General features: G+C 34.7%; 11 protein-coding genes and 1 non-coding gene across 16 annotated transcripts in view; 4 read left to right on the forward strand and 8 right to left on the reverse strand.

Moving 5' to 3' along the window:
• LOC132055390 (protein OXIDATIVE STRESS 3-like) overlaps window positions 1-33 on the forward strand; it is a 1,227-nt gene extending 1,194 nt beyond the window's left edge. The window contains exon 2 of the mRNA XM_059447188.1: window positions 1-33. This exon is cut by the window's left edge and continues 450 nt beyond it. The gene's annotated coding sequence lies outside the window, so the exon portion shown is untranslated.
• Window positions 34-300: 267 nt separating this feature from the next.
• On the reverse strand, window positions 301-3,164 carry LOC132058615 (uncharacterized). Its single transcript, XM_059451071.1, has 3 exons — window positions 2,941-3,164; window positions 608-2,433; window positions 301-519 (listed from the first exon to the last, which is right to left on the reverse strand). Exons 1-3 carry the CDS (start codon window positions 3,014-3,016, stop codon window positions 424-426), a joined length of 1,998 nt encoding a protein of 665 aa, XP_059307054.1. The 5' UTR covers window positions 3,017-3,164; the 3' UTR covers window positions 301-423.
• A 4,977-nt stretch (window positions 3,165-8,141) lies between these two features.
• On the forward strand, window positions 8,142-14,539 carry LOC132055391 (hexokinase-1). Its single transcript, XM_059447190.1, has 9 exons — window positions 8,142-8,446; window positions 10,297-10,447; window positions 10,535-10,717; window positions 11,818-11,892; window positions 12,048-12,203; window positions 12,294-12,392; window positions 12,490-12,620; window positions 13,145-13,226; window positions 13,978-14,539. Exons 1-9 carry the CDS (start codon window positions 8,175-8,177, stop codon window positions 14,320-14,322), a joined length of 1,494 nt encoding a protein of 497 aa, XP_059303173.1. The 5' UTR covers window positions 8,142-8,174; the 3' UTR covers window positions 14,323-14,539.
• A 1,006-nt stretch (window positions 14,540-15,545) lies between these two features.
• Window positions 15,546-19,324, reverse strand: LOC132055392 (auxin-responsive protein IAA26-like). The gene is made up of 6 exons (XM_059447191.1): window positions 18,996-19,324; window positions 18,516-18,874; window positions 17,075-17,355; window positions 16,552-16,690; window positions 15,904-15,968; window positions 15,546-15,802 (listed from the first exon to the last, which is right to left on the reverse strand). The coding sequence occupies exons 2-6, from the start codon at window positions 18,833-18,835 to the stop codon at window positions 15,780-15,782; spliced, it is 828 nt and encodes a 275-aa protein (XP_059303174.1). The 5' UTR covers window positions 18,836-18,874; window positions 18,996-19,324; the 3' UTR covers window positions 15,546-15,779.
• A 37,343-nt stretch (window positions 19,325-56,667) lies between these two features.
• LOC132055393 (lysM domain receptor-like kinase 3) lies at window positions 56,668-63,370 on the forward strand. The gene is made up of 11 exons (XM_059447192.1): window positions 56,668-57,684; window positions 58,929-58,997; window positions 59,791-60,075; window positions 60,740-60,885; window positions 60,976-61,065; window positions 61,176-61,281; window positions 61,426-61,577; window positions 61,666-61,763; window positions 61,847-61,994; window positions 62,445-62,552; window positions 62,912-63,370. Exons 1-11 carry the CDS (start codon window positions 57,081-57,083, stop codon window positions 63,074-63,076), a joined length of 1,971 nt encoding a protein of 656 aa, XP_059303175.1. The 5' UTR covers window positions 56,668-57,080; the 3' UTR covers window positions 63,077-63,370.
• A 613-nt stretch (window positions 63,371-63,983) lies between these two features.
• LOC132055394 (clavaminate synthase-like protein At3g21360) lies at window positions 63,984-66,661 on the reverse strand. The gene is made up of 3 exons (XM_059447193.1): window positions 66,217-66,661; window positions 65,144-65,397; window positions 63,984-64,507 (listed from the first exon to the last, which is right to left on the reverse strand). Exons 1-3 carry the CDS (start codon window positions 66,577-66,579, stop codon window positions 64,147-64,149), a joined length of 978 nt encoding a protein of 325 aa, XP_059303176.1. The 5' UTR covers window positions 66,580-66,661; the 3' UTR covers window positions 63,984-64,146.
• Window positions 66,662-74,825: 8,164 nt separating this feature from the next.
• LOC132055395 (MMS19 nucleotide excision repair protein homolog) lies at window positions 74,826-90,923 on the forward strand. Of its 5 annotated transcripts, XR_009414567.1 has the most exons (22): window positions 74,826-75,020; window positions 75,185-75,247; window positions 75,327-75,381; window positions 76,627-76,724; window positions 77,232-77,390; window positions 77,482-77,541; window positions 78,384-78,572; window positions 79,121-79,174; window positions 81,307-81,393; window positions 81,489-82,194; window positions 82,289-82,668; window positions 83,079-83,152; window positions 83,539-83,644; window positions 83,773-84,626; window positions 85,474-85,549; window positions 85,647-85,758; window positions 87,038-87,114; window positions 89,182-89,265; window positions 89,817-89,896; window positions 89,994-90,062; window positions 90,321-90,375; window positions 90,463-90,923. XR_009414567.1 is itself a non-coding variant. In XM_059447194.1 (21 exons), the coding sequence occupies exons 1-20, from the start codon at window positions 74,940-74,942 to the stop codon at window positions 90,025-90,027; spliced, it is 3,429 nt and encodes a 1,142-aa protein (XP_059303177.1). In that variant the 5' UTR covers window positions 74,826-74,939; the 3' UTR covers window positions 90,028-90,062; window positions 90,321-90,923. The 5 variants fall into 5 exon arrangements, 3 of the variants coding, with proteins under 3 accessions (XP_059303177.1, XP_059303178.1, XP_059303179.1); XR_009414566.1 differs by having other exon boundaries at window positions 89,994-90,078; window positions 90,321-90,923; XM_059447194.1 differs by having other exon boundaries at window positions 90,321-90,923.
• A 1,670-nt stretch (window positions 90,924-92,593) lies between these two features.
• Window positions 92,594-98,945, reverse strand: LOC132055396 (protein PAF1 homolog). Its single transcript, XM_059447197.1, has 12 exons — window positions 97,727-98,945; window positions 97,349-97,417; window positions 95,994-96,101; window positions 95,721-95,904; window positions 95,562-95,638; window positions 95,348-95,467; window positions 93,929-94,034; window positions 93,538-93,624; window positions 93,378-93,446; window positions 93,205-93,276; window positions 92,977-93,120; window positions 92,594-92,885 (listed from the first exon to the last, which is right to left on the reverse strand). Exons 1-12 carry the CDS (start codon window positions 98,479-98,481, stop codon window positions 92,739-92,741), a joined length of 1,938 nt encoding a protein of 645 aa, XP_059303180.1. The 5' UTR covers window positions 98,482-98,945; the 3' UTR covers window positions 92,594-92,738.
• An 8,149-nt stretch (window positions 98,946-107,094) lies between these two features.
• On the reverse strand, window positions 107,095-110,558 carry LOC132058073 (histidine-containing phosphotransfer protein 4). Its single transcript, XM_059450638.1, has 6 exons — window positions 110,418-110,558; window positions 109,500-109,630; window positions 109,334-109,402; window positions 109,142-109,213; window positions 107,718-107,790; window positions 107,095-107,502 (listed from the first exon to the last, which is right to left on the reverse strand). Exons 1-6 carry the CDS (start codon window positions 110,478-110,480, stop codon window positions 107,452-107,454), a joined length of 459 nt encoding a protein of 152 aa, XP_059306621.1. The 5' UTR covers window positions 110,481-110,558; the 3' UTR covers window positions 107,095-107,451.
• An 8,735-nt stretch (window positions 110,559-119,293) lies between these two features.
• On the reverse strand, window positions 119,294-119,395 carry LOC132058632 (U6 spliceosomal RNA). The gene has a single exon (XR_009415356.1). It is a non-coding gene; the product is annotated as a U6 spliceosomal RNA (small nuclear RNA).
• A 325-nt stretch (window positions 119,396-119,720) lies between these two features.
• On the reverse strand, window positions 119,721-126,082 carry LOC132055397 (NADP-dependent malic enzyme, chloroplastic-like). Its single transcript, XM_059447198.1, has 20 exons — window positions 125,930-126,082; window positions 125,168-125,445; window positions 124,392-124,512; window positions 124,223-124,297; window positions 123,696-123,847; window positions 123,497-123,602; window positions 123,222-123,287; window positions 122,268-122,363; window positions 122,113-122,184; window positions 121,949-122,032; window positions 121,760-121,858; window positions 121,457-121,504; window positions 121,281-121,334; window positions 121,086-121,184; window positions 120,912-121,001; window positions 120,755-120,832; window positions 120,566-120,640; window positions 120,377-120,467; window positions 119,959-120,087; window positions 119,721-119,855 (listed from the first exon to the last, which is right to left on the reverse strand). The coding sequence occupies exons 1-20, from the start codon at window positions 125,957-125,959 to the stop codon at window positions 119,767-119,769; spliced, it is 1,932 nt and encodes a 643-aa protein (XP_059303181.1). The 5' UTR covers window positions 125,960-126,082; the 3' UTR covers window positions 119,721-119,766.
• A 2,796-nt stretch (window positions 126,083-128,878) lies between these two features.
• LOC132055398 (ABC transporter G family member 35-like) lies at window positions 128,879-139,428 on the reverse strand. The gene is made up of 22 exons (XM_059447199.1): window positions 138,964-139,428; window positions 137,535-137,744; window positions 136,942-137,026; window positions 136,679-136,838; window positions 136,504-136,580; window positions 136,316-136,369; window positions 135,727-135,817; window positions 134,152-134,453; window positions 133,172-133,770; window positions 132,651-132,811; window positions 132,376-132,485; window positions 132,091-132,244; window positions 131,849-132,004; window positions 131,594-131,769; window positions 131,171-131,503; window positions 130,804-131,094; window positions 130,606-130,689; window positions 130,367-130,500; window positions 130,056-130,283; window positions 129,777-129,948; window positions 129,342-129,596; window positions 128,879-129,248 (listed from the first exon to the last, which is right to left on the reverse strand). Exons 1-22 carry the CDS (start codon window positions 139,350-139,352, stop codon window positions 128,976-128,978), a joined length of 4,494 nt encoding a protein of 1,497 aa, XP_059303182.1. The 5' UTR covers window positions 139,353-139,428; the 3' UTR covers window positions 128,879-128,975.
• Window positions 139,429-142,961: the final 3,533 nt, after the last annotated feature.

Raw genomic sequence — 142,961 nt, forward strand, 5'->3', positions numbered from 1 at the left:
TGATATGTTATTGCAGAAGTATATTTATTTTTAGCCCTTGCTGTTTAATGTTTATGGCCAGTTTATTTAATCGTTCACAAACATTTGGATCCCATGAGAAATTCACACCCATTTTATCCAAGCAGAATAAGCACTTCATTCCCCATTCCCAGGAACTTTTGAATTGTTAAGTCTTCTTAGAAGGACAGCGTGGCCTCAATCTCTCTGATAATCATTAATGATCAATTAATTGAATTCTACATTGAATGTTGAGATTCATCATTTCCTACAAGTTACAAATTAGTTGCCTTGCACTTGATAAACTACGAAATCATCCCTACAATTTGAACTGAAAGAAGATCAAAGTGTCAAATACTATGAAACAGCAGAGATGCTGTTTCCACTAGACCAACAAATTAAAAGCCCCCCACAGTCGTTATTCATTCAAGGGGACATGCCAATTCGATCTCGAATTCGACTTGATCTCCTAACTGGGGTTGTTAACGCCACCTTCTTGACCTCTTCTCCATCTTTCTCCACCTGCATTCAGAAGCAAACAGTTAAAGATTGTAGCTTTCCATTAGAATTTAAACAGTAGGGGAAAAAAGAACTTAATTTTGTAGCATACCTTTTTCTTTAAGATCTTCTTTTCAGCTGTAAAGCTTCCATGTGATAGAGAATCTGTTAGATCAATAACCGATGGCTGAGCAAGAGGTACAACACCTTTAGATAAATTAGTGTTGCTCCCTTCTGCTTCAATCATGCTGTTTTTCTTAACACAGCTTCTAAGGGAGCTGCTGCTCACTTCTCCAACCATCATTTCACCTAGTAGTTCAATCTCAGGTGCACTGATGTGGCTGATCTCTTTCGATGCTTCCTTCGTTGGACCACACAAAGATGAAGCTTGTGTAATGGATCCAACGGCTGGTGTTCTCTCAAGGATCAGTGGTTCATGAGAAGTTTCAGGTTTCCTCTCAAAGAGTACTTCTCGTTCAACACTAGCAATAACTGGGTTGTTGAGTATTCCAGCTTGAGTTGTTGTTTCAATAGAAGCTTTTGGTTTCCTTGTAACATAGATGGTAGCCAAAGATGCCAAAAGCACTGAAGCTGCTGAAACTCCAATGATAATAACTGCGTTACTCAGTCCAATTTCTTTGACTTCAGCATTCTCTGACTCTATCTCAATGTCAAGATTGCTGGTTTCAAATTCGGTGTCAACTTCTTCAACTCCTGATGATACTGTCTCTGATATTTCTTCTTCTCCAGCGATTTTTTCGACCTGCTCAACCTTGTTGTCAGCTTCTTCTGCTTGCTCAAATTTGTAGCTTGAATGAGCAGCACAAGCATTTGAAATGTCATCAAGCAATGGTTCAAGATTGAGTGGTATCTGATAGATATTAAGATCCTTCTTCTCGAGAACTTGATCCTTCTGCAGCTGCTCATCAGAACCTTCAACTTCTTCCTCATCCACTTCATTGGAACTAGTAAATTCACCAGCAGCTGTTGACATAATTTCCTCCTCTTCATCATCATTTACAACACTCTGAGTAAGTTCAACCTCTGCGCTTTCCTGATCAATATCAATATCAGCACTCAGTCCTTCCTGTAGCTCAGCTTCTTTTTCCATTTCAGCACTTTCCACTTCCAACAACCCCACAATATCTTCATCAAATTCAACCGCATTAAGTTCATAATCAGCGTCTCTTTGACTCAACTGATCCACATTTACACTTTCACTCCCGTAAATTTCGTGGAAAACAGCTTCAAAGATGTTCTTGCGAATCATATCGCCAGAACCTGAACTCACCACAAAGTTCGTGGAAGATAAATTTGCTCCTGACAGAAAGAAAACAACCAATAGAAGCAGAAGTTTAAAGAGCCCTTTCAAACTCCATTCTCGGTCCACAACCTCTTCCATTTCTTCATCATCATCCTCAACACTAGCCACCACATCTTCATCATTCTCCGGCTCCACATTATCTTGTTCTGGAAGATTTGAGGGATCTTGAGCTTGCTCCAATAACCCTTGATTATCATTACATTTCTGAGGATCAAGAAGGGCCTCACGACGCCTATTTGGCTTATAACGAAGATATTTAGGCCTAGGGCCAAGGTCATTAGTGAGGGGGTCATATGGCTTATATGAGGACTCAACAACTGAGTTGTTTTCTGGGTCATTATCAGATTCAGAGGCATAACTGTAGGAAGAAATAGGTAATTTTCCAGAATGATGAGAGGTCGAATTTAGGGATTTTGTTTTAGACCCAAGATTTGAGGATTTGTGAGGAGGAAGGCTTTCAAATGAGCTGGAAATTTCATTCCTTTCAGCTAAAATTTTCTTTCTAATTGGAACTGAAGCTTTGGAAGATGCAGATATTGTGGGTGACATGAAATTCTTAGTAGTCATGGGTTTCTGGTCAAGTGGCTGCTCATTTTCATTCGTTTCTCTTGACCCTATTAACAGAAAACAAGAAACACTATCAACAAAATAAGACAATTTGTGATGAATACAGCTATCATAACTTCTTAGGTTTCAGGAACTTGTTTCATGATCATATCTTTTCATAGTCAACATAAGTTATTCTAGACAATTAGGGGTTGATCTTTTCCAAATATGAGAATACAAGTTTGATAAAGTGCAAAAGAACTTCGTAGGGTTTCATGATTCTATTTATGGGTGAGCTTAATTAGTGTAAATATTCGTTTCTCTTGACCCTATGAGCAGAAAAAAGAAACATTATCAAAAATATGTAATGAATAAAGCTACTATAAATTCTTGGATTTCAATAATTTCTTTCAAAATCATATCCTTTCACAGTGAATACAACATATTGTCCAAGTATGAGAATATTGAGTTAAGTGCATCAGTTAAAGAAATTGCAAAAGAAGGAGTACTCTATGGTTTAAAGACTCAAATTTATGAATGAACTTAATAATAAACAATAGTGATTAACAACATACCGGAAAGGGAAGGATTTGGAACTGCAGAAGAGCTCAATGGTGGAGTCTCTTTCAGTGGAATAGCACCCATATCCATATTTCTTTGAATAATCAAATAGTAGTATTTATTTCTCTTGATTTCAGAAATACCTCTCTTTTTTTAAAAAAAAAAGTTTGGGTATATATGAATAGTGAGGGATTAACAGATATTGAGGAAGGGAAGGAAATGAACAAGATGACCGTTGGGAGTTGGTAGCATAATAATTTTTTAAATCTGAAAATATGACCGTTGGGGCATGTGGACTTGTCAGCACGATTTCGTATAATTTACGAAAATTTAATGGGCTGCAAAAAATAGCCCAGAGATTTGGACAAGCTTTGAAGACCGAGTTGGGGTTTGGGCTTCGTTTGTCTAGCCCAAGTGTGGCATCTGAAGATTCAAGAAATTGCATGGTTTGTACTTCAAAGTGGGTTGGTCTTTAACTTTTTGTCCTTCAAAATTGACTAGCGGGGCATAAGTTTTTTAAGGGGCGTGGGGCATAACTTGTAGGATATTATGGTGCGAAAGTATAAATTTTTGTCCTTGAAAAAGTTGTTTGTCTTGAGGAGAAAAAATTAAAGACCAGTACAAAATATGGCCAAAAGTGCAAATGTTTGCTTTTGAAGATCCTTCACTTCAATTGATATTTTTCAGGAAAAGTAGACACTATATAAGAAATTCAATCTTTCACTGAGATTATGAAAGACTTGACATTCCCTTGTTTTACCCTTGGAACTTGGAGATTGAAGAAGATCACTTTATGCAGCGATAGAGGCAAGATCTCTATATATTGATAGATACGGGAGACTTGAGTCCTTACGGCATATTTTACGCTACACAACAGACCACCAAAGTCTATAACAAAAAAAAAGTTTAATTTTTATTTCATTGTATTTTTTATTCAGTATGAGTATATACCTAATGTATAAATATTGTATAATATGTTTATAGTCAGCGTGTATATATTATAAACATTTTATAAATTGAATATACATACTACAGAATATTATGGCTAAGAGTGAAATATTCTTTTAGTTGACTGATTAAAAATATTGTAAGATCCTTAAAATAGAGTCAGCAGCAAATGTCATGCGAATGTTAGAGGCTCTTTCGTGAAAATGGCAATTCCCCAGCCTGTGAAAACGTCAACGATCTATTATTCATTCAAGTTGAGTGCGGTCAAAGTAAAAGGTCTTAAAAGTCTAACCTCTTTGCTTGGTAATGTGGTTGTTGTCAAAATAGTTGAGAGGCTTTTTTTTTTTTTTTCCTTTTCTTTCTTTCTAACAAAACACTGAAAAGTAAAGTCAAAGAAAAATGAGAGTTTAATAATAATTCACGCACCTAATTTCCTTTTTGATTAATTGGCCTAATAAGTAGGCGTTTGGCCATAGAAACCAAAAAACAATTTCACTTTTTTTTTGAAATTTTTGAAGTTGGAGTTGGAATTGTGTTTGGCCATAATTTTTGCAAATAATATTTGGTTGTTGAAATGTACTTTTCCTAAAAAACATGAGATATGATTTATATCCCCCAATTTCTAAAAACTAGCAAAACGACCCAAAGCAATTAATAAACATAACCAGTGCGAGAGAAATAGCAATTATACTTGAGATCAGTTTATAGAGTGCTCAAAACTGATGGTTTCTTTCCATCAAAAGGCTGCAACTGGAAGACTTACTGGTGTACACAAAAAATATAGCATCTCTATTTATGTTTTTATTGCAAAATTCTCACCTGCTTTTTTTTTTTTTCCTTTTAGAGGCTTTTTAGCACATGATGTTCAATGTCGTTGAAGTGGAGAGCAACAAAGTTGCCTCTTGACCAGTGAAAAAAGTTGTATGAATTTTTAGGGTAAAAATTGAGCAACATAAAAACTTTTGGGGTAAAAATTGAAAACAAAAAACAAAATTAAAGGTCCAAAACAAAAAATAGAAAAAGTGAAAAATAAGGTTTTGTTTGTTTTCCAAATTTTGAAATTTTTATGGCCAAACATCATAAAGTGAAAAAATATTATGGAAAAAAGGGAATAATTCTCGTGGCCAAACGGGTCCTAAAAGTTCTCAAATTTGGTGTATCCCACTCATATTTAGGTTTATCTGTCACTATACCATTACCTCGACGCATTTCTACGTTGTGTTCTAATTTTTTATAGTTGGAGGCTTGGAGCAATAAATAATAGATAGGATTAGATTTTTGTACAACTTTTTTTCTATAACCAAAAAAATTTCCATGATCGTCATTGTAGAGTTCGAAATTTGATGATCACTCTTTTATCCTCCTCCACTAAAATATTTAGCTTTGTATGTATAGTTCAAATTGGTTATGTGAGCCTAACCTTCATATCAGACATTATGCTCTTAGTACTATATGATTTCCCCGAGCATATTATTTTCTTTAAATGATAAGAAAACAAAGGAAAACATTATGTATCGTCAATTTGTACCCAACTCAACCAAATAAATATGAAAATTAGGAAACAAGAAGTTGGAGAGAAAAAAAAAAGACACGTGATGAGATATTTCTTATATTGCCCTACTCCCCTCCCAACAAATTGGGGGGGAATGACGTATTTGGCTGGCTGCTCATATGTTGACATCCCACAAATATAAAATTTTGGAAAAAGTAAAATCTAACGATTCAAATTTGTTGTTCTCCACAAAATATAAGAGCAAATAATTAGAAAAGTGTAACGAGTTCATTTAGAAAAAGGTTGATTGTTCCTAGAAAAAGGTTGGTTGTTCCCACTTCTTTTAGTTTCAAATAATTCTGCGTGTCGGAATCGGATAAATATGGCATATGAATATATGATAGATATAAATATATAATCTCAAATCCTAGCCATAAAATTGAATGTTAAACTATTGCTATTACTTATTATATGAATAAACTATATAATCAGTTAATATTATCGAAAAATGACAAAATTAGTTCCTTAAAAATTTATTTAAAATAATATTTTTAATATAGTTTCGTATATATTTATCAAAGTTGAATACTTTTGGTTTCTTATACATTTAAGCAACACACCGATAATTAATTTCAAGGAATTGGTTCATGAGGAGCAGGTGAACGCCAGTTAAGCTGAAGAAATATAACTATCATTATGAATTTTAAATATAACATAAATCAAAAGTGTTCTGTGTTCATTTTTTAAATAAACATATGCTATAGTAATTAAACTTTTCAATATAAATCTAACTAAGGTCTATTTGAGCAACTGCCAAACATAAATGACTTTTTTTGTATGTCATTTACTCTACCATGATTCACAAAATATGTTATCTAATTATTTAGTATTAACTGTCATTAAAGCTAAATTAGTTAAATTTATATTTTGATAAACATAAACTACTATTAAAATTGCTCAATCTACATTTGACAATTCTAGAGCAACTACCAAACATAGGACTATTTTTGTGCCATTTTATCTACCATGATTAATAAATTATATTTAATTTTGATAAACATAAAGTATTAAAATTGCTCAATGTACATTTAAGACTACTCTAGACCAACTACCAAACACAAAATACTCTTTTTTTTTTGTCACTTTCTCTACCGTGATTCATGAAATCTTATTATTTAGTATTAATGACTCTTTCTTAAATGCAAGATTATCTAAATCTATATTGGTCATAAATAGATTAAATATATCCTCATCCAGTTTGCCTATTGAACTTAAATTTTTCCCTTTTCTCGTTAAACCAATTTCATGAAGTATAAATATCATTATATATTTTAATCTAACAAAAAAAAAAAGGTACTCAATTTTGATAATCATAAATTATGAAAAATGCTCAATGTACATTTAAGACTATTTTAGACCAACTACCAAACATAAATGACCATATTTTTGTCATTTTATCTACCAAGATTCATGAAATCTTATATTATTAGTATTAATAACTCTTTCTTATAGCTAAGATTAACTACATCTAGATTGTTCATAAATAGAGTAAATTTATCCTCATCCAATCTGTCTCATTGACCTTAAATTCACCCACTTTTCTCGTTAAGTTACTGAAGTGAGTTCCTGATCCCACCTCATTCATAACAAACACAAACACAAAACAGCCCTCTAATTATTTATTGTCCTTAAAAACCACATATATCTCCCCAAACTTCATTTCTTTTTCTTTTCTTGTTTTTCATTTTTCCGGTGGACCAACTATCAAATATACAGGACTACTTTTGTCATTTTATCTACCATGATTCCTAAAAATATATTTAATTTTGATGAACATAAAGTAATAAAATTGCTAAATCTACATTGAAGACTATTCTTGACCAACTACCATACATAAATGACCATATTTCTGTGGTTTTATCTGCCAAGATTCATGAAATCTTATTATTTAGTATTAGTAACTCTTTTTTAAAGCTAAGTAGGCGTTTGGCCATGAATTTTGAAACCATGGTTTTCAAGCGTTTAGACGATCGTTTTTTATGACAAGTGGTGCTAAACCCCAAATCACGATCTTCCAAAAAGGCATGATTTGGGGGTTTGAAACCATGGTTTCATTTTTTAAATATAAAATTTAATCTATAAGTTTATATTTTGTAAAAAAAGAACCCATAAGTTGGTAGATATTTTTAACAATTACCCCCATCAATCATTTACCAATTTCATTAACTTCCACGAAATTTTATTTATGTCTACCAATCTTTTAATTTTGTTAAAAAAGTCCCATAGTTTAGTTTTATTTATTGGAACTAAAACTTGATCAATTGATGTTGTATTTTTAGAAAGGTCTTCTAGTATTAATTTTGAGCCAGTTGTTATGAATTAGCGTATTAATTTTATATTATAGTATGATCGCTTCATTTGGTAAGATTGTATAAGCTAATTGAGAATGTTTTGATAATTTTCTACAAATTGTGGGATTTTTATATCTATAAGAAAAATCCTTAAAAATATCCAAATCGTGCCTCCTTGTACGATTTCAAACCATATCCAAACGGGGCCTAAGATTAGCTAAATCCATATTGGTCATAAATAGAGTAAGTATATCCTCATCCAGTGTGTCTTATTGACCATAAATTCCCCCACTTTTCTCGTAAAATTACTGAAACTCCCCTGATCCCATCTCACATAACAAAAGTATAACAAATACCCCTGTAATTTACTATTCTCCTTTAAAAAAAAAAAAAAAAAAATATCTCCCTTTTCTTTTCTTGTTTTTCCGGTGGACAAGACAAGACAAGACAAAGAAAAATGAAGAAATCAACGGTGGGAGTGGCGGTGGTTGGGGCAGCAACGGTATGTGCAGTGGCAGCATTAATAGTGAAGCATCGTATGAATAAATCAAGTAAATGGGGACGTGCTGTGGCTATTATTCGTGAATTTGAAGAAAAATGTGTTACAAAAGATTCAAAACTTAAACAAGTTGCTGATGCTATGACTGTTGAGATGCACGCTGGTCTTGCTTCTGAAGGTGGTAGTAAGCTTAAAATGCTTATTACCTATGTTGATAATTTACCCACCGGGTTCGTACAAAAATGTTTTAACTTTTTTATTTTTACCATTTGGTGAAATTAGCGGTGATAATTTGTCTGTTAATGATTGGTGTTATTGATTCATTGATGGAACGAAAAAAATGTCTCTTTTGAGTAGAAATCTGAATCTTTCTTTGTTTTCAAGAATGAAGCTTAGATTTTTTTATTTTATTTTTTCAGCTTTGGTGCTATTTTACCTTAACTTTTTTACTCATTGCTTGTATTGATTGGTAATTTTTAGCGGGGATAAGTTGTCGTTAATGATTGGTGCCATTTTTAGGTAATTTCTTTTTTTTAGAAGAAATCTGAATCTTGCTTTGTTTTCAAGAACGAAGCTTAGATTTTTTTTTTCCAGCTTTTATAGATTTTAAGACCTTATAGATTTGTGTTAAAGCTAATCTGTTAAACGTACTGTTACATAGCATTTTGCTCTAGCAAGAACCTAGCTTTGTCGTTAATGAAGATTTTTAGTATTGTACCCATTATATTTTTATATTTTGCTCAATATGCTTATTACCTATGTTGATAATCTTCCCACCGGGTTGGTACCAAAAAAATTTAACTTATTGTTTGCATCGATTGATATTTAATCTGTTGTTTTAACATTTGGTGAAATTAGGGGTCATAATTTGTCGTTAATAATTGGTATCCGTGTCATGAATTCATTGGTAGAAGGAAAAAAATTGTTTTGTTTGAGTAGAAATCTGAATCTTGCTTTGTTTTCAAGAATGAAGCTTAGATTTTTTTTCAGCTTTGGTGCTTTTCTTTACCTTAACTTTTTTACCCATTACTTGTATCAATTGGTAATTTTTAGTAGTGAAATTTTGTTGTTAATGATTGGTGGCATGAATTCATTGGTGGAGGAAAAAAAAATCTTTTTGAGTTGAAATCAGAATTTTTCTTTGTTTTTTTTAAAAAAAAATTGAAGCTTTGATTTTTTTTTCCAGTTCAGCTCTTATAGATTTGGCTATGATGGGTTGAATCTAATTTGTCAAATTTACTGTTCCATAGCATTTTGTTCTAGCTTGATCGTAGATTAAGTTGTTGGCGTATATTCCTAATCTCTAGTCAATCTGGACGAGCTAAGGGGAGTATGAATGTATTAAAAGATCACACTTTCTTAGGGTTTGTTCGGTATGAAGAAAATGTTTCCCATGGAAAATGTTTTCTAGGAAAGTAAGTGGGGTTCTTGCTTATTTTCTTGTGTTTGGTATGTAAGAAAAAAAATAGTATCCTTAAAGCATTTGTATATAATATAGAAAATGCTATCGGAGGTGGAGGTGTGGGGATGGGGCTACGGTAGTAGGGGTGAAGATGAGGTGTGTTGGAGGGTGGGGAAGATACAATCAATGTGGAATGCCAATCGTGGAACTTGTTTTCCCTACTTCGACCAGGGAAGTCATTTTCCTCATTTTTAGGAGACTTCTAGTTTCTTGTTATCTACTGCTTTGTGTGTCCTGTGTGGTTTATTGAGCTACTCATCGATGTGCTATAACGTTGAGATAGCTGTAAGCCAGCACATTGAGCAGCTCTGTTAAAAGCAGTGAACAAGCTATAACTAAATTTTGCTCGAGCATATACCTGGACATATCCTGAGTTGAATTTGATGTGTAGAGCATTGTCTTCCAGTGGTTGTGATGTGTGATTTGCAGCTGTTGTTTCAATTCTGAATGTCAGTTTTATGGTGCTCTTTTGAAACTGCAATTAGAGTATACGGCCAAGTCGTGTTATCCATGATATTTATTCAAGTGATTTGAAGCATTCTGTTTAGTGGCTGGTCTAAGCCCATTGTAAACCGAGGATATGCTAAATGTTTGTTCATCAATACCTTTTTAATTTAGTGATGAAGACGGCGTCTTTTATGCATTGGATCTTGGTGGAACGAATTTTCGAGTATTGCGAGTGCAATTGGGCGGAAAAGAAGGTGGTATTGTTCATCAAGAATTTGCTGAGGCATCAATTCCTGAGAGTTTAATGGTTGGGACTTCAGATGTAAGTACTTGATCTATTGAGATGTTGTAGCCTGCTATAATGTTTCACTTCATTTCTTTTGAACTCTTATAGCTGACATGATTTCAGGCACTTTTTGACTATATTGCGGCAGAACTTGCAAAATTTGTCGCTGCGGAAGAGGAAAAATTTCATCAACCTCTTGGTAAGCAGAGAGAACTAGGTTTCACCTTCTCATTCCCGGTAATGCAGACTTCAATCAACTCTGGGACTATTATGAGGTGGACAAAAGGCTTCTCCATTGATGATGCGGTATGCATTATCCTCCCTGCTTTGTATTTCTTGTTTATTGTCCTTGCATGGTGAACTATCCATATTAACCTTTAGTTAATTATGCCACGAGTAGTTCTAGCCATCCCCTCTCTACAGCTTTGTTGTTTTCTTTCCAATTTGATTTCAATTTATTCTCTACTAGTTCTGAAGATAACATAGAGAGTGAACGGTTTGCTTATCCTAGTACTGACACAGCCTGCTGATTTATATTTCAAAATTTATGTTAGGCTTAGACGTTAAAATATGATTGGCCTGAAAGAAAACTTTGATTGTAGGAATTTTAAGATTTCATCACCATTTATGGAAGCAGTGTTATTAAAAGTGTGGCTAAGCACTGAATGTTAGGTGCGACATAAGTTTGGCATTTCGCCTTGTAGACGGTTATTAAAATTTGTATAGGTGGCTCAGTTGGTTGAGCATGGGGATTCCATAATGGAGGTCTCAGGTTTGAAACCTCCTGCCTACGATAACAGAGGAATTTGCCTTTTTGGGTCGAGCTCGTCGCGCAAGGCTTGCCTAGTGCTGGTTATCTCTCCTGTGTGGTTTGTGGGCTATTGCACAGGAGCGGGATTTACCCTGTGCTCACCCGAAGGGTAGCGGCTGCGGGTTCCCTTGTCATAAAAAAAGAAAAAGAAAAAACTGCATCAGTCCATCTGAATTAGATACTTAAAAATTATCAAATCATGTCTCCCTATTTTTCCAGTTCCATAACATTATCTTTTGTGTTTATGCTTTTTGCTTTTCTTGGTAAAGTTCCAACAGATCTTGGTCTTTTTTATGCTTTTTGCTTTTAAAAATACTAAATGGAAAGCTAGTATCGTTGTTCCTGTTCTAGATATTCAGTATTCAAAATTAAGTCCCTCATTTGGTTAATGAGTATAAACAAGTGCTACAGCAGATATGCTTTCAGTGGATATATTATATTCCCACTATAAACAACAATATATAACCTACTGTCAAATGAATGGCACTCAATTGTTTCCGTTGTCAATCCTGTAAATTCTATGCTGAGGAAAAATCTTTCTTTATGAGATTTAACAAAATGCAGAGCTAAGTTTGTACTAGTTGCTTGGACGTAGGTTGGCCAAGATGTTGTTGGAGAACTCGAAAAAGCTATGAAAAGAAAAGGCGTCGATATGCGGGTCTCAGCTCTGGTGAGTTTATCTGGCACCATGGTACCATGGAGGAATATTATTGCATTTAAGAGTGTATGAAGAAAAGAAGGATACTGATAGAAGTGCTTATCATAAAAGTATGTTAGTACTGCTTGGTTGTATAATATTGATTTTGATTAGTGTTTTAATGAAAGGTGAATGATACCGTTGGAACGTTGGCTGGTGGTAAATATACACACAAGGATGTAGCTGTTGCTGTTATCTTAGGTACAGGAACCAATGCAGCTTATGTGGAACGGGTGCAGGCAATTCCAAAGTGGCATGGTCCTGTGCCAAAATCTGGTGAAATGGTTGGAATCTTTTCAGTAGCTATTGATCTATTTTTCTGTCTGATACTATCGCAGAAATAGTTGCTAAATCCATCATGTGTTTTTTTCTAGGTTATCAATATGGAATGGGGTAATTTTAGGTCATCCCATCTTCCCTTGACAGAGTATGACCATGCGTTGGATAATGAGAGTTTGAATCCTGGTGAACAGGTGATTGTTTGTCTGTTCTTATAACTAATAGCTGTAGGCTTGCTTTATGTTTCGATTAATTAGAGTACCTGAGGAATATTTTCATTCATCCTAACAGATATTTGAGAAGATGACTTCTGGCATGTACTTGGGAGAGATTTTACGCAGAGTTTTACTCAGGGTGGCTGAAGAAGCTGGTGTTTTTGGTGATGAGGTTCCTCCAAAGCTCAAGGAAGCATTTATATTGAGGTACTTCTTTGTAACTTCAGAAGTGCTGATGCATAATCTTTAACAAGAAAACCTAAAGAAAGATATTCATTTATTTAGTGGTAAACCATAACATCACCCATGTTTCGTAGAGAGCTCAGGGCCCATATTATCAACTAGCTTGGCAAATCCCTTTTCACCCCTCTAGTTGGCTGTTGTCTCAAGTGTTGAACTTGTAATTTGATTTTCACTTTGTGATTAGATGAAAATCTTGCAAGTTACCAATTGCTCTCTACTACAGGTCTGGATAATAAGGAATAAGGTGAGTGGAACGTCACAGAGCTAAGGTTCAAGGAAGTATATTTATGTTTCTGATTATCAAGCAGTACTAAATAATGAGATGGAATTTGCAATTAGAAATCCTTCCATGTAATTTAATTTTAGTTTCTAATTCACTTGCGTCGCATGTCCTTTCTAGTTTCCTTGGTCCCTGAAAGTGTCTGTCTTTTTTGTCCGTTTGTCCACGTTCAAACAGCTCATGTGAAAAAATGTTCATCAATATGCAGGACACCTGATATGTCTGCTATGCATCATGACTCATCCTCTGATCTGAGAGTGGTTGGTGACAAGCTGAAGGATATTTTAGAGGTAAGCCTTCCAACACTTGCCAAAAAAGAATTGTTGTCATTTATTTGTGTCTTTATACTGAACAAGTTGATAAAAAATAGGAAATTAAATAAAGGCCTCTTTTTACTTCCTCATTGCCTATGGGTAACAGCATATTACCTCTTCTTGTAAAGTAACATTCGCAAGAATACATGGTGATCTTTATTACCTCTTCAATTCTGTCACTCGTTTGCAGTAAGTGCAAGGTTTTAGCCCCTAAGGTAGCACCAAACAACAACTCGATATACGTATACAAGAAAATTATTAGACAAAAGCTGCTTAATGATAATCAAATAGAATAACTGCAGAAAATAAGTGAAACAAACTTTTAAAGCACCCAGCTTAGAGCTCTCAGAAGAAATGCTCTCCAATTCTATGTATTATGTTTGGAAAAGAATTATTTGATTACAGTTTTGTGTACGGTATCTCTTAAACTCTGTACAGAAATGCAGGGAGAAAACTCTTTGCAAAATGTAAAGGAAGAACTTTTGAAGGTCCAGGATAGCTTATTTGAAATATTATAACATTTCAAGATTCATCTAATAAAATCATAGAATTATTTTGTAAAAAAGTTGTGGTTTTCATTTTCCTGGGATAAGGGAAAAGAGATTGAAGTATTGATATTTGTTTCCCATCAACAATTGATCTAAATTATGCTGTAACTTTACTTCTTGATCATTTATTTTCACATCACCAAACATGAATTCACACTACTTTTTATTCTGCCATTTAGATATCTAATACCTCTTTGAAGACGAGGAGATTAGTAGTTGAGCTGTGCAACATCGTTGCAACACGTGGGGCAAGACTTGCAGCTGCAGGAGTATTGGGCATCTTGAAAAAGATGGGAAGAGATACGCCCAGGCAAGGTGGTCCAGAAAAGACGGTTATAGCCATGGATGGCGGATTGTATGAGCACTATACAGAATACAGGATGGTCTTAGAGAACTCTTTGAAAGAATTGCTCGGAGAGGAATTGGCAACGAGCATTGTTTTTGTGCACTCCAATGATGGCTCTGGCATCGGTGCTGCTCTTCTTGCTGCCTCTCACTCAATGTACCTTGAAGATAAGTCTTAGGAGTGATCAATTCCATATCTTGCTAGAGGAAACTACCTGTACCTTTTACATTTTGCGCTCTAGCATTTTGTCTTATTTTGTCTCCTTTATTATACCACCAAATGAAGTTAATAATTTTCCCCAACCTTTTTATCTCTAGGCGATTTTTCCTAGAAGTGCCTACAAAAAGTGGCACACTTTTTAATCCATTTCAGCACCGTTGGTTTGCCCTCTTTAACTTTTCTGTTTACTATTGCAATCAAATTCAGAGGTAATAAATTGGGGGAAAATCAGCAGAAATAAGTAGCCAGTTAGTAGGCATGCTTGCCTATCAGCGCGCCATGTAGTCTTATTGTCCTTAATATGTTCAGCCATTAGCTTTTTCAGATTTGCTCTCAACTGTCTGTTAGTGTTATTCTGGATTTCCAAATGATTGAGGGAGCAAAGGGGGAATCTTTCATGTTTAAACTGTGACCCAGTTTTCCAAACTAGACACTACTATGAGCTTCTATGTAAACAGATTGCTTATTAGAAAATCTGAACCCAGCAAGTTGCTGATGAACTTAGCAACAAGCATTAAGAGTTTGCTGTAGATTCTAATGTGCTGTGCTATCGACAAAGACTATCGGATTCGTGTCTGAATGAGAATTACACTGAACTTGGGAAAATAGAAAATGAACTTATCAGGTAACTGTAATTTTCATAGTGCTATCTACTCATCAAAATCAAATCAACCTGACTGGATGATCTTCAATCCTTAATTACTGATGGCATACAGATTTCATCGTCTAATTTTGTGTTTTAATTTTTCTTTATAATAGTGGTTGGCTTCAAGTCAACTTGTGTGTACTCTGACTAATTCATATGGTATACAACTATACATGTTCACACAGCTGCTGAATAACTATCTAACTTACCCACAAAAACTAAGAATTTTGCTAATATTCTAAATATTAATTCACTTGAAAAGTTCTCCTTTGTTGTGTTCAAAGTGTTGGAGTCGTCCAATCTTTGTGTGTAAATTTGAACATTATTTTTATCGTTGTGAAGAAAAAAAAATTATATTCATGCCTAGAGATCTATCTTGATAACTCGAGAGTAAAAGATAGGTAAGTGGAGAATTGGAGCTGTACTCGTGTAAATTTGAACACTATTTCTCTCCTTTGTGAAAAAAATAACTATAATCGTTGATTGAATTATTCTTTAAACTTTAAGTTAGATAATCCAGGTTAAACATAATAATCTGAAGGTAGCAAGGATTTTTGTCCAATGGATGCAAAGGGAACAGACCATCTTACTTAAGAAAGCAATAATTCTTTTGCCTTCCAAAAACACAAATATTAGCAGTAATATCATAATTTACATCAACTTTTTGCTTCTGCTACTACTTCAATAATGAAAAACTTCCAATTCCATGCAAAACAAGTCACTCTCTTCTCTTCAATAATCTCGTTAGCTCATTCATATCATTAGGTCAGCTATCCCTGCTGCTTAGTTCCACCTGAAACAAGCAAATTAAAAGCACCAGTTTTAGTTCCCACGTTTAATTTGGAGCAAAGAATTGTATACACAAATCAAATATAGTAACGATTTGGAACTCACGAGTAAGTGTAGAGAGTTCAGAGCTTTTCAACACACGCAGCCTTTTCACGGTGGACACAAACATGCTGAAAACGTCACACATTAAACAATTTTAGAATAAACCGAAGAAAAAAAAAACAGCTACAGGAATAACTTCTTGAAGACCAGAATCTCCAAAATCAATATTAAGGTTTCACTAATATCATGTAGTGTACTGTAACCAAATGCCATAATAGAATTCAGAAATGGGGTTTTCAATTATAAGTGCGACTCTTGCTTCATATGCATGCAAATTTTTGGCTTGTTTGTAAGACTACCATAACTAGAAAGCATTGCTACCACTACAACTACGTTTCAGTTTACACAAGTTGGAGTCTGCTATATTAATCCTTACTGATCAGGTCTCTCAAACTAGGATTATATACTAAATCGACAATACAAAATTAAAAGATTCAGCTTTTTGTCCTATGTACTTTAGCTAAGAGCCTAGGAATTCTTTCACAGTAAAGATGTCTAGCTCTATGTTATCCTAATATATAGAATATGGAGGCATTAAGATATGCTAATGCTAATGTCAGAATATTAAAAGAGCAAGCAATAACTTAATTAGTGAGAGCAAATTAGTGAGAGCATCAGATCCATAGATAGAGATATAGTTAAGATGCTTACTGCCAAGGGACATCCCCAACAAGCATCCTGTCACCTTCATTATCCTCATATACTAGAGTATATTCCCCACTTCCATCCAATAATCCACTTATCGCTGTCTCCCCTTCTTCCTTCTTCTCACCAGATGGATCATTTTGAGCTAATTACACAGCAAAATAAAAAAGTAAGAATCTTCATGTTCAAGAACCCTTCTTAATATCAAAATTTTAAATGGTTAGGCACAAGTCACATGTTCAAACCCTGTCGCAGACAAAAACTTGGTATTTAAGTGAGGAAGGGTAAAGGGACGAACCTGTTATCCTCGGATAGCTAATTAATAGAGCAGCAAAAGAAAAGTTAGAATTTTTAATTTCAAGAACCCTTCTTAAAATCAAGATTTTGAACGGTTAGGCACAAGTCACATGTTAGGACCCCATGGCAAACAAAAACTTGGTATTTAAGTGCGGAAGGGTAAAGGGACGACCCCATTATACACAGAGTGCGAAAATCAAGATTTTAAATTGCAACAGGGTAGATAAGTAACCTGCAAGAAGGCCTCTAAAAAGTTGATCAACAGCAGAAGAGAGTTTGTCATAGCTGTCATAAGCTTTGAGATCTACTTTCCTTCCAATAGGAATACCATCCATGTTGATCTTAACAAATAATCCTTTTGTCTGACATATTTCCATTGGTTTTTCGTTGGCACTCTTACTTGGGACCACCACATTTTGTGTCTCAGTTGCAGGTTTCACAGTGCTGCTACTTGCAAGATTCTTCCTAAATGAACGAATTGGAGGCCAACCCACCACTGGTGCTGGTGCAGTCCTATTTTTTCCACAAAAAAAAAATAAAAAAAATTAAAGCAACACAAGCTAAGTTAGTCCAAGGAAATATATACAATAGCCCCACCAACTTTAAATTATTACTGACTATAGAAGCCGAAAGCGAACACTAGGAAAAATTTAAACCACCACTAAGACAGGGCATCACAAGTCATCTTTTGGGTGAACAAAATTAATGTTTAGGGGCTGTTTGGTTCAAGTGATTAGGTGGGTTACCCAGGTTTAAATTTTGAGATAAAGTTTATCTCATGTTTGGTTGAAGGTATTAGTTAAAATCGGTATTAAAATCGATTATAGCCTTAGAAGGTGGGACAAGTTATTCAAGTTATAGTCCTGGTTCTAACCCCACAATTATAATCCTGGAATAACCCGATTTCAAACCAAACAGCCCTCAAATTTTGACATCATCGGGTTAAATTGACCTCTAACAAGAACTCTTTAAAAAGAAGTAGTTGTGTGAGACTTTCTTTGTTTCACAAAAAAGTGGACTCATGTATAAGATTTTGGGTCTACTTTTTTGTGAGACAAAAACAAGTTCCACACAACTATGTCACTTAGTTTGTCAATAAAATTCCTTTCAACTCTTCATAATTACTTGCTACAATCCATTAAATTGAACAAAGTTTTACGCAATCACTGTATATAACCTAAATCCGTGAAAATATGCTAAAATAAGGAACAAATTTCCTGAAATTCCGAGTAATCAAAACTTGTTTACACGGAATGATGTATGTTTACTTATAACACGAAAGGGACATGTAACAATCAAAAGTAACACGTCTCTAACATGATTCAACAAATTTACACATAACACAAAAATAGCTAGCCACGTAATTTAGATAAAGAACCATTTGCTTGACTTACACAATAAAACAAAATAGCAGTACTGTAAATATTATCAACAATGAGCAGGGATATTCAGTTTTTTTTCAAAAATTAGGTGCAATGAATAAAAATGAATATAGAAATACTCGTGCTTTTCAAATCACATAACACTAGAACAGACAACATTATTACAAAGGTTAAAAAAAAAATAAAAAAAAACAATTCTGCATGGACCACAGAGGTATACTGACATGGTGTGTAATAGTGAATATCCTCTGTCAAAAAAAAGAAAACAAAAAAGGGAAAAAGCTGAGTTACCTTTTCTGAGAGGTGTTGGGTACAGTAGCTTTTTTCTTGTCTGTGTTCTGCACATCTGTTGTTTTGGAACAACCTGTCTGTGATGATTCCTGTGCCGTTGATTGAAGTTGAAGAAATGATGAATATTTCTGGTTTTGGTTTCCATTGTTGTTAGCCTTTGAGTTTGAGATGTAACTAAAAGGGAAACGGGTTTCATCTTTTTCATTAGACCAGTCTCCATTAGGAGGACCAAGCCTTAACTCAAGCTTTTTCTCTTCAGAATTTCCATGGTTTGTTTCTTCTCCTCTTTGCATAAGCCATTTTCTTGAATAACCCTCCATTTCTACAACAATAATGAAATATTCTACCTGACAAACTTCCTGCATAAAAAAAAGGTCACAAGAAAGTTACATTCAAGAACAAAATAATGGTTTAAAACATGTGTTGGCATATATACGGGGGAAAAAAGTGATGGAAAGATGAAGAGTACTCGTGTTGTACCTTGAAAATCAACCAAAGCTTGAACTGAGAGAAACCCACATATTAATGGAGAAAAAAACCTTGTATAAATGCTCTAAAACCAAGAAACAAGATGATCTTCAAGAACCCACAAATAGCTAATATACTTTGTAATAATACCAAGCTATATGTCAAACCCAAAACCCCAAAGAAACCCCACAAAGAAAATTACAAGCAAAGGAGGACTAATAGTGAGTATATTTTTTTTTTTTCCTTTTTCTTGGATGAGAGTGAGAGTGGGGTTTTATTTATCTTGTGAGTTTCAAGAGTTTTAATGAGAGAAGATGTAAATGGTAAAGCTAGAAAAAAGAGGGAGATATAAGTATATGTATATAGAGGAGATTCGCTTCACTTAAAGGGACTAAAACAGCAAAAACGGAATTGGAGGACAATGCACGCAACCACTAACCACCAAAAATATTTTTTGTTGCTGTTTGTTTTGGTTTCAATATCAGCAAAGCGTGCTGTGCTGACCACCCTTTTTCACCTTTTTCCTTTATTATTATTATCTCTCTCTCACACACTTCACTTTTCTGAAGCCTATTAAGTGTCTAACTCAACTCTACAGTAAACCTATACGATTATAGCCTTATTACCACACTTCCCTAAACATCCTTAGTCAATTTAATGTGTTTAATCAGTAAAAGAATTCTGTAATCCTGCAGAAAGTCTAGCTTCATCAGTAAAAAGAAGTGTGATTAGTGGTTGCTTCTAACAAATGAAAGTGTTCTATAATGTTGAAGTACAGTAAGATTAGAAAGTGACTTGATCCTTAATATGGGGAGCTTAAGCTTAGTTTGTACCGAACCCTGTTTAGGAGCCTGTTTGGATGGGCTTAAAAAAAGCTGCTTTAGATAAGATAAGTCAAACGGCTCAATTAATTTTTTGAGCTTATTTTAAGACAAAATGGCTTTTTGTTCACAACAAACACTCAAAAAACAAAACAAATTTTATAAAGAACTTATAAACCAATCCAAACGAGCTCTAGGAAAATGACGCTTGTTGTCTGGGGCGGAGCCAAGTGGTGGCTATGGTGTTTGCCCAAACCCCCTTTGGCTAAAAATTACCATATGTACACAAGGTTAAAATTATTTTTTATGTATAAATAGTAAATGTTGAACCCCATTGACTTCCTCATTTCTCACTCTTTTATATTTTTGAACCCCTTAGTGAAAATTTTGATTTCGTCACTGCTTGTTGTTATTAGTTTATGAATTTATGCCTACTTTCCATCTACCTCTGAGATTGGACAAAGGCACAAGTTGTATCGGCTATTTTCACTAATCATTTTTTCCCATTTAAGCTACATTCATGTGTGATCATCATATCCAATAAAAGTAAAAAGTAAGTTAAATATTAAAAGTTTTCTATATTTTTGTTGGTCAAAATACTTCTAAAAAAGTATTCAAAGTCAATGTATTAACAAAATTAATACAAGGATTTATCGTAAATTAACAAGTTTTACATTGTCTATTATCCCATTAATCCACTTAACTCTATACCTTCTATACCTTTTCAGTTGCCAATTCTATGTTTTTTTTATAAAGAAACTTGTAATTAGTTTTACGTGATTTGACAGAATAAAATTGGAATAGATATAATTAAAATTCCTCATTTACAGTACCACTAGAGAAAGACTAGAAGATGAATAGAGATAGAGACAGGAACAGAGGAGGATTTGCATGATCCGTGTTTTGGCAGTAAAATAAAAACATGCAGATCCCATGATTTTGTCTCCTTCCTAATTCGATTCTGTTTTTACCATGCACTGGCAAAAAGAAAAAGAAAAAAAATTACTGTATAGACGCTAGCCTTTTGAATTTTGAAGCTTTCCAAAGGCCACTCACTGTAATAACTTCCATGATCATTGTTAATTAAAGCCATTTCTTTTTAGTTTGACTAATTACCCTATTTTGTGTAATGGAACAGCGAATTGTTCCTCATACTATTGTTAGTCCAATTAGTAGGTTTTCTTGTTTCCTTAAAGTCAATCATTTTAATTAATGGTATGCATAAAGCATCTGTTTACTTTCGTCAATTAATTCTGAATTCCGCTTAAGTTTGACATTAGTACGTAATTAAACAAGGTGAGAATGAAGCTCCACGTCACACCTTTGAATTTAGACTACTTTAGGTACCTCACGTGTGGGTTCAATGGCGAGAAGCCTACCTGCTTTGGTCTAAATATTTGAAAATTATATATATGTCTCCGTGTATGGTATTAATAATATTTTGGTCAAGCAAGGAATTGTAGGTTTGTACCAATTGTTCGTGACATTTTGGTCGTGTTTTTCTCTGTGAGCCTACATTTAAGTCTGGTCATATCACCCCTAAAGTCGATTGGTAAGTATACCTAATCGACATGACCTTAGAATATAGTCTAATAAAAATTAGTCGCAAAAAATGCAGCAAAATTAGTAATAGTTTTAGGATCTTAATAAGGAATTAAGAACAAAGTTGAGATTAGTTAGACGCGTGAAACACTATCAATTTGAAACTTAAAAGAGTAATTGTTATGAACGATCACTGGGAAAGTGAAACTGCACTAAGTTTGAATCACTAATTAAGGTAAAAGATTAGATTTAATGCAAGTTTACAAATGCTTTGCACGTGTTTACATTAAAACAAGTAATTCAATTTTAGAAATTTAAGATTAATGTAAGAAGACATATCATTTAACAATGTTTAAGTAATAGATATGTGTAAATAAACAAACGATAGGGAAAATAGCCAACAATGCCCTCACCGTTTGAATTTTGTTCCAAAGATGACCTTTATCGTTAGTTAAGAGGTTCAAATTTGCTCTTCATTAAGAGAATAGAATAAATTTAGCCTTGATTTGAATTTTGTCTCAAATATGCGTGTACCATTAGTCAACTAGCTCAAATTACGTTTCAATTATGAAAAAATGGAATAAATTTAACCTTTATTTGAATTTGATCTCTAATAGACCATCTCTTTGATGGACTCAAATTTACCCCTCAATATGCCCTTGCCCCATGCCAATAAATTTTTATCATGCATGTGAAGGGTAGAACAGTCAAAGTGAATCAAAAGATGTTTAATTACAGGGAAGTTATTAGTTGAAATATCGCAAACATGTGATGAGAGTGGATTAGTTGGGATTTGGAAGAAAACGGAGTATTGGAGCATCAAAGGGGTATCTGCCTGGTGACTGCTCTATTTTGTGTCTGTGTTTGGATACTGAACAACACCACCTCTACCTTTCTTGCTCCACATTTCCACATGTTAGCTTTTATTACGTGTTTGCACTTTATATATATATATATATATTAAAAAAAAAAATCTCTAATTATAGTAGTAGCAGTCTGTGGTATAACAAGTTTTGCTTCCGAGCATCAAACAAGCTGAAGAGCTTTAATTGTTGTATCCCCCAAGTCGGCGGTATATAAATTGTCCCTGTCCTCCATTTTCTCCTACTCCACTAGCCAGTACTCCGTATTAATGAACCAGTACTCGTACGTTTAATATATCACTCTACTAGGCAATGCGTGATGCACTGGTTAGTGGTGGAAATAGATTTTCTATTTAAAAAAATTATTTAACAAAAGGTTACATGTACAATATAATTATTCAACGAAGGAATGAATAAACACCCTTCTGTCTACTAGCTCTGCCCCTGGTGCTATCATCCGCAACTAATTTCATTTTTCTTGTATGTAGTACTATTCAAGATCACTAGTTAAGTAATTCAAATTTGTGTTCGTATAGGTATAGCTAATTAAAAGGAAATGCTTTTTATAGTGAGTTTTTTTCTTTGGAATCAAAGATTTGTAAATTGTAATTAAGAACGAAGGAATCTCATATATTCATCACCATCTTTGGGGTATTTGCAACACTATTCAACTTGAGAAATTTTATTTTATGCTTCACACAACTAATGCAAATCATGTAAAAAAAAAAAAAAAATTGTTCAATAATTAGTAAGCTCAAAGCACGGCTTTTTGGGCATTTAAGTCCAAATTCTCTCAAGTTTTATTCCAGTGCTGCAACTTCCCTAACACGCCAATTCCACTCATATGTCATTGTATTGTTGTAACGTTGATTGTATCTCTCGTTCGGGTTATTCGAGTATTCAAAATCTTCACCCAATTCTCATGTCCTACCATTGCTTCGAATATGTCTCCTGGACAGAACGATGTAATACGACTAATATTTTGAAATTGGTTAAAAAATGACATAATAACTCGATTTTGTGTGGTTGCTAGTTATTCGTCAATTACGTTATATAACACTCGCTGGTACTTTATTTCTATATAACGTTGATTTTACATGCGTTATGCATGGAGGATTTATGATGTTTCTGAATGACAACTCTGATTGGCAACAGAATGCACGCGTTTGACAACTTGGAGAAGTTTCAATATCAGCATTTAGCAACCAGGAACCTCATATTAATATCAAAATTTAAATAAACTTGAGCGAAGGGTGTACCTTGGGCTTTGTGCAATGTCGCCAACTAGCACAACAACAATCATATCGATATCTAGATTGAAATGATCAGGCGGACATTCACCCATATCACAAGTGTGCTTTGGGTAGAACTTTGAAATAGTCCACATCTTATCACCAGTCTCCTTACCACAGAGGATCCATTGACAACCTTGATTTTTTCGCCTGCAGAACAATCGTCAATATTTTCGAGTGGAATCATCAACTTTGAACTCCCTCGTCTTCTGGATGTAAAAAATCTTAACCGTCCTTTAATGACTTTTTCAAGGTGAATATCATGCCTTTTACAATATGAACATCCTTTTTTAAAAGATCGTTTGGCTCTTTCCACAATTTTTGACGAATATGATCATCATCCCTAGTAAAGACAAAGGCATCAAGGCGACCTTGAAGATGATCAAGCTAGGGAATCTCCTTGGAATGCCACTGAATTGGGGTTTCTTCCGGCATCGGTTCTTGCTGCTAAAATTGGCTTTGTGGCATTGGCTCTTGCTGGAAAACTATGTGTTGCAAATTTAGTTCTTCCTGGTGTGACGGACTTTGCATCATTGCTTCTAACAATGGTACTTGACTTTGAGGATTAATATCATCCTCACTTTCACTCGCTGAAAAAAGGATTTCAACCTCTGATTCCTCCACATTAGGTATGTCGTCTGTAATGATCCGCTAGGTCGTTATGGAGGCTTTGACCATTTTACCCTTGCTAGTACCTTCTGAGAATAGAAATGAGCTTAATGAAAACTCAAAGAGTTAGAAGTCTAAAAACTTAAAATTGATTTGTTTATTGCTGCGCATTATTTGAAACTTATTGTATGTTCATTTGATGGGGGTGACTTGGTAAATTAGACCTCCGTTGGGAATTATGAGGCCACGAGTGAGTCCGTATGTGTTTTTATATATATGTGCACGTTTGGTTTGCATCTATAGGGCCTCAGATTGGTGTTGGGAATTTGGGTGAGAAAACAGAGCTCATGACTGGTCGATTTGGACCGCTGCAGTGGTGGTATTACCGCTATAGTGGGGCAAGGCTCGTTGCCACGGGAAAATAGGATTTAATAAAGTCAGCTATGGTGGGTCAATTCCCGCTATAGCGAGATCACTGTAGCGAACATCGACTACCGCAGCAGTCGACAGGAGGTAGAACTGACTTTTATATTGTGGAATTTCGAGTCATTCCTCACTTTACACCAAAAATCGTTCCCAAAAGAAAAGAGAATAATTGTTTAGAGTCTCAAGTGGTCCTCCATCAAGGTAAGTTCCAACCCTTTTATTTTTCATTCCATTGTCATTCTTAAGTTCTTACATGAATTAAGGGTCCTTTAATGGTGGAAGAAAAGGTTAGAACCCTAGAAATTGCAAACCATTGAATAATTGATGGGTTATTGATTTTATTGTTGTTTAATCATCTAGGTGTATAGATTATCACTTCCTAGGGTAAGAAATTGGTTATTAATGGTGAAAATTATTCATTGAGAGTTAGGGTTCCAATAAAAATGGAAATGTTAGCCTAAAAACTATTTGAAAAGGGATAAATTGATTAGAAAACCCATAAAGTGGAACAGTATGATGGTTAGGGTTGATTTTATGACGAATTCACACTTAGTGATAGTTCACCCGTTTGAAAAGGGTAGAATTAGTTGGGTTCTCTTCTCCAATTGTTATTCGTTTGAGTAGATGATCCATTACTCACTTAGCTTTATGTTGCTAGACTTTGAACGTTCTGAAGCTTTACGAAAGGGGAAAGCTATTGCAGAGTAATTACATTGTTCCAGCTCGGCTTTGAGGTAGGTTATGGTTACTTGAGTTAAAATTAGATTAGTTGAATGTATATGTAATATAATTGATGCGAGAAAGAGATAGGTCTTCGAACACGAAGTCAAGTTGAAAATTCGTGAGGTCGGGTACCGATTGATCGATTGGCGTTGGCCGGTCGCCATTACTTTATGTACTAAACCTGCGGTGGAATTATTGTGATATGAGAAGGAAGGAGTTAATATATTCTCTTCTTGTGATTGAGATGATTTCATATTCATATTGATTGATGAATTGAGTTGTTGAGTCTTGATTAATTTGTGGCATGGTGCCTTGTGTCCTTGACTTTGATATTATTAATTGATCCTATTCCATATTTACTGATAAATTAGAAATAAGTTGAGAAACACATTGTGATCCGAGGGTGAGAATGTGGCCTAGTTATGGCCTCGTGATCCAAGGTCAGTTCCAGAACGAGTGATATATGGACACCATGGGTCCCTTGCAGGTCATGACTGTTATATCCCGCATTTTGTACGTCGGAATATTTTAAGACAATCGCGGGAAGTTAAGGGCAAGGCCATTTTTCGATTTTGTTTGAATGCGTAAGTCGCTTGTAAATATTATGGGCATGGAATATTGAGGGCAAATGTGAAATTTAGAAGTTTCTATTAGTTCATGAATTTTTGGAAAGCCAATGTGGCCGTGGGTCCCACTTGTGCCTTGACCACTTGTTGCAAGCCATGCAATAAAACATGTGTTCACCTTATGCTTTGGTGGCCAAAAATATATTGTGGACAAAGATGACAAGGCAAGAATTCATCTTTTGTCATTTGGAAAACTCTAGAAATTTGAAGAAAATTCGAGGGAAAAGAGAAAGAAAGAGAAAGAAAAAAAAAAAAAAAAAGAGCACACCGGCCGTGCTTGGCATGTGCATGGTCATGTGCATATATTTATATATATAGGATCAAGTCATGAGGAGGAGACACAACACTTCATCATTTGTTCCTCTAGAAAATTCAAGAAAAGAAGTTAAGAAAGAAGAGAGAGAGAGCCCCGCCAATGGGTCAAGCCGGATCGCTTTTTGAAATTGATCATGGAAAAAAATTATTTTCTTCTAGTTTGTGACTAAATGGAAGGTTCTTTATCACGCGGAGTAGTTGTTGGGAGAAGGAAACCATTTGTTTTCATAAGAATAACCTTGGCCGAGAGAATCAAGTGGAAGAGGATGACATTCAATCTCATTTTTCATATGTTATGAGTGATTTCAGGTATGTTGTGAAGTATGAAAATGAATGAAATTCATGGAAGAGGAGAGGTGTTAAGTGTAGCCGTGTGGGGGTGTGGTGGCGTGATATGCGTTAGAAAGCGAGTGATTAATTGATTGAATTTAGTACGCTTGTGCGTGGTTGTAACGTATAGAAAATGCATGAAACTCATGAGATAATATATGTTGATGTTGGGTCGTGTGGGTCGTTTGGTACGTAAGAAATGAATCAATGTTATCTGGTAGTTTTTGATTGTCGTCGTTATGAATTCTATCGACGTAGAACGAAGGTTTGATCACTTAAATCAAGATAAGATTGTTGGGCGGGGTCGATTTGGAATGTAATGTGATTTTAATGTAGTTCTTGAATTTAGATAAATAATGTTGTCGATATATAGAATTGATGATATAGTTGGTGAATTTGGAGGAGAAAAGTGTTGTTATTGTTCTAGTGAGTTGGAAGGCTTCGGGCAAGATTGAATGTTGGTTTGGAAATCTTGAATTGCCATCGATATTATTATGTGATTGTTGCTTTTTGGTTGTTGTGATTTCGGGGCCGAGTTGAATTCTCTGGGTGGTTGGATTATAGGGGAAGTCTTTATGCCTCGTAGATAAAGTGACGGCTTGAAATTGGGTTCTCTAATGCTTATGGCTAATGTTGGGTGTCTAATGACATTATTGTAGATCGTGAGTTCGGACGCAAGTTTGGATTAGTTCAGAGGGCGGCCAAGATATGTAAAGCTCACCTTTCTTTCTTTGGCATGTCTTAGTATGAATAGGCTATGATATGCTCCCCGAGGTAACTCTACTCCCACGATCCGGGCATGTCCGTGATTCTTATTTTGCTTCTTGACATCCGTATGCATAATGTAGTCAAATTATGGTTTCTATGCCTTTGTATGATTGAATATGAATGTGCGCATAAAAGATTATGTTCATAAAAGAGTCGGAAACTACGAACGTCCGTATCTTTCACATATGAGCTCGGATTGCTCCGAAACGCTCGTGGGAGGTTCTCTAATGTATAACATCCCCGACATTCATAGGCGGGCTCGGGCCGGTTTGGTACTTGCCCGTGGGCCCGCAAGACGTTCCGTTGTATAGTTCTAACAACTTGTTAGTATAACTTAATATGGCTAATAATCTGGCTTCCGAATATGATTACTCCACTTATCTCGTTAGATTTGAAATAAAGATTCGTATATATATGATTCTCGATACGCGACTATGATGCCTAAAGTTCTATTTGATAAGTCTCGGATAATATCGGAAGAGACTTGACTCCGGGTCAATGCCATCGGCTTATAAATGATAATTTGTCTGATTATTCCGTTAAGTCCGTGTAAATGTATGAAATGAGAATCCGTATGCATATGATTTTGAGACATAACTATGATTGATAAAGTTTTATTTGATATGTTTCCGAATAATATCCGCAAGAGAGTTGCTATGATTAATGCTATTGGATTGTGAAAGATAAATTGTCTGACTATTCCGTTAAGTCTGTATGAATGTTTCGAATGGCATATAGATCCCACGATTCTCGCTCGTGCACATTTTTGTTATTCTCTCTTCGCCGAGTCCGTGTCGTACTATCGTGCGCACAATCCGAAGTATGATGAGCTTAAGTATGATGAGCGTCCGATATATGATATGATACGAAGTATGATGAGTTTTGAAATATGATATGATTCGATATGATATGATATGATGTAGTCCGGAGATGATAAGTGAGATATGAAAACTTCCGAAGTATGATGAGTTGTGGCGCCAAGCTGCAAAAGAGAGGGGCGACCACGTTCCGTCCGCCGGTCCCGCATTGTATGGACCGCATAGGATATATGATATGATAATCTATTTGATTTGATGATATAATGAGTCTGTTCCGATGATGCGATAATCTGATAATGTGACAATCTGATGATATGGTAATATGATGATTCTGTCTGAGGTGACAATATGATATATATGTATCTTTGAAATATGACCTATCGGTTAATGTCAGTTATTATGATATGATCTATTTTCTATATATGTAAGATTTAAATGTTTTTCGAAAGAAGAAGAATAAATAAGCCTTTCCGACATTCCGATTACTACATCTCGTTTTCCGTACTTCGCATATGATTTCCGAATTAATATGATTATCATATGTTTTGCTCACCGCATATGTATATACAGATAAGTGTTATGTGCAAGTTATGACTCTCCGGTTCCTATACTTGTTGTGTGGTTTTTCATTCCTAATTTATGATTCTATTAATGGATTTCCTCGCTTTTACATACTCAAGACATCTTCCGTATCGACCCCCTTTCTTCGGGCTGCGTTCATGCCGCGTGTACACCTGTGTGAGTCAAGACATTAGCGAAGGTGTTCCAAACGGGATTGGCGAGCTCCATTTTCTCCGGGAGTGCGCCGAGTCGGCCAGATACGTGTGTTATGGTATCTGATTATGTTAGAGACTTTGCAGACACAGTCATGTGTATAAGATGTTCGTTGCGAGCGGCTCCATAAGCCGTAGTATTGTTATATGTGGTTTTACAGATTGTGTACGGTTACAAGTTTTGTTTAATTTGAAAAAGGATATAAAGTATGTTTGTTTTTCGAAAATTTTCATTATGCTATTTATCCGGTTAATGGCCCGATATGACTACGAGTATTATGATAGATAGTAGGGTTCGCTCGCATTAAGTAAAGGGTCGGTGCCCATCACACCCTACCGCATTAAGTGGTGTGACAAAGTGGTATCGGAAGCGGGTCCGTCCTGGGGGTCTGTGCAGTCGTGTCCAGGCAGAGTCCTCGTTTATGGTGTGAAGCGCGCCACATCTATAAACAAGAGGCTACGGGGCATCTAGGATGATTACTCTTCTTGGCATCTTAGATCGTCTTTGTAGAGCCAAGTTATAGGAAATGAGATCCTTTGTACTAATCTTTGATTTCGGCAGAGGAATGACGTTGACAAAGCGGAAGCCGATCGGCGGTATGGAAGGTTACAAAGCACGCAGTAAGTAAAGATACGAAAGATATATGTCAAGTAAGGTATTGGCATACGATTGAAAGGCAAAGTTGAAAAGCGAAAGGAAGGTAAGCAAGAAAATGTGATATGTGTAGTCGTGCTGAGCATATGAGGTAAATCTAATATCTTCGGACCTTTGTGAATATTGAGAGCCTTATGTGGCTATGATACGATACAATATGATGTGATATGTATATATGATGATGGCCCTGTTGGTATTTCCTGCGTGCAGGCTTTGGAATAGTAAGAAATACAGAGGAAACTCTGCCGAAATTTTTCTAGAAATAATACGAGAATGAGATACAAGTTGGAAAATATTTTGAAAAAGTGGGGTTAATAGTAGCGATAAAAGTTGATTGAGCTGTAAAGTACGGCTGCCCTCTAGGAATAAGTTAATTGTGGAAGGAGTGGTGAAATGGTCAATAAGACGTCGGTGGAAATATGGTAGTAAGGAAATTTGGAAGGACTTGTGCTACTAGGCGGTGATTTAGGAAGACCGGGCGAGTGTTTGGATAAAGTGATCGATTAAGATAAGCGTATGAGGAAAAAATTGTGACGAATAGGAATGTATCGATCGTATAGCCGGTAAAATATCGTAGGGGACGTTTTGAAATCGGTAAGGCTCGATGTACTCTAGGATATGCAATGAAGGTTGTGCGGTGAGGCGGACGCGAGTATACCGCATTAACGCACCCGATTTCATTAAAGTCTCAAGGTTAAGCATGTCGAAGTGAGAGAAATTTCGGGATGGGTGACCACGGAAGTTTTCCCCGAAAATCCTACAAATTCGGATGTAAGGAGCGAATAAGAAATTGGAGTAGTCTAAGAGAGATTAGAGTATGTGGAGCGACCGAAACCTTAAGCAGACGCGTAAATGGGCCGAGTCGGCTCGGTGAAGGAAGGAGTTAACGAAAGAAGGAAATAAAGAAGCGGGACAACGGTATAGTAATAGGTTAAGATGTGTGTAACGGAGGGCATAAGTGCCATAAGTGACGGGACAGTGAAAGGCCAGGTTATGGAAAGACAAGGAACATAGCAGAATGAACGCTAGAAAATGATTGGGATGATACGGATAAAATGTGAACGAACAGAATACGTTGGGAAATGAGAAAAGGACTATGTAAGAGTAGTGTGTTCTGAACGGCACAAAGGAAGCACCTGAGATAGGTCGAGATAAAGATAAGTTTGTTAAGAGAATTTCGGATACTTACCGTCGTAACAGAAAGGTGTTGTCTAATTGAGATTGGAAATAGGGACATGAGGCGAAGTATAAACGCATAATGGTATAAGTACACCCCTAAAGGGGGGAAGCAGGTGAGGGAAATGTAAGGATGAGATAGAGACAGTTGGTACGGCAGTGTGTTTGATATGGACACCTAAGCTGCAAACGAGACCCTCCCCCCCCTCACCGAAGTAAGTAGTGAGATCGGAAAACTAACAATAAGTGTATAAGAGGCAGGATGGTGTTTGGGCATTGAGAAGCTTTGCAAAACCTCGAATGACAGGACACTAGAAAATGGAGGTGTATGAAGAAAAAGAGTATGACAAGAGAATGGTATTGGATAGCCTAAGAGATAGTATGAAGGACAGCAATAGCTATAAAAAGGGAGCTCCCCCGAGGCGCTTATGGCGAGACCAGACGACTAGTTTAACATTCGAGGACGAATGTTCCAAAGGGGGGAAGGATGTTATATCCCGCATTTTGTACGTCGGAATATTTTAAGACAATCGCGGGAAGTTAAGGGCAAGGCCATTTTTCGGTTTTGTTTGAATGCGTAAGTCGCTTGTAAATATTATGGGCATGGAATATTGAGGGCAAATGTGGAATTTAGAAGTTTCTATTAGTTCATGAATTTTTGGAAAGCCAATGTGGCCGTGGGTCCCACTTGTGCCTTGACCACTTGTTGCAAGCCATGCAATAAAACATGTGTTCACCTTATGCTTTGGTGGCCAAAAATATATTGTGGACAAAGATGACAAGGCAAGAATTCATCTTTTGTCATTTGGAAAACTCTAGAAATTTGAAGAAAATTGGAGGGAAAAGAAAGAAGAGAAAGAAAAGAAAAAAAGAAAGAAAAAAGAAAGACATGGCCGGCCACGCTTCGCCACGTGTATGGTCGCGTGCATATATTTATATATATAGGAGCAAGTCATGAGGCGGAGACACAACACTTCATCATTTGTTCCTCTAGAAAATTCAAGAAAAGAAGAAGAAAGAAAAGAGAGAGAGAGAGCCACGGCCAAGGGCTGGCCGGACTGCTCTTTGAAATTGATCATGGAAAAAAATTATTTTCTTCTAGTTTGTGACTAAATGGAAGGTTCTTTATCATGTGGAGTAGTTGTTGGGAGAAGGAAACCATTTGTTTTGCAAGAACAACCTTGGCCGAGAGAATCAAGTGGAAGAGGTATGATTCAATCTCATTTTTCATATGTTATGAGTGATTTGTGTATGTTGTGAAGTATGAAAATGAATGAAATTCATGGAAGAGGGGAGGTTGAAGTGTAGCCGTGTGGGTGTAGGTGTGTGGCCGTGTGATATGTGTGTGTAGAGTGAGTGATTAATTGATTGAATTTAGCATGCTTGTGTGTGGTTGTAATGTGTAGAAAATGCATGAAACTCATGAGATAATATATGTTGGTGTTGGGCCGTGTAGGGGCTGTTTGGTATGTAAGAAATGAATCAATGTCATCTAGAGTTTTGATTGTCGTCGTTATGAATTTTATGACGTAGAATGAAGGTTTGATCATTTAAATTGAAGATAAGATTGTTGTGGGCTGATTTGGAATGTAATGTGATTTTAATGTAGTTCTTGAATTTAGAGAAATAATGTTGTTAATATATAGAATTGATGATATAGTTGGTGAATTTGGAGGAGAAAAGTGTGTTGTTATTGTTCTAGTTGAGTTGGAAGGCTTCGGGCAAGATTGAATGTTGGTTTGGAAATCTTGAATTGCCTATCGATATTATTATTGTGATTGTTGGTTTGGTTGTTGTGATTTGGCCGAGTTGAATTCTCGGGGTGGTTGGATTTATAGGGGGAAGCCACGAGGTGAGATAAAGTGACGGCTTGAAATTGGGTTCTCTAATGCTTATGGCTAATGTTGGGTGTCTAATGACATTATTGTAGATCGTGAGAAGCCGAGACGCAAGTTTGGATTAGTTCAGAGGGCGGCCAAGGTATGTAAAGCTCACCTTTCTTTCTTTGGCATGTCTTGGTATGAATAGGCTGTGATATGCTCCCCGAGGTAACTCTACTCCCGCGATCCGGGCATGTCCGTGATTCTTATTTGCTTCTTGACATCCGTATGCATAATGTAGTCAAATTATGGTTTCTATGCCTTTGTATGATTGAATATGAATGTGCATAAAAGATTATGTTCATAAAAGAGTCGGAAACTACGAACGTCCGTATCTTTCACATATGAGCTCGGATCGCTCCGAAACGCTCGTGGGAGGTTCTCTAATGTATAACATCCCCGACATTCATAGGCGGGCTCGGGACGGTTTGGTACTTGCCCGTGGGCCCACAAGACGTTCCGTTGTATAGTTCTAATAACTTGTTAGTATAACTTAATATGGCTAATAATCTGGCTTCCGAATATGATTACTCACTTATCTGTTAGATTTGAAATAAAGATTCGTATATATATGATTCTGATACGCGACTATGATGCCTAAAGTTCTATTTGATAAGTCTCGGATAATATCTGGAAGAGACTTGACCTGGTCAATGCCATCGGCTTATAAATGATAATTTGTCTGATTATTCCGTTAAGTCCGTGTAAATGTATGAAATGAGAATCCGTATGCATATGATTTTGAGACATAACTATGATTGATAAATTTTTATTTGATATGTTTCCGAATAATATCCGCAAGAGAGTTGCTATGATTAATGCTATTGGATTGTGAAAGATAAATTGTCGACTATTCCGTTAAGTCCAGGTAGGAATGTTTGAATGGCATATAGATCCCACGATTCGCCGCGCACATTTTTGTTATTCTCTTCGCCGAGTCCCGGCCGGGTACTATCGTGCGCACAATCCGAAGTATGATGAGCTTCCGAAGTATGACGAGCGTACGATATATGATATGATACGAAGTATGATGAGTTTTGAAATATGATATGATTCGATATGATATGATATGATGTGTGCGAGATGCGGGGAGATATGAAAACTTCGAAGTATGATGAGTTGGCGCCCAAGGCAGAGGGGCGACCACGTTCCGTCCGCCGGTCCAAAAAGTATGGACGCATGGGATATATGATATGATAATCTATTTGATTTGATGATATAATGAGTACGTTCCGACGATGCGATAATCCGATAATGTGACAATCGATGATATGGTAATATGATGATTCTGTCTGAGGTGACAATATGATATATATGTATGCTGAAATATGACCTATCGGTTAATGTCAGTTATTATGATATGATCTATTTTCTATATATGTAAGACAGAAATGTTTTTCGAAAAGAAAGAAGAATAAGCTAAGCCTTCTGACATTCTGATTACTAAATCTGTTTTCTGTACTTCGCATATGATTTTCGAATTAATATGATTATGATATGTTTTGCTCACCGGCATATGTATATACAGGATAAGTGTTGTACGAGTGCAAGTTATGACTCTCCGGTTCCTATACTTGTTGTCTGTGGTTTTTCATTCCGGTATGATTCTATTAATGGATTTCGCTTTACATACTCAAGACATCTTCCGCATCGACCCCTTTCTTCGGGGTCGCGTTCATGCCGCGCAGTGTACACCTGTGCGAGTCAAGACATTAGCGTAAGGTGTTCCAGCGGGATTGGCGAGCTCCATTTTCTCCGGAGTGCTGCCGAGTCAGTGTATACGTGTGTTATGGTATCTGATTATGTTAGAGACTTTGCAGACAGAGTCATGTGTATAAGATGTCCGTTGTGAGCGGCTCCATAAGCCGTAGTATTGTTATATGTGGTTTTACAGATTGTGTACGGTTACAAGTTTTGTTTAATTTGAAAAAGGATATAAAGTATGTTTGTTTTTCGAAAATTTTCATTATGCAGTTACGATCTGGTTAAGGGCCCAGTATGACTACGAGTATTATGATAGTTAGAGGGTTCGCTCGGCCCTAAGTAAGGGTCGAGTGCCCATCACACCCTACCGGATTAAGGGTGTGACAATGACTATTTGGGAAACAAGACCATTTAGCATGTGTGTACACGGTTGAGATACTTTCATTATTGCATTTCATTGCATCGGACTCATATTATTTCTGTTGTTGGCTGATGACTGAACTTATATCAATTCGGTGATTGATTGATGGCTGGATTTTATCTTATCCCTCTGTTGGCTGATTTCTGCTGATGACGTTATTTGGTTATGTGATGTTGTGCCTAACTGCCTATCTTGTTAGTTTTATGAACGTATGCATGATACTAATCTTAGTTAGCCTATGATGTCTACCGATACATAGTGTTTATACTGATAATACCTTGCTGCACCCTTTTTGAGTGCAGATTGTGTGCAAGAGACATCTACCAGACCTCATAACTAGTGTGAGGCTAGTTCTTGATCAAATCCGAGAGTGAGCTTCTATCCATGCCATGCCGTCTGTCGATCTTTCTTATTTGATGTCTACTTTCATTCCAGACATTATTTATAAACAGTTGTTCGTTATTTAGATAGTTATGCTTTAGAGTCCTTGTACGATGATTTTCGGATTTTGGGGTTGTAATATTTAGATTTCCGCGCTTTTATTTATTGATGGCATGACTAGACAAATTTATGATTTAATTCTAGTTATTGATTTATAATTGTTTAAATGGTTTGATAATTGGGTAAAGAGATGGTTCGCCCACTGGGAGATTTAGTGTGGGTGCCACTCACGGTTATTTGGGTCATGACATCGTCACTATCACTCGATGATGATTCTATATAATTCGGATAATCAACACCATCTAGTAAAAGTCTTTTCCTACATAAAATAAGTAAAATATATTAACTACCAAACATCAATATATATATATATATATATATAATGATGGACCTACCGATAAGAATTTAACAAAGTCAAAATGGGCTAATTTAAAACTTAAATCGAATTTTCTATTCATACTTATTCTGAGTCTTTGCTAATGCATGGGTTTGAGGAATGATCTACATTTGGTACAACGAGCTCATTTTGTGCAAAAATTTTCCTACACAAGAAAGTAGAATATTTTAACTACTAAACATCAAATATAATACTATTGATGTTCAAAAAGTAGACCTACCGATAGTAATCAATTGCACCAAAACTTGAGGAAGGAGCATCATTTTGAATAGATGGATAGGTTGAAGATGTTCCATCCTTATTCATCCATCCTGATTGAGTGGACTGCTCGATATTATTCATATTAGGTGTATAACCCTTAAAAATTACAATCAACATCACTATTACCATTAAAAAAAACACATGCTATTACAATTTACACATCATCATCATCATCATAATAATAATAATAATAATAATAATAATAATAATAATAATAATAATAATAATAATAATAATAATAATAATAATAATAAAAATAAATATTTACCACTGTCCGTAAATTGTTGGCTTAGAGCTTCCAGAGTCAATTCACTCCTCAAAATGTCTTCATAAGTATTCATGTCAGGATAAGTGTTAACATGAGTAGGCTCCGCATCAGCGACTTCAAGCTGAACTTCCTGGTGATTTCTATTTGGGGCTTCCCGACGAGTTCTATTTGGGGCCTCCCGGGGAGCTCTACCCGGGACTTCAAAACGATTAATGGGGACCTTCTCAACATACATCTCAAGGACGTTCAGAGTGATACATTCCCTATAACCATCCGGCGCTTTCAAATAATCAGTCAAAGAGACATCGTCTATGATATTCCACACGCCATAACTAACTAATCCTTGCGGTGAAAAAGATATTGGATATCTCCCTATCACAGTTAAACCAATTTCTCGCCTACTAACTTTAAGTTTATTATACAAGGCTTGGAGTAGTCTTGCATATTTTAGGTCGAATGGAAACCTAACATGGTATTTTTCGGGAATATCATAACGCAAACTATTAGACTCATAAATAATTTCTTCGTCCCAAAACAAAGAAACCTAACAGTTGGAAGATCCTCCATTTTTTACTAATTTAGAAGTTAGATGAATTTTTGTGTTTTCCTTTCGTCCAAAATCAGCTTTATATAAGGTTTGAATGAGTTTAAAGGTACCATATAACGCAACAAATTATTGCGCCATGCAACTTTACGTCAAATCAAGTACCGATGGGCAGTAGAATCTACCGAAAAATCAATGGAATTATTGACTTGTATAACGCAGGAAATTCCTGCGTAATACAATCGATATCGATAATTTATGCTAAAGAACTTAACTGGCGATTCTGATTAAGTCCTTTAACGTAAAATAATTTACTACGTTAAGGATACTTTAATACCATTTCTTTTTTTCTTTTTTTGGGCCATTTAGGTTCCGTAGTCTTAATAATCTACAAGAGTTCTCTTTATTCTATATTAAAATGTTAGAAATGTGAGATGAGAATTGTGAATGATGCAATGTGATGGGTGATACTATTAAGGAGAGGGGGGGCAACGCGTGATCCGTGGGTCAAATCAGAGAAAGCATCACAGGGTCCTGATAAAGGTAGGCGAGTCCCATTTTAGTCCTACATGTAATCATGGTTATAGTTTCTTCTCCCAAATGGAATTTTTATTGGAAGTTAGACATGGCGCACTACTACAATTATGTTAACTACCGCAAAAAAAAGTATGTTTAAAATCATAGTAGTATTGATAGTAAAGATTTTATTAATATTAATGAATTTTAATTTGTTATAATAATTTAATTATAATTTATTTATTTTTACTTGAGCTGAGGGTCTATTGGAAACCGTTTTCTATCTATACAAGATAGGAATAAGGTCTACGTACACTCTACTCTCTCCGGACTCCACTTGAGATTACACTAGGCACGTTGTTGTTGTAATTTAATTTTTTTTTTAACTAGTAAAATGTAAAGAAAGATCTCCTATTCAACCAAATAAACTAGTCAATTTATGGTCACTAAAAAGTGAACTTCCTTCATTCGATAGTCGATGATCTCATATCATTAGTAGGAATATTGAATTTATATGAATGATTTTTTCATAAAGGACACAAAAATGAAGATCTTCTTCCTTAATCTTTTAAGAGGATTCTCGGTTCGTGAGTCGTGACTCCTGAATGTCCAAGACATTCTTAGAGTAATCTTATAATTCTACGGACTAATAATTATTAATATTTATTTTTAAAAATCATTTTTTGTTATTTAATAAGTAATTTTATTATGTAAATATATTTTGTATTATCAGTACATAATTTTACTAGTAAATTTGTAAAAAATTCATAGAATATTCTGATTTGGCCAAATATTACCCCATCCACTTGTAACCATGATTAGCTTCTGCTAGGGCTATTTCTCACCACCCGAAAGTCCATGTCCGATTCAATGTATCCTGCCAATTGCCAAATGAAACAACTTATTCATATTCCGAACTTTCCCAAAACAATTAAACCAAATAATTCTTTCGTGCTTGATATTTTGTTTTCTACTTTAAGTGAGTCATATTCGGTATGATTACACTTTAGGCAAAATATAGAAACTCTGCCTTCTTTTATCCATAAATTCAGCTGGCACATGAAAGAGGATTGTTCTTTATCTAAAATCAAATTATAAATATGTCACCTTTTATTTCTTGTTGATAAGTTTGAATGGAAGTCCTTTTTAATTAGAACGGAAAACGTTTGAAGCTTCTTTATGAGGAATAACAATTTATTAATTAGAATGGAAATATACGACAATATAATTGTTACACGTCAACATACCAAAACAACTCTTATCCCCTTAATTACTTTAAAGTGGGTGGCCAATCATATCATGCTTGCATGCTTAAAAGACTAAATATAATGCTTTCCGTACAAAGATTAAACTTAACATATATGAAGATCATCAACAATATTTATATGAAGATCATCAACAATATTTATTAGTAGTGATAAACACAATTAAGTCCTAAGATGACACCATCAACCTAAGATCTTGGTTTTATTAAATTTTAATTAATATGCTTGAGTTAATTAAAAAGAAATACTTTCTTAGTACAAAAATAATATTGATGTATAACTGAAATTCTCAGATCATAAAGTTGGTCGGGGTGCCGACCGCTGTTTCTTTTGTAGAAGCAAAACAAATATATTTGGCCACGTTTTCCAAATAATGGCACTATGCATACATTTGGAAAATTGAAAGTAGACCCCATAGCTTTTGTAGCACTTCATAGTAATATAATTGCTGTGGGGAACACATTTGGCCCCTAATCTTCATCTCAATTCTTGATGAAAGTTTTGTGGTAGACCCCGTGATCTATTCTTGATGTTTACATATTTGGATCTATCCGTTCCACACTTGCAATTTTATTCACTATTTTGGTTTTTTTTTTTTTTTTTTTTTGTGGGGGTTGGGGGGGGGGGGGGGGGGGCAGTAAGAAAATAAACTAAGTCCGCTAAAAAAAATATATTTTCTTAAACCTTTATTCAGAATATTAAAGTCTTTTCATTTCATGGTTGTGTTCTTCATTTGCGAGAAAATTGACAATGTATAATCGTGGTCTTATTAGTCTTCAACAAATATCCACAATCCCAATAATAGGTCTAACTTGGTTCCCCAAAAAAAAAAAAAAAAAAAGGTCTAACTTGTTGATGTTGTACATCCTCTTTATTGACAGAGTTTGAAAATTAATAAGCAATTTATTTTCACTTTTATTGCTTCATAATTCATTTGGTTTATGATATTCAAACCTTGCTTGATGCTCAATAATTCTGAAATAGGCTTATCTTACATGGATATCCCTCGAGACGTGGATATACTGCTCATGTTTTTCATTCATCATTTGTTTCATACCATGTTACTTATGGTGTAATCATAAAGGTATACTTACCTTTAAAGAGAATTCAAATTTAAATTCTGATAATAGTATCCTCTTTAATAGAGAAGACTAATATGCTGGTAACAAATTATTAATAACATGAATATCAATTAATTGAATGAATTTTGAACACCGCCGACTGATTAAAAAATGTCACTCGTTCACTCACCTAAAGGCTAAAGCCTCAAGACTTTGGATAATCACTGATTACTTTAGTCTTCACTTCACTTATTGCCCTCAACACTTCCTCACTATCCCTAAAAGATAAAGAAAAGAGATGTAAATATATTCGATATGTCCCTTCCCCCTTTTTTCCTTTGCTTTCTTCTTTTTCCTCTTTCTTTCACGTTTTTATGTCATATGCTGCTCTCCATTTTTGTCTAACTATTTCGTGTTACGCTCCCAGGTCACCCGTCAAATCTACAGTGCATTCCCACCACATGTGGCAAAGTGTTATGCTTCAAAAATTTTAAGAAGACTTTTGGAAATTTTTTTAAAACTTTTTTTTCAAGTGAACACACAAAGAAAGTTTTGAGTAATTCTGTGAAAAAAAGACTTTTGGAATTTTATTTTATTTTTTTAAAAAAAGATTAGTTTGGAGTAATTTTGTGAAAAAAATTTAAAAAGATTCTTTTGGCACTTGCTTGAAAAATAATTTTTGGCGTGTGATTAATAACATTTAGAGGAAACTAAAAAAAAGTGAGTATTTGAAGTTGAAATTAAATAAATTAATGTTATTACTAGTTTAGATGGGGCATGCTAATTCACCATTTTGTTTGTTCATATCCTTACCTTGTAAATGCATCAATATTACCATTAGGGTCATTATCAACTGTCGCTGTAACTTTGTGTTGACCCACCTTAACTTTTTATCAACAGTGGTCGGAACTCGAAAGTGTAGTCCTCTTCAGTTGACACATTCAAAAACTAGCCCACTGTTTGTATGATCCTCACCTTTTTCTTCATTCTATTTTGTTATGCCCTTTTAAAATTAACTTTATCTCTGATCAAAGCTTATCTGGACGGAAAGGGCGGAGGAGGGCCATATCATATTTCGAGTGTCAAATTCAGCACATGAAAATATAAGGGTTTGAATTTAGACGAATGAACTAAGAGCCTGTTTGGATGGACTTATTTTAAACGAATTATGTTCGTTAAAAAAATTAGTTGGGGAAATTTAACTTATTTTTTTGAGCATAAAAACAAAAACTTTAAATTTTATAAAAATTTAAATAACGGGTTTAAGCGAGATTTAATTATTTTTTTGAACTTATTTTAAGCACCAAAAGACTTTAAGCCGGTTAATCAAACACTCAAACAAGCTGAAAATAGCTTATAAGCAACTTATAAGCCAATCCAAACGGGCTCTAAGTATATATATTAGTGTCAGACTTTTTATTTACTCAATTCATTTTAATCTACTCGAATTTGACTTAGCTCGTCCGTTCAATGTTCCTTAATCATATCTTTGCGTGAGGGGAGACCTTATTTTTATGTATCTATTTGTTTGTTATTATTATTGGGAAAAAGAAGCCTATTGACGCCGATTTTGATGATTAGACGCATGCATGGGATTATGGGGGTTGGTGCAAAGCCTTTGATCTGTCATATTAGTGAGAGTTGATCGATTAACTAATAAAAAACAAAAGATCCACTGTATCTTCCAACGTCGGCTTTCAAGAAAAATTATACTCCCTCCTCGTCAAAAAAGATCGTTTTACTTTTCTTATTAGTTTATCGCAAAAAAAAATTGACACATTTTTATATTTAGAAATAATTTAAGGGATAAGGCACTGTTACCCCCTGTACTATACCCAAAATCGCTACGACACACCTTACCTTTTCTTGAGCCCTATTACCCCCCTAAAATTATTTAAAATGGAATAATTACCCCCTAAACTGCTTATTTGATGTGGCAAGGAGAGTGTGTTTATTTCTTTGAAAGTGAAAACGTAAAAAAGGGGAAAACTTAATTTTTTTCTTAACAATCTGCATTTTCTTAAAATTTGAAAATAAATATAGTCTTCCACATTTAGTTTTAAAAAACGGGTTTTCCACATGTTAAGAAAATAATTAATTTTTTCAAAATTTTATAAAAATTCAGTTTTTTTCACATTTTGGCAAGAAAAACACTTTTTCGGATTTTATTTGAAAAATAAAAGTGTACTAAGAAAATGAAATCATGAAAATCAAGATTTTTAAAGACATTTTTAAAAAATAATCAAGTTTTCCATATTTTTAACAAATCCATTTTTCCATATTTAAAAAAAAAATCATTTTTCAGTTTTTTTTTTTTTTTCAAAAACGGGTTTTTTAAAAAAAAAAAACAAATTTTCAATTTTTTTTTAAAAAAAGGGTTTTAAAAATCATTTTTTTAAAAGAAAATTCAATTTTTTAATCCATGTTTTTAGTTTTTTTTTAAATGGGTTTAAAAAAAATCAAATTTTCAAATTAAAAAAAGGGGTTTTAAAACTCATTTTTTTTAATGAAAATTTAATTTTTATTTTTATTTTTAAAAAAATTAACACGTAGGTGAAAAAATTTAAAAAAAAAAAGAAGAAAATAAATAAATACGCGTGTGGAAGGAGAGTGTATGTCACTCTCCCATATGAAGTGGGCATCGGCGTTTAGGGGGTAATTATTAGTTTTAAATAAGTTTAGGGGGGTAATAGGACCACAGGAAAGAAAGTGTGTAGTAGCAAATTTGTGTATAGTACAGGGGGTAATAGTGCCTTATCCCATAATTTAACTTTAGTAGATGATTTACAACCACACAAATCTCTAAGGCTTCTTTTGGCCACACATTTCAAAAAAAATTCTTTATTTCTTAAATTTCGTGTCAGGTCAATTTAAGACAATCGTTTGGGAGGGAGGGAGTATTAAGGATAATCTTAAGCCGAAGGATGAATCAAATAATTAAAATTCACTTGACTTCTCAAACTGATTATATTAATGGTGTTCTTTGGTTATGATTAACAGAGATTATGACGCATCTCTTCCTTTTATTCTGATGATGATTTATGCTTTACTGGCACCTATTTAACAAATTTAAGTCAAGATTACACTTTTGTATAAACTTCACGCCGTATCTCGCTTTTTGATCACCCTGATCAGGACCTAAACCTTTTGCTGGCTTGCACATTTCCATCTACTTAATATGTACAAAGTTATCAGATATTTGAGTATTCGTTAAAATAATCGAAGTGTGTGTAAGTTGGACACTATTATACTTGCTAAACAAGTTACATATTTTTTGTTTATAATTATGATGTCCGGGCCAACTTGCCACACCTTGACTAATTTTACGAGATACTTGTTATCTCGAATAATTTTATCCACCAATGCTCGGACAAGTGAGTCCATCGTATTATTGGAAGTTAAATTAATAATGCGTGTGCATGTATATATTGTTTCCACACAAAACTTAAAGAAATGTATCTAGAAGAGATGTAATTACATATATTCATGACTTTCTAACTCGTCACCGGCTAATATGCTACGTCCATCTATACTTAGCCCCCATTTGGCCATAAAAATTATCCACTTTATTCAAGAATTTTTTTTCACTTTTTTCCGGAATCAGCGTTTGGCCATAAAAATACCGAATACAACTTGAAGTTGTATTCCGGAATACCAAAAACTCAAAAAACTTATTTTTTTAAAAAAAATCACTTTTTTACTACTACATTTCACAAAAAACTACAATTTCAAAAACAATGGCCAAACACAACTTCAACTCCAAAGTTTCAAAAAAAAAGTGAATTTTTTTTTTGGTATCTATGGACAAACGGGGCCTTAGTTGTAACAGTTACAAATTTATTTTCCCTTAGAGATCATCTATAACCACTTTTAAAAGAATTATATTCTCTCGAATACTAGCTAGACGAGTAGCCATTATGAAATTATTCGCTTTCAAAAGAAGAAGAATTGTCGTTTAGTTCATTTAAGTTAGAGAATAATTGTGGTAGGTTGTTAATTAAAGTATGAATAACACGAGGGGCAGGACCACAATTGATTCTCCACAATTGATTCTTCCGTCCTTAATTGAGTTTCTCTAAATTTAACTTAAACTTACCAACTGCCCACCACAAGAAGATATATGCTTTAATCAACAAGGCAAGCTTCATCATCATTCAATAATATCAGAACGGAATTTGTTGACTGATAGGTATAGAACAGAACAGCAGTTGTAGCTTTCATTGGAAGTTCCAATTACTCTTTATGGCAAAGACAACAAAAATGAAAAAAATAAAATATCTCTAAGAATGAGATGGATGGAGTAAATGGATAAGGCCCGATAGATTAAGATCTGAAGTTTATGAATTCTGAATTTAGAGATAAGAGTAAAAAACACACCTAAACTATCACTTTTAGTTATGAATTTATAATTGGACTAAATGTCAACTCAATCTCCAAAACGCGAGTGAAGCTTATTTTTCCCAAAAAAATTCGTCCATTTGGCATATGTAATGGATATATGAGCTGACTAGCTCATTATTTTTTCTATTTTTTTAAAAAAAATTCAATTAATTATCTAAAACCCTAAGCTCTCCCCCTTATTCTTCATCATTTCTCAACCATTTTCTTCATTTTTTTTTCTCTGGTGCAGATGTTCTCATTTATTTCTTCTTTATTTATGTCACGCCCCGAACCATGGCCTGGGCGAAACACGGCACTCGGTGCCTTACTGCATGAGACCGAGCGAACCACATGGCTTCGAATCATCATGAGGCATAGAATATAACGTGAATGCGTGATGAGCCTTTATAAAACGTAATAAGTCATAATACTTAACAAAATTACTTGTTTAAACATGAGTGCGGAAATAACATGAATGAGCCAAAAATGGCTATACGACTCCGAAAGTCTGACATAACATAACTGACTTGTCTAGTCTATGAAACCTCTATCACGAGTCTGACCAAAAAATATGCTTGCTGAGACAGGCCCCAGCATACCTTAGATGCATAACTAATTATAAAATAAAGAGTTACTAAACCCGAATGAGATGGGGCTTACCAATAGCGTCCTCGATATCTAATGAGCGAGATACGTCGTCGTAAATTAGTACCGTCGTGAAACGCGAGCCCCGAAACAGATAAAAGGACGTCGACATACCGAATGCGGTATGTAAATGAACGAAATAACATGGGACATGGGACAACATGATAAGAAGCGAAATCGAAAACCCGGGACACGAACATACATAGTATGAATATATATATATATATATATATATATATATATATATATATATATATATATATATATATATATAATAACATATATAAGTAGGGAGAGCATTTTATAAGCTACGTGATATCACCACGTGGGTGCGTGGAGTACGGCACCTGGGACCAGCGAGCTCCCATACCTTGCCGTGGTATGAGGGTGGTAACGTTCGATGGATCCATGTAAAATTAAGGTATCGTCAATTGGGCGGAGCGATCCTTGTCCTACGGTGGCTACGTAGTTTCGAGGCTATACGAGCCTTCTCGGTTTCGATGCAACTCCAAAAAAAACATGAACATAATATAGTTTAGAAGCTCGTGATTTTCGTGAATTAACTTGTAGTTGTCTTGTAATCATGATTTCACGAAATAACTTGTAAACATGGTTTCATGAAATAACTTGTAAACATGATTTCATGAAATAACTTGTATTTAGCATGTGTGTATCTTAGTCATGGCATGAACATAGTTATAAAATACAATTGCATGAAAACTTGTAGACATGTAGGATATTCATGAAATAAGCATTTTTATTTAAAAAACAAACGCAAGAACCTACGGAATGCAAGATATGGGTTTTTATGGATTACGGACGGACAATAATCATAAAGAAATATTAAGAACTCAATGATGGAATTATAACAATTCATACATAATATAATCATGGACATGGACCTGGGTTATCGAGCATGGTATAGAAACCCTAGTTTTAGTAGAATCATAATTTATGGATTATGAGGCGTGGGAAGAAACAATGATGTTCCCACACATGATAGTAATCCACATACCTTAGTCGCTCCAAAACTTGAATTAAAGACAGGCTTTGAAGAAGATTTCCAAAATCTTGAATTCTTGAACCTTGAGATGGGTTTTTGAAAACCCTATGTTAAGAATGATGGATTCTTGCTTAATGATCATGAACGTATGTTGGAATTGACTTGGATTGCATGGAATAGGCTTACTTAAAGTTTCTTGAAGGTTGAGAGAAGAGCTTAGTCCTTAGGACTTGAGAGACTTCTTTTAGGTTCTTTACCTTACTTGGGAAAGAATATAACGAAGTTTGGCTCTTAGAATGTCGTGGTCGGTCTTGTGCGCGGTCACCCCGAAGGGCATTGTGCATTGATCGCGCGGCCAAAGGCGTGTGCGCTCTCAGTGCGCGATCGCGCACTTTGAAGAATTACAAGAAAGACTTCGGCAGAAAGTAAAACGGATATAACTTCTAGTACAAGACTCAGATTGAGCTCCATAATATATGGTTGGAAAGTTATTTCAAAGGCCTACAACTTTCATGTTTTGAGTTTTCTCAAATTCCTAACGTCACTACCCGAAAATCGGCCATAAGTACAACTGTCTCGTACTTAGACGAATTTAGAGAGAACTTCACTTTTGGTTTGACTTCAAAACGACCGTTTGTCACCCGAATGGATTCATATAGCTAAAATATGATCTTTATACTAGTTTCATACGTTCACATCTAACTCGGATTTACGGGATATTACAATTTATCAGCCTTCTTCTTCATTTTCTTCTTCTGTAAGGGCAAATCAAAAGAACCCTAACTTTTTTTTTTTAGAAAATTGGAAACTAATATGGAATTCATGACGAAATTAGAGCTTAATAGGGGAAAGCAAGACACCAACCATGGTAGAGACGAGATCACTGTCGGAGAAGAAGAGAATCTCCTGTGAGAATTTTACAAACGACAATGACCTGTGTTTTCTAATTTTACCCAAATATATTACCCCTTAACTTTTAACCTTTATTTATGCATGTGGAATTAAGTTCGGGTGGAATTATTTATCCATGTGGAGTGCCCACATGGCACGATTTTTTAAACCAAAAAAGAGAGTGCGGTACAAAAAGATATATAAGTCCATGTATGTTTTGCTAACTATATAGTGATAATTTAGGTGTGTTTTGCTCACTTCGGATAGTTCGGGTATGAAACACAAAAAAAAATGATAGTTTAGGTGTGTTTTTGACCCTTATCTCCTGATCTAACTTATTGCTCGTTTTAATTATTAAATTCACAATTAAACATTTTATATATTTAATAAATTATTTAATATAACACAAATACATGATCTAAATAAAAGTTTAGTTACTAAATTTTATTCGAATATAGTACTATATGATAGTGTCGTTCCGCATTTGGATAAGGCCCATGTACGTGTGATTACATAGCTTGATTTATTAGAGATGAACAGGCAAATTGGGTTTGTATCAACTTCATAGGCTCCTCACACCCACCCACCCACGCACCACCAAATGAATCCATACACACTTCGAGTGAAAATTTCTTTAAGTCTTTCTTTTGGGTACGTAGTTGAATTTGATTTTAAATTCTTTCGATTTCAATCTTTAAATTCTTAACACTAAATTCATTACAAAAACCCATTAAGAGAAAAACATAAACCCCCGCCGTGTACAAAATAAATTTTGTAGCTGAGCTCCTCCAAGGAGAGAGTTTGATTTATCCAACTCCCTTTTTGATAACAAGGCAGAAATCCCCGAGCCAGGCGACTTGTTAGTTTCGAATGAAGAATAAATTCGACTCTTTACGCTCGAGCTACAATCGGGCAAAATCTTTTCCCCACTAAGACGTGCATCTTTATGGCTTTATCGTCCTGAAGACGGATGCGACGGGAAGAAGTGGCATTAACATACTCAGTGTAATTCCACAAGTCGATCTGAAAGTAAGATGTAAGCAGACCTTAACACTAAATTCAATATTTAAAAAAAATAGTATAATAGATTTATAATTAATACTCATATTTGTTAAAACTTTAGTGGTTATTCACGATGCATATGTTCGTCTTGAAATTTTTGGGTCCAATTGGTCAAAGGGTTCATGTGTCTCTGAGTAATACTCATCTGAACCGAATATCTACGCCAAATCATGTAAACATATTACAGTGAAGTAATTTGATGATGTAAGAATGCATGTAAATTAATCATGATTCAATACCAAAAGTCTAGGTGGAAACGCATATCGTATGTTTTACTAACTTAGTATAAATACGGAGTGCAGATAAATTTTGCCTCCGTCTCTCTTAAAGCGTGCAAAAATCCAGTAGAGATTCCCAACTCCCCACCCCCAACTACCCATATTCTCACAATTTGCACCAAATACCTTCAAGTTAGCTTCCCACATTCCCACCCAATGATGACGCTTTGTTTTTTATATATACAAAAAAACTGCTACTCTAACGTCATAAAACTATAAAAGTCAATTGCTGCTTCTTCCAGCAAAAGTCTAAAATTTCAATGTTTTTTCTTTTGTGGCACATGGTTTCAAACTTTAATTCTCTAATTAGACTCAAAGCTTAAAATGTTGGATTTATAATTAGACTTTGGAGAAAAGGTAAAGGAAGACAGAACAATATGTAAAGTTTCAAAATGTTTACTTGTCTTGATAGGTTTAATTGTGTATCCACGTTTTGAAGTTTTAAAGTCTTTCACAACAATACATATGATAATCAGTTCTAGCTACTTACAACGATATAATACTTTTATACATCAGTTTTAACTTGCACGACTCTTTTAATAAGGTCCCACTATGTTCCCTTAGAAATTGTATTCAAAGTTACTTCATTTTGGCACTTGAAAATTTTACAAAATGAGTACATTATTCAACACATGCGGCGGCCGGCAACTGTTGTTGAGGGTCAATCTTGACATCATGCCCACGTCATTTTAACCTTTTTTTAAGGTCATTGTAACTTCTAAAAACAGACTCTCGCTCCTATTTGCCCGAACAAGCCCAGATTGTGGCCCAATTCAAAAGTTAAACGTGGGCCTAAATAGTTTTGAGTCTAAGTTCATGGAATACTCAGTTTTGGTCGTTTTAACCAGCCTAACTAATTTGATTTTGATGGTCAAGTTGACCAGCTTTTAAAGCCATCCATGTCCAAGAAAACAATGTGCTATTTGTCTTTCCAAGGGATATTATTATGAATAATTTAAGAGTTTAAGTAATATACACTGTCAATATAAATATTTCTTTACATTATCAGGTAATTTTTACCTGTTATAGCAGGTAACATATCTTATTTTTCAAATCCAATATTTTAAGAAAACTTATCAGTAGATATCTTTCGGATGACTGATGGTTAAAAAAAAAAGTTATTAATGCTCCAGTGTATAAATTTAAACTCACAATTTAATGGGAAAATTTCATAGTTTTTTATGCCAGAAGTAAAGTTGGGATAAGAAAATGAGAGGAAGTACAATACAGAGAGCCCATTGAGACGGGCATCCATCTGGCTGTTCATCCTTTTTGGGCCTTCTACTATGTATAATCGTTTTGCTGGCCCATCCATTCTGCTATTTTTTATTTTTATTTTAAACTTAAGAAAGCATGTTCTCCTAGTTGCTGCTTCTTGCTGTAGTTGTGCACCAAACTGGAAAAAAAATACAATATCAATTCGAGTACAAATGTTATAATGGTATTAGTAGTTATGTTAAGTAAGCCAAAGAAAATACAAGGGTGTTGAAAATGTCAAATATCAATCGATAATAATATGGGATGTCACGTACACACTTGAGATTTAGCTTTTTTACTCGCTTCGGATTGTGTGATATTACGAAACTACTTTAATATTAGGCCAAATAGTCAAGTAAGGAAATAAATAACAATAACAACTATGCTTCAAGCACAAACAAGTGAAAATCGACTATGTGACTCTTTATTTCTTCATTTTGTTGCCTTGAATTTGATGAAATTACTTTTCAAGATAAAACAAATGATTGATGGCCTACGTGAGTGTAAGTCATTTTAGTTATAACCGCTATAACTCATTGTATATCACTTGTTTTAATTAGCACAAAATTGTTATCTACTTTAATGCCAATACTCATAACGGTTGTAAGGATCTCTATACCTGCTTGTAATACTGTATGTTAATGTTCCTTTAAACCTAATCAAATGTAGGAAATGGATTAGTAATTTTTTAAAATGATAAAATCTTTTTAATAGCTGAGGATTGTGGTAACATTGGGGCCTAGTGCGCAAGGCGACAACAATTTAAATCTGGGAGCAAATGTGACTTTAAGGCATATTTTCTTGTACGACAAACTGCACTCTGTGTATTTTGAACGGACATGTCATTATTTAAATTAAAGTTGCTCTCGGAAAGTAGGACTCCTTTGTTAAACTAACTTTGTTCATTCCTTCTCTAGCTTAATAGTATAGCACATACAGCTAGCTCATGTCGGATAACCTTATAAAGCAAAATTCGTATTAATAATAATTTAATCATAGCAATTAGCATTGTGAAATGTATTCTGATTTTCCTGTGCCCCACATGCATGGAAATGGGCTTCCAGCGAATTTTCACATGCACACGACGTGGGCTTTGTCCCACATTTATAATCTTTTCTGGACTGCGTAACATTAAGCTGGCTAATCCCCTTTTTGTTCAAGTACTTGACAATTTGTCAATTGTAATTAAGAATATGAAAATGAAATGGGACTTCTTGGTTATTACCCTACCTACTCTTCTTTAATTATTATACTTTAAGTGGTAAAGCATACATGGAGCATGGACCATTTCCACTTTTAGGCAATCCTTTTCTGAGCATTTATTTCCCTTCTTCTGTCTTTAGCTTTTCAATTTTCTCCATCCAGCATGAATAGTACTCACTGTGATACTTAGTTCAAGACAGTATCACAACAAACTAATCTATATATAATATAAAGCTAGGAATAAAAAAGGTGATGTGGACTCTCTTGGCTCGTTGGTATTTATCTTTTATCTCATTTTTTTGGCATTTCTTATTTAATTAACTCAATTTACCAAATAAAATAATCAATATTCCATCTGCCATCATAATAAAGACTCCATATTAAATAGCAATTAGGTTATATATTTCACATTCCATAACAGTTTTCCCTAATTAATTACTATATTTCTAACAGTTTTTTACGTTTATTAATCCCTTACAATTGCACTGATAATTAATCCTTAATTATGCCTCTTAATATGCTTTGCACTATATATATAGATTGGAGTGATTCTTTGTACTTACTCTAATTTGCATGCTCTAACGTGTTTTCCGTAGTTTTTTTTTTTTTTTTTTTTGACAAGGTTATTGAAAATGAAGAGTTGAAGTTGATCTTCCTATCATATATAACGAGGTAATTTCCAAAGATACAATCCCAGGTATACCGATTAACCAGAACCTTTCTATTTACTGAACCTTCAAATTTGTCATTAGAACAAGCCTTTTCCTGTGTATCAAGTGTTTTATGTTCTTTCGCTGAACATTTTATGTTACTTTCTCTGTCCTAAAATATTTCCGTTGTTGTCTTTTAAATTGAGTTATATGAACTTTAAATATTTGTTGAGATGTATTTTTTCATTATATTATATATGACAATACAACTTATAGTATTTTTCGACCTATTTTGCACCCTCTCTTTTCTTTTGTTGATTTTGTTAATTATTCTCTATCATACAACGATAGTAATTAGTTGATCAACGAAAAGAAGATGATGGAAGGAAGGCAAAAGGTGGGGTTATATAAAATTCAGGGCTGTAACATCAACTTATTTTCATTCATCTTGATCCCTAGGTTTAGCTACGGGTTTATTGTAGTAGTTTAACACTAAGCGAAATCTGGAAGGGTCGACGTCATCTAAAAAGGCATCTATACATGTATGCCTCTTTAGCAATTTCAATGGACACTGCTTTGCTTGAAGATTTAAAGAGTGATACTAATTTGATAATTGTATCTATATTCTCTTATAGTTATTCTATTTTTAACTTTTTCATCACTCAATAGTATAAATTGGAAATAACTCTACAAACTCACACACACACACACAAAAAAAAAAAAAAAAAAAGAGACGGAATTAAGTATGAGGACGAAAGAAAAAAAATAAAATCATTTTGATAAGCTCCTGCACGTATAATAATTACGTATTTGCAGCTCCAATGATTTTTTTATTTTCTGAAGTGGAAATTTAAATGGTGGGAGAGGGGAGGCGCTAAAGAAATAGAGCGACACAGATATGAATTTAGTGTTTATTACCTCCGAAGTTCGAAACAAACTAACAAAGAATGAGTGCTTTAAAAATCCACATTCCATAATATGAATCTAATATTTCTTATTGTTGCTTAGATGACTAAATTTGCTTTGTAGACTTATAAATTGGTTCTTGAATATGCATACATCTTACTTTTGAGTATTTCAAAATAGTTGAAAAAAACAAGTCGAGATTGAATAGTTCAACTCATGGTACAAATATTATTCGGTCATGTAATTTTGCAAAATTATAAAAATCGATTGAAAGATGTAGGTGAATTTCGCCGAAGAAGAGTGGTTCAACTCCTAAAATCACTTAGTGTTTTCCTGTGTAAGTGTTGCCTGAAGAAAAAGACGAAGACATATGTATTGTAAGTGGTAATAACCTCACTTACAAAATGTGGTCAAATTTCTTATATGTAAATATTCTCAAAAAGTGAACTAAATCCGACTCAAATGAAAGTTTAATTATATATATGAATTTGAAATATTTATAATTTCACGAACACATTATAATTAATAAAGTAAGACAATTGTTTATAAGTTCAATCATCAATATAATTTTTCATGTCCGTGCTAATTTCACGAACACATTATAATAAAGAACACACATTATAATTATTTAGAAGTTCAATAATCAATACATTTTCTCCTACCGCGCGAAGCGCGGACGAATTTCCTAGTGTATATAATTAAGAGCTTTCAATCCACATTTAATGAATGATTATGAGAAAGTAGTACGAATTTATTAGATACTTCACGGCAACAATTCAAAAATATCCTTGAGCAAGATGCATATTGAAAATGATGGATGTGAGCACACTCACTATTTTTTAATTCAGTATAAATATATGGCAAATCTATTTGTAAATTGTAATGAATACTCACAGTATTTTTTTTTTCCACAAAAGAGTAGTAAATATAAATAAATAACTGTCATTCGGAGATTATTGATTTTGAAAATTCCACATCTGCCTTTGCTTGACTAGACCTGATTCTGTCATATGAAAATTATCGATTCCAAACTTCCAATTGAAATTCTCGTAATAATTTTTGGAAAAAGAAATTTGTGTCAATCAGGTGGTTGACATTTAATTAGATAGAGTAGTTAAAGGCGAAATTGACGGAGGAATCTTAAGCTCTTCATACATATGCTAAACAGCTTACATTTACTGTGGCTTAAAACAAATTAACATTTAACTTTTATTTAAAACTCATAATATTAATCATGTGCTGATCTGACCATTGCGTTGCGGCAACGTCGTTTGTTTGTTGTTTGCTATATCCACTGCTAGCTACTACTACTACTACTAACTTTTTGTCCTCTTCATCTTTGACCTGTTTGCTTGTTAAAAAAAAGTTATAATTTTACAACTGCCCCATTATTTCGTTCATCAAGCAACAACAAATAATCTAATGAAACCATGTGACAAGAGTGATTTTAGTAATTGCATAGTGAGTTACTTGAAAATTAACACCCATGAAATAACAAATCTATCAAATTTATACAGATTCATAGGTCAAAGACAAAAGAAAGATAAACAAAGGTTAGTGAAATATGGAACCACTTGTTTAATTATACACTCACGAAGTTGCAACAAATCAAGATTGTATTATTATGTCTAGAGACCACAAAAGTTAAAGAGCAAAAAGGGGAAAGTAATAATTATAAATCTAACTAAGATGGTGAAGTGAAGTAGAAGAAAAAGATACGCGAGTGCATCCGTGGGTTGTCCTTTCTCTTCCTGGCTAAAGTAATTTTACAGTTGTCTCCAGTCCACGTGCGGCCCTACCTTAGTCAAATTGACAAAGACCTTGGATGCCATTTTATCGGTTGGGACTTAGGAGAGAGATGCACGTATAAGTAGATGTTTGGACATCCAATTTCATGTTATAATTTCATATCATGAGATAAAATCAATATTTAGACATGAGATGAAATCACATGAGATAAAATTTCAAATCATCAAAAAAGACATGATTTCAAAAATTTTAAATGTAAAACTTGACTCATAAGTTTAAATTTTGTAAAAAAAGATGAAAAAATTTCAGTAATGTACAATTTAGCACACAAAATTACATTTGGGTAGTCATATTTTTAAATTACAAACCTATGACCCAACAAATTATGGCCGCAGCTTGTATATACAACATTATACAACAATATACAATATTATACAACAATATACAACTTTATACAACAATATACAACTTTATACACCTACTATAGATAATATATAAACCTTGTATAAAAATGTATAATAACGTATAAGAGGTGTTTATACACACTTCTACAGTGTTATGCAGTGTTATACAGTGTTTATACAGTCTTATACAGTGTTAAAAGTGTAACATAGTGTATGTGTTTTATATACACTTTACCCTTAAAAAAACACCAACATTAAAAAGAGATTTGGAAGAAAAAAAAATAACATCTTGGAGTTTGATATGGGGGGAAGGGGGGAGGGGGGTGGCTATCTCGGGTAATAATTTTTTTAAAAAAATGGGATGAAGGCTTAAAAATGTAAGAAAAAAAAACTATGGCCATTTCGGGTAAATACTTTACCCAAAATGCCATAGCGTGTTATTTTCCCAAAAAAGATCTATAAGTTAGCAGATATTTTTAACAATTACTCCCACCAACCATTACCAGCCTCATTAACTTCTACCAATCTTTATTTATGTGGAAAATTATATTAAATAATCGTTATATTAATATTCATGTTAAATTTTCCTTTTTATTGAACTAAAGTTTGATTAATTGATATTGTATTTTTTAGAAAGATCTTCTAGTAGCGTATTAATTTTATTTGAACTATGACTCGCTCAACTAAGATCTATTTAAAAAGAAAGTACTCTACTAAGATTTCTTTCATTTTTTAAATTCAACTCAAATTCTATAATTAAAGAGTAAATGAATTTATATACTCCAGCGCAACTCTTTGTAGTAGATGTTATTCTTCAAACCCAACACATACTTCCCCGTTACGCATATAGCCCAAAAAATACTGAGACAGAGTCAAACTTTTAATTTAATTTTATCTCGTTTAGATTTTAATTTTTAAATATAATTTAGACAAGAAGTATTTTTATTACTCCCTCCGTCCCAAAAAGATTGACATTTTTCGCTTTTCGAGAGTCAAACGAGTTGTTCTTCGATCTTAAGTTTTTCATACATCTTTTAAATATTTTTAATTATTAATTATGGTGACTTGTAATATTTTTTTACGTAATTTTTATATATGTAAATCTTATTTCAAAAAAATAAAATATTTTATGTTAAATCACACTGTCAAAATTAAAATATTTAATTCTCAAAAAGTGAAAAGTGTCAATTTACTTGGGACAGAGGAAGTATAACTTTATATATAAAAAGTATATGAAAGAAATAATTATTTGACTTTTCAAATAATAATGACATCATACAAAAGCGGAACATAGAGAGTATTTTTTGAAAAAATAAATGACTCTTTTCTCGATAATTGTTCTTAAATGTTATTATATATAACTAGGATTTATAATACTTTTTCAATTAATTTTTGATTAAACAAGGGTGAGGTCACGTTTTTACTTATCGTGGCAAGCGGTAAAAATGCTAGGAATTATAATAGGAGTAGTGGTTATCGCGGTGAAAATTGTAGAGAATTGTGCGGTTGACACGACTCACGAGTCTGTCGGTCACCGGGCAGTTGAAAGTCAAGTCAACGATTTATTTGCTCGGACGAGTCAGCCGTCAAGTTTGATCAAATTGCACAAATTTCCCTTCAAATGGATTGATCTTTAATTTTATCGTTTACCAATCAAACTTATGCCCGGTGGACATAAGTTTGAAGACAAAAGTCATGCGGCATAATTTGTGAAATATTATCATGTAAAAATATAAATTTACGATTCATAAAAAAGTTATCCCCGTCCCAAAATAAATATCATCTTAACAAAAAAATAAATTGTCTAAAACGAGTGTCACCTTAGAAATTTAAGACAAATATTGACAGGTGTTTTCAAAATGAGTTCTTTTTAATATTGCTCGATTCTAAATAAATATCTGATAAACATGAATAGTTTAGTAAACTTCATATTATATTTATTAATTTATTAATGGATATAATTTTTATTAAGATAGTACTTATTTTGAGACGGAGAAAGTATTTGCTATGAGGGGAAAAATTGAAGAACCAATACAAAATAGGGCCAAAAGTGCAAATGACCCCGTCAAGCTTTGATGGTGCAAAGATCGGCGATCCTTGAAGGAGAGATTTTTTTTGGCGGCAAGGCAAACTATGTGGTACATGTACTTGGGGAGTGGACCCCAAGTACTCTTTTACTTGCACAGCTCTCGCAACTTGTGCTTTCCTTTTCCCAAAACAAGTCATTTTCTTGTTTTTAATCTCTGATGCTCATTTCCACTTCTGGCCCTGCCAATATTTAACTGGTAACATCTCATACAAAAATTAAATTTAGAACCAAGAGGTTAAGTTTCCAATTCAGTATAGTAAATTTCAACTTGCTTGAAATTGCAAAGTAATTACAACAATAACAATAACAATAACATATTCATTGTAATTCAACTAGTGAATTTTGAGGAAGGTAGGATGCACGCAAAACTTATTCCTATCTTTGTAGACAGTGAAAAGATTATTTTTTATAGACCTTCAGCTTAAAGAAAGATAAAACTTGCAACGTAATTTTGATTATTTTAATACGATAATAATAACGGAAGTTAAAAAGGATTTGCTCTTTTAACTGTATAAAGCTGGAAAAGATCAAGATTAAGATAAACCCCAAATAAAGAAGAATGAAAAATTATGATTTATGTAGTTGACTTAAACTAGTAATTGTTGTATCTTTAAAACAAGATTCTTGGTCATTTAAACGTTGGCTACATAGACAACGTTGATTCCTTTAGCTTTCTTGAATGTGTTCATTCTTACAGAGTACTAAATGCCATATTTAATGTTGATTAGTCACTAACTCGATAGTGCAGTTTAGTCAGTGGAAAAAAATGATATCCATTTCTCTGAAAAATCTCAGGGTGATTTGTCTCTCTTCCCATATTTTTTGCTTTTTGGTTGTTTTTGCAGTCTCAGATTAGTTACCAGTCACTGAATCAGTATTAAGTTTCACTAAATACCTTGTTTTCAACCATTACAATACAACCCCCCACCAACATAACAAAATGTTATGTTCTCTTCTTCTTCTCTCTACTTCTTTCTCTTAAGATTCAACTCGTTGCAATTCTTTTTCATGTTTTTCTTTAAGTTTTTGATCAGTTTCCATTGACCCATTTCACTAAATCTATCAAAGATTCGATCTTTATTACAATGGATCATATAAAATCAACATTTCTTGCAATACTTTGTCTGTTCACCATTTTCAAGATTGTCCCTTTTTGTCAATCATACCCTACTCCATCAAACTGTACTGACACTGGTCGTTTGTGTACTTCTTTCTTGGCATTTAAACCCACCAAAGAACAGACCCTTCCAGTGATCCAAAGCATGTTTGATGTGTTACCAAATGACATAACTGTGGAAGGAAATGGTAAAGGTTATGTCTTTATAAGAAAGAACTGTTCTTGTGCTACTGGGATGAATATGTATTTGACAAACACAACATTTACTGTTAGAAAGAACAATGGATCTGTGTATAATATTGTTGTTGATGCTTATGATGGGTTGGCTTATTTTCCAACTAATTTTACAAGGGAAGCTAAGAAAGGAGCAGTGGTTTCATTGAAGCTCATATGTGGATGCTCAAGTGGGTTGTGGAATTATCTCATGAGTTATGTGATGACAGATGATGATACTGTGGGGTCTTTGTCTAGTAGGTTTGGGGTTAGTATGGATAATATTGAGACTGTTAATGGAATTGCCAATCCTGATAATTTCACTGTGGGATCTTTATACTATGTGCCATTGAATTCAGGTATGAGTTTCTTTTCCCTCTTGTGAAGCCTGTTTTGTCTTTTTTCAAATCCAAATGTGTTTCAGTATTTTGATTTAGGATGATTTAGAAGCTTCTTGATTAATCAAATTGTGTTGGTTGTAGAAATAAGTGAGATTGAATTTTGAACTTTTAGTTGCTGAGGAAGATTATTCAGGTTTTTCTTTCTTTTTTGTTTGTTTGTTGGGGGTGGGGGAGGAAGATACCAACTTATGTTATAATTAGGTCCGGAGAAGATCATCGACTACCTAATGCTTGCATTCAATAGTGAACATGAGAACACTGTTCAAGACATCTAAAAAGCTCTAGACTTTTTGCACTAAATAGTGAAAGTTGTTTAAAGTGGATGTAATGGGAATTAGCGTGGCAACCCTTGGGGCATGGCCAAAATCAGTTGCCTCTGATCACTTAAAGAGTTTGGATTGATTGTGTCAAGGGAAATGCGTATCTCGATGGATAAAATGTCCTATAGAATACATCATATAGTATATTAGTTTCAACGATACATCCAACTATAAAGCAGAATAATTTTATCACATGACTTGTAAGCGTTAAGGAGGACCTGGTATGAAGATGAACATATGGGCACTCTTATTGTGCCGTTTTATCTGCATAAGAGATCGCATGTGTTTAACTAAATTTAACTGTTCTGCATGAAGATTGCTGAAGTATAACTGAATGATGTAGGTAATAGTTTTTTATTTCTTCAGCAGGAAGTATAGGCCATTAGTATAATAACCATTCCTTAAAATGAAGTTTTCTTTCTGTGAATATAGCAGGACGCTATGTGACTCCAACTGCTCTCCTATAAAGTCGTGGATATCTAGGTTAAATTACTAAGATATGGTCCTTGAATATTATGAAAGAGCATTTATTTTTATTTCCACTTAAACATATATCACCTAGCGGAGCAGTTATATAACCAGTGTTTTAAGAGGAAATTTTATGTGGTTGCTGATACTGAATTCTGATCCCCCCTAAATCCTTGGTGATATTCTTTCCTTCACTGGATGGCTTGATAAGAAAAGTGAGAGGAATATGCTCTTGACAGACTTAAGTCCCAATTCTGCTTTTGCTACTTATGTTTAGGTCCACTATTATTCTTGATTGTGAAGGACTTTGCGAGGCTCAATAACTATCTTGCATTTACTCATAGTCAATAGCTTTCCTAATAAGCCTATTTTGGTTTAGAAGTACTTTACTTTAACGACTTCGTGTCTGTTCAGTTCCTGGTGACCCATATCCTGACACCGTTCCTGCTCCTGCTCCGGCACCTGCTGTTGCTGATATTTCAGGTAAGAAAGATAGTTTCTTAATAGCTTATGGGCGTTCTTATTTTCTTGTTGGTTGTATGTTTTCCATCTTAATATCACTCAAGGACGATGTTCATGTGTAGTTTTACACACAAGCCAATAGATTTAACTTTATAAGAGTCATGGCATGGCATGTTTTTGTGCCCTTTTTTTTTTTGTTAGTAGTTCCGCGAGGCAATGCCTGCCGAAATCTCTGTCGGTGGAACAAGAGAACTTCCTTTGCGAGCTGATCCAAGAGTTTGATTATCATTCGGCGAGCTATTCTCTGTTATTGCAATGAAAAATATAGACTTCTATCTGAATATAAGGTTTCGTCTTGGCATTCAACTGAATTTATCTTTATTCTATCACCAATTGTTGGCTGCGTAAATTTTTTATTCATCTTTCAGTTTTATGTATACCCTATGTTATATGGTAAGTGTCAAGCTATTATATTTCTTTTATGAGATGTGTTCAATATATCATTGTATTTTTCCTTCTTTCATGACACTTTTGAGTTTGCAAAACAAATCCACTATAAAGTCATACTTCCCTGTCAGTCATATCCTCAATTTATCTATGCAGTAACTTTGTAATTCATCTAATTTGAAATGCTTTACTTTCAATGATTTGCTAAGTTCTTTTCAAGCTATGGTTGTTTTCTCAATTAAAGATGAAAATCCTCAGAAGTATTTCAGGACTCCATATCTTAATGGACTTTTCTACTGTAGATGTGTTTTAGATGGTTACCTTTCTGTTGCAGTAAATAATCTCCAAGGTTCAACTGTGTCTGCAGGAGTTGTGGAGAATCATAAAAGTCATGCTATTTACTGGTGGATAATTGGGGGTTTGGGTGCTGGTCTTCTCTTGATTGCCGTCATTCTTGCTTTTGTTTCGTGGAGGTCGTCAAGATGTTTTTCCAGCACTGAGAGAAGTCACACAGCTGGTTCCAATGAGAAGATTTCTCATAAGTTCCAGATTCTTCGAAATACAAGTTTCTGCTGTGCATCAGGAAGGTACATAGGGGACCGGCAAGAACCGAATGGAGAATCTAGTGACCAACAGATGAATATTCCAAAAGGTCAGTACATAGGCATGCATGCTTTTGCTCTTTTAATATTACCAAAGATCCTTCCTGTTAAATTCCTTCAAAACTTTATGCGTGAGACCAAGTCACTTGCTTCTTATATGTATTACAATGTTCCGGCACGTGTTCTAAAAGCATCAAGCAAATCATAAGCCACTCCTGTTATAGTCCTCCTGCTAGAGGGGGGACGGGAAGTTGGGAAAGAAGAAAAGGAGTTTGGTTCTTTATTAATCTTTATGTAAACATATCCTTGAATCCATTTTCTGATGGAAACATAAAACTAAAACAAAGTTATTCTATAATACTTCTGAAAGTGATAGACATGACATTGATCAAGTTATCGTAGTCAAATAGAAAGCAAATAAGCCATGGATGTCAGATAAGCTCTCAAAAGTTAAATAATATTGCTTTTGGAATTGAACTCGAGTTGTTATAGCTGGGATAAGTTGAAATTGCCAAGCCTATGCTGGCCTTAGTCCTTACTCGCTTCGCAATGGTGTGCCACTATGCTACAGGTCGTTTGAAAATGTACCATAGAAATTTTTCACCTTTTCTCATAATGGCGCATAAAGTGTGTAGAATGGTTTCAATATCGTGCAGGACTTCTCAATATAATAATTGACTATTAATTAATTGACTTTTTTTGTGCGTCCTGCAGTTATAGGGACTGATGTCTTTGACATGGAAAAACCTCTTGTTTTCGCCTATGAAGACATTCTATCTTCTACTGATGGATTTTCCGACTCCAATCTGCTTGGTCATGGAACTTATGGTTCTGTCTATTACGCCATTCTCCGCAACCAGGTTACTTCTCTCTACCTTACCTATATTGAATGGTTTCCTGTCAACATGGCCTATTAACTTACTTATTACTTTGGAATGTTAACCTTTCAGGAAGTTGCAATTAAAAGAATGACTGCCACGAAAACAAAAGAATTTACTGCCGAGATGAAAGTTTTATGTAAAGTTCATCATCTGAATTTGGTAATGAATACTGAATTTCACTGCAGCATCCTGAGTTTTTGTTTTGGAGCTTGATGATAGTGCTCCATCAATTCAAAATTTGACTCCTGTCTTGGTATTATTTTGTCAAGGTAGAATTGATCGGTTATGCAGTCAGTAATGACGAACTATTCCTCGTTTATGAATATGCCCAGAAGGGCTCTCTTAAAAGCCACTTGCACGATCCTCAGAACAAAGGTGCACATCTTGAAGATAATCACCAAGCTTAGAATTTATGCGTGGTGTATATATACCTTTTTTCCAGTTGTTGCTATGGAAATGCCTCACTAATGCTGTATTTTGGTGAAAATGCTAGATGATCTGACCTCTTATTTTGTGTAGGCCATACACCTCTCTCTTGGATCATGAGGGTCCAAATTGCACTTGATGCTGCTAGAGGTCTAGAATACATTCACGAGCACACCAAGCCGCATTATGTGCATCGAGATATAAAGACTAGTAACATCCTGCTTGATGATTCTTTTAGAGCAAAGGTTGTAAAGCAATTTTGGTGCCGGGATTTTCTCCTTTATGCGCGTCTTTTTTCAAACTCAAATTCTCATTGTGTTTGTTTTGCAACAGATTTCAGATTTTGGTTTGTCAAAACTTATGGGGATAACTAATGATGGAGACGCATCTGTAACACGAGTTGTTGGAACCTATGGCTATGTAGCTCCAGAGTAAGCACATAACCAACAATAAGTAATAACACAAACTGAAACTTGCTTCTCTCTGATTTTGTTTGTTTCTCTTGCTGTTGCAGATATTTGAGGGATGGCCTGGCAACTAAAAAGACTGATGTGTATGCATTTGGTGTTGTTCTTTTTGAGATGCTGACAGGGAAAGAGGCCGTCACCCGGACTGAAGGCAATGTGATGAAAACTGCAGAAAGACGTTCCTTAGTGTCCATTGTAAGTCTTATTGCTCACAAACTGTTCAGGCATGCTCCCTTATGGATTCGATTTCCCAACATTGCCACTTCTATTCTGTTATGTGACTAAAAAACATGAAAAAAATCAATTTTATCATTCAAATTCATGAAAGCTCTGGAAAATGTTTTGGCATCCATCATGCATGGTCAACATATTACTAGATGTCACCTATCTGGCATCTTTATCAAATCGGGATGTTTACTATTCTCTGGTTTAGGATTAGTTCATCAACTTCCTAAATGCTCTACTTTATAGAAAAATTCAGAAATTCCACAAATTTATTGTCTATTGTTATGTACATAGCTATATTATTGGACCCGATCTACATATTGGTATACATAATGTGTATGCCTAAACATACATATTTTACACACTTACATGCACACTATAAATCGATTATTGGCAGCGATTAATGCTATATAATTGCAGATGCTGTCAGCTCTGAGGAACTCACCCGACTCTACTAGTATGGCAAGCTTGAAAGACCAGCTGGATCCCAGTTTGATGGATTTGTACCCTTCTGACTGTGTTTTCAAGGTAAGTTACAGCTTAACTATTATATTTGGCAACTTCTTACTCACAAAAAAAAAAAAAAAAAATTATGTCTGTCAACTTTCTATCAGTTCAAGTTGTGCCTCATCTACATTGAAACGGGACAATAACGTACATAGAATTGGTAGGGAATCTAACTTTCTCAATTGGTTTAATTAAAATATTAGACTGAACAGATAGTTTAAGATTAAAAAAATTGCCCTCACACTATCAATCCCAAAAACAAAACAAAAAAGGTTCTTGATACTGTTCTTAGCTATTATCAGCTGAGTGACATCGGTGATTGATTTTCTAATGAGATTTCACGACTTATTTCATTGTGTCCTCCATGTTTACTTTGGTAGGTGGCTATACTGGCTAAGCAATGTGCGGATGATGATCCAATATTGAGACCGGACATGAAGCAAGTGGTGATTACGCTTTCACAAATACTGTTATCCTCTGTGGAGTGGGAAGCAACTCTTGCTGGGAACAGTCAAGTGTTCAGTGGCATTGTGCAGGGAAGATAGGTCATGAGAGTGGTCTGTCTCAGAAAACTAAGCAAAGCACTTTCATCGTTTTTCCATATGCTAGGTGTTGCCTTGCATCCTCATCATACATATATAATGTACATAGTTATCATTGGAGTCAATCTTCTCCATTTTACCAGTCCAGTCACTTTTGTCTTATCATTCTTTCTCATGTATCTTTTTTATGTACTGAGTAATTTCTCATATAGCGGATTTTCTTTTTCTTTTTTGATATAATTTCCGGGAATTTAAGCTGCAGTTTTGCAATTAATATATTGTAAAAGTTTTCATTTATTACCCGAAATGTTGAAGCTCCTTCCATTTTAATGCTTGCAGATTGTATATTTTACAATGGTGTGTTCTTGTTTAATATTTTTATAGTAGTTTAAACATTTAAAAACTTAAATGCCGTCCTTAGGGAAACACCTAAAATGTGTTACCGCTTGCCAATTTTAGGAAGTTGGCCATTTCTTACATAATGTGAAATACCATATATCATCTTCACTCTTCAGGAGAAGAAGCTTGGCAAGGTTGAGTTTAGACACTTTATCCTAAGGTCTAATGTAAAGGTTATTGGATTGGTTCATATAATATTTTGGTTACATTCTATATCCAAGGCAATTGGCTCAGACCAGCATTGTGGATTAATAGAGTTGGATGAACTCGTAGGGATGGGAGGAGACAGTGAGTGTGCAATGCCACTTATGAAACCTCTTTCCCTACTATTTCTTAATTTTCAAGAAATTTGTTTCAATTTAGAAAAAAATTCAAAACATTTTGACCAACCAATCATGGGAAGATTAAAAAACATTCTTGTCCTCCATACAAAACACATCCTACATCTTCGACAGTAGGGCCTTGGGATGTATGTTGTAGTGACTAGCTGGGGTTCTCCATGCATACAAGATAACAAAACTATAAAAATTACCATCACAGTTTCCATAAAATGGATATTAGAGAAAGAAAATAGGAAGTTCTTCAAAATCTATCCATAGAGAGGACCAAATAGAAGACAGACTACTACAAACATCAGACAGGAAATTTCATCCCTATATTCTTTAGGATTGATTCTACTTGCAGAGTGAAGCTAATACACGACGAGGTGGGATGAAAGATTTCCTGGAGTGAAGAACAGCCAAATTATCAATCAGCAAGACATCACCTTTCTTCCATGGAATCGCAACACTTTCATCCTCAAGGATGCTTAAACAATCATGTACAACTTCAGCAGGCAAAGGCTGACCATCTCCAAAAGTGACTGCTTTCACAGGATCATTTCTAGCATCTTTCCATCCAGTATAAGCAGCTACCATGCTATTGAACCATATTTTCTGCTTCCTTTCTTGGTTGAATTTGATGCCTGGTATAGGTCCCATTACAGTTTTAACTCCATCTTCTATCCATTCCAGCTTCATCCCTAACTTGGCAGCCCTGTTTAATATCATGCCAGGCAGACATTGTAACAATCATCAGGCATTGGGTTTCATAACAACATTAGCAACCCATTGACCTTCATCCTGTGGTGTGTTTGGCATGAAGGAAAATATTTTCTTGAGTGCTTTTTTTACTTATTTTCTAGTGTTTGGTAAGTAAGCAAAAAAATATCATCCAAGAACATTTATGAAGGTGGAATAGGGCGGAATGGGGGTTCGGGGGTGGCAGTGGAATGGTCAAGGGGTGGGGGTTGAGGGCATTGGGTGGGTGGGGAAGAGACAACGAACTTGGAATGTTAACTTATGGAACTTGTTTTCCCAACTTCCATTAGGGAAGTTTTTTTCCTCAGTTTCAAGGAACTTGTTTTCCTAGAGAAAGCGTTTTCCAAAACATTTTGACCAACCAAACATGAGCAAATTGGAAACATTTCCCAGAAAATGTTTGCTCCATACCAAACACACCCTAAGAGTTAAACTTTTGCATCATTACTGCTAGATTTCAAGCCAATTAAGAACACAGATAGTGCAACAAAAGGTACAAGTTAACTCATCTAGCTACTAAAATAGTGAAAGATATGTTTTTTTAGCAACTTAGAAACAAGCTGAAAAGAAAACAAAGGAGCAAAGTACAAACCTCTCTTCAGCCACACTTTTGTCTTTGGTTAAAAATGTAGACTTCCAGCCTCGGCCAATTGGGGAAGAAGGATCATCATCTTCTCCTAATACCCTTATATACATTAAGCCATGCTCTTCCAATCGCTCAACAAACTCAGGGTACTTATTCTTCATCTTCTCATATACAACATGACTCAGGACTATAGGAGTTTCTCCCCCACTTCCAGGTTCCACATCACAAAAGAAAAACAACTTTGATGGATACTCGGGAACCTACTCCAAAATAAAAATGCTAAATTTAACATCCAATAGATTAACTAAATAAAAGAACATTGTCTTGATCTTATACGAGAGTGAAAAAGGTTTTTGTTTTTCTTTATATAAAGAGTTTAAGTTACATATACCATCAGATTAAGTAATTTTTACACCATCTGGAATCTATTGTACCAGTAATCTTACAAATCCCACACATTTTAAGGAGATTTAACTATAGATATCTTTTGACTGGCCTATGGTTGACCTAATAGTGTAAAAATCTTTAATTTGACGTAGTATATAACCTAAACTTTTGTATAAATAGTTGATTAAGAGCTATCTACTACTTCCTCTATCTCAAATATTTGTCGTGATTTCTAAAATAGTTGTCTCAAATTATTTGTCATTTTAGAAATTTAAGATAAAACCAATTACAAGTACTATGTTTTTTCTCATTTTACCCTTAGTAATAATTGTTCTTGAAGACTACAAATACCCCAAGTTGACACAAAAATAGATTAAATATTCAATGAATAGAAATTTAATCCTATATCTTAAAAGGCATAAATAAGGTTAAAATAACCAAAACTCCATCCTAATTAATAGTATTTCTTAAGGGGCGTGTAAAAATGATACACGACTAACAATTTAAGACTTAGGGAGTACTAGTAATTGTTTTTACAAGCCTTGATTTTATAACCACCAATAATTCAATCAATTACACACCTCAAATTCAATCAAGGCACAATCTTTTTTATCCATTCTGCTCTACAGGATTTAATAGAATAGCAAAGGACAATATATATACAAGTAAAGTACTAGTGATAGATCATATACCTGAGCCATTTCATGATGAAAGGGAATTTTTTGATCAGGTGGGGACTCATTAGAGGTGAAAACACGACCAACAACATTGGTACGAGGAGCAGCACCACCCACATACGGCAGTTCCTCGTAGCCAAAAGCTTCAACAACATCGTTAAAGTCTGATGCTGAGTTCACAGGAAATCCCCTGAAAAGAATAGCCCCAGATTGATGTAGAAGTGACCCAATCCATGGTTTTTGTTCTTTAATTATCTGAGGTAGTTGTGATTTAGTATGATCAGTGTTTGGGTTTGGAGATAACACAGCAGGGAAAGGAACTCCATTAAAGAACTTCTGTTGAGGTATTACAACTTGGGTTAACAAATTTTCAGGCATCTTTTTCGAAAATGATGTTGGTCTCTCTGTGTTTGTTTTAGCAATTATTGAGCAATGGTTGAGTTATGTGATGTTTATATATGGAACCGTGCAGCGTCACGGCTGTGCAAGTCTTTTTGTCTGGATATACTTGTTTATATGACCACAAAATACGTCCATATTCATTGAAAGCGAGTTATGGAAATCTTGACTTTTTTAAAATACTCCCCCTTCCCCTATATTTGTCCATATTCATTTTATTCGTTGCTAGCTCAACTTAAGCTATACATGTTTGAGTCTTCAACCACTTGGGGCAGAATTTTCAAATCTACTCCATCTGTCTCAAATTAATTGTCATAGGGAGAGAGAGAAGAGAGTTTGACTATCTTCCAAACTGAATTGGATTTAGATTAATATTTAAAAACTATATGAAAAGTACTACAAGTTGTAATTATTCTCATATTAGTATGATAAACTAAATACATATTAAAATGTTTATCTTCACTGACTATCGAGAAGCGAAACATGACAACTAATTTGTGATTGCGGAACAATTAGTATGAAAATGTTGGCACGTGTAGGTATGAAAAGGATTTATTGATACACTTGGGCGTATGAAATTTCTCTCCACCCAAATTTATGTCATGTAACTCGCCATATTTCAATTTTTTTTTTTTTTTTGTCTATTTCAATACGCTCACCAAACTACCAATATTCTTTTCTTTTTTTTGAGGTGTAAATTGTGTCTTCCTCTTATAACGTTTGGTTTCAAAATATTCTTACTCTAACTGTCCAATGAGAATTATAATAATTATTAACAAAAGAGAATATGGTATGGGCCAAAAAATATATTTTTCCAAGGCAGAAGCGATGCAATAATGGTGTTAGTCTCCTTTTATTTCATTTTTTTGGGCGGATTGTCCTTCTTTTGGGGTGGTCTTTAATTTTGCCCCTCAAATTGATGGTCTTTAATTTTTGTCCTTCGCCTAATATTCCGAGTTTCTAAATTCGAACCTCAGCTCAGTAAAAAAAAGAAGGAATATCGTAAGACAGAGGTTTGGATTCGCAAGACAGAATTTCGCCTTCAAAACTCTGTCTTAATGCAAGATTTCGCCTTCAAAACTCTACCTTAAGTTAGAGTTTGAAACTCTGTCTTGCGATTTTTTTTTAAAATTTTTGACCGGGGGTTCAAACCCGAAAGCAAGGGATTTTTAGCGGCGGGCAAAAATGAAAGACCACCAATTTGAGGGACAAAAATTAAAGACCACCCAATGGGCTAGGGCAATCCTGTAAATTGCCCCTTTTCTTTCACAGTAGTGTTTATTTTCCTCTCCCTCCCACGCCACCCACCACCCCCCCCCCCACCAGAGGGCACCAACGCCCCTAATAACTATGTATAGCAATCTAACTAGATAAGGTGAAATGAACTAACGGGCTAAACTTACTTCTAACTATGCAGTCAAACTGAACTGGATAGAAGATTTGAGGTCAAATTAAATGAGTAAAATTTTACATCCACTATGTGTTTTTATTAAATTATATTATAAATATTAATTTATTACAATAAATTTTCTCATTGGATCATAAGTTGATGCTAGAATGAATGCAAAAATTAATTATATTTTGTGATAGCAATATATAGAGAGGAGATGAGATCGTCGGGTCATCAACAATTCTTATCTTTTATCCTTTAGATAGAATTTGAGTACTTAACAGACTAATAGGGTCCAAAATCAACTATTCATTCAATGTTGCTATGACCGGAGAACACAATTGCCAACCAAGACACAAATGCTTTTTTTTTAGTTCAGTAGGAGTTCTAACTCGTGTACCAGTTATAGCTTCTTCATGCGTAGGTGCTTGGTTCGCTTAATGACGTCGTGTTAATATTTGATTTGAATATTATCTTTAAGTTTGAAACGCCTCATCTAATTAATGGTACAGCTCAGGTATTTACGAACAAAAATAGAAGAAAATTTAGCTTGCCTAAAGAACAAATATGAAGAATTGCTCTTGAACAGCTTACTCTAGTAACAAATTTAGAAGGAGAAAGAAGAGTTTATTGATCTTAGTATTCAACTTGGATGATTACAATCAATGAATAACAACTACTTATGTATTGGGGAATTTGGGATTTTTGGGGGGGCAAAATCAGTTTCCAAAAGTTAGTTATCAACTAACTTGACAGGCTGGTCTAACTAATTCCTCAGTCACGTGTCCGGCATGTGACTACTAACTAATTACTCAACTAATTGCTTATTAATTGGAATTAACTAGAAAATGGAAATGTAACTAAAAAATGAAAATGTATTACAATAGGGTCGTATCAACACCCCCCCCCCCCCACCCCCAATAAACAATCCTTGTGCTCAAGGATCGGGGTTAGGAAACCGCCGCAAAATGTGTGAGAATCCTCCCAAGTGCTATCCTCCTCTGCAGCACTGAACCACTTAATAAGCCATTGGGCAACAACTCTTCCATGGTTCTAAATCAATCTCCTGTCTAATACAGCTTTAGGAGTTAGGAGCGCATGACCTGAGTCTGAATGAAAAACAGGGAGGGTAGCTGAAGCAGACTGAGAACCAAATTTCCTCTTTAGTTGTGAAATGTGAAAGATAGGGTGGATTTTAGCATCCTCAGGTAAGTCCAAGGTGTAAGCAACCTGACCAACCTTGGCAGTGATCTGAAAAGGACCGAAGAATTTAGCTGAAAGTTTCTGAAATGTGTGAGATCTATGGGATAGTTGTATGTATGGTTGAAACTTGATATAGGCCCGATCACCAATGTCATAGCTCCCGTCTGTCCTCTTTTTATTAGCTTGTGATTTCATTCTGCATTGAGCCTTAGTCAAACAAGCTTTGAGAGTCCTCAATGTAGCTTTTCTAGTAACCAAACTCATATTAACAACATCTATAGCGAGAGTCAAATGCCATATAGGAGGAGGGGGGTGGTTTCCACCATACACGCTTCATAACGAGTCATTTTTATCGAGGAATGAAAAGTGGTATTATACCGCCACTCAGCCAAGGGCAACTACTTAGGCCAGTCTATAGGCTTCTCAAAGGTCAAGCATCTCAAATACCCCTCCAAACACCTATTAACCACCTCTGTCTGACCATCTGTTTGTAGATGGTAGACAGTAGAAGTCAAAAGTGACACCTTTTGGAGATGAAAAAACTTCTTCCAGAATTTCCTTGTGAAAACAACATCTCTATCAGACACAATAGATCTTGGCATCCCATGCAATCTAAAAATTTCATTCATGAACAATTGAGCTACATCCAAAGCAGTATAGGGATGTTTAAGAGGTGGAAAGTGGGCAACTTTGCTCAGTCTGTCCACTACTACAAAGATCACCTCCTTTCCTGCAACCTTAGGCAGATCCTCTATGAAATCCATAGATATGTCCTGCCAAACACCAGCAGGGATAGGTAGAGGTTGTAAGAGACCAGGATAAGCTACATTCTCCCCTTTACATTTCTGACAAACATCACACTGTCTCACAAAAGCATAAACATCTTGTTTCATCTTTTCCGAAAAAATCTTCAGTTTTTGTGTGCCTTTGATCCTGCAGTTGACCCCCAACAGCCCTCATGATAAAATGCTAGTAGTTTCTGCCTTATATCAGATCCCACCATCAACTTGTCCTTCCTAGTTAAGATGACAATGATATTTATAGTAAGCTTTGTGGCAAGATCACTTGAATAGTTTGAATTAGTTTCAGCAGGATAGGATCTTGTACCCATGATTGTTTCACTTCCTCCAACAAGTTGTCTTGAACTCCAGAAATATTATAGAGTTGTATAGTTTCCTCCTTCCTAGAAAGGGCATCAGCTACAATGTTCTTCTTACCCTTCTTGTAATCTATGGTGTAGTCATACCCAAGGAGTTTGACTAACCACTTTTGTTGACTAGGTGTGGTGATTCTTTGCTCCAACAAATATTTGAGACTATGGTGGTCAGTTTTGACCACAAAATGCCTACCAAGCAGGTAGGGTCTCCATTTTTGCACTGCTGAAACTAGTGCAAGTGCTCCCTCTCATAAACTGAAAGGACCTTATTTTTGTCACATAATCCTTGACTAAAGAAAGCAATTGGTCTATTTTCTTATGCCAAGCTCTTATACCCCCACCTGATGCATCAGTCTCAACTACAAAGTCTTTGGAGAAATCAGGCAAAGCAAGGACTGGTGATTTTGACATAGAAAATTTCAACCCGCAAATGTAATGTTAGCATCAACCAATTCAAGAGAAGTTACTTTATTCAACAAGTCATGTAAGGATCTTGCAAGGTTGCCATATCCCTTGATAAATCTTCTATAGTAACCAGCTAGGCCAAAGAATCCTCTCAACCCCTTGATGGTTGTTGGTTGAGGCTAGTTGAGTACATCATCAATCTTGTGAGGATCAATATCTACTCTTTGTCTAGAAATGACATGCCCCAAGTAATCAATCTGTGTCACTCCAAAAGCACATTTGCTTTGTTTGACAAATAACACATGGTCTCTCAGAATCTGGAAAGTTGTCTTCAAATGAGTCACATGTTCATGCATTGTAGAACTGTACACTAGTATATCATCAAAGAACACCAAAATAAATTTCCTAAGATGAGTATGGAAAGTATGGTTCATGAGGCTCTGAAATGTAGATGGTGCATTGGTTAGCTCAAATGGCATCACTAAGAACTCATAGTGGTCATGATCAGTTCTAAATGCAGTATTAGGAATGTCAGGTTCAAACATCTTGATCTGGTGATAGCCAGACCTTAAATCCGACTTAGAAAAATACCTTGATCCATGTAACTCATCTAGCAGTTTTTTAATAACAGGAATTGGGAATTTGTCTTTGATTATGTGATTATTCAATTCTCTATAATCCACATACATCCTCCAAGTCCCATCTTTTCTCGACTGCTGTCAGGAGAAGGATAAAAGGACCGTTGCTGTGTCTAATCACTCCCGAGCTTAGCATCTCATCCACCATCTTTTCAATCTCATCTTTTTGAATGGTGGGATACCTATATGGCCTGATATTAATGGGAGAGGTTCCTTCTTTCAAAATGATCTTGTGATCATGTGATCTGGAAGGTGGCAACTCTTTTAGCACTTCAAACAAGTCCTTGTACTCTTGCAAAATTGACTGCACTCATTCATCCACCTCTGATTCTTATGCTACTTCCAATGAGAATAAGCTGCCATTTCCTTCTGAGTTCCCTTCATTAAACATTCCCGCAGAGACCATACAAAGTTCAGCTGGTCTTGCTAGTAGTTTAGCCATGCCAGCTTGTGGAATCACCTTAGCTGAGGAGGGTTGCATTCCCCTAAAAAAATACCTTCTTACCCAAGAACTGAATTCCATTTTGAGTTTCTGAAAGTTACACATAACATCTTCCAAAGAAATCAACCATTGAATACCTAACACCGTGTTGCAACCACCAATAGGCATTATTAACATATCAGATTCAAAAGTGACGCCTTGCATCTTTCAGTTAAGATTCTTACAGACACAGTTACTTTGGATTTTCTTGCCATCAGCCATAGACACATCAAAATGAAAGATAGTAGTCAACAAACACCCTAGTTTCTTTTCAGTGTTGAAGTCTAAAAAATTGTGGGTGCTACAGTGCCTATCAGGACATGAATAACTTTCCCTTTAACAGACACAGTAACTCTCATAGTTCTAAAATCATGAACTCCATTCACGGTAATGGACTCCATTAGCTACGAGGTAGAATTGCACCTCACACCGCCCCCTAAACCTTGACCTATCATAGTCAAGAATTCAGCGGCATCAACCATTACATTTTCATTAATTTCCTCAGTTATCTCATTACATTATTCCACTTTCATAGAAAAGAGTTGCTTTGTTTCGCACACATGTATAAAAAGGCATTTCTCATCACAAATCTAAAGCACAACCCTTTACTCCTCCTTTTATCCATTCTCTGTCAGTTTACTGGGGATTTCCGTAGTGACGTAAGTTCAGTGGATATTAGTGGATTGTTGTGGTTTGGAAAATGTGGGATTATTTCTGGGTGGTGGATTAGAATTTTGTGAGAAAGGAGAGGAATCGGTGGTTAGAAAATTTTAAGTAGGATTTAGAATCGGGTAGCAGCCGGGTAATATGGAAAATTTATTTTTGTACGTATGGTTTCTTCTTCTGGATCTTTTAACAAACTCATAGCTTTAGCTAAGGTTCTAGGGCCAAGCATCTTGACAGTTAATCCAATATCAGGTTTTAACCCCCTAATAAAGCAACTAACCACATACTCATCTTACAAATCTACCCCAATTAACAGTTCATCAAAGATATCCACATAGTCTTGGACAGAATTTACCTGTTTAAGTTCTTTTAAATCCCCCATTGGATCATCAAACAATTCAGATCCAAATCTGAAGTACAAACATCTAACATACTCACCCCATCTAGGCTAATCTCTTGTCAACCTTGCTTCATGTAAGCTCGATGCCATTGCAAAGGTTTTCCTTCCAACCTCAGGATTTACCTTCACTTTTGGAGTTATCTGGGTTTCTTCAACATCAAAGAATTGTTCACACTTGTACAACTAATCTCTCAATCCAGTACCATCAAAACTAGAAAATTGCAACTGATAGTTTCAAATGAACTGGGGATTTTTCACAACGCTCTCATTACCTCTAACTCTTTCCTCTTCAGGTGCACCATTTGCCTTCAAATCCACATGAGGAGCAGGTCCTTTTGTAGGGTTCAGATTTCCCAACAATAATATTTTTATTTCATCCATAGCTTGAGCCATCTTAGTATCGACTGAGTTCTGCATTTCTGCAACTGAATTTACCACCCCTTCCAGGGAACCCTTCAAGGAGTCGACCTTTCTCCTCAACTCTTGCATTCTAGTATTAGGATCACCTATGATTTAGGTCAGAGAATCGTGTGCTTTGTTACTAATGGTATAGGTCCAGTATTTACCAACAAAAATAGAAGAAAATTGAGCTTGCCTAAAGAACAAATATGAAGAATTGCTCTTGAACAAATTTACTCGAGTAACAATTTAGAAGGAGAAAGAAGAGTTTATTGATCTTTTATATTCAACTTGGATGATTACAATCAATGAATAACAACTACTGGCGATGTGGGAATTTGGGATTTTTTTGGGTGGGGGGGGGGGGAATCTATTTCCAAAAGTTAGTTATCAACTAACTTGACAGACTAGTCTAACTAATTCCTCGGTCACGTGCCCGACATGTGACTACTAACTAATTGCTTATTAACTGGAATTAACTAGAAAATGAAAATGTAGATAAAAAATGGAAATGTATTACAATAGGGTCGTATCAATTAATTAATTATCACTCATGATCTTTTTCAAACAATACAATGCCAACAATTCCCCTTAGGTAAGGGGGGTGGAAGTCCACACCCAACTTTTCGATGACAAAGCTACCTATGCATTACCTTGTATTGAGGAGTAATTTTTGTAAAAATATTAAGCAACATGTGTCTAAAAAAGCTTGATGAAATGAAACTTTTATATTTATACAATAATCTTAAATGAAAATCAATTTCAGTATACTTAATTATTTTTGTTAAAGAATTACCTTTTCGTATTTTGAGAAATATCTGATTGTCGCGTGAAGAAGGAAATGAAGAGCATAAGCCACTACGAGTTCATCCAAACAATTGTTTCTTTAGCTTAGTTTTCACTTGCATTGTGTTTTCTAAAGTCAAGAGCTCACATGAATGTTTGTCAATCAAAAAACACATATCTTACAACAACATTATATATTTATCATTTACTTTTTTCATGAAAAAAGGTACCAAATACACCAGAGGAAAAAAAAAAAATGAGAGGAGAGAAATCTAAATTGGGTGAGCATGAATTTTTCAAATTGGAAGTTTTTTTTTTTTTCGTCCAAGAAAGAGTTTTGAGATTCGAAAACTCTGGTTGGTGGACTTGGGCAAGTACTTTGCCAATTCAGTTTTATTTTGTTGTTGTTGTAATGTAATATTGAGAGCTTGATTTTAAGCTTTTAGATATGATTTTTTTAATAAATTTTTAATGCAGCACGTATAATTTCTTCTCATCTTTTCTAGTTTTGGTGGACAAAGTTATTATACTTGTTGCTCGTGAGAGGTGAAATTTATCACGTGCGATTACTCGAGAAACGCACAAGCTAGTTTGAACGCCATGATTATTATAAAACAACAATTATTTATTGGAATTATAGGCCAAAAAACATTTTGTTGTTCCCAATTTTTTTTTTTATAACACGTTTCTGCCCGCGTACTTAGTAACAGTCCGACAGTTTTGTCCACCGCTCCACTCGAAACCTCAAAAACCCTCGCCCCTACCTTAAACCCCCTGAATTCTTTGTCCTTAGAAATCCTCTTCTCAAGACTATTATGTCTTCTGGCACTCCTACTATTCAGTATGTCACTCACATTGAGTCCTATGTCAGCTCTTCCACCTCTCCCGCACAACAGGTACAATATATGGCAATTTAATAAGTCAATTCAAGTTTGCAACTATCTAATTTCAAATTCTTGCATCAACCATATTGATTTGAGTATAAAATAAGAAAATTTGGTTGGTTCGTTTTTCCCTTTAATTATTGCATTCATGTTTTTTTAATGATTCGTGTTTGCAGGCTGCAAGCATTGATGCAATTGCTCTTCTTTTGAAGAATGACCTCTTAAGTTTAGAAGCCTTGGTGGGTTAATATTTGTTTTGTATGCAATTGGTTAACTTATTATTTTGCCAAGCTAAAATTTTGTGGTTGATACACATAGGTTAGAGAGATGGAGATGTATTTGACTACTACAGATAGTAGCATTCGCTCAAGAGGTACCCTTTCCTTTTTTCTTGATATAAGTAACTCATCTTTTAGTTATTGTTACTAGTTTTGATAATTGAAGGAAATTAGAAAAACTCAATTGGCTCCTTAGAAGTGCTATTTCACTTTGGAAGGCAAGGAAATTCATCCCCAATTCACAATGCAAATGTTGGTATGATATTGGGATTGATTTGATAATTTTAGGGTTGTTGCTGTAATTTTTGCTTTTTTTTTTTTTGGGGGGTTGGGGTGGGGGGTGGGGGTGGGGGAGGGGTAAATTATCCATTGAACTGTGTTTCTCATTATTGTTTGAGTGTGGGGGCAGCACTGAGACACCAAAGAGGGAGAAGGAAGATTTTGGAGTGAATAGAGTTTGAGCATTTTAATGTAGACTAGTTATTCATCTTCACATTTTTCTGCACCCATTTTTTATGCCAGTGTCTGGATAGGGTTTTACCATATACTTTTTTGGTATGTAGAGAAATTTTATTATAAAGAGCAATTGAGGATAGAGAAAATGAGATACTGGCCAAACCGATAAATCTGTTAGGAACTTATTGCGCCTGTTGATTTGTTATCTACTGTGAAAAATCTGAAATCCTTGTTTAGCCACGTGGAGACTTAAGTAGACAGACATTATGTGTTGCAAATTTGTTTTATGAAACTCAATTTGTTGAAAAACATCAGAGATGCCGATTAGCGATTCTGTTGAGGCATAGTAAATATTCATTATTGCCTATTGGTTCCCAGAAACGTTATGTGTATGTAAATATGTCATGAGTAGTAGTGGCAGTAATGTGTAGTTTTGCATGTCCATGGTATTTTTCCCGTTGTTGTCTGTGGCTTGCTTGAGGTGTGTTTTAACCTTATTGCTAAGGTGCAAACCAAGATGAGGGGTTTGTCTTGCTTAGGGGCACGAAGGTTTTCGTCTATCACCCACAGTGTCTGTTTTGAAAGTACTGAACAATAACTATTTAACTTTGTTATAAATTTTCTCAATCCATTGTTCCCATGATTGTTGTTTGTGTTTATAGTTATTAATCTTGAATTTCATTTGCATTTTTTTATTTTTTTCGTTTGCGCCCTTTGCAATAAAACCTGTTGCTTATTTGCGCTTTATGTTGAAAGCTCCACCAGATCTAGACACTTTTTCGCTATTTTCCTCTGATAATACCGTTATTTTCTCTGTAATTTACATTTTACCCTTCCTTCTGTTCCTACATTTACTCTATGCTACATAACCTTTGCTCTTCCAGGTATCCTCTTACTTGGAGAACTATTGATGCGACTAGTATCGAAGCCGTTGGGGGATACCGCAATAAGCAGCTTGATAGAATTCTTCACAGAGAGGCTGGTGAGCAAGCATTCTAGGATCAGGAGTTTGCCTTAGCAAGAAAAAGTGCTTTTTTCATGCAATTTTTTTGTCTGTAATTAAATGTGGTCTGTTAAACTTTTTTCCTCTGTATAGCTTTAACACCTTTACGATATTTGCTTTCTACAAAACAATTATCATTAAAACAAGATACGAGCTATTGCTCTTATCTGCATGTTGTGCCTCGTATCTGTCTCAAGTTAGTTCATTACTGGTGAACTACTGTTCTCAGAATAGGAACTTATGATGAAAAAGTTTCTCTTATTGCTGAACTAAAATCTTAAAGCTTAATCTTATGAAATGAAAGCTCAACTGTGAAGCACTCTTAAGCTTCTAATAGGAATATATCGTATTGTTATACTAGTGTGTCCAGCAATTTGGAAAAATTCAATCGCTGTGCGCACCGTGTATCTTTACCTTTTTATATGTCTGTTTTTTAATTGGTTATCATCTGAGTTCTCTGAATAAATGATACTGTACTTGTATCAGGCAGACTGGAAAGCGTTGCATGGTGCCCTTGTCGGTTGTTTGGCTCTACTAAGGAGGAAAAAAGATACTGGTATGATCAATAAGAGTCAAGCAAAGGCTGTTGCAGAGTCTTATCTTAAAAATCTGCAGGTTCAGTCCTTGGGGCTGCAAGACAGGAAGGTATAGTGATTGTACACAGATAAATAAACTATTCTTTATACGCTGTTGGAAGTATCTTCAGCTCGGGGAATTTACTGTCTAATTCTTGCAGCTTTGCCTTCAAATATTGGAATGCCTGTTGGATCGCTATCGGGATGCACTTTTTTCACTGGTAATAGCTTTTAATTCATTTTTTTTAATTAGGTAAAGGTTTATTGACTAAGTCCAAGAAGGTACCAAGAGTTACAAAAGACTGCTGGGATCATCCATTCAGTCAATTGCAACATCTCCCCAGTTTTTAATTCCTTTCAGTTAACAGTATTTGATCTTTGTGATAATTATAGCATGGTTTACTGTATGGCTATCTTCAGTAATTTTAAGTAACCAACAAAACAATATAATTTAAACTACTAGCTCTCGGTATACCCTTTTTTTTTTTTGGGATAAAGCAAGAGAGTTCATTAATACTACTCCAAGATGATGTTTTCTTTAGGTGTAACTCTTTACACCAAAATACTAAAGAAACAAAAGAAAATTATAACATTCCCCATTTGCCTAAGCCTTGGTGAGCAGAGTTATCCTAATTTGCTCTCCGGAGGTAGCATGTACCTGGTGAAATAGTCAAGATGCGCGTAAGTTGGCCAACCATCATTAAAAAAAAAAAAAAAAAAAAATTTTGAAATTCAATGTCTTATACATATTTGTTTCTAGCTCTAGCTACTTTAGTTTTCTGTCACCCTTTTAAAGACAATTTCTTGAATTCGTGATTAAGCTAAGGGGCCTTATAACAGTATGATTTGAAAGGATTGCAGAAACATGCAGTCCTGTAGATATGTGGTGCTAATATGTTATACCAAACTTATGTAGTAATCTCCAACATCCCATTCTGTTGTTATTTTGAGTATGATATCTAGTTTCTGCTTTACAAGCCTATTACTCCCTTCCACCTATGTATTTATTTGCTTTAGGGTCCTTTACATGTTTAATTTTAATCTTTGGATTGTGGCCACCTAGGGTGATGATCTCGTTTATGGAATCTGTGAAGCTATTGATGGTGAAAAGGATCCACAGTGCTTGATGCTCTTATTTCATATAGTTGAACTGCTGGCGCAATTATTTCCTGAACCTTCTGGTCCATTGGCGAATTATGCAGGGGATTTGTTTGACTTTTTGGGATGTTACTTTCCTATCCATTTTACCCATGTGAGATTATTGAATTATAATGCCTATCTGCTTTTTATTTGTGTTTTTTTTCTTTATTTAGGAAATATTTATCTGACTATGTTAGTTTGCCTCAACATTTAGTGAAGATAATTTTACTACATCCCCCTGGAAAGCTATAGTCCCAAGTATGATTTGGTAATTCAATAAAAAATACTTGATACTGCTATCTTGTCTGAAATCAATGAGAAACTCCTTTTATATCTTGTAGTATACGTTATTTATTCTCTTTGGAGTTGATGATACCATTCAAAAACAATGTGTCTGGTGATTGAGACTCCATTTATATTTTGTAGTATACCGTAATTATTTTCTTCGGGGGTTACTGATACCATTCAAGAATAATTTTCATGCATTTGAAGGGGAAGTATAAACATTAGACTTATGAGAAGGTAGCTAATTAATCATGTCCTATAAACTAAAATCTTGTTATTTATCATTCATAAGTGGTTCATAGTCATTATTGTTCTCCCACCACGCTTTTTTGAACTTCACAAATTTTCATTTGTCTTATTCTTTGGAATATCCAGCCTAAGAGTGATGATGTTGATGTAAAGAAGGGGGAACTCTCAAGGGCCCTAATGGTATGCCAATTCTTATAGTGCTTTCATTGAAACCTTTTCTAAAGTGTCTGTTATAATTGATGTTATGCTTTGTATCTTCATACTAAAAGCACTAACAAGTCCATCCATTTATGGATCAGATGATCAAGGAGTTTGTTCTGAAATTCACATAGGATCCCCCAAGGTCCCAAATGATCGACTGTCCTGCGAACACTAGACATGAATTTGTGAATCTCAAGAAAATGTAGATATTAATATGCTGGTTGAGTTGCATCACTTTGGTTAACATATTAATTTTCTAGTTGTGGGGTATCAATTGTTTTCTTCTAGTTGTGGTTTAGTTTTAAAACAGCTGGTACTTTTGTCTAGTTGAGAAGAGAGTTCTCTTCTTGCAACTTTTCTGCAAGAGGTTGGCAGCATAGTGTTTGCAGCTCAGTTCTGGGGAAGACTCAGATATGGTCCACAATATGTGTACTAATATATAGTGATCTGATATGTCTTTATCGCTGAAGTGGCATTTATAGAGATATATGTATGTGCAATGAACACAAAAAAATGAACTTATGCATGTGCAATGAGTCGCTTTCCCCCCCTCCACCAGAGGGGGTTGCTCAGGTAGTAAGCACCCTTCACCTCCAACCTTAATGTTGTGGGTTCGAGTCACCAAGGGAGCGAAAAGGGGGAAGCTCCTAGGGAGTGGTATAAAAAAATAAATGAAGTCTTAAAGAATTTAACTGAGCAATGTATGTATGCATTGAAGCTTACAACTTCGGTAGATCTTAGCATTGCTACTTACTTTGGGTTGTCTTAATTTTTTATTTACTCCATGTGACGTGGCATAGGATAGAGCTGTAAGAATTTCTGTTTCTTTCGATGCCGATTGAGAGTTGACTGTAGATGCTGATATATGGTTCTCTTCCCTAGGGTGCTTCCACTGGAGGTGTATCCTTTAGTGTCTGGATGATAATATTCTCTTTCATTCAGGGAATATGGCGGGTTAATAATAATATTGGTACTTTGTCCCCAAAAAGTGGAAGAATGTTATTTGAATATTGAGATGGTTTCCATTTAAAAATTAACGTGTTAACAAATTGATCAGCAAGGTCTTAAATTTAGAATCTTTCCATCCTCTCCTAACTTTCTGGACGGGCACAACCTGGCCCATCAACTGTTGGGCAGGCGTTTCATGCTAGTCCAAGACTTTGCAGTTATCCATTGGTTGAGAGGATTTAGTTGGGTTAATAGTTGGAACCTGGATCTTTTAACGTTTGGGCGTTTCAGTTTTCTTTACCACTATCCGTCTTTATTGTATTTGCTTTAAGCTTTTAGGTAGCTGAAGGAATTAAGGGATGTGTGATTTCCGTAGCGAAGTTCTTCATTAGGTTGGGAGAAACTCCCTATAAAGTAAGGAGATTATTTGCAAGCCTAGGATGTGGGTATTGCCTGGGTAATATGATAAAACTCATTTATATATGGACGATCTGATTGTCTTTTTACATCAAAATCTTTTTTTCTTTGGAAAACATCCGCTGCAATAATATCGTGGACTTGTTGTCTCTGGATTTTCTTACTTTGCTCTTTATTGGCCCAGAGACTACGTTGATGAATGCTGCTTATTACTGATACAATTGGAGTTTGGACCAATTCTTAGTAGGTGTAGGTTCTTGAAATTGAACCAACGCGATATGTTGTCCAATGCGGTAAATTGTCTCCATGTGTCCTATAGGTCACGGGTTTGAGCCGTGGAAGTAGACACTGATGCTTGCATTAGGATAGGCTGTCTACATCAAAACCCTTGGGTGCGGCCCTTCCCCAGACCCTGCTAATGTGGGATGCTTTGTGCACCGGGCTGCCTTTTTTTGGTATATGCTTTCCAATGTTAAACTGAAGGGCCTATTCCCATACATAGGAAATCTTAAATGATGAACTAATCATGTATGGTGCCATAATTCGATCGAATGTGTTCATCTAGAAAGCCAATAAAATTAATGTGCTATTCGCATTCACATTCTTGTTGTTGTCTTTTCATTTTTACTCCGATTATATTCAATTAGTATTATTAGATACTTCAATTTTGGAGCTTTCTCCTTCCAGTTCCTTTACCAAGTTATTTGTTTTTAATTGGATTCTAACGTACTTTTGCTGTTTTCTAGCTGGCATTTGCTTCGACACCACTTTTTGAACCCACAGCCATTCCATTACTTCTTGAAAAACTGTCTTCTTCTCTGCCGTCAGCAAAGGTTAATTCCAATTATTGCAATTTGTTCTATGTTACTATTGTTTGGGTTGATAATGTCTTAATTTTTAAATACTTTCATGGATTCTTGTGCGACAGGTGGAATCTTTTAAGTACCTTAGCTACTGCACGTTGAAATATGGAGGAGATAGAATGGAAAAATACACAGGATCCCTTTGGTCTGCATTAAAAGATGCAATATTTACTAATCCACAATCCACTTTATCAGTGGATTCCGATCCAGTAGATGGATTAGGTTTTCATGAGAGTGAAATTATGACACAGGCCCTTGAACTTCTTCAGGTGCTTGTTCGTCAGCATAATGCTTCATTCTTGAGTTTGATTCTGGGTGATGGGGACATAAGCACATTTCTGAACTCCTTTTCCCAGTTAGACGATTTTAATAATCTTTCTACCCAATACAAGCAGAGATTACATGCCGTTGGGCGTCTTCTTTCTGTTTGCATTAAATCTTCGGCATCTTCCTGCAATAAAGTTTTTGAAAGTTTCTTTCCTCGGTTGGTGGATGCTTTAAGGCTCTCGGTTGAAAATTCCCATGAGACTATTCATTCAGCTTTGGATGCAAACTTTAACTTTGGGGCCTTGTATCTATGCGTTGAATTCCTTGCCGCATGCAGACAGCTGGTAGTCAGCTCTCATAAAGTCACTTCAGCTTCTGATCTATCTCGTGACTCTTGGTGCCAGATACTTCGTAGTTTCTGCACATCATTATGCAATGTTTTCTTTTGTCTCATTCGCACAAGTTCTTCTGAAAGTACTTGGAATGCTTATGTTTATGCAGCAGGTAAGTACTTCTTTTTGACAAAAGAATATGTTCTGCTAAGTGTAAGTTTATTGCTTTTGACTAAAGTCGTTCCCTTTTTGTGCTCAATTTTTAGTTAAAGGTTTGGAGATCTTGGCTACATTTCCTGGAAGCTTTATTTCAGTGTCAAAGCTCATGTATGAGAATATCTTGCTGACTTTGACGTCAATCATTGAATCTGATTTCAACAAGAAGTTTCTATGGAAGGCAGCACTGAAAGCATTAGTGGAGATCAACTTGTTTGTCAATAAGTATCATGAGGATGAGAAGGCAGCTAGCTTTAACACTATTGTCAGGCGAAAGATTGTTTCTCTGATTTCTTCTGATGACTTAAATATGCCTCAATCACTCAAACTGGAGGCCATTTTTGATATTGGAGTGACTGGGAAAAGTTTCATGCTTAGTGCTGTGAGCGAATTGGAGAAAACTATATCTGCCAGCTTGTCTGAGATTTTTGTACGTACTATTTGAAACCTCGAGGCCGTTACTAACTTACCACATGTGTCGTCTGTTTAATTTAAGCCTTCCTGTTACTGGAAATGTCATGTCCTTCCTGGTGTCGTTCTTAAGTCAAGTTTGCTAGTCTGCTGCTTCCAGCCATCTGCGTCCTACTTATAACACTTTGGCTTTTTTAGTACATATCTAGGTGTATGTTCCCATGAACTCCTGCTGCAATTGACTAAACTACTTTTCTCTCTCTCTGGCATCTTTAGTACACATGTAGGTGTAAGCTCCCATGACCTCCTGCTGAAAATGACTAAACTAGAAATGGAGAACCTTGCTCTTGAGCGCATCCCCCCTTTCAACTCTGTTTCCTTTTACTAGCATCTTGTTTATATTAACAGAACAGCTTTCTCTTGTTGCAGGTCTGTGGAGATCGGCGGTTAGCTGAATTGACAGCTGGGCTTTTGGAATGTTATTCCAATAAGGTACTTCCATGGTACGAGCTCAATCTCTACAATCTCCTGTTTAATAGCTTTCCATTCTACTCCTTTTTGTTCAAGCTAATTCTCCGTATTGCATTCTCTATTGTGATTCATCCTAGTATGGCTGGCCAGTGCTCCCTGTTGATTTTTCTCATGTTGATACTTGATGCAACCCAGATTCACATTGGTTCACTAGCTTGCTTTTCCACTTATGCTCCCTTAAACGAAAATATTAAAAGAATGGGTTAATGATGAAGTACAAAGGGAAAGGGAGGTCTAAAAGTACACAGTATTTAGCTGTTCTTTTCTCGTGAACCAATGAGTTAAATAGCTTGATATTTCTGGGTTTTGCAATGTTCTCGAGCTAAGGTCTGACCTGTATGTTTTGGTTGCCTCTCAGGTTCCATTGCAATGGAGGTGTAGATGAAGTCTCTTTGAATCTTGCGATTAATATTTTCTCTAAAATGGAAAAAAGCACATCTTTGAGTCTAGGAGCAAAGGGAAAGGTAAGCATAACATATATTTTTGTCCGTTTTCTTCAGGCGTCTTCTATTTCAAGAAATATTTGGCTCATCTGATTTTCCCATAAGCTTGATGAGAAATGTGCTTAAAAGTATACTATAATTTACCTTAGGAACTTCTGGATGCAACAATGGCTGCAATGAAGCAATCTGTGGCAGGCTGTTCAGTGGAAAGCCAGGAAAAGGTTCTTCAGAAAGCTTTTGATGTGATGGCAACAAGCTCCTTTTTCGTTTCAAAAGATTTGATTCTAGGAACCGATCTCTTTAACAAGAAAACTCAACTTGGTCAGACTTTTGAGGGTTTGTCATGTAGAGACGAATGGATTACTTCACTCTTCACGTCAGTTGTAATTGCGTTGCGTCCTCAAACTCGGATACCAAATATAAGACTGTTATTACAGTTGCTGGCGACGACTCTCCTTGAAGGTCATATTCCCTCAGCTCAGGCCCTGGGTTCTTTGGTTAACAAACTTCCTCTAAATATATCAGAAGACTGCAGTCTCGAAAAAGTTATTGACACGTTGTTCAAGAATGTAATGTGGTGCAACATTAGTATTGGGAAAGAGGGCAATGATGGTGGTGCGGTTGATATGAGTAACCTGAAACTAAGTAGTCTGAATATTCATGCTGTTGTTGGATTAGCATGGATAGGGAAAGGTTTGCTTATGCGGGGTCATGAGAAGCTAAAAGACGTGACTATGACTTTCTTGAATTGCTTAGTTTCAAATGGAGATTATGGAAATTTGCTACCTTTTAATGATCAAATGAAAGATCGCGCTGAGCAGAAAGTGCTTTGTCTCAGAAAATCAGCTGCAGATGCATTTCATATTCTTATGAATGATTCTGATGCTTGTTTGAACAGAAATTATCATGCAAGCATTCGCCCACTCTATAAACAACGGTTTTTCAACATTATGATGCCTATGTTCTTATCTGCATTAGTAAAATGTGATTCATCCACTACAAGGTATGTATCAAATATCAATATAGTTGTGAAGTTCTATTGTTCTATATGTGGAGCTTCACACTCTCATTTTCTATCTGGTTATGATAGAAACTATAATCTGCTGGTTCTTGGTTTCATGATGAAACATTCAGAAGCCTAAGAATGGCAATAGATGTTAAGAAGCTTTTATCATCTTGGTAAAAGTTTCTTAATTAATTTCTACTACCTTGTTTAAAGAAAAGTTATTTTTAGTTAATTTTAATGCGATTCTCTTCAATAACACTGAAGACTAGCTGCTATCTTCTACAAAGTAATGTACTAAGTTAAAAGGCAAGTTCTGCAGAAGAAAGGGGCATGCGGCGCGATATATAATAGGCGTAAAGCCCCCTCCCCTGGGGGTGGGGGGTGGGGTTGTCTTCTCATCTATGAAATTACAATGCTAATCTGAAAAAGAAAGAAAAAAAAGGATTAAAATACGAAGCTTGCCCATCTTGCATGTCCCATTTTGTTTCCTATGTTCCGTGAGATCTTCATTTGCCTAAATACTTGTGTTCTAATCGTATAAGGGTTGTTTCATGTGGATTTTCAAAGTTCAATAAGCCTTATTGAATCTGTCAGAGCATACATGAATCGCCGTAACATATGTTTCCAAAGTTCTGTTGCCATCCCTAGATAAAACAAGTAATTTTTTTGTTGGAATATTAATTAGCTACACTGTTTTTGCTGATTAAAGATTGAACGGGAGGACTTCGATCTTAAAAGTGCTCATTGTAATGAGTTGAATTTAACTGCTGTGGATCTGATCTAATGTTAAGCTGGCTTGCCTGTTTCACGTCCTCTTTTTAAGTTAATCGACCCGCGATTTCAGGTGTTTTCTCTATCAAGCTTTTGTACACCTGGTATCTGAAACTCCTCTTGCTGCTGTTGTTGGTGACGCCAAAAAAGTGAGTGAGTAGTGCAATGACCACAACTAGTTGATTCTTATATTGTTGATGGTCAGGCCTGAAGTTAATTGCTTATGATATTTATCCTTGTATACAGGTCGTTCCTGTACTTATGGATTGCTTTCTTATATTGAGCAAGGATGTCTCTCATAAGGAGATAATTTATAGTGCCTTAATAGTTCTCTCTGGAATATTAACGGATAAAAATGGTAAAGAGTGTTTGCTTATCTCTCTGAGAATTTCTTTTAGTTCTGATAAGTTCATTGCTGTAGCATGTGCAAACAATTTGCTTATTGACCACCATCTGTTAAGGATTTGCATATTTACTGTATATTTTATATTTGTAATTGTTCATCTTCAAGGTTGCACAAAGAAGTTAAAGACATAGGCAATTAGCTTTTGGATGTTGCTTGAAATCTAGAAGAGCTTCACTGGCTGCCAATTTTGTACTTGCTTAAGATTTTTATTTGTGATGCTAGATGTAAGTGGCATATCTGAACACCAGAGGGACCCTCCACCCGGACAGCAAGGTTATGTCAAAAAAAAAAAAAAAAAAAAAATAAAAATAAAAAAACTAGAGGTATCCTCCAGATACACCGGTCTGAAGGTGTATATAAGAAAGGGTCCTCAATCCAGAGTTCAGATTTCAGGCTCTTACGTGTCAAAAGTTGTATGGTGCCAGTGGTAAGAGGGAGACATTTGGCCCAGCAATTAAGAGGACACGAGGACTCTAAAAAATGGCCGTTGCCTTTCCTGGGATTCATTCCAACCATTAAGCAACCGCAACATAATACAACAGGCTTTATATTAATTCCAATGATGCCCCTGGACGGTAAGCATGTTGATGAAAAGCTGTGCGCTATTTGCTCTTTTAAGTAGTAGTAACTTCCTGGAGAAAACTGGAAAGACATATTAGTTTCACTACAGAAGTCTGGAGAACCTGTAGTGTAATTGAGCTTCCCAAACCCAAAGTGCGAGCAAAAAGTTCTTTACTAAATCGTAACAAATTACACGTGTCTTTATCCAACTTAAGGTTAATCAGGTTATTTGGAGAAGTAGGGAGGGAATGTTGCTCCTCTAGCATTTATATGGGTCACTTGGAGAGAGAACTAAGGGAGCTCTTTTTTTGTTTGATAGCCCTCGTATGACTATCTTAAGTAGCGAAATAGGAGAGTTTTTGAAAGTGTAGAGATGAACTAGTACAATTGAGGAATAGTCTTTTATCCGTTATTTCCTCTTGGTGCACCCATTAGATTTATTTATGTATAGAAGATTGATGTCTTTTGTCAAAAACCACATCTTTCTATAGGTTTTCTACTGTTTGGTATACTTCTTGTATACATGTGCTTTCAAACATTTTAGTAAAATTATTACTTCATACAAAAAAAAAAAAAAAAAGTTAATCAGGTTATGGTTTTCACACCTTAATGTTAAATTTTGCATTCAATGGTTCTGTCATTCATTTTTCTACTTCTTCCGTTGATGCAGGACAAGAAGCTATCGTAGAAAATGCTCCCACGGTGATCGGCAGACTTATTGAGCTCACATCCTATCCTTATATGATGGTAAAAGTTCCTTGCTATTCTTGGCTTGTCACCAGCCCCCCACCCCCCAAAAAAAAAAAAAAATTATACAAATTGAGAGCTCATGTATGCACCAAAGAGAAACAAGGAACAAGAGTTGTTCCCCATATGTACAAAACTATTCTTTGTCCCCTCATGAACAAAATTATACTTTGTCCCTGCAAAAGATTTTCTTATTTCTCGCGTCTTTGCACACAAACGCACATGAGTGCTAGTAGAGCCCTCTATCGCCCTGTGTCTTGCCCTCCGTAATCTAAAGGTTCAGCTGAAGAGTGCCTGCAGATCACATAACGTGACATTGCCTGTCTAAACCATCTGAAAAAATTTCACTGTCTACCTGACAATGTAAAGAATATTGATGGTCCATGTCTTTGTTCAAATTTTTACACACAAAATACCAAGCGGTATATGCATTTCTTGTTTTCTAAAGTTTTTAGCTCTCAACGCTCCCTTCACTGCCAACCAAGTGAAGAAACAACCCTTTCCTGGTAACATGAGAATAAAACAGATGGATATTGAGCCGATTCCTCTCTAATCAAGATTGTTATAGTAGGATTTCATTGGAAATCGCACACTACTCTCGCACCTCCAGTGGTTTCTTCTAGACCTAGTTCTGGTGAGCTTGGCCTTCTTGTAACCAATAACCATCTATTTTGATGGGTCATCATCTACTTCTGGTTGTCCACTGAAGTGATAAGTAATTTCCACAGATAAGACTAGCAATGTCGTGGGAGTGATTATTAGCCACTAAAGTTGAAAACATCCACAAGATGAGTGTCTCAAATATGCAATTGCTGAATGGATGTGTTGTCATACCAGATTAATTTATTTTTGACAAGAATATACCAGATTAATTTATTCTTTTAAATTGGTCACGAAAGATTAGATAATATAAAATATGACCACATTGTCAAAAAAAAAAAAAACATTAGAAGGTGCAAGTAGCACGCATTGAAAATAAAATAAGAGAAAGTTGGTTAAGATGGTTTGGTCATGTCCAACGTCAGCCTCCAGATACACCAGTCTGAATGTGTGAAACCATCAAGCAAATTGTTAAAAGGGGACGAGAGAGAATTCACACGGGAGGAAGTTGTCTTACAATTTCTTAGATCCATGCAAAAATTAGCAAAAGAATGAACATAATAGAAGAAAATGATCTTTATAGGCTATATCTATTAGTTGGGAATATGTTTTGTATGTTTTGGTTATGTCAGTACGTTAATTGTAGGTCCTATGCTTTCTAGGAGATTTTTAGCCTTATCATAGATTCTCATGCTGGTAGAAGATCTAGAGAATTTTACTACTTTTTATTTTGTGTAATGTTGTTGAATTTAAATGAAGAAACATGGTCAATTAGGATTCATATAGCCGAAGCCAACTTCTTCGTGGCTGAGGTGTCGTTGTTGTCATCTACTTCTGGCAAGAGATATTGTAGTACGGAAATGTGAGTCTCAATGCATACGACTTGTGTCTAAAAAAATTGATCCTACTTACCACTAAACTTTTCCGGTTCTTTCCAAAAACAAAAAGGTGGAGTGATGTTTTTTGCCCTGCAGCCTCCTTCTGGAGTCCTATATTCTTCCACAATTACCTTGTTCCATGGGGCGTGCTTTCTTTATACCGAATCTCCGTAAGAGTCTTTCACCCCAACGCTGTCCCAACTCCTTGGAGTCGTAAAAATCCTGCCTAATCTAATAAAAAGTTCTTCTGGAAGTCTTTTGATTTACATGTGAGGCTATGACCATGGCTAGTGCTTGTAACGACATAAAGCATGTGGGAATGATCGCAAGTGTAGCCTTGATTGGTTCTTCCTTTCCTCCTTTTTGACAAAACTTACTTGATCCTGTGAGTCTTGTACGCTTTCCATCCCCCAATTCCATTTTGCCTGGTCTTTGTTTTATGTGCCTAGGGATAAGCCGGGATAGGTGATGGGAAGAGCTCCTTCCTTGCAATCAAGCACCTAGCTGTTTAGTAAAATATGGTGGAGTCTTTGATGAAATCATCTTCACTCTTGTGGCCTTTCTTAATTTTGACATTACTTAAAATTAGCAGGTGATCCGAGAGACTGCAATCCAGTGCCTTGGTGCCATGTCAGAGCTGCCGCATGCGAGGATATATCCCATGAGAACACAGGTTGGTGTTTTGTCATGTGAAATGCAATCATGATTTGATATACGGCATTTTATCAGAAGATGAGTCCTGAAACACTAGATGAAGGCCTAACAATGGATTTAATAGCTTGTAATAAGTCTCTCACCGACTTGAGGGAAAACTTCCTGTCCCCTGCCTCATTGCCATCCCTACTAAACCTTACATGGGTTAAGTTACTTGTCTATTTTAATTAGCCTCTATGCCTTTGACGAGCTGCTGCTGTGCTCTGCATCCCCTTGTCCCTTCGTGAATATCTTGTATGAGTTGTCCTAGTTTGCATCCCTTAGAATCTGAGTTCTTTCATGTTCGTAAATGTATAATATGTGCATACATGATTTTCATGAATTCCTCAATATAATAACAAATGGACCTGGCATCATCAAGTATGATAGTTTTGTTGATAATCTTCAAATTTGTGGGGAAGTGGCACATGTATCTGCTAGAAGGATGCGACCGCTTATTTATCATGAGTATGAGAGGTTCTTGTTTTCTCATGAAGCCTGGATTTCCACAATGTGTCTTTCCGTATTTAGGTGTTGCAAGCTATAACCAAAGCTCTTGATGATCCAAAGAGGGTTGTTCGTCTAGAGGCAGTCAAATGTCGGCTAGCTTGGTAAGAGATTATAGATCCATTATTCTTTACATCAATTATATACACATTAACGAGTTGAAACCTTATACATAATTTTGGGGTTTTTGTTAATTTGTAGGGCTTCAATGGCATCAAGGAGTATTCACTTCTAAAAGCACGCAGCAGGCGTCCTTGCAAGCCTGGTTGGGTAATATCTTTACCATGTTTGTCATCGATATTAACCTCAACTCCTTAATGTAGAAGTATTAGGCACACTGTTGCATGAATATGACGTGAGAAAATTTAATACTTTAGATGGCTGAGACTTTTGATCCACATCTACTATACAGTTTCTAAAGTTTTGCATGGTAATTTAATACTTTAGATGGCTGAGACTTTTGATCCACATCTTCTATACAGTTTCTAAAGTTTTGCTTACCATGCTTGATTACTTTTGTGTTGACAGGATTGCATAGATAAGCAGGATTGCTACCACATTCATGTGTTGCATCCTTGTAGATGGTACACCCTCTTGCTTCTGCTTGTATAGTAGCTTATCGATAGGTCTACAATCAGCCCTTCTCGTTTGCTGTTTGTTTCTTGGCAAGGGGGGGCGTCAGACATGTTGTCAATGACATGGTCCTTAAATTTCAATATGAGGAAGTGGTCTCTGGAGTCTTTGACAGCTGCTCTTGTATCGAAGTTCTTTGTCACTCGGCCAGCAATCACGGTGTATACTTGTTACAAGGGATAATCCCCCTGCAGTGATCCAACATCGGAAGGGGCAGCAGTTTTATTCCACACCCCAGTGAGCGATTAAGTGGTGATGCATCAATCTTAATCCTACAATGAACATCCCCATCTCCTCTCAGTATGCAGAGAGAGCTAGCTGTAAATGAAAATTGTACTGACCTTTGTAAAGCTTCGAACTTGTGGCTACCATGGATGTCATTCCACAACTTGGAAGCCCTGCTTGAACCGTTGTAGTGGGTGGAACTGAATGCTTCAAAAACTTTGGGACATTCTACTACCATACATTGTATCCTATTGATTCAATTTCCTTCAACCATTCTTTCCGGGTACAGCTGTACTCTAGCTTTCAGAACTGAGTTGTATCAAAAAAAAAAAATACTTGGAAGATTTGATTCTAGTAGTTTAAATCATTGTGACACCACATTTTAGTACGCGATTTCTACATGATTAACAGTTGGTTGTTGTAAAAGGTTAGCGTTCAATCTCGCACTTTACACCCCCGAAAATCTTGCTTCTGCTACCAACCTTGTAAACAATCTAAAAACACAATGCAACGTTGTCGGACTTCTCTTTGATTTTTGTTCTAATGTCTCAGCCTGACTGTGGAGTATCATTACATCTTTTTGCAGGAGTCTTTAAGGGACTTAAATCTTCTATATACTATTTCGCTTAATATTTACTGTACCTCTGCCAAACTATGTAGGCATTTGGACATGCGATTTCATCTTATGAGATGAAATCAGCGTTTGGACATGCGATTTCATCTCTGATTTCATCTCATGAGATGAAATTCCAAAAAGGCATGATTTGGGATTTGAAATCATGATTTCAAAAAATATAAATGTAAAATTTGACCCATACGTTTATATTTCGTAAAAAAAGACCCATAAGTTGGTAAATATATTTACTAATCATGTTTATCAATCATTTGTATTAAATATTAATCTGCAAGTTGGTAAAATATTTTTATCAATCATGTTTACCATGTGAAAGGATTATATTAAAGAGTAGTTACATTACTATTCATGCTAAATTTTCTTTTTTATTGAACTAAAGCTTGATCAATTGATGTTGTGTTTTTTAGAAAGGCCTTCTAGTAGCGTATTAATTTTATTATGAATTATGATTTACTCGTTTGGTAAGATTGTATGAGAATTGGAGAATTTTGATGGTTTTCACAACTTGTGGGATTTTTATGTTTATAAAAAAATACTGCGACTTAAGAAATCCAAATTGCATGTCCAAACATGATTTCATCTCATGAGATGAAATCATGTCCAAACGGCTCCTAAGACTTGTAATATTAACTTAAAACGGTAATATGATCGAAAAAAGAAAGATAGGCCGATAGTTGCACACCGTTTCGACGAAGTAGTCTCCTCATCAAACGTTTATGGAAGAAGTAGTGTACTATTTACCTTGACCGGTTACATCTTCTTGGGTCAGTGGAACCCGAGTTCCATATATATGTTGTTCTATCCCCAAAGACTCGTCACAGCACAAATGAGGATTAGTGAGGAAGTGCAATGTGTATTTCCGAGTAATATCAGATTTTGCTAGAAGCACAAAGGGTTATAGCTTGTTTCACCAAGCTTCTAAATCAACTTTTTCTTGAAAAATACTTTTTAAAAAAGTGCTTTTCAAGGAAATATTTTTGGTGAAAAGTTCTTTTATGTTTGACTAATCGATTTGAAACACACTTTTGAACAGCAAAGCATTTTCTCTTCTGGAAGCTTGGGCGTTCTAGCTATTAGTCTAAAGCACAAAGCAGGCCTGATGCTAACCCAGTATCCATCCTCTTAACCCATTTCTATACACTGCCAAAACAAGCAGAAGTGCACAATAGACAATTTTGAGAAAGCTGATACCAAGAAGCAAAGCACAAATTGCCAAACCTGAAGCGAGACCTGTGAGGTGGGCACAGGGTAGCGGAGACCACACAAGAATATCGGTCGGGACAGACAATCCTCGGGAGCATATGCAAAGTAGTTGAAAGTTCAACCTTTTCAAAGAGCAAAATTCAGATATAGTACAAAGCATTGTTTATTTATGCACCTTCTCTCATGTACCTACCCTCTCTTTTTTCTCTTCTATGTAAATTATCTAATCAGCTGAAATAAATGAGCTGGAATCAATCAGACATATCGTACTCGCCACCACTAGATTGATCTTGATCACCATCATGCATATCGTTCTGTTGTTCACCGACAGCATCTTCATGACTGATTCTTCCTCTCTTCAAACTTGAAACACCCCCCTTCAAAGCCGTTGTATAACCCTGCGAGGATCCACCAATGTCATAATTCAGTTGCAAAAAGAAAGGCCGTGCAGAAAGAAAAAAAAAATGAGAGGCGGGCTGGCTTCATTACCCCTTCTTCTTTTAGTTCAATGGCAGCAGCTGTTGGTCTCTTCCTTACTGTTACTCTTGAGGGAACTGGGAAATGTTCAACTTCATCATTTGATTTTCCTTCTCTAGCTCTCTTTTTCCTCAAAACAAGCTTTGTTGGAAGAGGCTGGATCACATCACATCCACAGTGGGGGTTAAGTTCCAGGTTTAAACCATATTAAAGTTTTACAAGTAAAACACAGTTTTTTACCACGTAATGGGCCTCTGTTTCACCAAACGCCACAACATATGTCGAAGGATCATCTTTGTCATCACCTCGTACCTGCCAATGGGCACGTGATGGAAAAATTAATACAACTAAGTAATTTATCAAAGTATAAAGATGCAGCTAGGTTGAGTTCAGCACTCAGAGAAGGTACATACATCCCACTGATACTCCCGAACCCAAGAGTATGAGATATCCTCATTTTCATCATACATATCCTTCATGAGCTGTCACAATCAACGAAAGCAACATAATATTATTAAATAAGACTTATGCTCATGGAACCTACTTTTCCATTTAAGAAGAATGTAATTTCACCTCATTTGGTGCAGGGACCATATATGCCAGAAATTTGTCCGGTTTATCTGGATCTGCAGTTGAAGCGGCAAAGCTTTTCATAATGGCCTGCAAGGTGTATTGCAAATCAAAATACATGTTCATTAAGATTGCTTCCAAACATCATAGTGTCATGGAGATCCGAGGGTAAATAGAAGATCATCCATGCTGGTGACACAGACAAATCTAAGTCTGGAGAAGATGAATATATGGGTCTCAGTTTTCATATGAAAAAGCTAACTTTGCCAATCTTTCTTTCACGTAGAAATTGCTCCTTCACATCTACTGACCAAAGGAGTCTTTCCCTTAGCTTATTATTAACATGGAGAAAGCATTACAAACTTGGAGAAAGGCATCTGATCAGTAACTTCACCTGTGATTCATATGCATCACGAACAGTTTTGTCCAACTTGCTGTAGGTTTCTGAATCAGCAGTTGGAGCACTATCGAAATTCGCAAGCACAAATGGGTCTTCAATCCTGGCAAAGTAGGTAGCATTATTTGTTCATGTTATCTCTAGTACCAAGAAATTGCCATGATCTAATGACGTTGAGTTTTATAGAAGGAAAAAAAAAAAAAAAGGGAAATACATCCAGCCTCTGCTGTTTTCGTCTGACAAGCAAACATTATTTCATTGACTAGAAAGAGACCAAAAGAATTCCAGTATATGAGATGCGTAAGAAAAGAGTGCAATCTGGCGATCTCCTGTACAAATCCCATTAAATCATCTATACAAGTGGGATATCTTGGGCATTCCAAAGAATATAAAAAAAGTATACCAGACGAATTTGTCTACCTACAGTAATTGTAGAACAATTTCAGGATTTTTTCCAGTTGCATCTACACGTGCCATAATTTAGAAAAAGTAAAGCAGAATGAGAGACAATGAAGGATATGTGACAATAAAGAAAAGGTCCACCACGTAAGTTGGTACAACAAATAGCAAGTGCTAAATTACATATATCAAACAAACAAAGCCCAGAAATTAATGGGCAAAGGGTTTGAAAGCCCTTTAATTTAGAGTTTCTCGTTATTTGGTGACTAGCTTTTACATGCTCCCCCCATCATTTATGTGGAGGTGCTTGAATGAGCATGGAGTGCAAGAAACAATTAATATGTTATTTTTCAACTTTTACATTTAATCCTAATCACTAAAATGTTCACTCATAATGTTAAATCATTAATTAACAATTAATATATTATTTTTCAACTATATTTAACATTTACTTTTGCTCACTTCAAGACAGAACCCACGGCAACAAAGTGTACGCCGTAGAGCGAGGCACTAAGGCACCGCCCATAGGGGAGGTTGTGCAAAGTTTGCTGTAAAAGAGAACACTGTTCTCATAAAAAGTATAGTTTTTTTGTTTTGTTTTTTTTTTTTTTTTTTTTTTGAGAAGGTACAAAGGAAGGATAGCTTTTTATTACTCCACTTTAACATGAAATCCTCTTCCAATTCAAAAACCACCGGCCAACTAATGGTGAGCTTTTCAGCATTGAGAATTGAGGTAAACTTTTTCCCGTCCAGACAATCAAAAGGAAAAAAGACTGGAAGCTGCAATTATCACATGATAGATCAATAATAAAAGGAGAAACTAGGAAATGTCTGAGCCCTTTAAGCATGCATATTAGAAGACAATACCACATTCTTTTAGATGACGAGAAAATATAAAAGGAGAATGCATCAATTATACTGAAACATAATCTTATTACCATCCCTCTTCTCCAACATTCAGGCCAACATATTGATATGTAACATGAAAAGGGAAGGAAAAATGAGAGGAAGACTTACCGATCAAAGTCGGGAAAAAGTGGCTGGATTTTGACAGGCTGCAATCTGCGATTGGTCGCATGAATGGGCCGTGACTTGCATGCCTCAAAAGCAGCCTTGATCTCCTGGATTTGTCTATCTCTGAAAATAGTGTTTGAGGAATACAATATTCAGGTCTCAACTATGTCTCTTTATCTTAGTCATGGATAGCATTAACACAGAAAGCAAAAGTAACCTATTGTTAAGATTCTCCAAGATGTTGCGGCCACCTCTGTTTTCTCGCAAATCTTTAGCTTGCTTTTCAGTCAGAGACTGCAAATAGCATAAACAATTAATTAAATAAGGTTTTGCAACTCCTTGAAAAACATTCTTTATACGCTATAATTAGTAGAACCTGTTTTGCTGCATCTGTGCTAAGAGGGGAGATGTATTGTGTTTTGACCAGCCAAGAAACACCTTTGTCAGTTGGCCTTTCCTTCTTTTTTATGCCATCTTTCTTGACGGGGGTTACAACATCGTCATCACGCAACAACTCCTCATCTTCTGGAGCAAGCGGTATCTTTACACCCTTGGGAGGACTAAGCAAGCCAGCAACAATGTAAAAACAATAGATAATTTTTCCATTAAAATGTGCTGCTTGAAAATAAGGAGAGTGTGTGTAACATACTTGTATACACTGAGATCAAGAAGGTCAAGCGGAATTCCAAGGTCTGGTTCAACATATAGTTCAGGCTTGTGATTTTTCTCCAATGAGGTGATTTGGTATTTCGTAAATCTGCACACTTAAATGAATTGCCCTTAGAAAAAATGACAACAGTAATACTTTGACAACAACCTGGAGTTTCATGTATCAAAAACTACACGAAGTGTGAAGTGCTGAAGAAAGGTGGAAAAGACATCAAGATACCATCATTTTCAAACTACACTCTGCCAAGCAGTCTCTCCAGTTCAATAATTCTAGTACGTATATTGCTAACATATAGCCAAAATCCTTCCATATGCAACAACAACATACCCAGCGTAATCCCACGAGTGGAGTCTGGGGACAAAAGCACTTCCATATGCTGCATTGAAGTGCTTATGGAGAACCAATGGAGGTGCAGCCTCCCACTCCAAGAAAAGTAGAAATTCAAATGCAAGTAGCACTCAGAAATGAAATCACAATGGGCGAACACACAACATTTAAGCAACCTCAGATAATCTTTCGCAATCTATTAACTAGGACCTGACTCGAACAAGCTTTGCTTCCCAAAGAAAAGGACATGTAAAGGAAGAGGAGCCCCGGATGAGCTAAACGCTTGCCTACTCTAGCGCAGATGAAGTTAGTAACTACTAAACCAAAGTCATTTACTCCTCATATATATACAACTTCAAATTAGGCTCATAAGCAATTCTGAAGCTTTAAATGCTCAACAATGTAAATCAACTAACTACAAGGACTAACATCTAAAATGAGAAATGTAACAACAACCATTAAAGCAATAGTCTATCAATAGGTAGAAAACAATATTATCCTTCGAAGATTGAAGGAAGTATTCTAGGGCAAATTCATGCATAGTGTGAATTATAGCAGGCGCAGTGATGTTGTGCAGCAACCAAAAATCAACAAATTGCTTGATGAAAATGGTGAAAAGAAATAAATTTTAAAAAAAAAAAAGTAAATAGTTGCGGCCATGTCCATTCTCACACCAATCGGGATAGTCTAACGACTTCTGGATCAGACTAACCAGCGTTGATGCTTTAAGCACAATTCCGAATTAGGCATATGCAGGCAATCCACAATAAAAAGGTTCAAAAGAAAAGTATATAAAAAGCTTGCGAACAGCACTTGGGTAAGAAGTGTAATTTAACTCTTACGACCTTTACAAAAGCTGCACAATTTAATTGGAACATTTCATCCACATATAGAGAGCATGACTTGATTTGTTTGTTGTATTTCAGTCAGAAAATGCATTTGTGGTTGAATTGATTATCATAAATACAAGTGAGACGACTAGCACAACGAAAAGCAGAATCACATACCGATCTGGGTCTCTTCTTAATTTCAAAAGCTTTGGTTGCGCTGTCGGATCTGGTAATTCATTTCTGAATCTGCAGAGTACACATAAATTACAGAACAATCAGCAATCTCTAATATGTAAAACGATGTGTTTGTCCCAAGTGGTAACATACACTATCTGATCACATCACAAGGTAAGTCAAAGCACATAGTGGTCTGTAACACTCCAGAAGTATACCAAACAAAACATTACTTTCGACCAACTAGTATGCTTAAAAACTCCAATCTTCAGCGGAGCAGATAATAGCTAATATATCAGGTAACTAGTCCAACATAGAACAATTCGAACACATAATGATCGAACAATCACTTAGCAGGTAATAAATTCAAACTAGTCTTACTTTAACTTGCAAAGAAATGTGGTCGGCTTCTTCAACCGGTTTTCAGTCCTCTCACCACTCAACAAAGGGGCAGTTCTTCTATCAGCCATATGCGATGCGCTAATCGACCCATGACCCTTCATACCGGACGCCAACATTTGTGTTTTCTGCAACACCCTATTCTGTGATTCTTTCAATTGCTGCCTATGTTTCTCATCATGCCTTTGCTTTTCTAATTCTCTCTTCTTCCTTATCCTCCTCTCTTCCTCACTCTCAACTCTACTACCCTTTTTCACTGGCAATGGTGGAACCTGTTTAGACCTACTACCACCATGCCCCGATTCTCGCCTTTTCTCTCCTCCACTATGCCTAATTTCCCTAGGGGGTGGTGGTGGGGAGGGTGGTTGAGTAGGTGGTGGCGGTGGGGGTGGGTAGTACATTGGTGGTGGGGGTGGAGGGGGCTGCCCGGAAGGCGGTGGTGGGGGCGGATACGATGAATCCGAAGGGGGTGGGGGAGGGGGTGGTGGTGGATATTGGTTTCTTGTTGGAGGAGGAGGTGGTGGAACATAACCAGGGTGGTGTTGTTGATAATTCTGTGTATAAGAAGATCCATCATTTACACCACTGTAACCTCCCCAATTTTGAGAGTATTGGCTTTGATTATTATTAGGGTTTTGATTTTGAGGTGGTGGTGGTTGTTGTGGTGGTGGTGGTGGAACATAACTTGACTGAGATGGTGGCGGTGGTGGTGGTGGAAATGGCCTATACGAAGCCATTGGTACCGACCCGACCCGAAAACTCACTTAACGGGAAAAACAGAACTCTGAATGCAAAACTAAAACCCTAGGCAAAAAGAAACAGAACAACCAAATAAGCTCTACAAATCGCAAATTTGGCTACTTCAGATTTATTTATAACACACTCATTTGAGTTTGAATCAAGAAAGGGAATGAGAAATTCACATAGAATTTTCAATTCTGAGAAAATTAAAGAAGATATCAACAACTTGGAGCATGAAATTTGAGCTAATCTATCAAAATTGAAGAACTAAAAAGGAAATTGATGAGAAAAGAGCAACAATTTTCCCACTAGTTTTTTCAGTAGGAGAAGCATAGACAAAATGTTCAATGTTTAGCTCAGCAAAACATTGCCAGTTAAGTAACATCAAGGATCCCATGAAGTTATAGTGGTCGCATATGTTTTTCCAGCTCTTGGAAATTTTTCCCAAAAATGACTCCTTTCTCCTTACATTTGACCAAATATTCTTGACAAAAATAAACAATAAGATAATAAATATAAATAAAATCAAATTCCAACTAAAAGAAAATTAAAATAAAAGGTGAATCGACAACAACAACATACCCAGTGAAATTCCACAAGGTGGTGTCTAGGAAGGGGAGGTGTACGCAGATTTTATCCTTACCACGTGGAGATAGAGAGGCTATTTCCGATAAATCGAATGTGTTATTTCTTTTTTTTTTTTTTTGACTTTTGATATTCAACCATAGAGCGAAAGAGACTTTTATTTATTCTTATCGACGAGATCAATCAAATAAATAACAAATAACATCACATTTCAACTAAAAGAAAAAATAAATAAAAGGTAAATCGAATGTGTTATTTCTTTTTTTTTTTTACTTTTGATAATCAATCATCAAGCGAAAGAGATTTTTCTTTGTTCTTATCGACGAAATCAATCAAATAAACAATAAATAATATCAAATTCCAACTATAAAAATTAAATAAAAGGTAAATCGAATGTGTTATTTCTTTTTTTACTTTTGATGTTCAATCATCGAGCGAAAGAGACTTTTCTTTATTCTTATCCACAAGATCAATCAAATAAACAATAAATAATTCCAACTAAAAGAAAATTAAGTAAAAGGTAAATCGAATATGTTATTTATTTTTTAACTTTTGATATTCAATCAACGGGCCAACGAGGCTTTTCTTTATTCTTATCAACGAGATCAGTCAAATAAACGATAAATAACATCAAATTCCAATTAAAAGAAAATTAAGTAAAAAGTAAATCGAATGTATTATTTTTATTTATTTTTTATATTCAATCCTAAAGCGAAAGAGACTTTTCTTTATTTTTATCGACGAGATCAATCAAATAAATAATAAATGACATCAAATTCCAAGTAAAAGAAAATTAAAAAATAAAGGGTAAATCGAATGTGTCATTTCTTTTTCACTTCTGCTAATCAATCATCAAGCGAACGAGATTTTTCTTTGTTCTTATCGACAAGATCAATCAACTAAACAATAAATAACATCAATTTCCAACTAAAAGAAAATTAAATAAAAATAAATCGAATGTTTCATTTTTTATTTATTTTTTACTTTTGATAATTAATCATCAAGCAAAAAAGGATTTTCTTTATTCTTATCAACGAGATCAATCTAATAAACAATAAATAACATCAAATTCCAGCTTAAAAATTAAATAAAAGGTAAATCAAACGTGTTCTTTCATTTTTTCTTTTTGATATTCAATCATCGAGCGGAAGAGACTTTTCCTTATTTCTATCGACGAGATCAATCAGTGTTTCTATGTGTAACACACTTTTTTTTAAAGAACTCGACTATTTTAATCTCATTCATAGTTGACTTATAGGCTACAATCAGTGACTATTGAATGATATTACCTGATAAATAAAAAATGTAGTTGATTTTTTATTTCTGAGAAGAGTTTTAGTGGCGACCGGAATTTTCATCTCTAGAAGTCTAAAGGTTTGAAGAACGTGGAGTTCATGAAATCCAGCATTGGTTCAACTTAATTTCTTCTTTTTTGTTATCTTCGTTCCCTTTTTCAATCCTCTGATTTATTTGACGTCAAGGACAAATGAAGAATGTAACTCAATCAACAAATAAGAAATAAGTATATGACACTACTACTTACCGAAATCGTTCAGGAAGAAAATCGTCGTCCGTTTTAGCACCGAAAAATGCATCCATTTCAGTGCCGGAAAATACAATTTGATCGAGAACTTGAGAGAATACTGAAGAAATGGTTCGGGTAATACATGACTCTGATATTTATAGTCAGAGGATAAACGGTTGAATGAGAATTAGATATGTTATAGGGATAAATTTAAGAGATTGAGTTTGATGTCGTTTTATAACGCATTAACCTCTTAACGGTTTTTTTTTTTTTTTAATATTTAAGTAACTTTAACTTCATTTATTTTTAAATTCATAAATAAGATCACCTTGAATTTTGAATTTCAAAAATACGATATGTTACTTTTGATTTATGAGTTTTTAAGAAGAAATAAAAAGAACAAGAAATTGTCGTATTAGTTAACATTCATTTGTAACAAGTGTTTCCTTACTTGAGTAATGTGTTTATTTGCATGCATAAGTTGTTTTTATTTGTAACAAGAACACATAAAATGTGAATAAAGGTGACATCATCTTACCTAATAAATCAAAAATGTTTTTTTTTTTTTTTTTTGAGAAGAGTTTTAATGGAGATCGGAATTTCCTTCTCTAGAAGTCTAATGGTTTGAAGAACGTGGAGTTCATGAAATCAAGCATTAATTTAGCTTAATTTCTTCTTCTTTTATTTGTTTCCGTTTTCAATCCTCTGGTTTATTTGACGTCTAGGACAAATGAAGAATGTCACTCAATCAATAGATAAGAAACAGGTATAGGACACTGACACTTATAAAAATTGTATGGAAAGAAGACCGTCGTCCATTCAGCACCCAAAAAAGCAAGATTGATCGAGAACCGAAGAGAAACATGGAAGAAGTGGTTCGAGTAGATACCTGACTCTGATACTTATAGCACCGAAATGAATTTAAGAGCTTGAGTTTATTGTCCTCTTATAAATTATTAACTTCTTAACATTCTCTATATAATTCATTTTTCTTAATATTAAACAACTTTTTTAATTCATAAATAAGATTGACTCAAATTTTGAATTTCCAAAATATGACTTTTGCTTTTGATTTATGAATTTTTTTCAAAATAATAATAAACTGGTGTAGCTGTTAACATTCATTTGTAACAAGTGTTTTCTTGCTTAGGTTACGTATTTGCATGCATAAGTTATTTTTGTTTGTAACAAAAACACATAAAATGTGAATAAAGGTGACATCATCCCATTTATCTTCTTTGTCCTTTTCGTAGCTCTTTTTTATTTGATTTCTTCCACCAATATCACATAATTTGGTAAAACAGTAAAATTGTTTATTATTGCGATTATATTGCATGATATTTTCTTTTAAAAAATTAAAAATTCTTCTTGTAAATCTGATGATTAGATTATGTAATCAATGATGAATTAACTTGGATTTGTAGTTTTGCAATACTTTAATTGTTAGATTGCATTTGAATTTTTAAATTTGCAACAATTTAATTGCTACAGTTGAATAGAATGAATAATGTCATAAACCCCTACATATTTGTATTTAGAGCACTTACCTCCCTTAAAGTGTTAAATACTATATTTATTTATGTTGATGTGCCATTTTCTTCTAAAAATAATATAACTAAAGATTCTTCTTATAAATTCGATGACTAGATTACATAATTAATGATAGATTAACTTGAATTTCAAATTCGCAACACTTTAATTGCTACAGTTGAATAGAATGAATAATGTCATAAACATCCCTTCATGTTTGGATTTTTAGCACTTACCTCCCTTAAGGTGTTAAATACTATATTTATTTGTACTGCAATGATATTTTCTTTTAGAAAAAAATGTAATTAAAGATTCTTGTTATAAATCTGATGACTAGATTATGTAATCAATAATGGATTAACTTGAATTTTCAATTTGCAACACTTTAATTGCTATAGTAAAATAGAACAAATAATGTCATAAACCACCCTTCATGTTTTTATCTGTATCACATATATCCCTCGAGGTTTTAAATACTATATTTATTTATATTGCAATGATTTTTTTGTAGGAAAAAAAAAAAAGGTATTAAAGATTCTTCTTATAAATCTGATGATTAGATTATGCAATCAATGATAGATTAACTTGGATTTTCAAATTTGCAACACTTTAATTGCTAGATCGGATTTGCAGCACTTTAATTGTTTTTTGTTTTAGTTCGACCTGTCGTCACATATGAGATAACGGACAGTATAAATTTAGCAACACTCTTCCCACAAGATCTCTTTCGGGAAAAGGATAATATTCAACTTCGAGTTTTCAACTATATCCTTTATGGAAATGGTAAACCAACTCGAGGAATTTCTGACACAAGTATTCAATTGGTTCGCACTTGTTTAGTATTTCACTTTCAACCCGATTCACCGCCTACGTGCCCTTTACGCCAAATATTCCGAAGACTTGCCCCCCCCCCCCCCCCCCCCCCCCCCCCCCGTCTTACCGCGGCTTGCTACAGTTGAATAGAACAAATAATCTCATACGCCTCCGTTCATGTTTGTATTTGTAGCACTTACCTCCCTTAAGGTTTTAAATAATATATTTATTTATATTGCAATGATATTTTTTTTTAGAAAAAAGATGTATATTTAAAGATTCTTCTTATAAATCTGATGACTAGATTACGTAATCAGTGTAGGATTAACTTGGATTTTTAAACTTGTAACACTTTAATTGCTACAGTTGAATAGAACAAATAATGTCATAAACGTCTCTCCATGTTTGTATTTGTAGCACTTACCTCCCTTAAGGTTTTAAATACTCTATTTATTTATATTGCAATGATATTTTTTTTTTTAAATGTAATTGAAGATTCTTCTTATAAATATGATGACTAGATTACGTAATCAATGATGGATTGACTTTGCTTTTCAAATTTTCAATACTTTAATTGATTGCATTTGGATTTTTATATTTGCAACACTTTAATGCTACAGTTGAATACAACCAATAATGTCATAAACCTCTCTTCATGTTTGTATTTGTAGCACTTACCTCCCTTAAGGTTTTAAATACTATATTTATTTATATTGCAATGATACTTTTCTTTAGAAAAAATAATAATTGAAGATTCTTATTATAAATCAGATGACTAAATTACATAATCAATGATGAATTAACCAGGATTTTCAAACAACACCTTAATTGCTACCGTTGACTAGAACGAATTATGTCATAAACATCCGTTCATGTTTGTATATGTAGCATTGTCTCCCTTAAAGTTTTAAATACTATATTTATTTCCTTTATTTTGATACTCTTTTTACGAAACTATTTTTAAGTGGTAAAGGTTATATATAATAAATCTTTCCCCTTTATAATTTGATTATTTGATGCAAGATATTGTAATATTTATCTTCCTTAAAAAGTCTTGATATATTGTGATATTTCAGAAAAAAAATTCCGAATATTTTATATATTTAAAGTGCACTAGGAAAAACCTTTATAAGACAGAAAATTGAAATTGATAACATACAAAGCAAATGCAAATAAAAAGAAAAAATAGATGTTTGTTTTGATAGAATTCATAGTATTGTGGGATTTTCATGCTTATAAAGAAAAAGTAAAACTTTTGAAGTCCAAATTGCGTGTTCAAGCACAATTTCAACTTCTACCCAAATAAATATTTCAAATTCATGATTCAAGTTCTCGTCCAGACGCCTTTCACTAGATTACATATGAATTCATAGTTTTCAATACTTTAATTGATACAGTTGAATAAATTAAAAGAATAATTTTATAGACCTCCCTTTGTATTTTTGTCGTTAACACTTCATCCCTCATTGTTTTTGTTTGAAATACTACACTTCTCTTGTTTTACCTTTTTCTTAATGGAATTTTTGCATTACAAAAAATGTGTTAACAAGTGTTTCCTTGTGTTATTTACAAATTTGCATGCATACTTGTATTTTTTGTTTGCAATAACACATAACACGTGAATCATGGTGACATCATCACTCTTATCTTCTTTGTCTTTTGCATACTTGTATTTTTGTTTGAACTCGAGAGTTCATATTTCTCAACCTACTCTACTGACTATCAAGCTATACTTTTACAATTAATGACCATTAGTTATTAACAATGAATTGTATTTGGATTTCAATCACAAATTTATGACTCTTTTGCTTTAATTAGTTTGTATTTTGATTTTATGAATGTAACACTTTTGATTCCTAAAGTTGACTAAACTTATCTTTAGATATGATAGTAACTACAACCTATGATTTGTCATTACAATTACTGGTAGAAACGACTTTTAGCATCCATTCAGTGCAAGTTTAAATTTTTAATTTCACCTAATCATGAAGAAACTTGATTAAATCACCCTTTATATCTCCTCAAACTGCCCTTCATCTTTTCTAAATTTTTTACATCATATATTGGAGCAAGGGTATAGATAGAATAAAATGCCTTCTTAGTTCTTTGAAACAACATTTATTTTGAATCAAATTGATTTGGCTAAAACGACATTCATTTCAGACCAAATAAAGAATATTCCTTAAGCAAAGGTTGATTTACACAAATATTCTTTTTTCAAGCCATTCTTTTGATTTTGTCTCTATTTTTAAAAAGTTGTACAAATACAACAAATAACATTATACTCGGGTGACAGGGCTTGTTAGAAAAAATTGAGAACAATATAGATCAAGAAAAGTAAAACACGAAAACAAATTATGAAACCACTATTGTGTTGTAGCAAGCCACTGCCTTGAAAGCGATTTTCGAACCGACCACGGTGCAAATCGTTTAGCCCTAAGACGCTCCCCAAGGTTCCACAACAACTCCCGAACACCTGCACTGGTGGTTGGAAGTATGGAGTTTGCACAAAGTATTTTGCCCGGGAAGAGAAACAGTGAAAGAACTTTTACGATGAAGAAGATGATTTGTTTCAGTGTGTGTAGAGATCACTACTTCTATTTATATAGGTAAAAGGTAAGGCGGTGATAACGGCTAAATCTGAAACGTCTCATAACATTCAGGGAATTAATAATAAGATTTTGTAACGTCTCCAGCGTTTAAGAAAATAAAGATTGCTATTAATGCTGAAGTAATGAGCCTTTAACTGTTAATTTCAGAGATATGAATTCGGCAACTAATTCCGGAGATACGAATTCGGAAAGATGAATTCAGAGATATATCCGGTAACTTATATTCAGACAAATAAAGATCGCTATTAATGCCGAAGTAACGAGCCTTTAACTGTTAATTCCGGAGATATGAATTCGGCAAGCTTATATTCAGACAATTTCGGGTAGGCTCAAAACTAACAACTGAAACGTCTCATAACATTCAGGGAATTAATAATAAGATTTTGTAACGTTGAACGTCTAATCAAAATGGAATTAGGCCTTACGTATACCTCGCGCGCAGGGGGTAGGGGCAAATTCATCACTTTTGCCTACTGAGTCCAATTCTCATGTGCGTGAGGCCCATCTTTTTTTCTAGCCCATTTACCAACCCAACAACACACAATTCAATATAAGGAGGAAAGAAAGACTTTCCTCCACCTACGGGACATTTGCACTTTTTATGTAGAGAAAAGACAGAAAAAGGAAAAGAGGAATGACAAAGAAACTTTGGCTTTGCATTATCAACAAAGAATTGACGAGAATAGCAATACATAACTCTCACAGGTCTAACGTTTGCTCATATGTTCTCGCTTACAAACAACATTAGACTACTGTCTAACATTTGAATAGCTTATAAACTATAGTTTACGGTTTAACATTTTCGCATACGATTTTCAATTTGCTCAAAAGTTAGTCTAAAAGGTGCATAAGTTATAAGAAAAGTAAAGAGATCATTATTAAATAACTTGTCCCAAAAAAAAAAAAAACAACTAATGAGAATTTCTATCAAGCAAAGGAAACCAGGTAACACCAGCTAGTGAGGTGCCCGAAAATTAAGGGCTCATTTGCACTTTTGGCTCTATTTTGTGCTGGTCTTTAATTTTTTTCCCTCAAAGCAAATAAATATTTTCGCGGGGAATATATTTATATTTTGGCATCATAATATCCCACAATTTATGTCCACGCCCTTAAAGAACTTATGACCCCCTAGGCATAGGTTCAATTTTGAAGGACTAAAATTAAAGACCAGCCCATTTGAAGGCCAAAAATTAAAGACCAGTCCATTTGAAGCCCAAACCGTGCAATTAAATGAAAATTAAGCCCAGAGTTTCTTGGCTGGCTATGTGCTAGAAATGGGCCAGTCAAAAAGGGCCTTACTTTTCAACATGTTAAACTCACGGATTTGTTACATTTCAAACGAGACTTCCAACTTTTCAATGCCTATATGCTTCTCACCCTCTCACAGTAATAGCCTAATAGGCGCGAGGTAGTCATTTTTAGCTTCGAAATTGAAAAATAGTCATTATTATGAAGTATGAAATTTTATAATTGAAACTTCATGACATTATTCTGGAGTTTCACCTATGAAATTTTAAACTCCATTACAAAAACTGAAAAATGACTATTTTGAATTTTATTCCCTCTCCCTCCATCTGCTTTAAGGAGAAGGAAACATATGCATCTAAGCAACTTGCTATCTATCTCCTTTTCATATTTGTTTGAAGATAATTATAAGTTAAAATTACATCAAATTTAAAATTATACTCAAAGAGGAGAGGAGAATAAATTAAAGACGTGTAAAAAGCCTTCATTTCATGCATCCACAGCATATTATAAAGTGCAACTTGATAAACTCTAACGCCAATACAAATCCTTCCCTTTATTATTACGTTTAAGAAGGAATTAGGGAAAAGTGCATTATATTGTACTTGCACCTTTTGTGTTCTTATTCAGTCACTTCGATTATATTCCTAACAGAGTTACTTTGGTCGACACGACGCAGTCTCAATTGGTCCAGCTTGTCTTGCATACTGCATAAAGTAACAAATTGGAAAGAGTCATATACATACTATAAATTGGTCTGAGTCATTTTATGTAACAACTAATTAATTTCAAGTTACAGTTGAAAGGCATAGTTAAATAAATAAAGTGTGCTGTTTCTAACAAATTAATCTTTTTGATGAGATGGTTACACTTCAATAGTAACTCGTAATAGAAATAAAAAAAAATATAATTAGGCCACTACCTGAAAATAAACTTCTAGCTTCTTTCTGAGTACCGCATATTCTCCCTTTAATTGCAGGAAAGTTCTCTTGCATCTGCTTCAATTCATGGAGAAAATAAAGAAAAAGCCAATCAGGTATAGTAGGGGTAATAATATAATTAAGAATAAGAAAAGCACTATTCAAAGTTTAAATTAATGAACATGCAATGCATCCTTTTTATTCCCCGACAAACAGCCCATCTAAAATAAAGCGTAATTTAAAGACATCTTTGCGCAACAAAAATTGACTTTCAGTTTGTTCCTTAATAGTTTCAAAATGTTCGAATAATTTGGTAAAAAGATTAACAGTAATTAGGACATCGAATAAATGTCGTTTTCAATTTATAGCATTTGGTGGGCAAGAAATGAAGCTGTTTGGCAAATGAAAGTACCCATCAAGAAATATAGTTAGGGTATACTTATTTGTTTACATATGGTCTAAGACATAGGAATGCCTCAGTCTCTTAATAGCAGTGTAGGAAATTCTATTTTTGTTTGTCTGGTGATCAATAATATTCTTTCCTTTCACAAAAAAAAAAAAAAAAAATGTCGTTTCACGTTTGAACGTGTTTCTTAGTTGCAATTCATATAATAAATTAAACAATTAAACGTGACTAATGTACAATTTATGATGCATGAATGCGTTAATAATTTTATGTATCTTTATATGTCATCCACAGTTTTAGACTTTGAATGCGGAGTGCACTCTTTGCTTTCAGTTTGAATTACATATTTTTTATGGATTTAAGTTATAGTGTAAGAAAATTTTACATATTAGTGAACTTCATCTTGTGATAACAAATTATTCATTATTTTTAATACATCAAGAAAATTTTACATAACAATGAAATTTAACTTATGATAACAGATTACTCATTGATTTTAGTAAATAACTTGAACTTAATATTTATCAAGAAATTTATTTGTAATTACATAAGAGTAAGTGATTTACTAATTGCGTAAAATATTTTTTACAATTGTATCAGTAGAGATGTTCAGAACTGAGATCCCTAAGGTAGCGTCACTGCATACGTAAAGAACCATATTAAAGTTAAATTCTAGATAAGCCAGTAGCATGTAAGAGCATCTTGTAAGGCATCAATATGACAAGTTCTAGAAGATTTTTGTGGGTATAAGTATAAAAAGAGTAAGAATATGCAATGTTAAAGGAAGTCGTAATTAAGTTCATGCACCAATGCACACGATATAAGCTCAATTTCTACACAATGACTAATAGTGAAAACAATTTTTACACTATCACATTATTTTAAAGATACTCATACTAAGTGACATTAGTAACTTAGAAAGATAAGACTGGTAGTTATCTATTATAACAGTGGATACAATTATACTGCGGTTTATACTGTTAACCGTTAATGTGTATAAGTTAGATCAATAAAGATTACCCTTCCACATTTCCGGCTCGGCAGTATTCCCTGAACTGCCTACATTCAGTTTTGACCTTCTTGGCTCCAATACTGCACAAGACAGAAAAATATACTATTGTTACTTAGTTAAAATTTGAAAAGAGGGGCTTGTCAATTTCATTAATTAAGTATATAGTTTATTATAATACTACTATCCATCTTGTTTCTAACCTTGAACTACTGCCCGTGAATTGGTGCATAGAGTTGTCTAGCTTTGCAAAATCAAGAGGTTGTTTTTCCCTAAAAGAAACATATACAACAGAATTAATCAGATCATCATTCGATGAGTTATGACATGGATATTTGTAGACTTACCAAAAACAAGGATCAAACTCACAGTGCCTGGTCAATGCTATGGATTAAACGAGCTGAATCTTTATAAAACGAAGTGACAACTTCCTCCACGAAATTAGGATTAGCATCATCTTGTAGCTCTTCCAACTCAATGAATTGCTCGTCAAGATATCCCTGCACCCATGAGGGTAATTAGGACCAATTATTATTTGAGAGGGTAACGATTATAAAAAAAGTCAAGATATAAAAGGTAATTAAGACCAAGCATAGTTTAAGGGATTTGAATAATACTTCGACCAAGTTTAGAGAGGTCTTTACTGCCTATTAATTTTGGTTTCAATAGTTTTAATTGCACAATGGAAGTACGTGTACATATACAACTTATAATAAAAAGAACGAAAATTAATGCATGCAACAACTAGTTAATTAAAGCATTTTCCGGCTATTGAAAGATTCAATGCTACGGGAACATAGATGGAGCTAGAATTTAAAGTTTTATGGGTTCTAAATTTATCATCAAATTCATAGCTTGTTTTAATTACTGGATTCACATTATATATGAATATATATTTATCATAGAGATAATGGTAAAAAACACACCTCAAGTATCGATTGTTCACTTTTCACACATCAACTATCAGTTGTGCACTTATAAAGAGGTGTGTTTTGCAAACTAGTTGGTGATAGTTCAGCTAGGAAAAGTGAACAACGTGAACAACTATAGTTGAGGTGTGTTTTGCAAACTAGTCGGTGATAGTTCAAGTAGCTAGGAACCTCGCACGCCTAATAGTTCAAGTAGAAAGCTAAAAAAAAGTGATACTTCATGTGTATTGTTGACCCTTATATTTCATAATACAAATACAAGATTCATACAAAAGTACCGTGACCGATATCTAATACTGTAGGCTGTAGCTCTGTCCCTAAGGAAACGAAGGCAAGGAAATGAAAGAAAGAGAGAAACCTGATCGAAAAGAGACTGCCTAAGGTTGGCAACTTGCCGACGCAAGTGATTATTTCTTTCCATGTATATGAGTAACGATGAATTATAGACGGACACACAGAGTGATTGATAAAATGATTATGGAAAGTATGCTGAACATTGAAAAGGGTATGGGAAGTGAATACGAAAAAACGCTTTATATAAGAGCAGAAAGGGGACCTTAGGGCCAATTTAGCTTAGAAATTGAGGGTTCACCTGACCCATTAACTTTTCTTAGAAGGCATTTGGCCATAGAAACTAAGGAGCCGTTTGGACATAATTTCATCTCATGAGATGAAATCATATTTGGACGTACATTTAATTTTTAAGTTCATAGCTTTTTTATAAATATAAAAACCCCAACAATTTGTGAAAACCATCAAATTTTTTCCAATTCTTATACAATCTTACCAAATAAGTAAATCATAGTTCATAATAAAATTAGTACGTTACTAGAAGACCTTTCTAAAAAATACAACATCAATTAATCAAACTTTAGTTCAATAAAAAGGAAAATTTAACATGAATAGTAATGTAACTACTCTTTAATATAATCCTCCCACGATTGGTAAATATATTTTACCAACTTGCAGATTAATATTTAATACAAATGGTTGGTAAACATGATTGGTAAATATATCTACCAACTTATGAGTCTTTTTTTTACAAAATATAAACGTATCGGTCAAATTTTACATTTATATTTTTTGAAATTATGCCCTTTTTGATGATTTGAAATTTCATCTCATTAGATGAAATCACATGTCCAAACGCTGATTTCATCTCATGAGATGAAATCGCATGTCCAAACGCCTACTAAAAAAATTCACTTTTTTTTGGATTTTTGAAGTTGGAATTGGAGTTGTGTTTGGCTATAGTTTTTGCAAATAATATTTGGTTGTTGAAATGTGCTTTTTCTAAAAAACATTAAATATGATTTGTACCCCAATTTCTAAAAACTAGCAAAATCACCCAAAGCAATTAATAAACATAACCAGTGCGAGAAATATATCAACTATACTCGAGATCAGCTTATGGAGTGCTCCAGACTGATGGTTTTTTTTCCCATCATAAGGCTGCAACTGGGAAGCTTACTGGTGTACACAGAAAATATAGCATCACTAAATATGGCTTTGGTGCAAAATTCCAACCGGCTTATTTTCTTCTAAAGGCTTTTTAGCACACGATGTTCAATGTTTGTGAGTGGAAAGCAACTAAGCAACACAAGTTGTCCCTGACCAGTGAAAAAAGTTGTACGAACTTTTAAGGTAAAATTGAGCAACATAAAAAATTTTGGTGTAAAAATTGAAAACAGAAAAACAAAAGTAAAGGTTCAAAACAGAAAATGACAAAAGTGAAAAAATTGAAAAATAAGGTTTTTGTTATAAATATTATTTATTATTGTGGATGTCTATCTTTAGGAGAAAAATTAGGGTTAGTCGCTTTGGGATAAAGTCAGTTTTCCCTTATAAATATAGAGGTTTCTCTTTATTGTAAAATCATCGCAAACAAGAGAAATAAGAATTCTCGTCTCTTCTCTGCAATATTTTGCTTCTCACTTTATTATTTTATAACACGTTATTAGCACGAAATTCTGTCGCGAGCACTTGGTTTCACGGTGAATCGTGGAACTTTAAAATTAATATTATTTCAAGAATATGTTGGATTGATATTACGGCAGAGATATAGGAGAATCTATGAGTGTCAAGATAAGTATCTTACTTTCTGGTCCCTACTCATGATTGTACTTATGGCAATTTTAAGTGATGGTCTTTTGTGCTTGCCAATTACTTACATCTTCAAAGAATGGAAGCAGCAACTTTAATTTGGAGAAATTAATATTATATTTGTACCATTTTAAGTGATGGTCTTTTGTGCTTACCAATTACTTTCATCTTCAAAGATTGGAAGTAGCAACTTTAATTTGGAGATATTAGTATTATATTTGCTAGGTACAAAAGGCTATGCTTATCATCATCCCGTGATACCGGGAATTGAGAGAATATTTCAAAATTATGGCAATAAAGTCACTCCGTGAGATGAAATTGTAAGTGAATACCATGTTTATATTTTGACAGTGTTTAGCAAATCGAATTGATGATTTATCGGACTATTCCATATTAATTGTCCGTATTGCAACAATTTTATAAATTGCAAATCTTATACTTAGAAAGTATCGCTTAAACTCCGACAGAGTTTGAAGAAAGAAAATTGATCACCAGAAGTGATAAAATTTTATATGCCCGTTGTCATTAAATTCACTAACCACTAGATGTGGTAATGTTAGAGAAAATATATATATATATATATATATATATATATATATATATATATATATATATATATATATATATATATATAAAGAGCAAAATATAAAAGAGGTTATAAGCTATCATAACTTTATCTGATTAAGCCACGTTCAGATGATTATGTTCCATTCTTGAAGAATAAGAACTTTTGATAAATGTTACAAATACAGAGCTATTCCTTGAAGTGAATATGATAACATTTCGTAAAGATTATAAATACAAACGTGATTTTGGTTGTGAAAATATCACGCCTCACCTCAAACAAGAGGTAGAATAATTGAAAAAGAAAATATTCTAAATATTTTATGATTTACTCCAAATAGTAAACTCATAAATCGCTCACGAAGTAGCAACTCGTAAATCTGCTCCCGAAGTAGCAAACTTTGAACTCTACTATTATTTTTACATGTCCATTTAATTATTGTTCATCCCATGACACCAACAGTGTTTAAGTAAAATTTCTTTTATGATACGAACAGTATTTAAGCAATATTTGGTAGTGCAAATGAATGATTAAGGGCTCCCAAAAAGCTAATTATTTATCTAGAAGATCATGGCACTAGTAGTGTCTAAACAATATGTGATTATAGAAAAAATTAAAAGCTCCTGAAGAGCTTATATACTATTATGTAATTCGTTCTATATTGTAATACACGAAGTTGTTATGATCGAAACACAAGTTGTAGTAAACCCGAAGTTTACTAAAGTAAATAGCTATCATATTGAAGATATAAATGATTGGAGGATTAAATATTTTCAAAATCATAGTGGGTAAGAAATATGTATGTGAATGGTTACCCTCTTTGTTCTCCAAATTGTACTATACAAATATAAGCATGATGAAATCACATATCACGGTAAACCAGAAGTTTATTGGTACAAAAAAAAAATCATGTCATAGTAAACCAGAAGTTTACTAAAATAAATAGCACATGACATGGTAAACTTGACGTTTACTAGTATAAATAATTTTATTAGTCGGCATGAGCAGTTTGGCCATCCCGATTCAAATATGATGTGCAGAATGAGTATTTGACATATATTGAAGAAATAGAAGATTCTTCAAGAATTTATTTTTGTTACCTGTTCTCATGATAAGTTGATTATACTGGTTAATGTTGGGCTTGAGTTTCTGAAAAAATATGAAAGGTGAATATGGGCCCGTTTACCTGTTATGTGATGTCTTAAATAGATGCATCGCTAAGACGGTCACATGTGCATTTATTGTCAACCCGCAGTTTGACATATGCAAAGTTACTTGCTCAAAATAGTTGAGTTGAGAGCACAATTTTCAGATTATGTAATTACGATAATTCATCTTGTTAATCTTTGGTTTATATCCAAGCTGGTTTGGCGTTGAATGCCTTCGATAAATAGCTAAACCATTGCTTATGAGAACAAAGCTTATGAGAACAAAGCTTATATGCTTCAGACCAATAAATTATGATAAATTCTCCCCTCACAATTGGTTCAGGGTCAGGAACCAGATATTTCCATCTAACAGTTTTTATGTGTGGTATATGATTAATTAATCTACCATGGTGCACAAAGATGGATTCCCCTAAAGAGGATATGAAAAATATGTTGGTTTTTTCTAATATAAGGGGGGGGGGGGGGGGGGGAGAATAAGTATGAGAAATATGTTATGAATTATCATTAGTATGATCCTCATTCAAAAGATAATTCAAGTCAAACGCTAGAAGCATTTGCTGACCCAAAATTAATTCCTAATTTTAGCTGCAAAATGCTCCTATTAAATCCATGTCCTTGAAGGACAGAGTCTACAACATGCATGAAGCATGGTAGGCCAATCGGTTCCAAATGCAATAATCATTGAAAAGAAAGAGGAGCAAATGATCAATGATCATTATAAGGAGGCAATGTGCTCTTGAAGACCCTACGACTTAACACTTCATGAAACCTTATGAGAGGTTTAGGTACCTAGAAAAGTAATGGAAGTGATGAGATCTCAATAAGTTATGTCCTATTGCGAACCGATACAAATGATATATCGTCGACGATAATATTGTAAAAGATTGTGAGGATCTGAATTCTATGTCTATAAAACATGCTAACATAGACTTGCAGTCCAGACAATAGAAAATGTCACCATTTAAATAATAATGTATATTGTCACTTGACAAAATTTATATGAAAATTCTTGAAGAATTTTAAATGCCTGAAGCATATACAAGTTCTAAAAATCTGTTCATAATTCTTATATGGATTAAATCAAGCAAGGTGAATGCGATTCTCATAACGAGTATTCATTAATTAAGGGTACACATGACTCTACTACCCTTATGTCTTTATGAGTGTAAATTGAATACTTGAATATTATTCATACTCTTGAAGAGTTTACACAAGCAATAGATTATCTACTGAAAGAAGTTGAAATGAGAAACTTGCAGAATTCTTTGATTTTGAAGTGCCATATCTTTAAGCAATTGATGCATATATATATTTTGCTATGACTATTAGGGATTACAGTCACACGATATTGTTCTACATGGCAATCAAATCATATAAAGATAACATCTGTTTATAAAGCAAGCCAGGAATGCACTTTGGGCGATTTCAACAATATTATATGCTGATGCAACTCTATCCAAAGGTTGAAGATGCAGCAACATACATAGCCCAACTAAAGAGAGGATTCATAGAAGGACAAATCATATTTCACCAAAGTTGTTCTTCACACACATTCTCCAAAAGAATGGTGATATCAACGTAAAGAGAGGATTCATAGAAGGACAATCATATTCCACCAAAGTTGTTCTTGACACACAGTCTCCAAAAGAATGGTGGTATCAACGTGCAACAGATTCGTTCAAGTGATAATATAGTTGATTTGTTCACCAAGTCTCTACCAACTGCAACTTTCGAGAAGATGGTGCACTAGATTGGGGTGCGAAGATTCAACTTTCGAGAATATGGTGCTTTGGATTGCTTGTTCTTTTTTACTACGTCATCCTATTATCTTTAGTTATTACTGCTTATTATTATTGCTTATTGTTACTGATACTTTTTCATATCTCTTTGAGCCAGGGGTCTATCGGAAACAGCCTCCCTACCCGATAAAAGGTAGGGGTAAGGTCTGCGTACACTCTACCCTCCCAAGACCCACTTGGTGGGATTTTATTGGGTATGTTGTTGTTGTTCTCATCAGGGGAGTTAATACGCGCTGTACTTTTTTTCCCTTAACCAAGGTTTTTGTCCCAATTGGATTTTTCTGGTAAGATTCTTAATAAGGCAGCCAAAATGCGTATTATTAGAAATGTGTACTCTTTTCCATTCACTAGAATTTTTCCCACTAGGTTTTTTCAAGTAAGGTTTTAATGAGACACATTATCTATCAAATAGACATACAAGAGAGAGTGTTATAAATATTATTTATTATTGTGGATGTCTATCTTTAGGAGAAAAATTAGGGTTAGTGACTTTGAGATCAAGTCAGTTTTCCCTTATAAATATAGAGGTTCTCCTTCATTGTAAAATCATCCCTAACAAGAGAAATAAGAATTCTCCTCTCTTCTCTACAATATTTTGCTTCTCGCTTTATTATTTTATAACAATTTTGGTTGTTTTAGTTGTATTTGAATTTTTATTGACCAAACACCATAAAGTGAAAAAAGTGAATAATTCTTATGGCCAAACGGGTCCTAATTTTGTATAGTATGTCTTAAAAATTCCCTAAATATTCATAAACATTGACTGTGAACCTAGTAATTATTGTATTATTTGAGATAGTTGTAGAAATTCATAAACTTCAAATGTCGATCCGCAAATGTCGATCCGCATCTAATCGTTGCGGAAAAAGATTAATGATCGGGAACGCGGCGGCTAGAAAAATATTAGCCTAATAGTATTATTTGGCTTGCCCGGACACTTATTGACTTCTTTTTTCTAAGACATAGAGAAACTTAAAACTTAGCATCAATTAGATTTAATCGCATACTGTTTCTTAGTACTAGCTAGTATAATTTATAGTTTGTCAGAAATAATCATTTTTTCAAATTAAGACCCCATTCTTGGTCCATTTATAGTTGAGAGTGATGTTAAATGAAATCTCTCTGATATCCTCGCAAGATTGGGATGTGTCGAGGAAAGTTGTGCACAAATCAGAGCAAAGTATATATTAAATCACTTGTCTTCCATGCCTTAACATTGATGTAACTCGTGACTTAAGAGTCCAATACGGAAGTGGAATAGGGAATATTGAAAAAAGTGTCATTCCTTAAGTAACTAAATTACCAAATGAGGAAAACAGAATTGATAAACGAAAGCCCAAATTGGAGCAAGATAAAGAGAAACAAAACCCAACGATCGACGTATGAAAATAATTGAGAATGAAGTATTGGAGAAGAGATCATTATAGCTTTATTCCCTTTTACTGCTTTCTCTAGAAAGAAATTTGGGGATTGCGTGGTCACATCTCACCCATTGTTAAAGTACAATAAAAAAGCTTACTAGTAGAATGGTAGCCCAGAGAATTGAGTCACATTTGGCAGGAGTCTCTACTTTCAAAGTGATTTATTTTATAATAATCGTATCCGGATCAACTTGCGCACACTCATACTAATTTTACATGACATCTACTATCTCCCACTATCATAGGTACCTAGTAACTTTGTTCACCAAAGCTCGGATAGAGAAGATGGAAATCACTTAATGCTTTTGCCTCTATTGAGAATTGAACCTAAAGATTTCATGATTATCAACCCGCTTCATTGACCACTAGACCACAATCTTGAGTGCCAAAAATCATTTTTTTGGCTCGAATACCTGTTAGTCAGGTTATAAAATAGGTACCAGACACTGAGAGAACAAAAAAAGGAAGTAGGATCAGAATATGTTATCGGCTTCCTTTTTCCCAAAAAAAGAAAAAAGGAATGCTATTTATAATTTTTTGATTCCCTTGTCATTGTTGATAAGAATTGTAGCCCTTGTCCAAAAATACATTATTGGCACCTTTGTTAGTTTCCCTTTTTGGTAGTAGTACGCTCGCATCAAACAATCATATTGCTTTTTGTTATCCCTTTTTTTCTGTCCCGGAGAATTAAACTCCCTATTGAAGTTTTCTTGATAAATTGCACTTGTTTGTCTATCTCTGAAGAATTATCCCTTCTTTTCTCAATAATACAATTGTGCATGAAGAATGTGCTCTCAAGAGAATGTATAATTTTTTTTAGCATAGATGCAACCATTTGAAAGTTAGCTTTTAGGGTGACTGTATGACGTATGTATATTCTGCTCACCCTGTTCAACAAATTTTTTTTAGTTGGTAGACATTGTGACTTGTGCACATTTGAGGGTCACACTTGCCCCAAATAATAAGTACTGACTCTAATAGTGTTTTTTTTGGAACATGTTCGGCTTCCCAGGCCTAAAAGAAAAGACTTATATATACATTTACATGCAAGCCTTTTGAAAATATTAGCACATACGATATAAAAGAAATTTTGCAATAAGATAAGAAAATAAGCATAGTGAATGGTGAGTTGTAAGGCCGTTTAGTTTTGATAGAAAAAATAGATAGAAAAACCATAGTGCAAAAAAATAAGCCGTTGCCCGGGATAGAACCCGGGTCACCCGCGTGACAAGCGTGAATACTTACCACTATACAAGTTTGCATGAAGAATGTGCTGTCAAACATATATATGATTTTTTGATTCCCTTGTCATGATCCTATGTTGATAAGAATTGTAGCCCTTGTCCAAAAATACATTATTGGCACCTTTTTTAGTTTCCTTTTTTAGTAGTATTAAGCTCGCATCAACCAATCATATTGCTTTTTGTTATTCCTTTTTTTTCTGCTCCGGAGAATTAAACTTCCTATTGAAGTTCTCTTGATAAATTACACTTGTCTGTCTATCTCTGGAAAATTATCCCGTCTTTTCTCAATTATACAATTTTGCATGAAGAATGTGCTCTCAAGAGAATATATAAATTTTTTAGCATAGATGCAGCCATTCGAAATTTAGCTTTTAGGGTGACTCTTTTAGGGTGACCGTATGATGTATATATTCTACTCACCCTATCCAAAAAATTCGTTTTAGTCGGTAGACGTTGTGACTTGTGCACATGTGAGGTTGACACTTGGCCCAAATAAAAAGTACTGACTCTAGTTTTTTTGGAACATGTTCAGCGGAGTATATACATATACGGTATAAAAGAAAATTTTGTCAAAAAGATAAGAAAATAAGCATAGTGAATGGTGAGTTGTAAGGCCGTTTAGTTTTGATGGAAAAAATAGATAGAAACACCATAGGGGAAAAAAAAAATCGCCGTTGCCGGGGATCGAATAGGGGTCACCCGCGTGACAGGCGGGAATACTTATCAATATACTACAACGATCTTGTTGAAAGTGGAGACTTAGATTTTCTATTTCATTTAAGAACATTAATGATGCACAAGAAAACACCTTTGTTTGTAACCCAATCATTTTGGAGCATCTGTATTGTTTCACAATTCCCCTCCAGCGTGACTCTAACCCTAGACCTGATCGTGGATGGAGGTGCTTTATCGACCGAGAAACCATTACTTGTCAAAAATTTGAACCATTTCTCGATTATGCTGTCATCCTTGTGCAGGGGCCATGCTAATCTTTCTCTATATTGTTCCAATTTTATTGGATGTCGCCGGAGGGACAGACACACCTCACTTACCGAAGTTGGCAAAGTAATGCCTATTGGCTGCTTCTTGCTTTATTTTGTCCATTCACTTTTACCGGCGATTTGGTACACGATTTCTCCTATTGGTAGAGGATAGATGACTTTCGACTTACATAAATTTGATTGATCATCTCAGAATATTTACATTTACATCTAAATAACAAGCTAGGCATATTAAAAACTTCTGCTCCCTACATAGGATTGAGCTGAGAAATTTGAAAGAGACAAAAAGGAAAAGACGTCTTGATGACTAACTAATCTTCAAAACGACAATGAATGACTAATTTGTATAGCAACAATTTGTCTTCCAATGACTAATTTGCATAGCAACAATTTGTCTTCCTTGATTCAGCGATAGCTACGATAACTGGGGCTGTACATGCAACTCTCTGCATATGCTGCTAGGTTCTCAGGTTGAGGTAGACGAGTAGCCAAACCTGTTGGGAAAAAGATAATAACATCAATAAATTGTCTAGATATAATAATTAATAAGCATGAAATCTTCCGATGTGATGATGAGGTTCTAGAGGAGAAAAATACCAAGTTCATATGCTTTGGCTGCCACTCTAGCAGCAATGTGAGCTGAAATCTTTCTTATGTTGGCAAATGGTGGGTACATTAGTCCCTTCTCAAAGTTCTCTTGACTAACTTCTGCTGCTAAAGCTTCCGCTGTTTAGATCAAAGAATCGGAGAGATAAATGTAAGATCTTATGAAGATGAAAAGAGGACTCATCTTCCATGGTACTTTTTAACTTTTTAAGTTAAAGAGGACAAAACTTTTTATTTTGGTATGATATTGGACTCTTAAATGGAGCAACACGGTCCGTGAGGAGTCATATAGCTGACTAGGACTTGATTGGGTTTGAGGTATAATCATTGCTTGTATTTGTGTGGTAAGAGACAATAATGTAAAAATATCCAAAATGAAGCTTGCTACAGTTAGTTCTGCAGAACTTACAGGCTGCCAGGAGCATGTCATCATGAACTCGTATTGCACCAGAAATTATCAGTCCCAGACCCAACCCAGGGAAGATATATGCATTATTTGCCTAGATAATAAAAGAGAAAAATTTAGTACTAATGTTGTATATGAAATTAAAATTTATTATAGGAAAAATGTAAAGGCATATGTTTTGACATTTTGGACCTGGCCAGACACGAAGACTTTCCCCTTGTACTCAACTGGAGCAAATGGACTCCCACTAGCAAAAATGGCTCGCCCCTGTACGGACATGGAAAAATTATAGAACTGCAAAATCAAAACATTTGCGAGACAAGAACATTGACAGAGCAATACCAACTTCATACATATAAAATGGACTGTCCAATAACTTACCTCACTCCATGCATAAGCCTCTTCAGCAGTACATTCAGATTGTGATGTTGGGTTGGAAAGAGCGAAAATAACTGGTTTCTGCATTACAAATCATTTAGTGTACTATTGCTTAAGTAGCTTTTCTCCAAGAAGGATTTCAAGGAACAAGGAGTAGTACCTCATTGAAGGTTGCCATAGCTTGTACCACTTCTTTAGTAAATGTCTTCCCAGCTCCAGAAGACCCAATCAAGACGGTTGGCTTAATTAACTGTCACACAATAATACGAGTTGAGAATGACTCTGGGCGAGAGGGGGTGGGGGGAGAGAGATAGGGAGGAGGTGATATATCTACCTTCACAGCATTCACCAGTTCTTTTACAGGCTCGTGGTCATGAGCCCATGGCCTCTTAAAATGTTGAAGAGACTCCGTACGAGACCTAACAATTAACCCCTGGAGGAACAATGATGTGTGGATACTTAGTAGAACAATGAGCTGCTGGAGACTGATAGTAAAAATAAAATATATAATACAGGCGATTTCAACTACCTTAGAATCCACCATCCAAATTTTCTTGCGCGTCTCTTCTAGAGGGGCTCCAGTCTACACAAGAAAGACTAATGCATAAATCACTTGACATATTTTGTTGTCTTAAAGGTGGTTGAAACTTTTGACACAAGAGCACAAATCAAAACAAAGAGAAATTGTTTCCTTCAAGGCCAAACCTGCTTCGATATCTTGAGAGCTATGAGTTCTGCTATCCCAGTACCAGCCTGCATTGTCGATAAGTGATTTAAGGGACATAATGGAAATTTACACAGACAAATGAAAGGGATAACTTAAATATGATCAAATCCAGCTCTGAAACATTGAGAAATTCCAAGTACAACTTTGGAGCATTCAAAATTGAACAGAATCCATTTCTGGTCTTAAACATTGTGAAAATCAAACTTTATTTCGCTAAATGAGCAAGGTTGTTAGGTAATATGAGGGCCAAAGCAGAAGTCGCATGTCGAAACACCATGTACCTCCCCAGCTCCCAGGAATAAAAATGTGTGCTGTCCCAAGTTTCCTCCCACTAAGTTTAGTGCTGCCATGAGCCCTGCAAGGACCACAGATGCAGTCCCCTGGAAGAAAAGCACAGAACAGAAGGTGCGTATCAGTCAAACAAACAACACTTCTATTTCCGCCTTACAAGAATTGGATCCTTATCTTACCTGAATGTCATCATTGAAAACAAGGTGGCTAGTTCCATACTTTGCAAGAAGGTCAAATGCGTTATGATTCGCGAAGTCTTCAAACTAGTTATGTATATCATGAAGTTAGAACACAAAGTGAAGTTCAATTTGCATATGTATAACTTTGTCAGAAGACAACCAACCTGAATGAGCACTTTCTCCCCGTAAGTCTGCTTGACAGCAGACATAAATTCATCCAGGAGTTCAGCATATTCCTGAATGTGGAAGAAGCATCAAGTGAAGAAACTTAAGAAAATTACTCTAGGACGTAGTGTTGCAGGGAAAAGAATTTGTGAACCTGTCCTCTAGCTCTTCTTCGCCTGAGCCCAATGTAAAATTCATCTTTTAACAATTCCGCATTGTTTGTACCCACATCAATGGTTATCGGCAAGCACTGAAAAGGAAGCAGATTATCAATCTTACAATTTTCTCTATCGGTTAGGTAAAAAGCAAGCAGATAAGATTGTGCCTGGCTGATAATCCTAACTGTTGAAGTGAGTGACCGTCTCATCTAAAAGCTTAAGCTGTTAGAGAGATCACACTTTTATTTACTTAATTATATTCTCAACAACCCCCCTCACGTGCGGGCATGATGCTTTTTTTTTTTCCGTGGGCCAAACACATGCAAATTCTTTTTTATAATGGGTGTTGGTGAACCGAGGATCTATCGGAAACAACCTCCCTACCCTACAAAGGTAGGGGCAAGGTCTGCGTACACCCCACCCTCCCCGGATCCCACTTGTGGGATCACACCGGGTATGTTGTTGTCGGATGGCAGTGAGATTCGATCTCAGAACCTCTACGACATCTGCCTGCTCTGATACCATGTTGAAGTGTGTGACCATCTCATCTAAAAGCATAAGCTGTTAGGAGAGCAAACTTTTATTTACTTAATTATATTCTCAACACTAACTTATGCTTTTCAAGTGCCATGTAGCTGGGCAACTAGAAAGTAACATGTGCTATTTGCAGGTTTCTATGCAAAACAATATACAGAAAACAGTCAGATGCTACAGAGTCTCAGACCGTATGATTATTAAACATTCATTTTTTCTAAATTACAGCTTCAATTTACAATATCTATGAGTGATAATTCAACCCCTTAAACTAGTAACTATAACTTCAACAAAGTTTTGGTGGATGTAAGAATTGAGTGAGTTTACCAAACTTCATTTTGATACAATATTATTTGTGAAAGAAAGCTATCATGTCCATTTCTAACAATTTTTACATATGCGATACAGAAACTTACAGCTGATGGCCGAATGCCTCCAAGAGCGGTGTATAAAGAGAGTTTTCCTACTGGTATTCCCATTCCCTGTCAAGATGCAATAATTGCCATTAATATGGCTTTAGAAACCTAAGAGAAATTCGTGAGCAGATATGCCATACGTATATTTTAAAACATATATTGGTGCATCGAGGAACTGGGAACATCAGTTGAGACAGAGAATTAGTTTTGCGTTATTCCTTGGAACTTACCTAAGATGATTCCAAATAATGTGGTGAATTCCATATACAACATACCTGGCAACCTAGGTCACCAAGGCCCAATATCCGTTCTCCATCAGTTACAACAATAACTTGAATTTTCTTCTCAGGCCAATTCTTTAATACCTCGAGAATTTTGCCTCTGCAAATGGCTATCAAATTTCAGATCTAAATGTAATAAGAAAACCCTTAGTCCAGTAATTTGAGAATTAATTGTTGAATTCCAAACACATACTTTTCTTTCAAGCTGATAAAAAGACCTTGAGGATGTCTGAAGATGCTACCATACTTCTGGCATGCTTCGCCTACTGTTGGAGTATAAACTACAGGGAGCAACTCTTCTATGTTTTCCATAAGAAGCTTGTAGAATAGCCTCTCATTTCTCTCCTGCACCAAGATGCATACAACAAGAATTTGATGAGGCTAATAAAATTGGGAATAAAGATGTAGAAGGACTTGATCCAAGTAAGATCTATTTGTTTGGAACGTCCCAGATGTAATCAAGACTCCACATATTATTCTATCATTGTCTGTTTAATGCTCAACTTAGTACAGTCAAACCTCTCTATAATGTCATTTGTTCTGATAATTTTTGGCTGCGAAATGTTGTATTATAGAGAACATATAATATAACATAATATAAAAGATTGGTTCCACAGAAAACATGGCTGTTATAGTGAAATGTTGTTATAGAGGATGGCTGTAATAGTAGCACTAATCACGAGCAGTAAATAGAGATATTAAAATCATTTGTGCTACTACCTGAAGATCCATCATGGCCATGTACCTTTGCAGTGGTACATCATACTGACGCAGATTGTTCATCAGTTTCTTAACCTGAGAGAAGAGGTAACACAATGATGAAGTTAACCAAGACGAGGAAGATTGGGACAGACATAATTAAGGATATGCAAAAAGCAATATGGAAAACCTGAAGCTCCTGATCGACAACCACAGGAGGAAGAAGACCACGCAAATAGTGTGAATCTCTCTCTTTCTCGCTGAAAGCTAGCCCTTTGTTGTAATGTGGATCACGCAACAATGAGTATCCGCTGCTCACCAAACAACAAAATCATGTTCATAATAATGGATATAATTGACGAACACTTATCAAATTCAGCAATGATGTTCATCTTCTTTAAGAACAACAACTATGCCACAGTCCCAAACAAGTTGGTTCGGCTATATGAATCCTCATTTCTTCATTTAAGTCGTATCATATCATCATCATAATAAACGAAATAAAAGTGAAAAATAAGTTAAAAACATATTGTTCATCTTCTTTAAGAAAAATTAGGGAGATGAACAAGCATTCCATACTATTACATCATTTTCAACTGAGCTTAAATGGAAGGATACAATTTCAATCTTTTTACCCCAAAATATACAAAATCACCCCAAATTTGTGGCGCAAAATCCAGAGGAATTACACTTGGAGTATACCGTCTACTATATAAACTGAGTAACACTTAATATATTGCAACAGCTTACAGAAATATGTCTATTTAATAAAATGCTTTTCGTCAGGGTACATAAAAATAAAAACCAATCAATCAAGTGGTATTTTAAAAATAATAAGAACTGACCAGGACAAAAGTTTCATTCTTTAACAGAATCTAATAATTAATCAAAGAAAAGGAACACAAATTGAAGGCCATAAAGCAACAAAGCACATAAAAATTATCGAAAAAAATCAAATCTTTAAACCTAGCAACAGAGAAGGTCCAAGGAGTGATCGTTTGATCTTCAGTGGCACTATCTTCACCGTACACATCACCAACTCCACCAGTGACCGTTGATTTAGAATCTTTATCAATTACTGGAGCATTTTCCTTCATTTCCTTCAAAGTATTCTCCATTAAAACACTTACATTTCGGTCTGTTGGTCTTCCATTTGAACTCACAGATGCCACCACCACCATAGGTACTGACATCCTTTTGGTTGACTGAGTCAAACATCTTGAAACTCCAGATAACGAGTTATTCTGCAAAACAAAAAATTAGTCACATAAGATAATTAATCTGACGTTAAAAAACATTTTCAAGACTAATCTGGGTGTTCCCTGTTTTTTCCTTTAAAATGTGTTTGGTAAATGGGAAAATGGAAGATTTCAGAGGAAATCGAAGAAATTCATAAGCTGAAGGATTGAAAGATGGGGGTTTTTTTTTTCTGCAAAAAAAAAAAAATTTCTCACACAAGATAATAATCTGACGTAAAAAATGAAAGATTAATCTGGGTGTTCCTCGTTTTTATTTTTTATTTTTTTCTTTTTAATGTGTTTGGTAAATGGGAGAATGAGAAATTCTCAGATGAATATCATAAGATGAAAGATAGGAAAATGGGTTTTTTCCCCAGTGATATGATCAAGAATTCGATACAAAAAACAAAAAACTGAAATGAAGATTATTTTTTTTTTAGAGATTTAAGAAGAAGATGAGCTAAAATGAAATGGGGTTTGGGAGTATTACCGTAAAGTTGCTTCCATTGAATGAGAACATTGTGAGAGAATTAGGAGAAAAATGGAGTCTTTTTTCAGTGATGAGAAAAGGGAAAGAGTGAAGGCTTCTCTTGTCATGTACTTGTCATCTTTTCTGTGTCCTACTTGTTAAGTCTGAGGGTTTTTGCTTGGAAAATGCGGCTACAAGACGCTGTATATTTCACGAGAAAATGACAAAATTAGTCCCATGTTTTGGGTTAGCTTCAAAGTGGTTCATTAGATTAAAATATACTCATTATTGAGTAATTTTAAATCTGTTTTCTTAATATAAGTCCTTTTATTACCAAAAAGAAAAGGAGTAGTAATTTTAATCTTTTAAATTTGTCAGAAATGGGCTTATTCAATCTCCACCAAATAATTAAAAATTATGAAAAAGAAAAGACTTAATTCATATTTTAATGTACAGTTTTTGCAGATATAAGTTTGGTCTATTTCTAGAATATTGTACAACTTTTTAAGGTGTATTTTTTATTTTTTATTTTTAGCGTTTGGTATAATTTTTGCATTTAAAATTTGACAGGATTTTTTTTTGATGTTTTTCACATTTCTCGTTAAATTTAATAGTCAATTTTAAAAACAATATTTGATGGAGACAAAAGCGCTAACTTTTTTACAAATTTAAAGGACTAAAGCTACACTCCTCAAGGTATGTTTAAGGGGACCATTTTAAACCCATCCCCAAATAGAACGGACCATATTTGTCATTTTCTCTAAGTTTCACTGTACTTAAGTCTTAATTCCAGGATTACCCTTAACATTATATTTTCACGTTTCTTGTGACCAACTTTTGTGCTAATAATAATGAGCATCCCCTGTGGGCTATCAATATTTTCAAGATGGAGTTTCACGTGACAATATATTCCAAGACTGGTATGTCTCCAGTTAGCCGCAAAACCAAACTCAAAACCTAATAGGAGTACTGTATATTGTATAATATAGGTAGTTCGATACAAAACATTGGATTGTGCTAACCTTAATATAAAATATGTGACCCCAATCTTGCATCTCATGTTCCAAATTAAACATTTTTATTTCTGTAAGCAAGTATCATTATTTTCAGGGAAAATATTTTCCTGCTTACCAAATACACCCTAAGTTTTAGGTTAATCTTCAGTCCGAGGTTAAGCTAATGAGTTCCTATTGAAAATTGAAAGCTGACGTGTGACGTAGCTAAGTCCAGATTGTGATTATGATTTATGAAAACAAGCAAGTTTCCGATGTGAGAGTCCTCATGGTAAGATGCGTAGAACTTGTCTTTATTTTTGGAAAATGCTTCTCCAAGTTGTCGTTTTGTGCCTTTTGGCAACATCATCATGAGAAGTAATCTTTATTTCAATTTATGTACGTGTTAGCCTTTTTGTTTTGAAAAAAATATATATCACTTTTTGTACTATTTAGCAACTTATTGTTTTCAGTATTTACCTTACAAGCTTAAGATCGTAAGTTTTAAGGACATGTTAAATTTTAGTACAATATACATATTTTTAATTTAAAATTATAAGATTTAAAAGTTTTCCTTAAATACTCTATATTGATTAAACTAAGATACACAAATTAAAACAGGGGAGCGTACACTAGCGCCGTAGTTTTCCTTATGTTTAATACTACAAAACAATAGCCACATGTTATGTGACCATATTATCAGCCAACTGTTTGGAACTGCAACCCGACAAACTTGTTTTTCACCCACCATCGTCTATTGTAAAATCCGTCCTATGTTATCACTCAAACAATGTCTTAAGTTCCCCCACCCACTTTTTCTGTGACCAATGGAATCTGGATCCAATTCAATGCTTAATACTTTTAATGTAGTTTCTCTCTCAATTTATGTGAATTTATTTAGTAGACATTATATTTAAGAAAAAAAAATGAAATTTTTTGAAACTTGTAATTTTAAGCATGTCATAAGATGTAGACTTTGAAAAATTGTCTTAAGAATGCCATGACGTTTATGGGCTATAACAGTTTCTCGTTAAACATAAAATGAAAAGTCATTTTTTGAACATATCAAAATGAAAAAATTATCACATAAATTGAAACGGATGGAGTATTATATAGCAAAAGAAGAAAACTGAATAAATATGAATTAATACTTCCAAAAAAAAGTCGGTAGCAAAAATTGAAAATTTAGGTGGAATGCCAATTGAATGCGTGGCCTCTTGTAGAATTGTTCAAAGAATTAGAGGGTTGTTGAAAGATGGAGTCTATTACTCAATATAGTTATTTGAAAGTTATATACATTTTTATTTTTTTTGTAAATGAAAAAAATACTTAATTATGTCTATAGCACTCAATAGGTCACTCAAGATTTTTCAAACTCCAAATACCTATTTTATACTCAAGAGGTTGTATAAGAATAGATTTAAATAAGATGTATTGGTAATGCTAAGATTAGTAGTGAATATGGTGTATTAGAATTAGAATAGTACTGATATGGTTGATGCCATAAATATTTATTATGTATAAGAATTAGAATAGGTACTGGTTGGTTTGATTAGCAAGGACCGTAATTCTCGAAAATGTTAGTACAGGTGGCAACTAGGACACCTCAACAATAAGGAAAAAGAAAGAATTGTGCTGTGAGTGTAGGCTAGTATATTTATAACTTAAAAAGTACCAAACTTATGGATTGCTGATTCTACATGTGAACCATATGTATTATACTCCATGAGGTAAAAAAAATAGAAATCTTATTGTATAAAGCACTAGTAATTTACAATTACATTTTGCCCTCCGGAAGCAGGGTTACCGTTTACATTTTTAATTTGTGCTATTCGATCTGAGGAGACTACGCTTGAGTTTCATGACAATGAATATTTCTCAGAGCTATAGAAATAATTACCTGCAAAACTCCTAAATACAATACATACTAAAGATCCTAAAGGTGTATTCCTTTTTTATGTCACTTCCCATAGTATACTCTTAAGGATAATATATAACAATTGCCACGAAATTTTGCGAAAAAAATAGGTGGCTTCGGGCAATATTTACAAGCCTTTGTAACTATCCATATCTATCTATCTAGTTTGGAAGTTCAATGTCTTGATAGCATAAGCGTACATAAAGGCGAAAAAGACTGCAAAACCAACCAAAACCACAGCAACTGGTGCCATAAAGTCCGGATTGTATCCAAAATGATCTTTAATGTAGTCCTTAATCATAGGGTCTGGAAATATATCTGGAACTTGGATACGATCCTCCACATCACCGTACTGTGACACAATGCAACCATAAACAGTCCATGCAACTGGACAGATCCAGTAATACCATACCCACCACTTGGGAATTCTCTGATATTTTAATGAGAAAAGTTAGTATTAGTATCGTCGTCATGTTCAAGATTATTTATATGTTTGAATTCCTGTAAAGGATAGTTGACTTACGGGTCTGGGGATGAAGAAACCCGAGAAGAGATTGAAAAGAGAATAGAAAGCGGCAGCAAAAATCGCAGCTACTTGGTGGTTCGGGGTGATAGAAACAGTCATCATTCCATAGTATGTCCAGTATAGGAAGGAGAAGAAGGTTACAAAATAGAACCAGAAGAATTTAGCCGCCGTCCACTCAAAGCCCACCATGGCATACACTATAAGAGTATAGTATGTTGTTTGGACGAGTATGTATGGTATTTCCGCAATTACCTACAAAGCCAAATGTATTATAGCAATTACTGAGACTGAGTAAGAAAATATGTCCTAAAAATATCATACGCATGCTTAGTATGTGTTAGTTTTGTCTTGTCTTTTTCTTTTCATCCTGGTGCTAGTGATTTTAGATTAGATAATCTATATGTTGTCTCAATTTTGTTGGATGATCCTTACCTGTGCCATAGCATATGGTAACGCTGAATACATCCCAGCAGCCCTTTCTCTATAAAAGACGGTTCTTTCAACGGCTACAATTGGCTGTACGGTCGAACAATTATTGATTCCAACAAACAGCACAGCTGCATACATTGCCCCGATGACTGTCATTAGATCACCGCTATTTTGTCTGTAGCACAGAAAAAACAAAGGATGGACTTAGTGATCGATCTTTTAGATTGTCTGGTTTACACAATCCCATGAAATCTATGGGTTAGTTTTAAATTAGGGATATACCTTTTACTGCCAGCGTTCCAAAAAATTGTCCCTATCAATAGTGCTGCAGCCAGACTAAAGAAGAATCTGACAAGGTTATAGTCTGGACTTCTCCAGTAAGTCCACCATTGTTTCCATAAGCAGGATTTGAACTGGCCCCATGCAGGCTGGGAATATTGTGTGGTAAAGTTTAGGTCTTTGGCTCCAGGAGGAGGTATGCTCAACTCTTTGACAAGAGCCTTATTTCGTCTGCATGAATCGATATACATTATTACAGTGTTTTATTTCAAATGTGCCAAAGACATTTTGCAGTTTCACTCATTTTGACTTACTGATGCAAAGCTGATGATCTGTAGTATTCAGCAAAATCCATTCCTAGTCGAGTTTCTGTGGAAATTGAACTCGCCTCTAGCATCCAGGTAGCTGGATTATATTTCTCTTTAATTTTTTGAACTCCTGGAATTGCCTGCATTAGATGGTTGAATTAGTACACTTTTAGGTGACACTTATAAGCAAAAAATGAGGTGGTTCTTTAGTAATTTATATGTATAATTCAGCAATCATTAAGTACCTCGAAATACTCGATAATTTTCTGAGAATGTCGACCTAACGGGCCTGCATAGATTACTTGTCCTCCTCTTTTCATAAGAAGCAGCTGGTGTGCAGAAGAAAGTAGTACATATTAGAGAAAGGGGGCTTACGGAGCTAAGAGACATTTTTTTTTTTTCAGACTGGATGGTCCGGAAGTTAAGAAGATCACGTATTTTACCTCATCAAATGCTTCAAATATATCGATACTTGGTTGATGTATTGTGCAGACGACAGTTCTTCCTGTGTCTACTGTGTTTCTCACAGTTCTCATAACAATAGCTGCTGCTCTTGCATCAAGACCAGAAGTCGGTTCATCCATGAATATAATTGAAGGATTTGCAACAAGCTCTACTGCAATGGTCAATCTTTTCCTTTGTTCTGTTGACAAACCAGTAACTCCTGGTAGCCCCACAATTGCATCCTTCATATTGTCTAGCTCAACCAGATCCATTACTTCATCCACAAAAACCTGGAAAAGGCAGAAAAACTCGGTATTTTTCCTATAAAATTATTACAGTATAACATAAGGAGGTATTGTTCCGTACCATCTTATCTTCTTTGCTGACTTCTTTAGGGAGCCGGAGGAAAGCCGAAAATATCAAAGATTCATGTATAGTTACTTGAGGTGAGTGTATATCAGTTTGTTCACAATATCCTGAAACTCTGGCAAATGTTTCTTGCTTCTTTGGAAATCCAGATATTCTTATATCACCGTCAATATAACCTCCAGTCTTACGTCCAGCTAGAACATCCATGAGGGTAGTTTTCCCTGCTCCACTGACTCCCATTAGTGCTGTCAATACTCCCGGCCTAAATGCACCAGTTACTTCGCGAAGCAATTGAAGTCTTTCCTCTGTCACTCCTTGGTCCCTCATCTCCTGAAAAAGATCATTAAGTAGGTTCCAGTTCAATCATCGGATACTCCCTGATAAGCGGATTGAGGAGCAATAAATTAGTATGGCTCTTACAGGTGGCATGTCGACAAAGTAGCTGACATCCTCGAAGGACATTGCCAGAGGGGTAAATGGCAGAATCATTCCTTTCTTTGCTGCAACACCATTTGCAGCCTCAAGATTTGCATCGTCGTTTCTATGGAGTCCAGTAGAGCTGGTACGACTGCTCATTCGTCGGATTTCCATTTCTCCTGCAAAAGAATTATTTTATTGTAAGCGTTACTGATATTCCCCAAGCATATTCTGTGATTGATGGGCTAAATAACATACTTGTCCTGTTTCCATCTGCTGCAGATAAGGATCGAGGGAGATCATCTCTTATCGACTTGTTGATTCTGAGTCTAGGGGGGTCCGTGCTTTCTTCTTGATCAGCTTCCATAATTCTGGCTTGCTCTTTGGATAGTATAGCTTGTGGCTTGTTTAGAGCTGATAGGGTAACAAAAGGTCTAATAGGTTTAGATAATACACTCAATAGCAAATACCATAGTACATTCTGAGGAGTGAGTACTTACGGCTGAGATACATAAGGACAAAGGTGAAAAGAATGTTGAAGAGAATTGTGAACCCCAGAAGAGCAGTAGCACCAATCCAGAACCATCTTCTTTCGGTAAAAACGCCAAAGTTTTTCATCACTTGCACACCCAATCTCGTAACTCCATCTGGGGCCTGTGAATGGGATTACATATGGTTATGAACTTAAGACAAATAACATTGTTTCTTTCTGGATTGCATCATGTTTCACTTGATAATATGGTCAAGAGAGGTAAGTGCCAAGGAGAACGTCGAAGCAAACTTACAAATGTGTTCATCCACCTTGGAGCAAACATTTCGTTTACAGTAAAGGCGTTGAACGCGTAGGAAAGAGGTGAAACCCAAAATCCCCATCGCCACCAGACTGGAATTGATGCTGTTACAAGTAAGCCAGCACTTTGTCAGTGATTGAAACGTTGTGAACTATTCCCCAGAAAAATCAGGCATTTCTAATTCTTTATTCCGGCTGTGATTTTCTTAATTGGTATCAAATAGAAAACAAATGGTAATATCTTCTACATGTTACTGTTCTTGAACTAACCTCTAGGCAGGATGAAACCACCCAATAAGAACACAAAAAGGAGCATGAGTGCTCCACCAGTATTTGCGATAATCATAGTCCTACAAACTCCTGCAGTGACCCTAAATAATCCAGCAGCCATTTGTTGGATCAGAAACACCAACAGTGATTGCTTGAAGAACCTGAGCAAAGGAGAATAACAGCAAAGCTAATTTTAATAGTCAGCCAAGGAACGCAAATTTCCCATTTAAAACTACCAAATCATATAATTTTGCAGTGTTGCATGCTTTGGCTAGTCCCTTAAGATCAGTTGTACAGTCAGACCTCTCTATAACAACATTTCACTATAACGGCCTAGTTTTCTTTGGAACTGACTTTTATATTATGTTATATTATATGTTTTCTATAACAACACCTAGCTAGTAGCAGCCAAAAAATATTTGGACAAGCGACACCGTTATAGAGAGGTTTGACTGTATTTGACATCTTTTCCTTCGATTCAAATATACAAATTGAAATGTGTGAAACGATTGTCGAGTTACCTGCTAGCTTCAGGGGCAAACCCGATGGTATAATATGTCATGACCATCCACACAATGGTCTCAAACACAGAAATTGGAACCTTTAGGAGCACAGTTGGTAAAGTGAAAGCCCAAGGTGGATGGAAAAGAAGGTCTCTCTGCTTGTAGAAAACAGGAAGCCTCTGTATCATAAGCGAGAGTTCAGAGAAACCATTAAACATATTGGTGACCATTCCAAATAGGAGCGCACCAACGTAGGTAGCACCGTCATCTACAGTCCTGGTGCGCATTTTGGTCCTCAAGAACACGGTTGATGCAATGAGTGCAACGATAACGATTTGTACGGTCTTGAAAATGTAAACAAAAGAGTTTCTCTTGATCAATAGCCATTCTTTGTCTAAGTTCGCCTTTAGAAGCTCTAGTTTAGGGATAGTGTACTTCTTGAATATTAGAGCTGCTGGGTGACTTCTTGATTTGTCATAGGGAACTGAGAGCTCATTTTCTATACGTAGGCCAACATGGAAGCGCTTGAATCTCTTTGCAAATTCAGTTACTGAAATGTACTGATATGGCTTATGTCTATTTGCCCAGTACTGCTCTTGGTCCTTTCTTGATGTAACCTATTCAACAAATTACATGTTAGATTATGTTGCAAATACAAAAAGAGATTCAACTAATATGCATGGCATTGTAAAAATGTTTACACTATTAACTTGTTACAGGTTGTCTGTTTTATTTTTCAGGTTAATAGATAATAATTAATGTTATTACGAGGTATGTTGCTTGAATCCTCCAAAACTGCTGCTGCACCAGTGTCTATACTCCGCTCGCCGACATTTTTGAAGGATAGCAACATAGATATGAGTAGTCAGTTACTTATCATTACATCTTTGAAATAATCTGATAGTGTAAGATTCTTTTCCATTGCTAGTGTATATCAACTTATTTGAAATAGTATGTTTTGTAGGCCCATTAGTTCTTAAGGTCCATTTGATAATTACCTCTTGCAAGAAGTCAGCAGTGCCCTTTCTTTCTGGACATCTAAAACCACAAGTTTCAAAGAACTCAAGTACATGTTCACGTGGGCCCTGGTAAACAATCTGGCCTTCAGATAAGAGAATAATATCATCAAAAAGATCAAATGTCTCAGGAGCAGGCTGGAGGAGAGACATCAAGATGGTGGCCTCTGTAAGATGTACAATTTGCTGTAAGCATTTTACTATCTGAAATGTAGTGGAGCTGTCCAGTCCAGTTGATATTTCGTCCATGAATAGTGTTTTTGTTGGCCCAACAATCATCTCCCCTGTACCAACCCAATATTATTAGCCCATTACTATTTTGTTTGATAATGCACTGCATTTTGATTGGATGTCTACAAAAATAAGTCTTATTTATTTAAGAGAGATGATTAAGGTGCCGTTTGGTCATAAATACCAAAAACAAATTCACTTTTTTTGGAATTTTTGAAGTTGGAGTTGGAGTTGGAGTTGTGTTTGGCCATAGTTTTTGAAATTGTAGTTTTTGGTGAAATGTAGTTGTAAAAAAGTGAAATTATTTTAAAAAACAAGTTTTTTGAGTTTTTGGTATTCCGGAATACAACTTCAAGTTGTATTCGGAATATTTATGGCCAAACGCCCAAAAGAGAAAAAAGAGGAAAAAAAATTCCGGAAAAAAGTGAATAATTTTTATGGCCAAACAGCACCTAAAACTATGGGAAAATACCATGGGTAGAGAGATTCGTGCTCCATTTTTGCTGAAAATAATGATATTTTTTTTCTTTCAAAACGTAACATATATACTGTATGCGCGTGCTACCGTATCAATGTATATATACAAATGTATATACACTGATACACTGTGTATATAAATTACAATACATTGTATAGATAAATGTGTATACACACTGATATATTGTATATAACTGATAACATATACACAGTACGTGCGCGCATACAGGAATAGTGCCTACATTTAGTGATACATGTATCAACGTATATCTGCTATAAAATGTAAAATATAGCTAAGTTTCATAATTATTTAAAAGTACCGCTATAAAGCTTAATTATGAAGCATAATCAATTATATTAGGTACCCAACTTTAACCTTTTCCAGTTCTCATATTAAACACGTTTTATTAGTATCATTTTGAGGTGATGTGTAAGGAACTAGTCTTAACTCTTAATTGATACTTTAGTCATTTCAGAATATAGTCAAATAGAGTTAGGTGAAGTACATTTTGGTGGTCATCCAACAAGAAAGTGCGTTAAAGTTGCGCAGACCATATGGGAGATGTCGTTTGGTAGTTTAACTCCTTTCATATTAAGTCAACAGAAGCATTATTTGGTTAAAAGTCTTTAGAAAATTGAGTATTCTTCTTCATTAGAAGGTTGATTATATGTCGCAAAATATTTAAAATTAAAAATCTTGGAAAGACTTGTATTTCAAGTTATATGTTCTGATGCCTCATTCAATGTAATTTTAACATGTTATTAGATTTTATTTCTCAAATTGTGTTTGTTATAGATAGTTACTTGTTATTGAATATAATTTAACCTGATAAGGAGTTTAGAATTAACCTGTAGTGACACGCTTCTTCTGGCCACCAGAAATTCCACGTATCATTTCATCCCCAACAATGGTGTCCTGACACACATCAAGTCCCAAAATCTGCACTTTTTTTTTCCAGTTTAGTTCACCACAAATCCAACTGCAATTCTATATTTAGTTCAGCAACTAATGTTGTGTTTGTTTACCTAACACCTCTTTCTTTCCAAAATTTTCTTAAGCTACTTTTTTTTTTACTACAGAAATAATAAGTTCTAATTAATTTAATAAATGTTAAAATTTTCAAATCAAAAAATCTAATCTCAAAGAGGTCAAAGTGGTCCATGCTCTGTAGACTTAACACCAGAACAACAGAGTTGGTGAGTATAGAAATTTGACCCAAAAAACAAAAAATGATAAATTTTCAAGAAAAGGTGGGAGGAAAGAGGAAACGGGGAAGTGGTTAGTTCAGACACATCAAAACCTAATATTTTCAAAAGTCAATTGTAAAGTTGTAAGTAAATACCCACTCCTATTATATTTTTATTGCTTTATGAAACAAATAGGCATAAAGTGAAAAGTAATGAAATTAAGTAGTGGTAGGGTCTTAGTCTCACTTACCCTGAGTGTGTAATCAGTGATAAGGCTGTTTTCAACTCCCTCCATAGCAGTTGCCTAAATTTAACATTAAAAGAATCATTAGTATATTGTTGTGAGTCTTGTGACGTCTATGCAAGTGATTAAAAAAAAAAATTAATTTCATAGAACATATAAAATGTAACATAGTTAGAATGTCACCAAAAGGTTACCTTCATGAAAAGATCGATTTCAGCCTCGGGGAAGATTCCAGCATCCCTTTCTCTCCTTGCAAGCTCCGTTAGAAGTTCTACGAATTTAAATAAATATTTTATTGTATGTGATTAACAAAAGAATATATCGAAAATGAAGCGATTAGTGAGGATTGACGAGTAAATATTAAAGTACCATAACGAGAGCCGACCCCTTGGCATCTAGCAGAGAAATCAAGAGTTTCTTTAACAGTCATTTCAGCAACATGAACATCATTTTGACTAATATATGCTGATGTTTTTTGAGGTACAAATTCCTTTAACCCATGCCCGTTGTATGTGATTTCTCCTTTAACCTGTTCCATAATTTTCATATAATTAACATGCTTGTTTAAGTTGACAATTCATTAATTTACAATAACATGTGTAAAATATGGGTTAATATGAGAAGTAACTGACCTTTAAGCTAGGGTCTAATTTTCCAGCCAAAGCCAATAGAAGGGTCGTTTTCCCAGAAGATGGTGGTCCTAATAGAAGGGTCATCCTGTAAAGATTGTGTTTACACATGTTTATAAAAACTCAGCATTGGATATGTCATGGTTACGTAACATATGACCAATTGGTTAGTTCTCATTTTCATAAAGCAAATTAAATTTAAATTTTAGTGAAACTGGAATTTTTTTATTATAGATGACCAGAAACAGTGAATTATTACTTTAATATTACACCCTCCGGTTAAAAAAGAATGTCCACTTAATCTTTATTTTTTTATTCAAAAAGAGTGTCCACTTATCAATTCAGATTTGTCTTTATTAAATGTTAAGTGACCAAATCTCAATACTTATTTAATTAGGGATAGTTTAGTCAAATCACCTATTTTTACCTACTAGTTAGTGATTTCTTAAGGGATGTGTAAATAACTAAGTGGACACTCTTTTTGAACCAGATGGAGTAATAATTTACGAGTAATTAGTACTAGCACTTACCAAGTAAAAGTATATGAGGTCAATAGTAAGAAGACTAATGTAATACTAATAATTAATTACAATTACCTAGATGGCTTGATTATTCCAGAAGCATCTTTAAGGATTGTTAATTTTGTTTTCTCCGCCAAATTAATTCCTACACAACTCAAAGCTGATTCAGCAATATTTCTGGCAGCATTAGGCAGCGAGGGAAGAGCTCTGTCACCAATATAGCAATCAGCCTCTATCGTTAAATGTTCGTACCGAACTTCTACTGTAGGAAGGGTAATTCCAACTCTGCAACCACAAAATAATATATGTATTAAAACTTAAGTAAATAATCAAATTGTTCGATATTTAGGTTTATTAGATTATAAAAGGAGTTAACTTCAATACACGGATAGTGTAAAAAAAATAACCATTCAATGTATCCGTCAACAAAAAAGTGAAATTAGTAACATATAAATTAAACTTTTAGTGCATATAAATTAAATATTTATAATATTATATATGTGGACCTGTCCTAAGAACGAAGATTTTTGTTTTCAATGGTTTGTCACATGGTACATGTAGGGTGGAGAGAACATTTTCGGCAATAATTAGCTTCATTGACTTTTGCGATGGATTTATGTGATCAATCTTTTTCTTTTAAATGGTTTCATTTTTCATACGCCTTCTTCATACATATATCAACTTTTCCTTTGTTTTTACTTCAACTTAACTGCGTAAGAGTAACAAGGATTAAATTTTCAAAGTAACAACACTAGCTATGTCTCAATCATCATAAGCAAATTAGACGATTATATGAATTTTCACTGATAATATTGCTTCATTTAAACTTGTCATAGCTAGTCCAATGATATATAAGCAAAACTTTAAAAAATGCATGTTTATTTGTGGATAGAGCGGGTCAACTATACTGTTGTGGATTTGTTAGGTTTTAAAGCATTTTGGCTTTACATGACTTAGAAAAACAAAAAAAAACAAAAAATGGTTTGGTAAGAGCAAGTTACATATTGTGAATTTGTGATGCAATGCATGTGTCAATGATTTGAAATGGTTCATGATAAGATATTGAAGAGCCCATAATTATGTGTACATGATGTGTTGTCGTTGGAGATTTGACTCGTTCTTATAATTCAACCAAATACACTTCGATAACAAACATGACTTCACCAACCCATCCCACCCACAAAAGAAATCAAATGTTTTTTTAAAATAAAAAAAACTCTCTTTCCTATCAGCTATACGATCACAATCATAATCGCTGCATAGTAAAGCTACGTGCAACGAAGGGGTTCAATTAAACTCCTGTCTTCAAACTACGTAAATAGGCTAAAAACAGAACTTCTTGTAAATTTATAAATTTTCAAATCACTTTAACATGACAAATAATTTTAACATAATGACGAATATGATTCAAAAATTGCTTTAGATCATAAATTTGGATTTCGTTTGTCCCTATTATGCCTTTTTTCACGTGAAGCACAGAAAAAGTAAAGTACAATAAACTTACTTGTCAATTCGATTCCTGAACTTTCTCAAGAACTTTTCATTATCTTCCTCAGCAACTCTAAAAAATCGATCAATGAACTCTTGGCGCTCATTCATTCCAAGATTCCTAACATCAACTTCCTTATGAAAAACTTTCTTATTCCCTTGATTCTCACTCTCAGCGAACGATTTAAGCACGGTCTTTCTCAACCGATCATAAGTCGGCAATTTCTCTAATGCAGCCCACGTAAGAGCTTCTTCATCTTCTTCACCACGTGTGCTTCTTCTACTCGGCATTGGATTAAACACATCTTCTACATTCCAACTTGCTCTACTCATCGTTCTGCTCATTGTTCTTCCCAAACTACTCCTACTACTCCCTAGCCTCCTTGGTCCCCCATTTACTTCCATTTTTACACAAATCTCAATAATCTAATTGGATAAATTAACGATTAGAATGCTCAAAATAGGAGCAGAGAAATGTTTCTCATCCAAATGGAGAATTGGAGAGACGGTTTAAATAAATTTTTGTTGTTTGGAAATTTGTGTTTGATTATTTCAAAGGAGTTGTAGTAATTGAAAGGGTCTCACGCTCTTCTAGTTGTGAAGAGGGAGTTTGGAGAATGAGTGCTCCAACAAAAATGGTGGTATTATCTAAGAAAAGTTATAGGCTATTTATATAAAAATAAAAATGGGGATAGGTGTCAATAGTTGGGTGATATGTACATACTTTACTGTAGGAGTATTTTTCTTTGATATTTTGTTTCTCTGTTTCTTATGTTATTTATTATATTATTACGGATTTCCACTTGCTGGTCTTGAATTCATTTCCAATTCTTAAATTATTCTACTACGGCAACTAAAAGTTTTTTTTTTCTGGGTTAATTTCAATCAATTGAACTTTACCATGAAGTCACAATTTTTATTTTTTTTTTGTATTCGTTAACGTCATCACTGATCCCACAACTATTTTTTGAATCACTAAAATCTAGGGTGTCAATGGTACGGTTTGAGCGTATATTTTATAAAATTTATACCATATTAATTTTTCGATTATTTTATTTTGTATAATCAAAATTAAACATTTTGAAACCGTCCCATCATCTCGGTTATTCTTCGGTATCGGTACGGTTCGGTTAATTTTTTATATTTCATAAAAAAAATGTCATATAAAAGTCATAAGTAGAAGTTGTACACGATACCATGCATACTTGTATAAGACTTTGGCGAAAAACTCTCTAGACATTTTATTGTACAAAAGGTGAAAAATCAAGAAAACATGAATCACAACAAGAATAGAGATCCATCCCACTAATATTAAACAAAGACAAGGAATTTAGATCGCACGAATGGGAAGTACTCAATTAAGATGAGACACGGCAGTCTAATAAGATTCAGTATCTGTTAAAAGAATTTAAATCATACGAGAGGAAAGATATCTAATGCCTTGTAGCTTGCTACTCAAGATCGTTGGAATGCCTTGTAACTTCGTTGGAATACCTTGTAACTAAGTGATTACTACTCGAGGTGCTAGAAATAATATAATTTCAATAGGGGTAACATAACACGTTTCGGAGTTGGTACTTTAGTGGTAATTACTTGTTGCCGACTTGTAGTCATTTCCATCACCCTACACGACGAAAAATTAAATGTTTTATTAATTTTAAACTTAATATATAAAATATATTTTACACATAAATGTATTCGGTACGGTTGGGTATTTTTTCGATTTATTTTTGTAAAATGAAAAACCTACGCAATTTTTCGGTACGGTTAAAAATTTATATAAAAAACGTCTGTTTTATTAAAAATCCTAATAATTGGTTTGGTATGATTCGGTTCGGTCAGTTAAATTGGTTTTTACAAAATCATTGATACCCCTACTAAAATCCACGAAGTAGCACTTAAAAGTGTGGCGTAGTGGTTAATAAAATGAGCAGGTTCAAAATTTTAGCATAAGCAAAAATAATTGGTGATTTCTATCTATTTAAATCTTGATGAACAAAGTTATGCGATAACGTGTTGAGACTATGCGTTAATTTGTTAGGAAATATAACTCACTGTCAAATTTCGGCAAAATGACAAGTCATTGCCATTTCAATTCCCTTTATTTTAAAGATCTAGTTTGTCATAACCGTATTTTAAACTAATTGATAATTACAAAATTGATAATTACAAAAATCATTAGAACTAAAGTATTATGGATGTCGACTTGGTGGTCCTGATATTATTAGAATAATGTACAACTAGCAACACAATTTGAAATTAAACACATTACTCTATTTCCCCTCTTTTTGTTGGGTTCGAAAGATTTGAATTCAACGATGAAGGCTTAGTCCACTTGCAAAACGATGCTTCGCTGGACTAGGCTTGGGTTGGTGATGGTCAACATGGTCAACATAATTCTACACTGCTTCCCGGAAATTACATACTCCTTAAATTCCAAATTATACAACAACCTCGATTTACGAGATTGAACTACGTGAGATTTACCAAGCATTTAAGATGTATTTTTGTAAATTGATATGAAAAAGTTAAAATTTATAATAATACTTTTCATGTAATTTTTAAATATATAAACTTTAATCTCAAAATATTAAGTTAAACTAATTCAATTTAGGTCAAAGTTTATTAAAATTGACCCTCGAAAAATAAATAGTGTTACTATTGGGACGGAGTAATACCATTCGGTGTCACTATTCTACCAACATTGGGTTCTCCAAATTCTTGTTTTTATACGTGCATGTTTGTTATTATCTGCATGCTTGTATTAATTTTCTCAAGACGTAAGATGATTAATTAGATAACTATATATATTAGCGATTTGTTCTAGATAGAAAAACTTTTTAAAACGAATATGCATGCGGCTTTCCAATTCAAAGTATTATATTCAGTAGATTAAAATATTGAGAGAAAAAATCGCAAAATAGCATATTATATTGTGAATTGACTAGTTCTTAAGGTTTAACACGGTAACACAATATTTTCTTTTATTTTTTTTGGAATTTAAGTTATATTGACAGTGTAAAGATTTATATATACACTATTAGTGAAAGATTAGTTCTCGGTGTACATACTTACTAATTAAGCTTTATCAAGATATTTATGTGTAGCTACATAATAATAATAATCTAGTTGTATAAATATTTCTTACAATGTCAGTACACCTTAAACTTTTTAAAAAATTACATATGGATAAGAGGAGAAAATAGTGAGGAAAATGCAATATTGACTGATTAAAGAAAGAACAGATTGATGTTGTTTGGTTAATCAGCAAATTAAATAATCTAAATGTAATTTGTGGAACCCTACCCACATGGTGGAAGTAATTTGTGGAACCCATCAAGTCAGCAACCTTAATTATTTTAAGTAATGCAATATTGACTGATTCAAGAAAGAACAGATTGATGTTGTTTGGTTAATCAGCAAATTAAATAATTTAAATGTGATTATTTGAAACAGCCTGCCGAACCCCACTCCTGATTCCCTCCTCCTCCCCGCCTCTACATTATCTATTTTATCAAAAACCATTTTCATAAAAAGTTTGCAAAGTTGCTTAAACATATTTAATTATGTTAAATGGTAATTTAATTTGGCTAAACTACTCAAAGCTAAACTTCTATCATTTAGGAGCGAAGGTCTCTGATTTTTCTTTAATTAGAGGAGAGTTCGATTATTTAATTCATTAAATTAATTAGAAGGTACGTCTAAATAATTGAAATTTTCTTTTCTTTGAGGAATTTTTTATATCTTTTCAGGCATTAGATTATTATTAAGATAAACTATCAATTCAAGTAAACTAAACATCTAATTTTAAGGACCCATTTGGCCATGAGAATTTTTCAATTTTTTTTTTTTTAAATCAGCGTTTGGCCATGAAAATTTCAAATACAACTTGAAGTTGATTTGGAATTTGGAAAACACCCAAAACCTTGTTTTCACTATTTACTTTTGACCCTCGCTTTTGTTTTTTCTTTTTCAAATTTTATCCCTACATTTTTATTTTATAAATTTGACCCC

Source organism: Lycium ferocissimum, chromosome 5, assembly GCF_029784015.1.
Source record: "Lycium ferocissimum isolate CSIRO_LF1 chromosome 5, AGI_CSIRO_Lferr_CH_V1, whole genome shotgun sequence".
NCBI classification, from domain to species: domain Eukaryota; kingdom Viridiplantae; phylum Streptophyta; class Magnoliopsida; order Solanales; family Solanaceae; genus Lycium; species Lycium ferocissimum.

Bases quoted from the DNA above. Each gene is read 5' to 3' on its own strand.
- LOC132055396 (XM_059447197.1), bottom strand. From the start codon at position 98,481: ATGGCTTCGTATAGGCCATTTCCACCACCACCACCGCCACCATCTCAG. The intron at 95,639-95,720 runs GTTCTACTAATT...TGCTATTTGCAG, and splicing joins GCACAGATGCAGCAAAACAG to TCTCTGACTGAAAAGCAAGC. The intron at 93,277-93,377 runs GTATGTACCTTC...GCCCATTGGCAG, and splicing joins TTCGGGAGTATCAGTGGGAT to GTACGAGGTGATGACAAAGA.
- LOC132055397 (XM_059447198.1), bottom strand. From the start codon at position 125,959: ATGTTCTCATTCAATGGAAGCAACTTTACG. The intron at 124,513-125,167 runs GTTTAAAGATTT...TTTGGTGAGCAG, and splicing joins TGGACCTTCTCTGTTGCTAG to CGGATACTCATTGTTGCGTG. The intron at 122,364-123,221 runs GTAAGTTTCTGT...CTTCCTTTTCAG, and splicing joins GAGGCATTCGGCCATCAGCT to TGCTTGCCGATAACCATTGA.
- LOC132055395 (XM_059447194.1), top strand. From the start codon at position 74,940: ATGTCTTCTGGCACTCCTACTATTCAGTATGTCACTCACATTGAGTCC. The intron at 84,627-85,473 runs GTATGTATCAAA...CCGCGATTTCAG, and splicing joins TGTGATTCATCCACTACAAG to GTGTTTTCTCTATCAAGCTT. The intron at 85,550-85,646 runs GTGAGTGAGTAG...CCTTGTATACAG, and splicing joins TTGTTGGTGACGCCAAAAAA to GTCGTTCCTGTACTTATGGA.
- LOC132055393 (XM_059447192.1), top strand. From the start codon at position 57,081: ATGGATCATATAAAATCAACATTTCTTGCAATACTTTGTCTGTTCACC. The intron at 60,076-60,739 runs GTCAGTACATAG...TGCGTCCTGCAG, and splicing joins ACAGATGAATATTCCAAAAG to TTATAGGGACTGATGTCTTT. The intron at 60,886-60,975 runs GTTACTTCTCTC...TTAACCTTTCAG, and splicing joins ACGCCATTCTCCGCAACCAG to GAAGTTGCAATTAAAAGAAT.
- LOC132055391 (XM_059447190.1), top strand. From the start codon at position 8,175: ATGAAGAAATCAACGGTGGGAGTGGCGGTGGTTGGGGCAGCAACGGTA. The intron at 11,893-12,047 runs GTGAGTTTATCT...TTTTAATGAAAG, and splicing joins ATATGCGGGTCTCAGCTCTG to GTGAATGATACCGTTGGAAC. The intron at 13,227-13,977 runs GTAAGCCTTCCA...TCTGCCATTTAG, and splicing joins AGCTGAAGGATATTTTAGAG to ATATCTAATACCTCTTTGAA.
- LOC132055392 (XM_059447191.1), bottom strand. From the start codon at position 18,835: ATGGAGGGTTATTCAAGAAAATGGCTTATGCAAAGAGGAGAAGAAACA. The intron at 17,356-18,515 runs GTAACTCAGCTT...TGGAAAAAATAG, and splicing joins CCCAACACCTCTCAGAAAAG to GACTGCACCAGCACCAGTGG. The intron at 15,969-16,551 runs GTAAGCATCTTA...TGACGTTTTCAG, and splicing joins GTTGGGGATGTCCCTTGGCA to CATGTTTGTGTCCACCGTGA.
- LOC132055394 (XM_059447193.1), bottom strand. From the start codon at position 66,579: ATGCCTGAAAATTTGTTAACCCAAGTTGTAATACCTCAACAGAAGTTC. The intron at 65,398-66,216 runs GTATATGATCTA...ATTTTGGAGTAG, and splicing joins TTCATCATGAAATGGCTCAG to GTTCCCGAGTATCCATCAAA. The intron at 64,508-65,143 runs GTTTGTACTTTG...GATATTAAACAG, and splicing joins AAAAGTGTGGCTGAAGAGAG to GGCTGCCAAGTTAGGGATGA.
- LOC132055398 (XM_059447199.1), bottom strand. From the start codon at position 139,352: ATGGAAGTAAATGGGGGACCAAGGAGGCTAGGGAGTAGTAGGAGTAGT. The intron at 134,454-135,726 runs GTTAATTCTAAA...GGGTTGGTACAG, and splicing joins GAAGAAGCGTGTCACTACAG to GGGAGATGATTGTTGGGCCA. The intron at 132,486-132,650 runs GTTAGTTCAAGA...TACTTGTAACAG, and splicing joins TGGTTTCATCCTGCCTAGAG to CATCAATTCCAGTCTGGTGG.
- LOC132058615 (XM_059451071.1), bottom strand. From the start codon at position 3,016: ATGGATATGGGTGCTATTCCACTGAAAGAGACTCCACCATTGAGCTCT. The intron at 2,434-2,940 runs GTATGTTGTTAA...TTCTGTTAATAG, and splicing joins TCCAAATCCTTCCCTTTCCG to GGTCAAGAGAAACGAATGAA. The intron at 520-607 runs GTATGCTACAAA...TTCTGAATGCAG, and splicing joins AGAAGATCTTAAAGAAAAAG to GTGGAGAAAGATGGAGAAGA.
- LOC132058073 (XM_059450638.1), bottom strand. From the start codon at position 110,480: ATGGAAAGAAATAATCACTTGCGTCGGCAAGTTGCCAACCTTAGGCAG. The intron at 109,403-109,499 runs GTGAGTTTGATC...TGTTTCTTTTAG, and splicing joins CATAGCATTGACCAGGCACT to GGAAAAACAACCTCTTGATT. The intron at 107,791-109,141 runs GTAATCTTTATT...GAATTGAAGCAG, and splicing joins CGAGCCGGAAATGTGGAAGG to ATGCAAGAGAACTTTCCTGC.